The sequence below is a fragment of the Moschus berezovskii genome, chromosome 20 (genome assembly GCF_049115385.1).
Source record: "Moschus berezovskii isolate FMDL1 chromosome 20, NW_MosBer_1.0, whole genome shotgun sequence".
Classification (NCBI taxonomy): Eukaryota; Metazoa; Chordata; class Mammalia; order Artiodactyla; family Moschidae; genus Moschus; species Moschus berezovskii.
The window spans coordinates 65,919,875-66,063,462 of NC_142479.1; the positions used below are offsets into that span (position 1 = coordinate 65,919,875).

Consider the following 143,588-nt stretch of genomic DNA (forward strand, 5'->3'; position numbering starts at 1 on the left):
TATCATCAGCAACAGCAAGTGGGTGAAAACCGGGGCTGTGGGAGCTCCTGGCTGGACTCACGGCCGCTGCTCAGGGAGCATCCCCTCCCTCCCCTGGGCTGCACCTTCTTAAGCTGTAAGAGCTTGTGGCTCAGCTGGTAAAGAATCTGCCTGCAATGCGGGAGAGCTGGGTTCGATCCCTGGGTTGGGACGATCCCCTGGAGAAGGGAAGGGCTACCTACTCCAGTATTCTGGCATGGAGAACTCCATGGACTGTATAGGCCATGGGGTGGCAAAGAATTGGACATGACTGAGCGACTTTCACTTTCAAATCAGTCTAAGCTCTTTGCCCACCTCTGACAGCCTGGAATTTCATTCCACATAAAATAAAGAAGGGTAACCCTATTGATGGGGAAAACCCAAATCAAAACACACACACCCCAAGGAGAGATGATTCCAGATTAATCAGTTTTTTTGTTGTCGTCGGTGGTAAATGTCAAAAGCTTTGCAATGACAGGACTGGAGCAAACTTCCTGCAATCTGTCAAGGTTCCACAGGATGTATATACACAATAGGATGTATTTGTACAGAAAGAGGCTTATCGTAAGGAACTGGCTCATGTGATACTGGAGGCTGACAAGTCCTGGGACCTGCAGTGGGTGAGCTGGAGACCCAGGAGAGCTGACGGCCTGACTCCTATCTGAAGACCAGCAAATGGGAAACTCAGGAAGAGCTGGTGTCCAGTCCAAAAAAAAGAGAAAGCCAGTGTCCCAGATCAAGGCCACTGGGGAGGAGAAATCCTCTCTTACTTGGGGGAGAGTCAACCTTTTTGTTCGTTTCAGGCCTTGAGCTGATTGGATGGGGTCCATCTGCTTTACTCAGTCTCCCCATTCAAATGTTCAGTTCAGTTCAGTCGCTCAGTCGTGTCCGACTCTTTGCGACCCCATGAACCACAGCACCCAGCTGGAGCCCCCTCCCTGTCCATCACCAACTCGCGGAGTTCACTCAAACTCATGTCCATTGAGTCGGTGATGCCATCCAGCCATCTCATTCTCTGTCGTTCCCGTCTCCTCCCACCCCCAATCCCTCCCAGCATCAGACTCTTTTCCAGTGAGTCAACTCGTCGCATGAGGTGGCCAAAGTATTGGAGTTTCAGCTTTAGCATCAGTCCTTCCAATGAACACCCAGGATTGATCTCCTTTAGAACGGACTCTCATCTAAAAAAAACCACCCTCACAGACACGCTCAAAACTGTATGGTGACCAAATATCTGGGCCCCACGGCTCAGCCAAATCGACCCATAGAATTAATCATCACACCTCTTCCGAGGCAAGGTTTCAGCAGACGTGGGAGCTGAAGAGTTTCCTCTGGTGGCTGGGACTCCAGGGGCAGAGCTGAAAGGAGCACAGACAGGTTCGCGGCCCAGCTCGGTGACGGGCATGCACATCTTCCGCGTGGCCACAAGGTGGCGCCCACGAACGCAATTCCCTGGATGGAGCCGTGACTTCATTGGCCGGAAAAGGGCTCCAGCTGGGTGCTGTGGTTGGGTTTTGCTCTCAGACTCTAACGCAGGGACTCTGAGCAGGGGTGCAGACCAGCCTTGCAAAAGGGAAGGAGCAGGACTCGGCAGCCCGACAATTCCGTGGGAATCTGGATCCTTCTGCAGGAGCAGCTGGAGGGGGTCCTACTTTCTGGAGCCAGGCATTCACCTCTCTGTGGTTCCCAGAAAGAGCCCAGAGACTCCTCTGCCCGCCTGTCTCACTTTGACACGGGGCATTTGGGGCTGGTGCACAGAGGCTCAGTAATCTGGATACCCCAGGGCTCATAACTGGCTCTCTGTAGCTGTCAAAATGGGTCCCGGTGACTGACCGCACTCTTAAACCCAAAGGCAAGGTCAGAGTGGGAAAGTCTGGTTGCTTCTATTTGAAGAAAGAGAAAGGACGGCTTCTAGGCAGCACTCGGCAAGGAGCAGAATTTTAAAGGGACCGGCCTCCGGTTTTCTCCTGGAAGACCCCAGGAGCCCGGCTGTCACTTGCTGCCAGCTGGCTGGCACTGCTTTGCTGTCCTACGGACACCACAAATGCAGGGTACATCCCCGAGATCGGAACTTGGGCCATGGGTGCCAGCAGCCCCCACCTTGTAATCTGGGTAAAAGGAAAGCAGAAGTGTTAAGTTGCTCAGCTGTAGCCAACTCTGTGACCCCATGGACTGCAGCCCACGAGGCTCCTTTGTCCATGGGATTTCCCAGGCGAGAATGCTGGAGTAGGTTGCCATTTCCTTCTCCTGCAGAACTTCCCAATCCAGGCACCCAACTTGGTTCTCATGCATTACAAGCAGATTCTTTACTGTCTGAGCCACCAAGGAAGTCCAGGTAAAAGGAGGAGATTCCCAATGAAAGAACCAGTGTTACTTTCCTTGTAGTGAAAGCAACCCACCTAAAACCCTAACTAAAAAACAACAACAAACCTTACTGCTGCTGCTGCTGCTAAGTCACTTCAGTCGTGTCCGACTGTGTGTGACCCCATAGACGGAAGCCCACCAGGCTCCCCGGTCCCTGGGATTCTCCAGGCAAGAACACTGGAGCGGGCTGCCATTTCCTTCTCCACAAACCTTACTATCGTAAGATAAAACAGAGACACAGAAGAGCATACATTGAATCCGCGACTTGGTGGAAAGATCGCCCCGCGCCCCCCATAACCTGGGCTGCATCCCTAGATGGAACCATCTCGTGGCTTCGTGCATCTCTAGTTAATACTGTTTGGCCTTGCTTGTTAAGTGAAAATATCTTTAATTTATGGGACTCCCCTACTCCCATTCCTTTCCTCCTCACAATTTATCTGGTGAAGAACCTGAACCTCTTGACTTGTTTCCCGTAGTGCAGTTCAGCTGTTGCCCATCTTCTCTGCTCCCCACAAATCGGCAGCCAGACCCAAAGCCTGGCTCAGGCTTGGACTCACAGGGCTGCAGGTCTCCAGAGGGAGAAAATATGCAGTTGTCTCTGTGATCTTAGCAACTGAGCGCCGAAGGATTGATGCTTTTGAACTGCGGTGTTGAAGAAGACTCTTGAGAGTGCCTTGGACTGCAAGGAGATCCAACCAGTCCATTCTAAAGGAGATCAATCCTGGGTGTTCATTGGAAGGACTGATGCTGAAGCTGAAACTCCAATACTTTGGCCACCTGATGTGAAGAAATGACTCAGTGGAAAAGACCCTGATGCTGGGAAAGATTGAAGGCAGGAGGAGAAGGGGATGACAGAGGATGAGATGGCTGGATGGCATCACCGACTCGATGGACATGAGTTTGAGTGAGCTCCGGGAGTTGGCGATGGACAGGGAGGCCTGGCGTGCTGCAGTCCTTGGGGTCGCAGAGTCGGACATGACTGAGCGACTGGACTGACTGAGCAGCTGAAGATGCTGAACTCTTTTATCTGTTCACTCATGCAAAATGGCGTTATTGTTATCCTCTGACATTAGTTGGCTTGCTTACTTTCATAGGTACTGGTCTCCAGCTTTTGTCCATTTAGGAAAGGCAGGATAAATTCAGCTTGTTTACTTACCAGCTTTCAAAATTGAATGCTTACCGTCCTCCAAAGGGGATCAATTCTATATGAAAATTACTTAGAATTATGAATTCATGGATTTTAACACAGTCAGTGGGTTGGAAGTTGACTGCAATCTAAAGTGTTCTGTTCTATTTATTTGGCTGCACCAGGTCTTAGCTGACATGCAGGACCTTTTTTAGGTGAGGCATAGGAACTCTTAGTTGCAGCACGTGGGATCTAATTCCCTGACCAAGGATGGAACCCGGGCCCCTTGTGTTGCGAGCACAGAGTCTCAGCCAATGGACCACCAGGCAACTCCCCCAAAGTGTTGCATTCTTGACCAGCGAAAGCCTCGTCAGCTCCCGAGCCCTTGTGCGATGACCCTAGTGTCTTTGATCACTTCTTTCCTCTTTGATGAGACGAGATGTCCCTGGCTCATCTTGTAAATTTCCTGTACCAGACCTAAAATCAGCCGTTTCTCCAAGAATGGCCTATTCCTTTAGTGAGGAAAGGTATTGTAAGACCATAATCCAGGTGCTAGGGATTCTCAGTGTTTATGGGTTGCTCACGGTTTCATGCTTACGTGTATTTTCCCCACTATCTGAAAGTACAGTGGTCCTATGAAACCCTTCGTAAGTTGAAATGGCATTAAGGGAAGAAGCAATTACCTTAGGGTATGCTTTGGTAACAGATGCAGAGAATAAACTGAGATAAAGCAGACACTCAGAGACACAGTTCGCAGCTACAGCGGCTGCATGCTGAGATGCCAAGTGTGGTTTCTGGGAAGGAGCTTGGTGGGGGGACCACCTCACTACTCAGGTGCATGCCCTCTGTAAGCACTGCTGCCAAACCAACACCGAACACTGTTTTCACTCTGCCTTTTTTCATGCAAGCAAAAATCCTCTTCGGATGTCTATTACTAAAAATGGGTGTTAATGTAGGTCTTTCATAAAAGCAAAATGGTGTAAAGTGAATTTTGGAAAAGCAGGGGATACCTGTGTGTGCGAACACCCGAGCGTGCTCAGTCACTTCAGTCGTGTCCAACTGTATGACTCCATGGACCTGTAGCCCGCCAGCCTCTTCTGTCCATGGAGATTCTCCAGTAAAGAATCTTGGGAGTGGGTTGCCAGGCCCTCCTCCAGGGGATCTTCCCAACCCAGGGATTGAACGCAGGTCTCCCGCACTGCGGGCGGATTCTTTACGAGTCAATGGGGAAGCCCCTCGAGTGTGTGTACACATTATACATACATGTTACATACATATTCACACGTATGTAACATCAATGTGGATCAATACGTGCTACCACTTGGTGGCCTGATACAAAAACCCACCGCCCACTGTCAGGATGCCTGTTTCTCAGAGGCTCCGAGGACGGGGACGGGCGGCAGGGGACAGCTGCTGCCAGCCCCACCTGCTTTTCATGTTGCTCCAGCCACCACTGTGAGAAGCTGCCGCTACATTAACGGCTTGTCAAGTGGGCCCAGGAGACAGCAGAGCAGGAAGGAATCCGTGGCGAGTCTTCCCTCCCCTCGGGGACAAGCTGGCTGAGTCAGCAGCACTCCCCGGGGTGCTGATACCTGGAGCCTGTCTTGAATGCCGGGGGGAGGGGGAGGGCAGGCTCACAACCCAGGCCTGGCCGCGGGCGTGTGGGCACCTGCAGGCCTTCCCTGCTCCTGCCCTGAGGCCTGGGCGCTCCCTGTGTGCAGGAGCTGGGGACAGGACGGCCCAGGCTTCTGAAGGGCCACACTGGCCACCTGATGAAAGGACCCGTTCTGCTACTACAGAAATCTCCCAGTTTCTTCGGAGGCCTTTTTAAGCTTCATCACAGATGACAAGTGAAAAGGCAAAGTGTCACATGTGTCTGCTTGCCCGTCAACTACATAAACATTTTTGTACAATGAAAAACACTGATTTGCTTTGGCATTCCATGCTAAACTATGTTCAGTTGCATTACGTGTAACGTGGACCTAATCCACCTGATCACGTGTTCTGGCGAGTGTTCTTTAGTCAACAGTTTTAATATTTATGTAAAAGAGAAACACGGTGTCGGGTGTCCAGCCCGAGTTCTGTTTGACTTCCTGGAGTTTGAGGAAACCTGCAGCCTGTTCTGTTGTGTGTGGCGGGGGGGCGGGGGGCACCACTGAGCTGTCCGTACTGAGCCTCCATCCGCACCAGCATCTCCCCTTCCTCTAGTCTCCTAAGAACGTCATACTCTTCGAAGGAGGTTGCCATTCACAATAAGAAAAAAGACTTTTTTTTAAACAGTTCACATTTATTATTGATAACAATAAAAAAATCTTTTAAAGACTATCAGTATTGTATTACCAAGAGTGAGGTAATATGTTTACAAAACATTTACAGAATTTGATACGTAAATAAGGAAATTAGGAAAGAAGGTGAATTAAGACACTAGTAATAGAGGAGAAACCAGAAGGATCGCTAGTGCTGAAAAAAGGTGGAACGGCAGCAGCATGTGAAACAGGGCGCAGGGCACTGATGCAGGGGCGGGACCAACCGCGGACCCCATCTACCGGCCCCACAGCCCCTGCCGAGGAGAACGGGGCGGCGTGGACTCAGGAGGGAACCCTGCAAGGTGTGTGCAAGGATGTGCTTTGAACTCTTAAAGATACAGTCAACTCTGGGGACAAAACAGTGCCACTTCTGAGTCAACTTAAAAAGAACTGGTCCCCAGCCTGGGGGAGGGGGTGGCTGCAATTCAAACAGCTCTACAAACATCCCTGGGCTGAGGTGGACTGTCCAGTGAAGCGTTCTCTTGCAGCTGTCAGCAAAATCGCCATCTGAGACACACAGAGAGAGAGAGGGGGGACCATCCTCAGGTCCTTGGAATCTGGAAACAGGAAGCTCTGACAGGAAGCAGCGCCGACCCACTAACTAGCCCTCCTGTGCTTTCTGGAAACAAGCCTCCAGGTGCCAAGGGGCGGCTGTGCTCCGCACAGGCCCGCGGCCCTGGGAGAGGCGGGAGTATCAGCACGCGGCACCCACCAGCACCGCAGCCGGCGGAGCCCAGCTCCGCCCTTCCCAGCCCTCCTGACCCCGCCCCCGGGCACACCCCGGTCCACACCGCGCCCCACCCACCTAATGCCACCAGGGCAGACTCATAACAACGCAACTCGGGATTTCTGAGGCCACCTCACGCTGAAGATGGCGCCTGGCTCCTGGCCCAGATTCTTAAAAAGCACAGCCTCTGGCACACACTATCACCTGACACGCCTTCACTCTGGAGACGGACCCAAAGCAACAACTGGACAGACTCACAGAAAACCTGCTTTGCCCATAAAAAGCTGAGAAAATGATGGGCCAATAAAAGGTAGACCAGGCTTAGTGACAGGAATCACAAAGAAAAAGTGAAAGCAAACCAACTTCATAATCTGACCTGCTTTAAGACATCGAATCTTCTTACGTGAATTAAGTTTCTACTCACCCCATCCCCCACGCCACACACCCACCCCTGGACACACATGCTCGCGTGCACGCACATCCACAACTTCCTTTCACAAAGAAGCCGGGCTCCCGAGGCCACAGGCGGTCCTGACAGCCACGCGGTGAGAACGCTGTCAGAACGCTATCAGCTGCAGTGAACGCGGGACAGTTTCAAAATGGCAAGTGGGCCTCACTGTCCCTGAAACACCTCCAGTGACAAGAAGGACCACCTGGGCGCTGACACTACCAGGCTGTGAGGGGCCCAGGGAGGCAAGTGGAGAAGGAGCCCAGAAGTAACCCATGCAGGGAGGAAGAAACGCACACCAGGAGGAAGAGGAAGAGGCTTGGCCCATGTTCATGGACAGAGAAAGTCTGCTCTCAAAGTACCAAAAGGTTTGCAGGGAGGAGAGAGAAGATAATGTTTAATGATGGTGTTGTTCTTCCTGGCGTCATGGGGGGTCCCCAAGAGCCCCCAGCATCCACTTTACAAACAGCGGGTCTGTTTGGTCCCAGAGCTGGGTCAGGACACCCACAGGCTCCCTCTGAGTCCTTCCGGTCAGGCGGCGACGACTCGGAGGAACAGGAGCCCGGAGGGCGGTCACTGTCCTTGGAGCGCGCCGACCACCGGCAGGGCGGAGGTGGGGGCCAGCTGCAGGGGGGGTACTGGTTGGCAGCTTCTGCTCCACGGAGGAAGGCGGCTCACCTCGGACGGGCGGTGGAGGGACTTCATCCACTAAGGGACAGTGAGGAGGTGGCTGGAATCGTTTTTTTTGCATCCACATTTGAGACATAGTCAACTCTTAACTGGTGTATAAACTACTTTTCTTTGAAGAGAGCCCTTGTGCTCAGATTGGATTTTGTGCACTCTGTATACAAAATCTATGGCTATTGAGTGAGAGTTACAACTACCTGTTGAGACGGCTTCGGGGACAGTGACTACGTTTACCGTCTGCAGAGCTATCTGCTACCTACAGGGCCAGAGCAGCTCACACAATGTGGCCGCTCAGCAGCGGCGGGCGGCGGTCCGCGGTGGTGGGCCGTCCCCTCCGCGCACTGGGCACTACCTGGAGATCGTGGAGCTGGAGTGGGACTGGCTGGACGAGGTGGTGGCGGCACTGAGCTGCGAGAACCCGCTGTGGCTGGACTCCAGGCTGGTCATGGAGCCTCTGGAAGCAGCATGGGGAGGGGAGGCGTGAGGATGGTGGCTGCTCACTGCCTTCCGGCTGGACCTGCCCCCTCGCTCCCTGCAGTCCCCTATCCCCCGCGTGACACCACGAGCTGCCCCGGCCTGGAACAGGCCTTCCATACCTGAAGTCCTCGGAGCCGATCACCTCGGTGTAGTACATCACTTTGCACTTGTGGGAGGAGACCTGCAGGGAGGCCAGCACATCGTCCACGCGGGGCAGGCTGGTGGCAGCGCAGGCCGGCGTGCTGTGGAACTTCCACTGCAGGATGTAGAATCCTGGCCACCGAGTCACGTGCGAGCCCTGGAGTGAGTTGGGGGGCACAGCTGAGGACCACCTGCTTCCCGGGAACCCCCACAACGGGGACAGACGCCGAGGGGACCACATCTCTGTCCATTTGGATCCAGCATCGATTACCGACCCTCAGTGGGGGAAGGGGGCAGCTACCCTGGTTCGTGATCGGGGCCAGTCCCACGCTGCCTCCAGGGGTGGGCCCTGCAGCCAGGCCCTGCCAGGTGCTGGGGAGGCTCTGGGAGGGACCCTGAGAGGCTGTTGGTCCCCAGGTCCCCACCTGCAGAGGAGGAAGCTGGCGCCCACAGGGTAGGAGCCCCCAGGGAAGTCCTCTGCTTACCCTCGAGGGGTGGGGTCTAAAAAGCTTTCCTAGACCAACCAACACTCTGACGTGCTTCCAGTGACCTTACCAGCATATCCTGGGTTAAAAGGATATCAGTCTAAAGTAGAATGACAATCTGTGAAAACTGCTTTCTCCCCTTATTCTGGAACTAAAGACTGTGTGATACAGCTTCAAACGTTCATTAATTTTAAAACATTACTTCCTTTCAGTGTTTCTAAGACCACCAAAACACTGACAGGCTTATCCCTGAAAAGTGTGAAGGCAGCAAAATCATGCGTCTAATATGAAGGCCAGAAACTCCTGAGAACTACCATTCTGAGCTCAGGCACTCAGAATAACTAGCCAACATTGTAAATGAACTGATGGAACACTGCCAAGAAATGAGAATGCTTGGCAATGACAGTTAACAGTTCCCTATGTCCCTGTTTATTTCACTTCTATTCAGAGTGATTTTCTTGAGGGAGACCAATGCCGCTGGGTCATAGGTCATCTTAGCAGCCGCATGAATCCCAGCTGTGCGTGTGCACTGACTGCCCTCTCCTTCCTTCCGTTTACTTCTGTGAAAACATCTCCAGAAATAATTCATGGCTCTAGACACAAGTCATGGATTCTGCTAAGCTGAGTTCTTCTGAGAATCACTCAGCTTCCTGAATCACCCTGACTAAGAGAACACATCGAACCACCCAGCCACCGCCCTAAGACTTCCTTCTCCAGACAGAAAAGCCGGGCTGTGGCAGGCTCAGGGGACCCTACCTGCACGCTCTCCCCTTCTTTGCAGATCAGAGGCGACTCCACCATGCTGTAGTCCCGGCCCAGCTGCCAGACTCTGTCTATCAGCTGCACGTTGTTCCCTCCTGGGGAAGTGATGCTGTGCGCCCCCAGGGAGTCCTTCTTGGGTGGCTGCGGCGACCGCTTGGAGTGATAGATGTTAAAGACAATGTCCCCTTTGCACACGTCAAAATCCCACGTGATCACCGAAGAGGCGTCCACGATCTGGATGAGAATCTGGAAGGAGAGGGTGGCTGTGTCAGCCTGCCACGGTGAACATGAGCCTCTGAGCTGATGCTGTGGCAGCACGTCCTCACCGTCCCCCAGCTCTCCTCTCAGCTGGGGTGGGGGGTCCCCGCTGCGGGCCTCCTCAGCCAGGCTCTGCACTCAACCAAGCTTTGTGCTCTGTCAGCTCCCCCAGCAGCCTGGGCGTCCCGCACACACACTTTAGACGCTATTCTAAGCTACCGGGTCCTGGCTGTAAGAAAGGCCTTGATACCAAACAGATATAACGCTCAACACCACAGAAGTGGTTCTACGGGCTGCTCTGGGCTGAGGGGCACGGGGAAGGTCCCAGAGTAAACAGCTGGGACGTTCGGAAAGGAAGAACCCCCTCGGGGAGGAGGGGAGGCGAGCATGGGCTGAGGGGCCTCTGCTCGCAGCCACCAGGCTGGGTGGGAAGAGGGAGCCACGTGGCCTGGGTGGGGAAGGCCCCGGGTGTCAAGTGCCAATCTAAAAGCTGAATTTCATGCAGCGCCCATTCAGCTTCCCAGCAGGGAATGATCAAAGTTATAGTTTCCAAAAGATTACTGTGAGAATTAAAACCAGCTGTAGAAAGTTATGTATTCACTAAAAAATCTCAGCAGAAGCCACCCCGCGCCCTACCCGCCCTGGAAGCCGCTCGCTGAGCGCTGCAGGCGGTGTGTCAGCTTCCAGGCCAGCAGTCTCTGGTCTCCCCAGCGCCTTGGCTCTGTAGCTGCACAGACTCTCCCCGAAGAGCAGATTCCACATGCACACGAGCCCTGTCCCAGCACAGAGGCAGCACCAACACCACGGGCTCCATGGGCCGAGCTCCTTGGGACACCAGCCCCTCTGCGGACTGGCTCCTCGCGCCAGCGTTCACTGCAGGGACGAGGAACTCGGTCCCTGTTTCACGAGACCCCGTCCTCGATGTGTGCCCTACTGAAGCCCCAAACCAGAGGCGAAGCTTTCAGTGTTCTGACATAGAAATCCTCTCACAGACAGCCCTGTGACCCACAAGAACACACCACACATTGAGCTCCCAACCCAGGACGACGCGACCGCAAACTAAGCAAAGACGAGAGCTCAGCCTCCTCGAGCCTACTGGCCTCCAAGTAAGAAATTAATACAAGTAATCCTTGAGATGCAGTTGTCTCCCCGCAAAGAGGCTGGGAATAAGGCACCTCAAGTCTGCTGCTGCTCATTCAAACCACAGCATCGTGTCCACACACCCCAGGAGGCGCGGGCGGTGGTGAGGGAGACACTCCAGCCAGGAGGATGGAGGAGCAGCCCAGGGTCAGTTCGGCCAGCTTCAGCCCGGCTGGCAGCTCCATTCCAGGGCCCAATCCCATGACACCACAGCACACGCCTGTGTGAAAACAGGCACAGTCTTGCTCATGCATCACCACAGGACAGCAAGGAGAGAAAACACGTGTGAGTTTCTCCTCACTCCACCAGACTAGAAAAACGGGCAAATTCCTTAAAAAATAATAAATAACCAAACCCAGTCAGGAAAAAACAGAAACTGCAACTGGTCCTGCTGACTAAAAACATTAAATTGAAAAGGTACAAACCTCCCCCCAGGGGGAGACCTGCGAGGTGACCCCGTGTGTCAAGGGTCTCGGGTGAACCGCAGACGCCTGCCTGCTGGGCCCTGATGCGAGAGCCTGCTTGCCAGCATCGACAGCTACCTTAACTGCAGACCAAGTGTCAGCATGACGCTAAAGACCAAGATGGGAAAAAGCATCTGATTCTCCTAAACAACCCCCTACTGGGGAGACCCACAGAAGAACCCCTGTGGGGAGGGGAGACCCAGGCCCCGTGGCTTCAGCCTGGCGCCTACCTCGTGCGGGGCCCCTTTGAAGACGCTGGCAGACTGGTAGATGGTCTCGGTCCAGAGCTTGAGGTCTTCGTTCTCCAGCTCCTCCGCGGTCCTGTACAAGGACTTGGGCACCAGGCCCCCCTCCGGCACCTCACACTGGAAACATAAACACGGCCGTGAGAGCAGTGCCCACAGAGGCCGATTCCGAGAGCCACATGCCAGCCTGACACGCACGACTCCGCGGAGCCGCTTAGGAACTGGGAAACACCAGCCGTGCCGTAAAATACCCTGCACTGCTTAGGCAAAATAACTGAGAAAAACCACTTAAACACATGTGTCTCACTTTAAGTAAATGAGAACAAGCTGAAGCTGATTTGCCACAACATTCACAGTAGTACGTGTGTGGGACAGCATCCAGTTACTGACACTGGTTTACGTAAGAAGCGCCGGGTATTTATATTGTGCTGCAAAGGAAAAATGTTATGTGAAGAAGCGTTTTATTCTCTACAGCTACAGGCATTATTTCTATCATATCCAAGTATGGGCAAGATAAACAATTAAGGGAGAAAGTTTAGTGTCTACTCCAGGTCAAATGATCAGTCCACAACACCAGCCAAAAAACCAATAAAGAGTAGCACCTTTTGAATTTGCTTGAAATAGGCTAAATTAGAATTTGCATTCATGAATGTCCTAATTGACCCGGATATGACGACTTAACCCTCGAGTTCTTAAAATCCAAGCGCTTCCTGTGTTATCTGCCCTGGGAGGTGACCACACAGGGAAGAAGCATGGCCGTCTCCGGTGGGCAGGGCAGCAGGACACAGGGAGGCCGCTGCAGTGACGGTGAGCTGGACGGAGCAGACAGAGGCGAACATGGCCTCCTCAACGCCAGCCCGACGGTGGCACAGGAGAGCAGAGCCAAAGCCTTAAGAGCGAGTGGGAAGACCTCTGCTCTTACGGGGGAGATGTCTGCTTTTATGGGATTCTTACCATTGCGAACACAGCACAGGGGAGTGGAGTCTCCGCCCACTCCAGCCCCACTGCTTTCATCACAAGTGGAACAAGCGACCTCACGGAGTTGTGCTCTGATACACTGCGTCTGTGTGTCTCCACAGATTCGACCCCAAGCTTTAATCTCAGGGGCACTGGGTGGGGGTCCCCTGGCTCACTAGCTCCCTACACTGCACTGTGGTTCCATCTGCGACTCCTCAGAGCGGGACTGAAGGCCTGAGAACTGAGTTCAGCTCCAAACTCCTCTAAGAATCCCCCAAGATCCCCCCAACTTCCCATCAGCAGCTGAACACGTGAGCCAGCCAGGGTGGCCACACCTCCACTTCTCACAGGCTTATTCACTGTGAAGGGGAGTGGACTCAAACTGGCGTCACCTGCCGCATCAGCAGGGCGAGTGGACGGCTCCAGGCTTCTGTTTCCTGGCCCTCACGTCAGGGCGTCCAGCCTCTAGGGCCATATGGTCTTCAAGGAGCTAAACTTCTCTGACTCATCACATGTCCCACTCATCACAGTACTGGGGCAGAAGTGGAGCCATCTGCCTGCTAACCCAGCCACACAGTGTACTTCAAATCCTGCATTATGTAAAAGAGGACAAGCTCCCTTAATTACCCCATTTTAAGATATGTCCCTGACATTGTCCACAGGGCAACCTCTTCGGAGAATCAATTTGACTTTTTAACGTTTTAAAGAAATGCACAGCTGCTCTAAAACGGTTAAAGAATCTAATTCACACAAAGCTGAGCGCATAAAGGAAGCTGCAATCACACTGATTCTAAAACAAGCTCTCATTAGTATTTAACAATGAAGAATGTGTATGTTATCATAAATTACCTAAACGGCTCTGTTTAGTTTAACCCAGGATCAGAGAGATGACAGCCAAAACCCCCAAAACCCCCAAACTGAAAGACAAATAATCCAAACAAAAAGTTCTGAAAATCATTTGTGTCAACCGCACCCACCCTCCCTGCCCTGCTGAGTAGTCAGACGTGTTACCTGCCTACGTACGTACCATGCACTCTCCACTCAGGAAATCCGGAATGATCTCTTTGTCGATGTAATCCAGCAGGCCTCCAGGCCCCTGGTAGTCATTTCCTGCATAAATGAGGAATTTCCTTCTGGTGTTGTCATCAATGAATGGACTAACCTGTAAACAATTAGAAAAGATCATCCAGTTACACTTGCTCTGCTGTCTGTACTTCAAGGGTGAAAATTACACGCCGATAATGGGGGGCGGGGCAGGAATGCAAGTGTGATATGCTCTTGCTGTAAAGTCCAAAGTGTATGACATGAGGACACTCGGGAAAACTTTCCTCCCTTAAATAATCTGAGACGCTTTGATCTCTCCACGCTTGTCCTGTTTCTTGTTAACTAAAGTTACACGACTTGGAGTCACAGACACACACAGGGACATGAACACACGCGTGCGCGCCTCCCGGGCAGTTGCCCACCGCGGAGACCCACCAGCGTCCAAAGCACGGGGAACACCCGGGGGGCGCGCAGGATCAGCAGGCGGCCCAGCGTCTCGGGGTAATTGGCCTCCACCACCTCGATGATGCGCAGCAGGGCCTTCACGCCAGGCCTCCACAGGTGCCGCATGTTCAGCCCCTCCAGGTCCACCAGGCAGGTCCAGGAGCTGCAGGTGAGACGAACACCGTTCAGCGCGTGCAGACTCGGCAAACCACGGCCCAGAGTGACTGGCTTTCCTTTTCTGATGTTCTATACGGTTACTAGTGTCCGTTTCCAAAAATACACTGGGTTTTAAACATTACAGCGTAATGAACTCTACTGCCATCTGCCTGTATTAAGACGTGGGCTGCATGTAGTAGGACCAATCCCTGAAATACCAAAGCCACCAAGGGCCAGGGCACCTGGATCAAAGGTGCGGCTGTCCATCAAGGGAGGCCACGTGCTGCCCTGGACCTGCTGAGCCCCTCTATTGACCCAGCGGGGCGTGTGTACGGTGTTTAAATACTTGTGTGACTGGACAGTGGCATCCTGGTCTTTGATAAACGTTACCGAGTCAAGCACTGCGGCAGGGGCCAGGAACACAGGAGTGAACAAAAGCCCTCAGAGTCCCTGCCCTCCTGGAACTTATGTGCTGGTCAACCACCCAGAACCTTCCCAGGGCCTTCTCTGAACCACTGCACATCTTCAAAACAGTCCACCATAACTCCAAGTTTGGTTTAAAAGCAAAGAATCATTTTTTTCTGCCCCACCTCCTCAGCACCAAAAAAACCAGAGCAAAACCCAAGAAACCGTGACCCTGGACTCCCAAGGACCATGAAACTACCACAGGCCGACCCACACAAGTCCTGGGAGGACAGCAAGTCCTTGGGTAGAAACACCAAACCCCAACAGCCGCCCCTCACAGCTGACTACAGCACCCGTCCCATGCGTTTATCTGCCTTACCTGCTAGGACCCCATGGAAAACTGCAACTACTCAGACTTGGTCCTAAAAACCAAAGTCAAATCTGGCTTTTTAAAAATCAACTAGAAATACGTGACTCCTACTACCAACAAGCTGGGAGGGAGAAGCAGCTACCTGATGGGCCGGCCGAAGACCTTTGTGTTCTCCTCACACCGTCGCAGGCCTTCTTCGTTGATGGAAAGAACCTGTGCATGAGAGCCAGAGACGTTCCCCATCAGTCTGAGGGGCTGACACGCTGCCTCCGGCCGCGTGGGTGACAGCAGCACTGTGTGCCTCAGGGAGGCGTGTCAGCCAGATGTCACCTACGTCCTGACACAGTCGTATGCACAAAGCGTATCACGGGAGCAGCAGCTCACTCTCTCACAGGGCATGGGCGCTGTCCTCTGCGGACCAGGGGACAGCTCCCCGAGATGACAGGGGTGACCGGGCAGGCAGGGAGGTACGACCTGCTGACCCACGTCCAGAGCGAGCGCGTCTGGAGGGGTCGGAGGTGAGTGTCGGCTGAGTGGCAACACTGGGAAGCCTCACACGGCAGCTGAGAGAAAGGGCAGCGTGACAACCGACCTCAAGTCTGGCTGCAGGGACCCCTTCGAGCTGGAGTAACAGGCCCTTCCCCGACACGCGCAGCCCCCACAGACCTGTGTGCACGCATGTGGAAGTGCCCACAGAGGCACACACACAGCGGCGGGCGCCACAGAAGAGGCAACAAAAAGCCCACAGTGGGCAATTCAGGACGATGGCTTCTCCACGTGCCTTTTAAGCAGAACCTTAAGTTCCGCTTGCTTGTTTCTGCTTTAAGGCTAATATTCTTCTCTTCGTGACTGCCCACGCTGTGCAGGCTGGGAGGGGTTGAGGAGACAGGGAAGGGCACTTACAGCCCTGACAAAGGACGCGCAGAGCCAGGACCACGCTGTGCTGGTGCAGAGAGCGCTGCTGAGAGGTCTGATCTGAGGCGGCCCCAGAGCAGAGCGAGGGTGGGGGTGCGGGGGGGGAGACGGCGACCGGCCGGCGCCCCGGCGTCCCCTTGAGCGGCTGTGCCCGTGGCTGTGGTCGTGCTTCCCCACCGTGAAGAACATTTTCTTAAGTTTTGGGCCCTCTTTTGAGTTTGTAAAATTTATGAATAGATCCTCCTTTCTGATTATGAAAGCGACACATGCAGCGGCGTCCTCTCCCACCCCCGCCGACAGGGAAGGAAGTGAAGCCGTGGCGGAGCCCCGTGTGGTCCCCGGGCAGCACTCACGTATCTCAGCAGGGCCTCCTCGCCGAGGGCTCTCACCAGGCCTTTGGTGTCCATCTGTCCCAGCCGGAGCACATAGAGGGGCCGGCCGTCTGCGGGAAGGACAGGCGGCGTGAGCACTGCTCCTGACCCAAACTGGGGGACGGGCGCCCCCGCGGGCCGATGGGGCCCCACGCACTCTCCTGCTCTGGGAAGCAGCAGCTGGCTTCGGCAGTGCCTACAGGAGGCCCACCCGGTCTTTTCCCACCAGAATTGTAAAAGGAGAAAACAAAAGCCAACGAACAGGGCAGGTCATTAGCAGGGCCCTGGAGACGCGCCGCCGGGGTGAGGGGAGCCCCGCAGAGCTCGGCCTCTGGCTCTACCCACGCGCACTGACTGCACCTCCACTGCAGGGCTCGGCGCAGTAACCACTCCGCCTGCCACCAGAACTGAGCCAGGAGGCCTGTCCTGCCAGGCGTCGTGTGCAGAGCAGTCTGATCAGAGGGCCCCACATCCGATCGTTCATTCAGGGACGCTGCTCTTGGTTTACATTTTGTTCACTCCCCAGGTACGGCTAAAAATTCTCCTGCTGTGATGTACAAAACCCAGCTACACGTTGTTACAGATACAGCACGGGTTAAGTCACTGGAAAGTACCTCTACTAGCACTCCACTCGGCCTTCGAAGTTTTTTAAAATAAGTCAAACAAACTCCACCTGATTAAGGAATGAAGTGGAGCAAGCTGCCGGGCGCGGGGAGCAAGTAGCCTGGAAGCAGCGGCCTCAGGCCCTCCCTCTCTACCCGGCGGGGCACCCCCAGGGCAGCAGTGATAAAACAGGCGCCCACTCGCTCGCGTGGGGAAGGGGAGGGACAGCGCCCCCATGGGCCCTGCTCGTCTCAGTGCAGCCCCAATGCAAGGCTCTGGCTACCTTTGTCGTGATGGTGCCAGCCGCCCGCGTAGTAGTCCTGCAGGACCTGGGGGGGGCGCCAGGTATCAAGGATGTAGTCCACTTGGTGCTGCTTGCGCCAAGTCAGAGACTGGCACATGGTCTCCCTGGCCTTGTCAATGTTGAAGTCCCGGGCGCGTAAGAACCGGAGAATATGCTCATCTTTTGGGATCTATTGAGAGAAGGAGATGTCTCTAAGCAATGTGAAAAGTTGCTAAGGGGAAAAAGCAAGTTACCAAGGGAATAAGACTCTAAAAAGTCTCACTTCTTACTGACAGCGAGCTGCATTATTACACTATTTAAAATTAGCCACTACCAGAAATACCTTCCTTAATGCTTTAAAAAATCTGCATTATTAGTCTGAATAATCTGTAGACTATTCCCGTTTTAGTTTCAGCAAAGGAGACTGAAGGCGTAAGTAATTTCTTAAACGCCAGCTGCTTTGACTCACTGAGCTAGCTACCAGCTTCTATGGCCTGTGAAGTTGCCAGTGTATGTATTACATGCAAACAGAACTGTGGGACAGCGCAGTGTTGTTGGTTCTGATGGTGGTGTTGGTGTCCTGACACACCGGAACCTTCTCCAGGTTCCACTCCTGGCAGTTGACAAATTTGACAGGTCTCCCCGAGTCAAACAGGCCAAGACCGTGTCTGGGTCTCCCGTGGGCCGGCTGTCCACGTTCCCAGCCACGTGCCCACGCCACTGGGGCACAGATGAGGGGGCGTGCCGCTGGCCCGAGTGCCCCCTCCTGGGAAAAGAAAGCACCAAGATGGCATGGCCTCCTCTCAGAAAGGACTGCCATTCCATGGGAGTGGCTGGGAATGTCGGTTCCAGAACCAAATGGCCTGGCTTCAAAGCCTGACCCCAGCAGTCACTGGATGTTAAGGCCCCCAGCAAGTTACTGAACCTGTATATGAGCAACAGGGGTGATAGAAACAGCACCAGCTCACAGGGCTGTTGGGAGGGTTTAATAAAGACCTTAGCTCAGAGTCTAGTGCACGGTCAGTGCTCAACAGTGGCAGCTCCGACCACAGCGGGTGTGTTCTTGCGAACAGATACAAACGGTCCTTGGATATCGGACGCTGGAGACCAAGACCAACAGAACTAGACAGCAGGCCAGCGCAGGCGGCCAGGAACTACCCAGACACACGGATCTGCCTCTGTCCCACACGGGTCCCAGTGAGATCACAAAAATTAGATTACAAAAAATCGAATTCCTTATGAGGCTACTTACCAAAAACCTCAAGGTCCAGGTAATTTTAAGATTTTTTTTTTGAAGTGGACCTTTTTTTTAAAAATATTGAATTTGTAACAATACTATTTCTGTTTTATATTTTGGTTTTTTGGCCACAAGGTACATGAGATCTTAGCTCCCTGACCAGTGACAAACCCGCACCAGAAGACAAAGTCTTAACCTTACACTGGACCACCAGGGAAGTCCCAAAGCCCAAACAGTTCTAATCTCTGAATAACCTGTAAACTACTTCCAAACCTTCTGAAAAGTAAAATGAATATTTGTAATTAATTCTTACAATATTGCTTTGTAACTTGATATGTAATTGTTTTTAAGGCCATTCTCTGTAAACATCTACAAATACACAGCTAATTACACACAGCAGGGCGTCCTAACTTGCTACGAAGGACTTAGATGCCCCACACGGGGTCACAGATCCAGTGCCTTTTTGACTGGAGGGACACTCCCACCTACGGCCATCAGGCACATTGACTATAAGTCACTCGAACAGGACCAGGCATCCAAGGTTGAACAACGGCACCCCTGCACGTGTGTGTGGGTGCACACGTGCACGGATGCACACTCGGGCAGATGCTCACTTTGCCCTTGTGGGTCTCCTGGAGCCACTGGCGAAGCCGGATCAGGCAGCTCTCCTGCAGTGGAGTCAGGTCACCCAGGTATCTCTTGATATAGTCTGCGTCTAGTTTGTCTGGAACATAAATTAAGGACATTCTTAACAGTAAGAACACTGGGGCCTGAAGGCTTCCAAACTGCCCCACTTGGTGACGTTCCCACGTGGTCCTGGAGTCTGAGAGATCAATGAGCCATGGGGGGCAGTGGACTCTAACCAGCCACCAAAGGGACCCCCAATGAATGTCTTTAACCCCAGTCACTGCAGAGCCACACAGAAACGTGCGCATTCCAAGACACACCCAGCTGCCACCAGGCCACCTCTATTTGCCAAGTATCAACTCTATTCATGATACCACGGCTGCTATCGATATTTAATAATATTTAATTCAGAGGGCAAAGGTGATAAATGCCAATGATTCAACAGAACTTCGGAGGGCAGAATATTCTTAAACTGTCTTACTTTACAATGTATATGACACTGAGCAATTAAAAAGGGTGGGTGGGTGGATGTGTGTGTGTGGGTGTGGGTGTGTGTGTGTGTGTCACACAAGAAAGGCATGGAGCCTGCCACCTACAGCTGTGTAGTCACTTGGTTCTTCTGAGCCTTAGTTATTAACTCAGTTATAATACAAAGACAAAAGCATTTCTCACCTAAAAGGGACTATTATTAAATGAGCAAACATTCACAAAGTGCTCAGAACAGTGGCTGGCATCTAGGAAGCCGAAAATGGGTATGCTGATGATATAACTGTGTTAACCCTTTTGTGACCATTTTTTAAAAATACTTGTTTCTTCATTCGAAGAAAAAAATAAAACGAATGTGTTATGTAAGCCAGAGGCAAGGGGACAGCGACAAGGTACATTTTCTGTTCGTGTCACAGTTACGTGTCCTAAGAGGCAAGGGTTCCAGGTCAGCCTGGAGTCTTGCCCTCAGAATGAGGCCCCTCGCAGACTCACCGTCTGGGGTCCCTGCGGCGGGCTCGGGAGCCCCGCTCGGGGTGCTGAGGGGCTCACTGCTCAGCCCTTCCTTGAGCGCGGGGTCGGGTACGACGACAGTGAGTGACGCTGCTGGTTTCTTGCAGGACAAGGACGTCTCCAAAGAGGGGGCGGCGGCAGGTGGAGTCCAGCGGGGCACAAATGTGATGCCTTCTTCCTCTAACTGACGAAGGTAGTACTCGATGATTTCCTTGCCCTTGGGAGCAAAGCCAGTTTTGAGGTTAGTACTATTATACTGAGCTTTCAAGTTACTCACTCCTCATGGGTTTTGAAAACCATAATGAAAACTGAGTGACTACAGAACAAATAGGAAAAAGAAAAGCCAAATGCTTTTGTGGGGTTCTTTCCCCATAATTTTACTTCCTCTCCTCTAGAGGTCCCAGGAAATCGTGTCTCAGGTGGCATTGTTTACCTAACTAGTTACAAGCACTGATTTACCACCCTCGTGCACAGTATGTGCTTTGCGTCTCAATCCAAATGCTTTCCAGCAGCACTGAGAACAAGCCTTGGGAAAGCACCCCCTAATCCCACACGATACATTTGACACCAAAATGCCACGCTGATGAGCAGCAGCAGGAAAACAAGAAGGAAGCTTCTTCCAGGGAAGACGTACCTCACCTCCCAAGGCCTGGGACCCGAGAGGCCTCCCCCAAAGTGCCTCTTCAGGACAGCAGGGCCTCCCCCAGAGGGCCCCGGACTCTGGTCCCCACCTCTCCCCGCAGTTCCAAGCAGGGAGAACCACAGCCAGCGGCTGTATACTCGCCCCTGACCTCCACGAGCGACCAGCGCAGTCTGCGGCCCCGACCCTCCCCTTTCACTCACCGGGACCCCTGACTAACCACCCCCAGCCTCCTGAAGGGATCTCCAGCTTGGACCATCTCAAGAGACTCCTGCCCACCCCTCTCCATAAAACCCCAAGGGACACTCACTTTTTTAATGTTGCTTGTATATTGTTTCATTGCAATTTTTTCTACTGTACTTTCAAAACCAAAGAAAGATTTAATATCTAAACTTGCTGACTGTTCAAAACAGGTCCAGTCTTCATTTTCAGGGTGAACCTGCACGTAAAACAGAAAGTATTTTCATTAATTATACTGACAACTGGGAATATTATTTGCTCCTCAGTTCACTGGTACCAAGGGGAAAAGAAACACTTATTTTACCAACATTGGTATTATCATGAAAATAGCAGATGGAAACATTACAGAGAGGTTCAGAACTATGAAAAAGCTCAGATGTTTCTAAAACCTTCGAAAAGTGACCGTTAAAAGGAGAGCTTGCTCTTCACGCTTGGCTGTGTCACTCATTTAGTCACTCCTTCACCGTGTTTATCGAGGAGTGTTCTCTATCACGAACGAAACCAAGATCCCTGCCTTGTGAAGGTTACAGTCTAGCAGAAGAAGACTGGCAGCTGGCCATAAACACAACAGGTAAGAAGTTTCATCAATGCTGGAAGATAAGCACTATGGAAAAAAGGAAAGTTGGCAGCAGGGTTAAAAGGACTGGAGGGCAGTTACAGAATTAAATAGGATGCTCAGGGCTGGCTTCATTGAGAAAGGCAGATCTGAGCGAAGCCCGCAGGAGGTAAGGATGGACATCGAGCAGAGGTCTGGGGGCAGAGGGCGTAGAGAGGCCAGAGGCCCTTTGGGAAGCACACCGACGTGATCAGAGGCTGTGAGATGGCGGGCAGGCCAGTGCACGAGGCAGACAGACAGAGGAGAGAGTGAGAGAAAATGCAGGGCCTCGGGAGCCACTGTGAGGCTTGGCTTTTTCCTCTGAGTGAACTGCAGACACTGCAGAGCTCTTGAGCCCTGAGAAAGCATGACGTGATCTGACACACTGTAAATGGATCACTCTGGGTTCAGTGTCAAGGATACACAGCAAGGTGAGGGTGAAGCGAGAGACCTGCTGGGTTCTTCCAATGCTCCGGTCAGAGGAGTTCCTGCTCTGGGTGGCGAACAAGGAAGGGGGGCGGGGGGGAAGATGAACGCACTCAGATCCAATCTCAGAGGGACACACAATTCAGAAGCGTTAGCGTGGCCAGAAACGACGAGGCGCGTTTATGTTAAAGAACAAACCAGGGCGTCACTTGGCCACCTTAACTGCCACAACAATGCAGTCCCTTCTGCAGGACACCCCAGAGGCCACCCCGCTGATCCCACGCATCAGAAACCAGTGACTGTGTGTGACGGAGAACTGCCCTCTCAGACGAAGACACGCACTGCGAACGCGACGCGGGCGGCTCTCAGGAGGCCACGCCCCCACCGCCCACCTCCAGCGGCGCGGCTACTCACGCTGTAGCAGCAGTGCTCGTTAATGATGACCCGATTGGAGAACGTTTCGTTGTGGGCCTCAATGTGCAAAGTACGTTCCCGAGAGTTCAGTGAGTTTTTCTGGATAAAATAAACGTAATCAACTCCTGCAATCTTCAAAACAGAAAGGAAAAAGGGTTAATGAATAACACCCAAGTGCAACAGAAGCAATAAGCACAAATTCATTTTGGTTTTGGGGGGACTGCCTTTCAAGGTGTCCTTTCCAGTTACCTTTTTCAGCAGTCGAGGAGCATCTATATCCAGTTTGCAGCGCCTTTCTATAACGTGAATAGCCCCATCTTCACTCCTGAATTCATTCACAGTGTCACTGTCCACAAACATTGGAATCAAAGGACACGTGGGGAACCTCCTTTCATAGGCCTGTGAATACAATTTTGAAAAAAAGGAACTGAACGAAGATACACAGTCTGGCATTGATGGTCTCCCTGGAATAAAGGCACCTCTTCATACACATCAACAGTTACATCATAGCTACCTTCATCTTTACACCTTAAACTTTCATCGTTTGAAAAAAGAAAAAGACATACTGTGTGCATGGATTGGAAGACTTAACACAGTAAAGATATCAGTTCTCCCCATATGGATAGAGAGGTTTAACATAATTCCTTTAAAATCCCAGTAAGATTTTGTTTTGCAGCTTATGGACAAGAGTACTTTAAAACTTACACCGAACGGTGAAAGAACGAAAATAGCTAAAGCAATTTTGAAAAAGAAGACTATGGTGGGAAGCACCCCTTCCCATCTCAGTATGAACGCTCACTGTGCAGCTACAGGAATGCAGACTGTATGCACGGGTGGAGGGAAAGACACAGAGCTCAGTGGGCAGAGCAGGGAGCCACAAACTGACCCACACAAATGTGCCCCCAACTCGTGTTCCCCCAACAAAGCTGCTAAAGCAAATTCAATGGAAGAAGGATGGCCTTTTCACAAATATGACTAGAGAAATTACACATCCATAGGGGGAAAAAAAGGAACTTGATGAACCCCATACTTATAAAAACTATCTCAAAATGGATTATGAACTTAAATATGTTTGTAACGTAGTTTTAAAAATTTATTTTTTGACTACACCATGCAGCTTGTAGGACCTGAGTTCCAGGACCGGGGATCAAACATGAAACGTGGGCCCTTGGTAGTGAAGGCAGAGTCCTAACCACTGGACCACCAGGGAAGTCCCTGTAGCATTCTTGAAATGACAAAATTATAGAAATGCAGAACAGATTAGTGGTTGCCAGGGGACGAGAGGGGAGTCGGTGTGACTGTAATAGGGTAGCAGGAGGGGAACCCTTGGGAGACGCTCTGTCTCCTGACTGCATTGTGTTGACATCCTGGTTGTGATGCTGAATGACAATCTCTTTGGATGTTACTATCGGGGGGAAAAATGAGTTGAGAGCATGTGGAATCACCCCATGATATTTCTTGGGAATAATATGCTATTCATATCCTCTAAGTCTATCATTATTTCAAAATACAAAAACTTAAAAGAAGGAAGATTTGCTATATAATTTGTCCAAACTTTTAGAAAATGCACATAGGCACCAGATTCGTTTTGCTCCACAGCCATCCGTGAAGATTACTGATCTAAAGATAACTGAAGCCACGCAGTGGCTCACAGCGTGGATGAGCAGGGAACCACAGGACCCGGGGTGACAAGCGTCTGGCGGCGAGAAGACGCCTGGAAAAGGAAGCCCGAGGCTCGCTGCTCAGCTCTGCTCCCCCAGAAGTCAGGCACTGCGGTGACTGACAGATGCCACTCCCCTCTGAGGCTGCAGGGGAAACAGGACAAGCGGAACTGAGACGTCCCAGCTGAGAACTAATGACCACCAAGCGCGGATCTGAGGAGGACACTTACGGAGCTGAGAAGATCATCACAGTGTGGAAGTGGCACACGCTGCCCGGACTTTACCTCTAGAACAGTGGGAGCAGTTTCAGAGCACCATCATGCTAAAAGGTCGGTCTTCCTGGAGAAGTTCCACAAGCGGTCACAAGAGGCCCCGTGAAACACCAGAGCCACCGAGCAGCTCCCCCCCCAGGATGCTCATGACCATTTCACCCCAAGTGACTCGGTTTTCTGTATGTAGCACATCTTCTCTCCATCACATTATAAGGTTTCCCGTCTGAAACATGTATGCCGCACTCCTGCTGTCCACATTTTCAAAGCACCAAGCTAGGCAACATGTGCAGGAGGGGAAGAGGACGCAGGCAGTTCAGGAAATGGAGCCAGGGCAACACACAAGTGTCCTAAGAACAGGCAAGCGTTCTAAGGGCGCAAGGAGAAGAGTAAACAGCCTGGAGGGATGGAGGCTTCAAAGGCTTCAAGGGAGAGGAGGCGGAAACGCTGGGCCTCAGCGTGGAAAGGTCTGTGCATGGTCAGTGATGAGGGGACAGCATTTTCAGGGAAGAGAACCCAGGAGTGCGACTCTGAGGAAACCTCGGGGTGAGCAGCCAGCAGAGGAGGGAACTGGTGACCTGCACTGTGACTGCCACGCTCCTGCTCAGCACCAACCACGTGGCCAGGCCCCCAGGGTGGGTGCGTGTGTGTGTGTGTGGTGGCGGGGCCAGGACCAACAGAAGGCCCTGCCTTCCTGGAGCTGCCCTCCCCGTGGGAAAGGAGGGGATGCCACCATGTGACCAGAGGGTCTGGAAGGGAGGCAGAGCTCACGTGGTGACCAACTGTATTTGCTTTTTAAATGTTTTTACTTTGGGACTTGAAAATACATTCTTCATACTTATCTACTCCCCTTTATTCAAATATATTCCGAATCCCGTAACTGCTAGCATGGGATATAAATCACGGGAAAATTCTCTTCATGCCTTTTATAATAAACAACATTTAAGAAGTTTATTTAACTGCTGAGATCATACCTCAGATAATTTAGGCCTCAATGAGGCCCTAAAATTTGTCAGTGTTAGATACTGCACACACACAATTCTAGGAAAAAAAACTGCTGAGTATCCTTTGTCTTACACACTGACATTGTCTAAACTGACTTCTCAATTTTCCTACATTAAAAAAAAAAGGCTTTGTACATTCCAGCACTATGACATGTCAAGAAACTGAGACTACAAGGGTTTCAAAGAAAACAATTCTCAAGTTACATAAAGGGTAGAGAAGTCCTTAGCAAGAAACACTCGGTTCTCTACCACTTAAGTACCTATTATATCATCTGCAAAATACCCACAACATCCTTTAAATTCCTGAAATAGAGTGGTCAGCATAAGGCATTACCCACACAGGCTAGCCTTGAATTTAAAACAGAAAAAACTTTCCATTCTCTGTAAATCTATCCCTCCACATAGACTCGTATTCGCTGAGACATTCATTTTCACTTCGGTATGCCCCAACCAGATGGTATTTGAGGTATCCAGGCTAAAGAGCCACTAACACAGGAGTCGGCATGTTCCTCTCCAAAGCCCTGCCCATGTGGAAAGTGGTTAGTAAGCATCTAGCCTCCTCCCTCCACGCGTCACCCTGCCACCAGAGGCAGGGTGACACTCGGCTACAGGGCAGAGACCAAGTCCTACTTCTCTTTGATTATCCAGAAGAAGGACCTTACTCAATGTCTGAAACAGAGTCACTGTTCAATAAACACTTTTTGAAACAGGGAATAAGAGCTTCCTAAATAAATCAATGAATCCAGCTTTGTGTTTCTGTGCTCACTTACCCTGGCTCATCTTTAGGAGATATGTGAGGCTATTTTGTATACTGTTAGCTCAGAAAACTCTTAACTTTGTAGAGGATTAAGGGAAAGGAAGACTGAAAGAAGCTGACAAAACTCTAGTCTCTGGAATTGCTCAGGATATCAGCAATATTCTTGCCTGGGAAATCCCATGGACAGAGGAGCCTAGCAGACTACGATCCATTGGGTCGCAAAGAGTAGGACACGACTTAGTGACTAAACAACCACCGCTACTACCCTAGTTTTTCAGCACAAACTAAAACCTATAAAGTTTCTGAAGCCTCTGAAAATTAGAAGCATTCTAACTCTATTAAAATATTTTATTAAAAGCATTTACATTCTAGCTCTATCTGGAAGGGCCTCGAAGATATGACACCTCAGCCGCAATAAGCAAACTTGACATCCAGTTCCTATTTTCCAAATACCACTCCCTACTAAAAAGGAAGCTGTGCTCCTTGGAGGAAAGGCTGATTACAAGTCTGGAGTAAATAAAGGTCAAGGTGAGTCTGAAGCATATCTTACCAGAAATCAAGAAAGTGCTCAATGACTGATGGGGAACCAGCCCGAATGGGTTCCCCTTGTCAATCCCCAGATAACTGGAGCACCAGAAAGAAAAAAGGTGATAAAGCATTATAAACCATCTAGAAATACTCAAGAAAAATGGGCAGGGAAGGAAATTTAACAGAAAAAGATCATCTAATAATCACAGAAAGAATGACAGAATTAGAAAAACCACATTCTGCAACCATCAATTTATAATAAATGATTCAAGCAAGGATCATCAAGGGATGCTACAGAAAGGGACTTGCTGGATGACACCACAGCCTCAAATTATGATCCTGCTAGTTATGAGTGACAAAGGCACAACAGAACCACTGTCATGGAAAGATCTAGTAGTCATCACCTTTACCAAATGACTGTCTGGGAACAACTTGACAATCTGTTGGATGCAGTGGAAGCACACGCAAGCATAAGTCTTCATGATGCAAATGGCAAACTGAAGCTAATCTAGAGGAACAACCAAACAAACCCAGCCATGGAATATTCTGCAAAACCACCGGCCCAGACCTTTAAACAAGAAAAACTGTCGATTTCCCTGGTGGATCCAGTGGTTAAGACTCCGCCCTCCAATGCAGGGGGCGTGGGTTCAATCTCTGGTCAGGGAACCAATATCCCATATACCATAAGAGTGGCCAAAAATTTGAAAAAAGAAAAACTGCCAATGTCTTGATGAACAAAGAAAGCAGGGAAGTATCTAGAATTAAGACAGCTGAAGAGACAGGATTATCGAATGCAAAAGCTGCCCTGGCTCCTGGACTAGAATAAACATAGCTCTAGAGACTAGTTAAGGAAATGCGACCATATTAAGGAGTATTAATTACATATTAAGTAGTATTATTCTATCAGTATCAGATTTCTCAGTTGTGATAATGACAGTTACATAGGAGAACATCTATTCTTCAGTATTTAAGGCAAAAGTATTAAGATATATACAGCTTACTTTCAAGTGGTTCTAAGGAAAAAAAAATGGTGTATGTGTGGGAAAGAACAAAATAAAACAAACATGTCAGTTTAGGTGAAATGTGTACAGGTACTCACTATAGTTCATCAACTTTTTTAATAGAAATTTTTCAAAATAGAAAGTTGGGAAAAATATTAACAGGGAAAATTCACATGAAAACCAACAGTGCCTCTGCACATAACTGATTAAATACCACACTGTCACATTTTATACGTGAAACTGTATACGAGGTTAGGTGTGCCCACAGCCCCAGCCCAAGGCAGAGGTCAGGTGTGCAGTCCAGGGGGCCCTCCTCACGAGGCCTCCTCCCCTGGCGGCTGGCTGTCACTCGGAGGGGAGACACAGGCCCAGGGAACTCAAGCTTCTGGTTTCTAAATCCCGATTTTACGAAGTGACCCTATTTTTAAAACCCTGTTTGGGCCAAAGAGCCCATACTTGCAGGCCTTCCATTTTATTGCTGCAGGAGAAAATCTCCAGAAGTGAGGAAGAACCCCATGTTTCAACCATCACCAGGTTCCAATCGCTGAATCAGAAAGAAGAGCCAAGGGAACTTTCAAATGCCTTTTTTGTGTGTGTGCCAACTATCTGCAGTACTATCAAGTCATTTCCTAATCACACAATATTTATCTAATACAAAAACCAAGAAAGGCTGAAGGAGAGTAAGTCTTCCAGAAGTAATTGCTTCAGAGGGAGAGGCATGTTCTTTGATGTTTCCTCTTAAAAGGAAAAATTACTTGGAAGAAAAATAACACTGCAGTCATTTGCTGGCTCTCTCTAACACAGCGGTCGTTCCGACGGTAAAAGCAGCCCCATGGCCTTTCCCACTCGCCTCTGAGAGGAGGGCCGCTTCTCGGTGACAGCTCCCTCCTACCTTCCGACACCCACCCTTCCTCTTTCAAAAGGGATTTCTGAGCCTGCAATTTGGGAGCTTGGCAACAGTACTTTCAGTTTTTAACCAACCTTTGAATGCAATTGTGATATACTAAAAGCTAGTACTGTGCTAAAGAAAACCATATTTCAGTGAAGACATTTCAACCTGTGAATTAATAAGCTTAACATTGCGTTCTGCCAGGAAAACCCATCTGAAAGAAATTCCATTTAAAGAACCCACCTTTAAATTGAACTCTGTTCATAACCAATTTAGCCAACAAACTAAGCCAGCTGCTTTCCATGGAGAAACTTGGCTATCCTATAGCACCAGACATGACCTTCATAAACAGCTCAGGTTTACACTGGAAGAATCAGTGAGTGAAAAAGTTAATTGTCGCTTTAGACTCTCTTAGAAATTGAAGTCATAAAGTGAACTGTTAGTTGCTCAGCCGTGTCCGACTCTATGCAACCCTGTGGATTGTAGCACACCAGGCTCCTTCCAATACTGGAAGTGGGTTGCCATTTCCTACTCTAGGGGATATTCTCGACCCAGGGATCGAACCCGGGTTGCTGGTGCTCAAAAAAATATACAGCCCATCAAGAAAATGTGACAAATTGACCCAAATCCCTAAGAGTAACATTTCTATTAATTCTGCCTCTCAAATTACACATATGTAAAGAGGGCCTGTATATGCAGCCCTATGCCAAGGTCCTAGAGAACACACAAGTGGAAGACATAGGAACACGCGACTGTACACAAGGCAGCAGGGGCCCCCAAGGGGAAGTGAGCAACGCGGGGTGGGCTGAACAACAGCGCCATGGCTGGGTGGCTCCAGAGGCTTCGCAGAGGCAGTAGTCTGCAGGGGGTCTTGAAGGGCGGGCAGCTTTAGAGAAGTAACCTGCAGAGAAGGGGATATTCCGGGTTGGGGGGAACAGGAGTAGAACCGAAAGTCAGCCAAGCTGAATGAGTCTGTGGCTGAAACTCAAATGCAAGATGACCACCTAAGCCAATTGCAGATATGACAAGTGACAACGACCCAGGGAACCCAGGGGCCCTGTGCTGTCACAATTCAGCCCTGGGTGGGCCCTCGTGCTCCATCTCGAAACTCAGGTTCCAAATCAGATGCTATTTGTGAATAACTGCTCATACTTAACAAGATAGTAACAAAACCAAAATCTGTGGATATCTGCCCTTTGAAGGAAAAGTTATAATTCAGTTAGTCATAACATATACTTCATTCATACAATTACTTACTGACAACCCAATCAGATTAGCTATCTTCAGAGCAGTACAAGACCAGCAAATGAACCATGGTAAAATGGCACACACAACTATATTAGCTAAGTTCTGTATTTATCCCAGAGTCACTTCCCTCCATTCCCAGTCTTCAGATGGACCAATACAGCAAGTCACAATAACAGGATTGAAACCCGCTAGTAAGATCAAACAAGAAAATATAATGAATATACTAAAACTAAAAAGACACATATAAAAATTTAATGTGCCTCAAGCCATTTCCCCTCTAAGATCAAACATATCTAAAGCTTAAATTATGAATTTCATTTTACACAACCTCAGATTCCATGATCCCAATAACACCCTTTTTCCAGAGGCAGTATTTAGTCTGAGAAAGACCTCAGTTCAACCCATGATGCCACAGGCCTAAGGAAAGGGCATTTAAGAGACTCATGCAACCCAGCAAAGGAGGTGGATTTCTTTGCTAGAGCCTTCTCACTGAAATGTGACTGTGTGACGACTGCGGAAGGCACAATTACGGCTGGAAGAACAGATGGTGAGAGCACAGCTCACACACAGGATGCACCAGAATGCTCGCAACTACAAATATTTTAGACAATTTTTTTTAAACCAGGAACACATCCTTTTCTCCCAACACCTACCCTCGCAGTTGGCACACAATGATTTAACCAGCGCTGTTTACTTCTGATAAAGGAGCCATTTCATCGTGATTACTCTACACAACAGAGGGGGTCGGGCAGGCCCTGGAAGAAACGCTGAGGGATTCTGCATCAATACATCACAGTTCCCTTTCCTCACATCCACTCCTTTGCTCCAAGAGTTCCCAACAGGAAATGTTTTTGTTAAAGGATGAGAACTATTGTTAACATGCTTTAACAGACTGACAGAGCTACTGGATTTTCAAATAAAACTCAAAGGATAATCAGTATGCTTGACTAACTGCATCTTGCGCACGTTAATTTAGATTAGAAAACTATGGCCCTTACTTGTCCAAACTGCTTCGTGTTTCTGAAAGATCTCAAGACTGACATTTCAGACAATAGCCTGGGGGCTCCATACTTCCAGTGGCTTTATTATCTTGAAGACAATCATGCATAACATTTCTTTCTGATTGGTTATCTGGAGTCATCTGTCCTTAAAGTACTGTCACCTGGTACAGAATGCCAGGGGTTCCCAAATTTTGGTTCATGGGACCCGTGGAATCTTGACAACTTTTTCACAGTGCCCCAAGGCCAAAGGAAATACCACTTATTAGATTATGGGGTCCAAACAACTTAAAAAGCATTTGGGTCTCAATAACTTAGTAACCATTTGAAAAATAATGCACTTATTAAGCTGAAGGAGAAAACGTTTTTGCTTCGGTCCTGAATAGCGAGAGTGATTTGAGGCTGTGTGTGTGCTCCTCTGACTCCGCTGCTCTGCGCTCCCGCTGCACAGCCAGTGTGCACAGCAACAACCGCAGCCCCAGCCGCACAAAGATGCAGCACCATCGAAAGACGCGCAGTGTGACCCTGAAACCGCGAGCCACCCTGAACCAAGAGTGCGCAGTGTCTACGAGCTGTGGAGGATCACGGTGCTTCCTCAGCAACTGAAACTGTCCTAGAGCTCACAGGTACTCTGCACTGCCTCAGAACACACGTTGGGAACTGTGGCTCCAAGGGCTCTAAATGTTATTCATTCGTTCACAAATTCCTCTGCCTATAAATATATTACTCAAAATACAAGCAGGGACTTCTTTGGTGGTCCAGGGGTTAAGAAATCACCTTGCAATGCAAGGGGACAAGGGTTCGACCCCTGATCAGGGAACTGAGACCCCCTATGTGGCAGAGCAACTAAGCCCATGCGCCACGACTGCCGAGCCTGTGCGCCACAATGAGGGCCCAGGTGCCACAGCTACGACCCAAGGCAGCCAAAGAAATCAGTAACTGTATTTTCAAAATGAAAACAAACGAGCTTCAATCCAACTGATTATCCTCTACTATCAAACTTTCTATCGAATACAAAAGGTCCAGTGTTCAAGTTAAATTTCCAACGTCTGCATAAAGGCCTTCAAAAATCGAAGAGGGGTGCGCAAACTTTTCACCTAAGTGAAGGGCCAAACAGTAAATATTTTCAGCTTTCTGGGCCAGACAGTCTCTGTGACAAATATTCAAGTCTGCCTTTTGAGGACAGAAGCAGCCATAGACAATATATGAACAAACTGAATAGAGCTCGGTTCCAATAAAACTGTATTTATAGAGACCGGAATCTGAATTTCATGTATCTTCATATGCCATGAAACAGTCTAGAATTTTTCCCAATTGCTAAAAAACATAAAGACCTATTTTAGCTGGTGTACAAAAACAGACGCTGGGAAAACTGATGCTGGGAAAGACTGAAGGCAGGAGGAGAAGGGGACAACAGAGGATGAGATGGTTGGATGGCATCATCGATGCGATGGACATGAGTTTGAGTAATTTCCGGGAGTTGGTGATGGACAGGGAAGCCTGGCGTGCTGCAGTCCGTGGGGTCACAAAGAGTCGGGCACGACTGAGCAACTGAACTGAACAAAAACAGACAGCAGGCTGTCGTGTGCCCACTCCTGATCCAAGTGATTAACTGTAACGGGTTCCATTTAATTATTTTCCCACAAAAACTCAAGAGTTATTTTAAATGCCAACCAGTCAAAACAGTGAAGGATAAAAATTTTGAATAAAACAGAAAGGACCATAAGGCCAATGGACTATCACCTGTACTGAACTGCTCTCTGTTACACAAGGGGGTCTCAACAAATGCACTTCTAACGCACACACACAAATCTGACTGCGTACATTTAACCCAAGAAAGAAGTGGGGAGGAGAGGAGAGCACGAATGCAAATAAGGAGGGTAACCCCCACCATTCTACTTGATGAACAGATGCGCTCTAGAGCCACCTCTTCTATAATCTGCAGCCACCAACCACATGTGACTATTTAAATTTAATTAAATACTAAACAACATTAAAATTCAGTCCCTCAGTCTCACTAGCCACATTTCAAGTTTAAGAAGTTGCTCTGACCTTCTTGGCTGACTCAAGTGCTAACTTAACTATGGTGATGGTCTCACAGGTATACACATGTCAAAACTCATCCAATTATATATCTTTAAAAGATATAGTTTATTATTTGTCACTTACATCTCAATAAAGTGGGGAAAAAACAAAACTCATCCAATTATATATCTTTAAAAGATATAGTTTATTATTTGTCACTTACAATCTCAATAAAGTGGAGAAAAAACAATAAAAACATGAATACATATAGTTTTAATTGGCAGGCCAACTCTGGGAAGCATTTCTAATAGTGACCAGTATTTCCTGATAAAGGAGCTTGATTTGCCATCACCAGCACAGCAGGAAAACTCAAGGTTAAGTGAAAAGGAAAGCAGCACCAAGGCTTTATTCATAACTGCCCAAAACAGGAAACCAGGATGTCCTAGTAAAGGTGAGTGGATAAATAGTCTGTGCGCGGTGCATCCACACAACGGAACCTTATTCAGCAATAAGGAGAAATGAACTATCGAGCCACAAAAAGAGGTGTGAGAAACTTAAAACGATTACAGCTTTGAAAGAAGCTTATGTGAAAAGGCTGCAGACTGTATGATCCCAACTCTCTGATAACTGGAAAAGGCAACGCTACCGAGAGAATAAAAAGACCAAGGGCTGCCAAGTGTTGGGGAGAGAAGGCAGGGATGAAGGGTGGGGCAGAGAGGAGTGTCAGGGCAGAGAAACCACTCCGAGGACACTGTCCTGTGGACGTTAGACATTTGTCAAAACCCAAAGGCCTGTAAAACACACAGTGAATCCTAACGGAGATGACAGATTTTAGTTAATAACATACAAACACTGGCTCACCAATGAAAGAAACACACCACACAAGATGTTAATACAGGGGAAGCTGTAGAGGGTTATACAGAAATTCCATACTACCTGCTCAATTTTCTGTAATGCAAACCTAAAACTGCTCTAAAAAGTATAATCTATTAAATATGAAAAAAAAAGTCAAGTAACACCTTGGCCAAAGGTAATAGCCTATTAACTACCTGAGCTATTGGAAAATTAAAAAGTTCTTCTAAGAAGAACCTAGAGAAATTCATAACATCCTTTATTCAACATTCTCTCCCACGACAGGCACTGCAGAACAGGCACTGGGATGCAGGAGGGAAAGACCAGGCCTGTCCGCCTGAGAGCTCTCACGAAGGGGGCAACAAGGCAGGACCAGCACCCCCAGCACCGCTTGCGCAGGGGGAGCCTTCACGGCCGCCGAGCAAGCAGGTTCACAGAGGTTATTGCACGTACTAGGCAGACTCTTGCTATGAAACGAGCTTCTCCCCACTTTAAAATGAGTAAACAGAGGTTGAGAGAAGCCAAGTCCTGGAATCTGAACCCAGAGCAGCATCACGTCTCACGAGATGGGCCCTGGGAGAGAAGACCCAGCTCCAGTCCCAGAGAGGGCCTTGGGAAGCTTACTTGGCATCGTTGAGTAATTCATCTTCTTCATCTTCAATTTCATGTTAGTTTCTTCATTTTTGATGTGCAGAATTGTAGAAGATTAAGAAAAAGAAAATGGAAGAGTGTTTGGCAGCCCTGACACAGAGTAAGTACAATACTCAAAAAAAGAGGAAAAAGGTGTCTGACCACTAAGCAAAGACACTGCCACCCACCGTCCAGGAACTGATTTAGCTTGGCACAGAAAGAGGAAGAGAACCTAATGTGAATGGCTTTAAAAAAAAAAAATTCACCCTCAAAATCCTTGCTCACCAGGCTAAAATGACAATTTTACGTTCCATTGCCCTAAAAACACAAGATGTAAATAACATGAGACTTGACTGGAAACCATTTTTAGTTTATAATTAACCCACTTAAAAAAAAAAAAGGAACCAGGTGTGAATAATATCATAGAGGTCTTTTTCCTTCTATAGGGAAAAAGAAAAAGTCAACAGAAATAAAGATAGAAATGATACCACTTCAACTTAGGGATTGAGAGTAAAATATTCCCTCTGTAGTATGAAGAAAATACAGGAAATATATTGATTTAATATAACTCATTAATTCTACACTAAACTCAGTTGCTAGAAGCAGATATGGCTCTGAAGATTAACATGATCAAAGCTGGAAAGAGAACTTTCATAAAATGAGTCGGGGGAGAGGGACTGCTGAGGAAACAAGATGTTCCCTGAAAGGTTTTGGTTACAGGGAGCCCTGAATCAGGCTCAAAGCTAACGGCAGTAACATGTTCCACAGAGGGAAGAAACACAACACATTCTGATGGAAAGAACGCCCGTCAGGAAACCAGTGGCTCAGCTCCCGTCTCGGCCTGAATGAATGTAAACATCAGACTATCCTCGCAGCCCTGGAGAGTCACCTACTGTTTCAAGGACAAAGCCCTCTCCGGGTAACCCTGTACCACTGTCTACCCAGCACACCAGCACACGCGGCCTCAAACTGATTCAAACTCACAGCTCCTAGCAACTTTCGAGCCACGCCCCCCACCCTCCCACCCAACTCTCAGGTACTGGACTCAGCTGGCCCGCAGCGTCCTCTCCCTCCTCGCCTCCAGCACTGTCACTTCAGGACGCAGACACCAACCAGAGAGACAGAAGGCAGAGCCGACGGAGAGCCTGGGCTCATGCATCAGCAGGCCCCGATTTGAATCTCAGTGGAACCACCTACAAGCACCAGCCTTCTGTCACAGAAAAGAGGAAGACTGGCTGCAAGCCACCAAAGATGGAGCACGAGGGGGAAGCTTACAGCCTGGCTGGGAACCGGGTCAGCACAGATCAGGCAGGAGGGAGGAGGAGGCTGGGGGAGAAGGACTGGGGAGGAACCTCAAAGCAAAGAATGCAAACCGGCTTTGTCCAAAAATCAGAAAAGCCCAGGGTCCGCGGCTGTCCTGCTGACAAGCGAGATCTGGCTTTGTGTGGAGGTGAGCCAAGCTGCAGGTGGTCTGGGTGTGAGTGCGGCCACACAGAACCACGGCACCTGCACCACGGACAGTGGGCGAGGCAGTCAGGGCAAACTGCTTGCCAGGTCACTTGGCAAGCAGTTTAAATCTCAGTTTCCTCATTTGTAAAGTGGAATAAGAGAAGCGCCTACCTCTAAAGTTGTTAAGTCCCAGTTGTAACTCCTGTAATATCCGGCATGGTGACTATACTTAACGACACTGTACTGCACATCTGAAAGTTGCTAAGAGATCTTAAAAGTTTATCATCACAAGGGAAAAAAATGTGTAACTGTGAGGTGATGGATGTCAACTTTTATGATAATCATTTCACAATGTACAGAAAGTATTACACTGCACACTTTACACAAACACTAAGGGTTTCCCAGGTGGCGCTAGTGGTAAAGAACCCGCGTGTCAATGCAAAAGACAAAAGAGACAGGTTTGATCCTTGGGGCGGGAAGATCTCCTGGAGAAGGAAATGGCAACCCACTCCAGTATTCATGCTTGGGAAATCCCATGGACAGAGGAGCCTGGCGGGCTACAGTCCATAGGATCGCAAAGAGTCAGACACGACTCAAGTGACAACACACACACACACAAACACAATGTTATATGTCAATTACATCTCAACAAAGGGGGCAGAGTGGGGAGAAGAGCCTACCCCACGAAGTAAGCGTGAGCCATGCATGAGACAGTGGCACACTGAACCCCATACAAGTTCATCCTTAATCCTGGATCTTCTAGATGTTCTTTAAGTGTTTCTTAAATGGTGGTTCAGCTCTGGGACCCCCAGGGGGCCTAGCAACCAGATCTCCCCAATGGGCTGTACACTGGGTTCAGCTGCCCACGGGGTGCCCAAGGCCCTGCGCAGAGGCCTGCCCTACCACTCCCCTCCAGGAGATAAGAAGACCCCTGAAGGCAGAACTTGTTTGGAAATTGCTTCCCGTCCCTCTATGGCTCCAGCCCTACTTTGCCTCTGGGAGAAGGCAATGGCAAGCCACTCCAGTACTCTTGCTTAGAAAATCCCATGGATGGAGGAGCCTGGTAGGCTGCAGTCCGTGGGGTCGCTAAGGGTCGGACACAACTGAGCGACTTCACTTTCACTTTTCACTTTCACACATTGGAGAAGGAAAAGGCAACCCACTCCAGTGTTCTTGCCTGGAGAATCCCAGGGATGGGGGAGCCTGGTGGGCTTCCGTCTGTGAGGTCACACAGAGTCGGACATGACTGAAGTGACTTAGCAGCATACGACTAACAATCTCCAGTGAAACAGATGTAAAAGTTTAAGCTTTAAGTTCAAAACATAATACAGTTGTATTTGAGGACTTCACAATCGAAAATTTCCATCATGAAAAAGAAACATGACCATGAGAATCACAAACTTTACAGAAGGACATTCCCCTCCACCCTACCCGCCGCCACCATTCTCCCACAGGGTGATGAAGCAGTGTCAGTTTCCATAGCTCTCAGTCAGACCCGGAAGTTGAAGACACTGCCATCTCAAGTTTCCACTCTCAGCCTCACCAGTCAACACTCAGTTAAAACAACTGTCAAAGAGCTATCACTCATGACCTACCATGTAGAAGGGCTGCCCACTACCCCTGAGAACGGCTGAGCCAACAAGCCACTCAACTTTATCCCCCTCTCCAACCTCTGGTTGGTTTCAACCTTGGTTGCATGTCAAACAAAACCCAATTTAAGGAATTGATGGATCTGGAATTCATGAAAGTATAGCCAAACCTCTAACTCAAGAGAAATGGCTTGAGTAATCCCTTTTAAAAGATGGAAGTTTCCTTGGACCTTTAGCATTGACCAGTTATTTTTCATTATAATGTTACTTAAATATGTACAAACTAGGCAAAAACTCATACCATTATAAAACTCAAACTAACACAATATACATTTAATGAGAAGGATGACAATTTGTTGAAGACGAAGTCCTCCTTCAACGTGGGACTGAGCAGCAGGGCACAGCTGCTTTCAAACCTGGCAGGCCCTCACCAAGGGATGCTGTTTGGTGACTCACCACTCCTACCACTTCTCTCTATTTAAGTCTTTATTTGTACAGCCCCCTGTCTGCAAAGGAACTTAGCGTATACTTGGCTCAAACACATTATTTACATATTAATTCCACCTCTATTCTTTTTGTATTTGCTTTCAACCATTGAACCAGTATTGTTAGGCTAACAACCACAGTCAAAAAATGAACACAAGACCTCAAGAGACCTAACTTTCTTCAAAGACATATAGATGGGAGACAGGCACATAAAAAGATGTTCAACACTGCTAATTATTAGAGAAATGCAAATCAGAACCACAATGACATCACCTCACACCAGTCAGAACTGGCCTTCATTAAAAAGTCTACAAATAAATGCTAGGAGGGTGTGGAGAAAAGGAAACTTTCCTGCACTGTTGGTAGGAATGTAAGCTGGTGCAGCCGCAATGGAAAACAGGATGGAGGTTCCTTAAGAAACGAGAGTTGCCATATAATCCAGCAAGCCCACTCCTGGGCATGTATCTGGAGAAAACTATAATCTGAAAAGATCTGTGCACTTCTAATGTTCATGGCAGCACTATTTACAATAATCAAGACATGGAAGCAACCTAAATGTCCATCAACAGATGAATGGATGAAGAAGATAATGGTATACTGAAATAAAAAGCACAACATTAACCAATCCCAGTTAGAAAATTAAAGGATACTAGTCAGAAAACACAGAGGTACACACACCTTTAAGCAGCTCTTTATACTTAAGATATCTGTCACTGTCAATAAATCCTGAAGGACAAATGTTTCACAGGCCACAATTACTCGAGCCCTAGGCAAACAAGAATGTCTGGAGTGTTATGAAGGGTTTCTCTTCTCTTAGTTTTTTTTATTTAAAAGTCAAGTGACTGATTCATGATCCAACAGAATCCAAAACATGCCAGGACTTTCCAAAACTATTCCTAATCCATAAAACTTTCTAATAGCAAACTGAGTATATGGGACAATAAAAATAGCAATTTTGCATATTCTTCTTCAAATGAAGTTGGATTTGGCACAGCGCTGTTTCACTTTTCCAGAGTGTAAAAAATGAGTCCGTGGACTTCAGAAGAGCATTTGGTGTTCCAGGGACTTGCAGCTGTCAGCTTTTATAGATGCCATGTGTTTGCCCACATAAAAGAATGTAATGAGCTATGGAAATATTATCCGGCCTCATGAACCAGAATAAAAGCGCCATCATCAGTAGGCTGATAGCAGGAGTCGGTTTAATCCATCAGGAAAATACCTGTCAAGCACCGTTTATTAAACGCCAATTATACAAGTTGTGCCTCACGGACCTTGAAGTGCTCATTTCTGTTCTCTCCACCACATCCCTTCCTTCCCGATGGGAACCCCCCCACAGTGCACCCCCCCAGCTCATCATCCTGCTTTCAGATGCTGTTCTTTTTTGTTATGAACTAACGGCAAAGGCAACCGTGAGATGCAAACTAGAGCTGCATCTTGAACAGGTGGAATAAAATACGCTGCTTGAATTCAAAGACCAAAAAAAAAAATCTAGAGAGACGTGCACTTATTTTTGGCTGATATAATAGTCAACTAGACTTTATTTTTTATTTTTTTTATGTTTGAAAATCTCAGAGAAAGTTTATTTTGCTATCTTTAAACCAGTGATTCTCAAGCTTGGGTATACAGTAACACTTTTTTTTTTAATTGGAGGATAATTGCTTTATAATACTTTGTTAGTTTCTGCCATACAACAACGTCAATCAGTCGTTAAATATCCGTATGTCCCCTCCCTCTTGAATCTCCCTCCCACCCCGCCACCCCATCCCACCGCTCTAGGTTGTCACGGAGCACTGGATTGAGCGCCATGTGTTATACAGCAACTTTCCACTAGCTCTCTGTTTTATGTGTGGTAATGTAAATATTTCAGTCCTACTCTCTCAGTTCGTCCCACCCTCTCCTTCCCCTGCTGTGGTCACAAGTTTGCTCTCTATGCCCGCCTCTCTATCCCTGCCCTGCAAATAGGCTCCTCAGTACTATTTTTCTAGATTCCATATATACGCATTGCTGCTGCTGCTGCTGCTAAGTCGCTTCAGTCGTGTCTGACTCTGTGCAACCCCACAGACAGTAGCCTACCAGGCTCTGCCATCCCTGGGATTCTCCAGGCAAGAACACTGGAGTGGGTTGCTATTTCCTTCTCTATCAACTAGACTTTAAACAGTAAACACAACAGCCAAAAAGTGGAAACAGCTCAACTGTCCACCGATGAAAGAATGGATAAACAAACTAGTGAGTATGTGTGTATACACACACACACATATAAGATTATTCAACTCTAAAAAGGAAAAAAATTTTGACATGTTACAACATGAAGGAGCTGTGAGGACAATATGCTAAATGAAATAAACAAGTCACAGAAGGATAAACATTGTGTAATTTCTCTTATAAAAGGTACCTAAAATAGTCAAATCTATAGAGACAGAAAGGAGAGAGGGGTGGGGATGGGGAGTCAGTGTCTAATGGGGACAGAATCTCCATTTGGGAAGATGAGAATGTTCTGCAGATGAATGGTGGTGATGGTCATAAAACCTGTGAATGTCCTTGAAAGTGAAAGTGAAAGTCACTCAGTCTCGTGTCTTGACTCTTTGCGACCCCATAGACTATACAGTCCATGGAATTCTCCAGGCCAGAATACTAGAGTGGGTTGCCTTTCCCTTCTCCAGGGGATCTTCCCAACCAAGGGATCAAACCCAGGTCTCCCGCACTGCAGGCGGATTCTTTACCAGCTGAGCCACAAAGGGAAGCCCACGAACACTGGAGTGGGTAGCCTATCCCTTCTCCAGGGGATCTTCCTGACCCAGGAATCAAACAGGGGTCTCCTGCATTGCAGGTGGATTCTTTACCAACTGAGCTATCAGGGAAGCCAAATTGTACACTTGGAAATAGTTAAAATGGTAAATTTTATGTATATTTTACCACATAAAAAAAAAGAGTATAAATCTTTTTTTATACTCCACCTGAAAATTAGCAAATAAAGCCACACAAATAATTCAGTTAGAACAGGCACATGCTTGTTAACATAGTTTTGGTATCACTAAATAAACTCACAAAGAACAGTCTGGAGAAGCACATAAAGCAAACAGCCTCCTTTTAGTACAGGCTAAATCCTTCTAAAGAAAGTATAATTAACGAGAGTCTCTATTACACAACCTGTTAAAAGAATCTATCCTTTCGAAGATTTTCAAGTAAGGAAAAGTTATAACTGAAACCACTTTTCTTTCTTCCTACTCCATTCGGTACAAATCAAATTAAGGATATCCGAACCAGTGGTCCTCCAACCTGCACAGACATCAGAACCGGGGCTCGTGAAACCCAACTGCTGGGCCTGCCCTGGAAATCCTGACGCAGCCGAGAAAGAGAATATCGAACCGTCACAATTTACATCCCAGACTAACTCTGTGTTAAATGAAATAAAGATAGGATGTGTTTAGGGAAGTGCTTTCTAAATGTTAATAGCCTAAATACTGCAGTACAACTATCTCTTAAATTAATTTACTTCTTAAAATATATACCTTGCAGCTTTTAGTTCTGAACTTGGTTTTTAAGACAGATAGGTGCTAAACTAGGAAAAGAAACACATTTTATGATTAGAATTACCTAATGTTACAGAGTAACTTATTCAATTAAGAAAAAGGGTCATGTAATAACCAACTTCCAGGTTTAAACCTATAGAGATGGAAAAAAGAAAATTAGAATACCATTCTATCAGAGTCAAGAATTTTTAAATGAATTTTAGGTTCTGTAGGAGAACCACAGAAAGGAAGTTTTTTGGTCGCAAAGAGTCAGACATGACTTACTGGCTGAACAAATTCATCACTGTGGGAAATAAGCCACTCAAACACTAAGTAATACATAAACCAGGACACGTTTTTCAGACAACTACAGTAATTATAGTAATTAGGATTTCCCTGGTGGCTCAGATGGTAAAGTGTCTGTCTACAATGCAGGAGACCTGGGTTCGATCCCTAGGTCGGGAAGATCCCCTGGAGAAGGAAATGGCACCCCACTCCAGTACTATTGCCTGGAAAATCCCATCGATGGAGGAGCCTGGTAGGCTATAGTCCACAGGGTTGCAAAGAGTCGGACACGACTGAGCAACTTCACTTCACACAGTAATTATAAGCTTCAGTTCACTGAACATAAACTCTTCCTCAAAAACCAAATTGCATCATTCCTTCAAAACACAGTATAAGTAGTAAATTCAACCAAAAGAATATGTTCCAATGTGACTTTCTGTTAAATTTTCACTCCCAGAAGCAAAGGTAATGGCAGAAGCGAGAGTGTGCATCTCAAGACTGGCTTATTCTTCAGACAAATCCATTTCTGAGGCTTCTCGGTAGGCTCAGGAGAAAAAGCAAAACATTCTGGTTCCCACCCTGACGACGCTTGTGTGAAAGGAGAGGTGACAAGCTGCAGGGCCCAGCCAGGCGACAGGGGGACAACAGAGCACAGGGCGGGAACTCCTCCGAGAGCCGATCTGACCAGTGAGGGAAGGACGGAGAAAGGCCCTCCAGCACGAAGCCAGCAACAGATGCACACTTGGGGACGGCCAGTGACCCCAGAGACGCGACCGGGGAGCACGTGGGGGTCTCGCCTATGGAGACGAGGCTACAAGGAAGCTTAGAAGCCAGGACGGAGCTAAGGATCTGAATTCATCTTGAAGGTGGGGTGCAGCCACGTGAGAATTTTAGACTAGCAAGCAATGTGGTCAGACGTCCAACTGGGAGACTCGGTGGCAGCAACCCTGAGAAAAAGCGAGTGGGGCAGACAGGGTTGGGATGCAGGGCCCAGAAGACGTGAAGAAAGCTGTGATGGAGGCTGAGCCCACACCGTCAGAGGGGACGATTCAGACCCAAGTCAACAGACACCGTGGACGGGTAAGGGTCCGGCCATCCCTGGGGCTGGAGGGGTGGGGGCTTTCAGGGGTGCCTGGGCTCCGGGTCTTAGGGTTGGCACATGGCGGTGGCATTCCTCAGAAGCAGCAGTTCAGAGGAAAGGCAGAGCTTCTCAGAGGAGTTTTATTGTGTTTAATGTGCTTGCGTGTGTTCTGCTGGGTGTGCTCTTTGTGTGGGCACGAGGAAGGGTGGGTACTGTTCAGACCTACTAAGTCTGCCTTGGAATGGCCAGGTGGGGCTCTCCAAGCACGGAGCTGGCTAGACGCCTGGAAGCGCCTGTGTGTAGGCTGAGGGTGAGCCCTGAGAGCTTTGGTTTATAAACTGACAGTTGAAGCCACAGGTTTAGATGAGGCAGGCCAGGAAGGGATGTCGGGTGAGAGAGCTGGATATTCATAATACAGCATTAATCACAAGTTAAAACTGTGACATCCAGAAAACACAAAACTAGTTGAATAACTAGGGGGTCTTGAAATAGCAAAACAAGTTATCATTAGAGGAAGAGCCCATCTGTACCCAAGGCGGCAAGGAGGTGAGTCGAGTAAGAAAAAAAGCAAGGGTGACCAGAGGGAGGGCCAGAGACCCAGGAGGAAGAGAACCACCGCCAGTCATCCAGGCAAACACGCGAGACGTTTAGGAACCAGACGCTTATCAATCACTCAGACTCGCACTACGCATGTGAACAGGGCACTAGGAATATTCTAGTGCAAATCGTGTAGGAGAGAGCTATGAAATACACATGGCAGATTTCTGAACGGAAAAAGGATTCAGCACACATCACGATATACACAGCAGTTATCTTACAGAGTGATAATTACATAAATCTACATACATACATACAAAGACTTTTCTTTAAAAAAAAAACAACAAATAAAACTAGGCCAGTACTCTCAAGATCAACCGTACCTTTCAAGGGAATTGTTACTGCAATGCATGCCTTCTGTGGCAACATGTAAAATTATCCCACTAGAAGTATATAAAACTGTTTTCACTCATACAGATTAAAAATCAAGAAAGATCAATGATCACACCTGCCCATCAAAAATTCTCTCTTCAGTGAATCTCTCTGGGCACTTCCCAAACCAGACTGACATCCCCATCCAGGGCTGCAAAGCAAGAAGCATGAACAGAGGACAGGCCAGGGTGCCTGAGATGCCTCCCTGCACCTTGGTGGTCCCCAAGCGCTTACCACGGACGCTACATAGGGAGCCTCTTAGTCAGATCGGCCAATAAACGAACTCCCTTCAAGTGCTCTCTGTAAACAGTAGGATCAACGAAGTGGGTTTGGAACCACCCAGTTTACTTTGAGAAAAAATGCTCTGCGTCCTATTTGCAACTCAAAATTACAAAGGATAATCGCTGGCTTCAATATCTATCAGCAATACCAGCAAATGTTTAGACAAAGCTGCTAAAAGTAGCTGAACTGACTGACTTGAGGTCTGTGACTCCTCCCGGTGCCAACTGGCCGTAATGAACAATTAAATCAGCAAAATGTTAAGGTAATTGAAAAGGACAAATGACCCAGTTTCTGTAACAAAGCGCTGACATGAAAGGAAACAAAGGGAGAGGAGGATGTGAGGGAACAGAGGAGGCTGAAGAAGGAGAATGACTGAACGCTAACGTTTATCTGAAGGAGGATCCAAAGAAGGTTAAAAAAAAAAAAAAAGACACTGTGTTAGCAGAGAAAGTCTGAACATGGATTTGGCACTGGATGATGTCAAGGAATTGTTAGTCCTCTTCTTGGGTGTGATAATGACACGGTGGTTAAGAAAAAGGTCCTGGCACTTCCCTGGTGGTCCAGTAGAAGGGAAAGCGTGGGTTCAATCCCCGAGTGGGGAACTCCGATCCCACAAGTGCATCACGACCAGGGAGAAGCCCAAGTGCCACGATGAGAGCTGGCACAGCTAAATACACACGTTTTTTAAAAAGTCTTTACAGTGCGAGGCATGTTTCAGGATGAATTAACAAGATGCCTGAAATCTGCTTTCTATATACACCAGCAGGAGGAAAGCGGAAAGAATAAATGAAACAAATCGGCAAAACGTTGATGCCTTCGGAGCTACACCATGGGCAAGTGGGCATTTATCAAACCTTCCTTTCTACTTCTGCACACTTGAAGTTTCTATAATACAAGGTCTACCCTTTTCCGTTTTTTTCTCCTTAACAAAAACAGGTAAATCAAGAAGGCAAGGAGCTGAATCAGATCCTGCTTTATTTCTTGAAGTACCCCCTACTGGGCCATGGCTGTCTTCACTCTAGCACATTAAAAGTAATCCAGGAGGCATGATGTGTTGGGCGAGTGGGTTTAGGAGAAGAGAAAAGCCTGGTTCTGTATAAAATAGTGTGTGATGGAGGCACAATATGATTGCTCATCATCAAAGCTAAGTAAATTGGACCACACTCCAGGTTTTACTAAATGGAACAGAATTGACACTATGGCATTCAAAAACTTGATAAATGAAAAGAGTACAGTCTCCCTCACTATTAATAAACTGACCAGGATCCTTAATCTATCAACAGAGAAACTGGATTGTTTCTCTCCACTCCTAGACCGAACAAAACTTTTTAAGCTGGTGACCCCCAAATGCAGACTGCTTATTCCTTTGAGTAAAAATAAATTCTATTGCATCTAGGCTGACTGAAGATATAACTATACCTCCATTAATGAAAAAGATGTATTTCAATAACACACCTAATTGTCAGAAACTTGGAAAGCATAAAAACGCTCAGGGATAAAACCTAGGATGAGAGGTTTTCTTCAAAAAGAAAAACAAAAGATGGAATGAAAGTATTTCATAACTAAAATAAAGGTACAAACCAAATACGCATAGGACTCAGGTCAGCGGAAGAAAACAAAATCAGGGAAGAGGGACGGGCGCTCCCGGTATCTTTGGGCAAGGAGGAGGGGCGGATGGACACATGGGGCTTCAGGGGGCCACCTGCCTCAGGGCAAGAGGACAAAGCCAGATGGGCTCCAGCAGAACAGAGGAACAGCCGGAAATGGCTGCACGGGGTGGGGGGTGGGCTCTACCTCTCAGATTTCTGCGCACCTTGCCCTCACCCCAGAAAGAGCAGACTGGACTGCATTTGGGGTACAGCGCTGCGATACACAAGCACACCCCAGGGTCCCCACATGTCTCCCCAACTGTCCTGATGCATACACTGAATGGATGCAGTAAAGCTTACATGTAAACACAGAGGTCTATTTTAGAGACACACTCATAGTTCACAAGTCAACAAATGACTCTGCTGATTCCTTTCACCTTGCATTCGGGCGTGGGACAGGGGCTGGCTTTCAGAAAGGGCGGGGAGGGGGGAGGCCGAGGATGTTTCAGGCCCTCCCTCTCCCACTGGCACGCCTATGGTCTGCTTAGTTCTCCAGACCTCCCAACAGTCTACACGAGTGACCAGCCTAGTCACCAGGTTACAGAGCAAGCCTGCGGCAGGGCCCAGCTCTGCACCCAGTATCACAGCAACCCTTCTTTCATCCTCTAATCTCAGTGGGAAGACATGAGATATCTGAGGAAAGAGGAAAGGCAGGAAAAAAAACAGAGAACAAAACAAACCAAAGGAAAGCAAGAGAATGAGAGGAACAGAAGCAAATGCTGTTGTGGGAGCCGCTCGGTCCGCAAGTGCACGCTGAAAAAGAGGGCTTTTTGGTTATTCAACCTGTAGAAGCATGCCACTTAAACTACTACAACATTTGTCAAATGGGTTCTGCATAATTTATGAAGGTGTTAAAAAAAAAAGAAAGCCAACTTCATCACAAAAGGGCTTTACTCTTCCAGGAGGCATTGGTTAATTGAAGGCTCACAGCATGCTACTTCACAGATCTGAGCTTCAACCATCAGACCTACCTCCCAAGTCCTCACATGGAAAGCTCAAGTGAACAAATGGACACCAGCCGATCAAACATATCTGAGTGCCCACGTGTGCTTGGTACCTACACTGGAGGGAACAAGGGGAAAACCAAGTCTCTGCCCTTGAGGAACACGTACAATAGTTAAAGAGCCATACTCGGGCACCTCGAGAATAAAAGAAACCGCCTACCTACCACCGACTGCACCGTGAAGGAGGAGCCCGAGGGAAGGGAGAGAAACACGAAGGGCTTCTTGGCTGCCAGCAGGGAAAGGGGGGGGTGAGTTCAGATCAAGATTAGATGCGGTGAACATCTAAGGCAAGGAAGGAAGTGTTGAAAGGAAGCGGGTGGGGGCCGGAAAAGACACAGTGGCAAACAGGGCCAGCACAGAACAGATGGAAACATTCATGCTGGGAAGTCGGCATAATTATGAAAGAAGCTTGAACAGGGAAGGTAGGATATGAAGGGTCTCGGAGAAAATGCAAAGCGGTTTAGAACAGATGTGACAGATAAGAGCGATCACTTCACCAGAGGGCTGACAGGTAGAAACCGTGTCTGGCAGGAAGATGCAGGACAGCCCAAAGGGACGAACGTGTGAGTGAGAAAAGGACAACTCTGGCACTCCCTCCAAAGGCCAGAACAAAGGTGGTGCTCCGGAGAGGAAGGCAGAGAGCTGTGACTTGAGGGCACCATCTAGAAGATGCGTCGGCTAGGGATCCAGATGCCCAACGGGGTCTGGGAGCTTACGACAGGATGGAAAGAACAGGGAACTCGGGGAGGGGACGCGAGCAGAGCTGTCAGGTGACAGGAAGCCCACGGAGAAACAGGGCTTGGGACTTCCCTGGTGATCCAGCAGCTGAGATTCCACGCTCCCAAAGGAGGAGGCCTGGGGTTCGATCCCTGGTCAAGGAACGGGATCCCACATGCTGCAACTAAGAGTTCATATGCCTCAACTAAAGATCCTGCATACTGCAAGGAAGACTCCAGGGCAGCCAAAGAAATTAATAAATAAAACGGGGCTGCACAAGATTAGCAGCGGGGCCTCTGCCATCACGTGTTCCAGCAGTCCGGGGCAGCTGTCCCAGCCGAGAGAAGTATCAGAGACCAGTCCTTGCCTCCCCGCCACCAGAGAGGCATGGCCACCGGGTTCCTCCTCTCCCTCGGTCTCGCCTGCACCCTGACCCCCCTTTACTCCCCACACTGAACTCTGCTCCATGGACTCACTCTTCTCTGTCTCACCTGTGAAAGGCCATGAATGCCAGGAGGAAGGAAGCCGGACCTGAAAATGTTAACACTCTGAAATCAGTGTTTTATCTCAGAACTTTCCAAATGAAACACTCAAACCCAAGCAACTCAGAACCACACCTGCCACCCAAGTCCCTTCTCAGCGGTCACCTCACTAGGCCAGGGGAGACCACAGATATACCAGAGGGCATAAGTGACCGGAATGTCCTTCACAGATTAACCTCTCCTCCCACAGGTTGGGCAGAGCAGCCCCAGGAAGCATTTCTGGTTGAGCCTGGAAAGCTCACTCTTCAAGGACAAGAACTCTCCCCAAACATTCCAGGATACACATTCTAATAAAAAGAACACCAAACTCTACCCCAAATACCTGCGGAAGCTCTCTCTTCTCTGAACCTCAGATGCTTCACCCTCAAAGGGGGCTCAGCTGGGGGGCTTCTCAACTCACCCAAGCACCAACCATCGTTTCTGGGCTCACACCTGACAACAGAACGCCCCTCAGATGCCACAAATGCCTGCTGAAACACCTTCACTTCAGTTTTGCTTGTTTACCATTAACCCTTAGATGATTTTTTAATTCTATCAAGTATACTGACCCCAGAACAAATGGCAGATGGTCATTAGATCAATCAAACTACTTAACTTACTTGATACCTACCATGTACCTACTACTGACATAGGCACCTCCCACCTCACATTCCGGCAGTTCCAAATTATAACAAAACTCTTGGTTAAGACAAACAGAGGCTTTAAGTGGACGGCGTGGCGTTTCCTTCCACAGTCGGCACAGCACCCTGCAAATCAGGACTTGGCTCCACCTGTGAAGACCACGAGCCGACCCCTGGCAAACACTTCTGCCATTGTCGGTTGCTGTGACTACGGAGGCAAGGTCACTTCTGGAGGGCCTCCAAATATTTCTGTTCAGATTAGAGTTCTGCTCTTGTGTTAACTGAATGCCTCTTTGCTCACTCTGAATAAACTGAAAACAATATTTTAGAGTAACTCTTTCATACTTCTGTTTTTCCTCAATAAGAGAAAAATAAAGCAAGGAAAACACTGAGGATTTTATGTCGTATAATTACAGTGAAAAAGCACGAGGGACACCACAAAAATCACTAGACTTTACATTCTAGTTTCTGCCTAACTCTGGAGGGAAAAGGGTAATATATTTTTCAGATTAAAAAATAATTTCTTCCAAGTCAAAAAATTTTACTACTGCTTAAAACAGAAGTGAGTGAAAAACCAGTTAATTTTAAAAGATTGAGGGGTGCCTGAGTTCAGTTTCAAATTCTTCTATAAATCCCTGCATAAATGTGGGGCAAACTATAGCATTTTGAAAACCGTAAAGAAAGGAAAATAAGGAAGCTGAACATTAGGCAAGCAAAATACCTCTTTATTGTCAAGTGTTTGCCTAAGAGACTAGCCTTTGCCTCAAATGATCAGGGTTGCAGCAATATTTAAAAATCGTCCTTAACATAAAAGAAAACATAAGGCACCTGTCCCATGCCTGTTCCCTCCACCCTGGGGCACCTCCCAGGCTCACTGTCCTCCACTGCCCCACACTAATCTCCTAGCACCACCAGCCCCTGCCAACCGGAAAGGGACAGGTGACCAAGCCCCACAAGGAATCCACAGGCCAGCCAGCATCCTGGGACCAGAGTGGGCGGCAGGGAGGATCAGATCAAGTATCTCTAGAATCTGAACTAGGAAATGCAAAAAGAATTGTTCATTTAGAAACTAAAAGAAGGCAACAAGAAATGCCACTAAGTCAAACTGGGGCCAGAGTTCTGACCAGCTGAAAAAGCATGTGAGCTGAAGCCACAAGAGAGAGGAAGGTAGGAGAGTGTGAAGCAGCCAGTGGCGAAGGCAGAGTCCCGGGGTGAAGGGTGAAGTTCCGGGGACAACTGCTGCTGGGAACACCCTCCCCCCGCAAGCCAGGTTCCTGGAATTCAGCCCGTGCAAGCTCACATTCCTGGATTTCTCCACGATCCCATCACACACAGCATGTGTTCCAACAACAATATCCCCTCCTCTCAGGACACAGTGGATCTCTGCTCTTTATGACCAAACGACCAGCAAACAGGAAGCAAGCCTTCCTGGTAAGCCATTAACATAAAACACTGAACAGTCTTAGGACTGAAGGAAAATACAGAAGTAAAAAATACCCTGCCCCCGCCCCCCACAAATCTCACACCTGACAGAAAAGGGGCATCAGGGAACTTTCTGAGGTAAAGGAGGGAATGATTCTGCGTCGTAACAGAATCCATGTCACTCTCTGTCAGCACTGATCAAACTGTAAACCTAACGTGATCATTTCACTGTCTGTAAATTACACCTCAATTTAAGAAACAGACGCCCTAAATCTAAATTGTTCCCTTGAGAGGACTCGAGTTTTGTTTTCCAAAACTAAATTGATCTGGATAAATCTCACAAACGATGATGCTGAGCAGCCAGCCAGATGCAAAAACACTTGAGTTTTTTTACACAGAACAGACACAAATTCATCTCTGGTCAGAGTCAAAATAGGGGCTAACTACAAGGGACCAGGAAAAGCTGAGGGTCTCTCACTGGGCTGAAAGGTTCTGGTTCAGACTGGCACTTTCATCGGGGTATATTTCATGACCAAGGCATCCTCCAGTCATATATTACACCTTAACAGTAACACAAGAGACAGGGAAGGAAAAGGATTTGTTGCTGTTTTCAGTTGCTAAGTCGTGTCCGACCCTTAGTGAAAAGAATTGTTCACTTAGAAACTGAAAGAACGCAGTAAGAAATGTCACAAAGTCAAACTGGATCTAGAGCCAGAGTTCTGACCAGCTGAAAAAGTACATGAGCTGAAGCCAAGGGAAAGAATACATTACAGTAATCTAAAAGAGATTGGAAAAAGTTTGTCTGGGTGTTTTTTTTTTTTTTTTTGGCCTCTAATGAAATGATTATTTCGAGCCAATCTCTTTAGGTAAGTAACAAAGAAAATTAAGACTTTTAATTACCCCATTTGTGGAATTCTAATATGACTCAAGAATTTAATATTAGCAGAGGAAAGCTCATTTCAGCACAGTCCTTAGAATCCTGTAAATTAAGCTCCATCCTTCAGTGCTCAGCATCATACAGTGAATTCACCCTCAATCTAAATGAGCAGCAGAAGGAAAAAACCACTCTTCACATCCCTTTTCTACTTAAACAAATAAAAAAGGAGCAAAATCCAGAGGAAGAATTATTTAGTCACAATCTCACTTCTGTATTTTCAAAAGGAGAATTGACTGAAATTCACACATAACCCTGAGATGAGTTAAAAAAAAAAAAGGCAGATTTTGATTTTCAGAGACTTATAGTTTAAAAACAATTTCACAAACTCGCTAAAGTTCATAAGCATAAAAACAGAATATATAAAAGTGGAGCAACAGATAATCAAATCTGGACACCTAAGAAGACAAGATGCAAGAGAGTAAACTGAAAAGTACTTACAGCCATAATTAGTTCAAAGGGGTGTTTATACACCCTCACTGGTGACTGGTATTTTTGCACCATGATTGCAATAAAACAGCAATCCTTTCACACCTGCAAAACACAAACATTTGTGACCAATAACCATGATATGGAAAAAATTTGCATTTACACAACATACTACAGTCTAAGGAACCTCAATAGGTCACAATTCTATGCACACAAAAGTCAAAAGATGATGCTTAATTATACAAGGGCAAGGGAAGGCAGGAAGACAGGAAGAAAAAGTAAAGAAAGTCCAAGTGGAGTGAGGGAAGGAGCGCTGCTCTGAGGGCTGGAGGACTCAATTATCTTACCAGCCTCACTGCCTCTCCCAGGGCTGCCCTGGGTCCTTTCCAGCAAGTGAAATGCCGTGATTCAACTATTCTAATAACCCATACAATTAGTTCTTGAATCATTTTCTCTTCAACTTCCATGAGAAGTCAAATAAAAATTGTGGCACTTCAAGATATTAAGCCCAGGACATACAAAAATACAAGTGGAATAAAAAAACTACTACTGTGTCTTAAATTACGGGATACTCCTCAAAAGCTATTTTCAAAGGAAACTTGTCAATCTCCATTTTCTAACTGCGCAGGCTACAACTTAAGGGACCAGTCTTCAAATGGCAGACACTCCAAGCCCTCTGGCTAGAGGCTCCACTGACTTTTTCAGCCTCAAAGAGCTGCAATATCAGGATGCAATCAACTAAGTGTTCAAGCCTACTTCACCCGTCAAGAATCCTTCTGCCAGGGGGCACATTCAGAGGCTGGCCCCAGCCTAAACTGGATTCTTCCGAAAAACACACTTTTATTTGGAGCCCTCTATGGGACTTCACTTCCCTATTTAAAAGGGAGGAAGAAAAATAAATCCAAAGAGCCTACCTGTCCTGCTGAGGATAATCATTAAGAAAGTTATTTTATGCTGAGTACTACGAGAGGATATTCAAAAATACAAAACGGAATATCCTCAAGGAGCCCAAAGTCTAGCTGTAACAAAAGAAAAAATTACAAAGGTATATTTTATTTCATAAGATTCCTACCCATATTAATTGCATTTAAACAGATCTGGAACTTCCTCTGGTATGTTTCGCATACCTCTCAGAAAGACCAACTTCTGGCAGCAAACAGCTATATCTGGCAGTCTGAAAAACTGCTAAAGAGTAACTCGGGACGACCTCAAGCAAGTCATTTGACTTTCCCGGGACTCAGATCCACCTCTGTGAAGTGAGGTTCAGGGTGAGATAACACGGTAAGACTTCGAGCTCTAAAATCAGGAGAGTCAGAGCCAAAACTCCTGAATCCACCACAATCAACTGGAATGCCGTCATTAATCTTGATTCTGGGACTGGCAGGTCCTGGTGCGCTGGGATAGAGTTCTATTTAGTTTTGCCAACCTGATAATGCTGGTGCACAGCAGGAATTCGATAACCTTTTAAATTTTTAACTAGGAAAATTTAATTTTAGGGTATCTCCCACAGAAGGAGAGGATATTAACTGGGTTTGTAAAGGGATTTAGGGATGGGGAGAGACTGTTAACAGAAAAAAAAGAGGAATGCACGGTTAAGACTCTGTAACACCCATTCGGGATTCCACTGCCAGGCAGAACCCGAAGCGACTACGCTCAAGAACCTGATAATTCCCGAGCTTCTGAACTCCTGCCAGTTCCCAGCTTCGGATGCTCTGGTCCAAACCAACGTCCTACGTGGGAATCCGGAGTTACAACGGCCAAGCAGCACCGTGGACCAGGGCAGCCCTCTATTGCATGACAATCGGTTCTTTAAAATTAGCCAATGGCCGGACTCAACGAGTCCACCCCAAGCAGGCTGGAGGGACGGCCGGGCCCTCGGCTCCGTCTGGCTGGGGGCGCGGGGGGGTCCCGGCGCGGCGGTTTCTCGGGCCCCCAGTCCCGGGGAGACCCGGGGAGATGCACCAGGGGGGCCGGCTGGGAACGCAAACTGCGCTTCCCCCAGGAAAAGGGGGCCTCCCGGGGGGAATATCGGGGGTGATGGGGGCGGGGAGGGGGCGACCCAATACAGTAGGAGCCTCGCGCGGGGGGCAGACCGGGCGAGAGCAAGGCCCGCTCCCGCCCCGGGCCGCTGAGGCGAGCCGAGAGGAGCCGAGGGGCCGGGGAAGGGTGGGCTAGGCGGGGAGGCGGCCGCGAGAGCCCCGCGCCGCCCGCAGGGGCCGGGCCGGGGGGCGCGCTCGGAGCCCGCCGCGGAGACGCGCGCCTACCTCTCGTCAGAACAGCCGGGCCGGGGCCGCGGGGCGGCCGAGGGCGCTCATGCCGGCGGCTCCGTGGCGCCGTCGCCGATCCACTGCCGGCCGGCCCCAGCTCCGCCGCCGGTTCCGGGGAGTGGGCCGGGGGGGCGGCGCGGGCGGGAGCGGGAGGGGCCCGGCGAGGCTCGAGTGGTTGTTACGGGTGACGGGGAGGGCGGGGCCGGGAGGCCGGAAGGGGAGCGCGTGCGCGCAGGCGGCCGAGGGGCGGAGGCGGGCGCGAGGACCGTTGCTAGGGAGGGGGGAGGGCTGAAACGGGGACTCAGCCGAACTGCGCAGGCGCTGACTCCGGCCCGGGCGGACGTGGGCGGCGCTCGGAGCCGGCGTCCGCCCAGAAGCGCTGCGGGCCAGAGGTGCCTGGCCCCGCCCAGGGTTGCATCAGGGGGCGTGTCTTGGGTAAGGGGCGGGGCCCGCAAGTAGCCCGGCGGAGGTGGCCGAAAGAAACAAACAAAAAAAACGGCGGTGAGCCGAGATTAGGGGGAGTTCCACTGACTTGAAACTGGGAAGTCTGCGAGGCATCAGAACAGCTGGGGCCTTCCGGCTTTGCCGGCGCCCACGGCCCTGGCTAGGCCCCCTGCCCGGAGGCCCTGCCCTCGGTCTGATCGGCGCAGGAGTCTGATCGGCGCAGGAGGCTCTCCGAGCTTCCTCGTTTTTTGTTGACTTCTGCAGTGCCCTGACCACATTCTCGCCGAGTAATGCAGATGAGGCAAACGCCAGGGCTGGGGAGGGCCTGGGTGGGACCCAGCAGCATCTTGTCAACACGTCCAGGCTGTGCACTGGAACTAAGCCAAGCGGATCTGGCGTTTCAGCGAGAGCTCCAACTTCGAAGCACAAGTGTGATACACACTGAGACCTTTGGGGGTTCTTAAGAAGAGCTAATGACTAGAGAGGGACAGCACGCACATCCACCCACACAAGGCTGGTTTTACAGCCAACATACAGTTTCTCCATCAGTGTCACTGTTGTTCCGTTCCCATTAGTCACCCTGGGCGGCTGTGCATTTGACGCTAGCAGGGCAGAGCACATTTTTGGAACTGTTTTAGAATTCCCTTCAGGGCCAGTTTACCAGTCACACAAGAAAATCATTCATTACTTGATCACACCTTGTTTTTCAACTCAAACCATCATTTTCCAACATGATCACCTACCCTGCTTACTAGATTCACCTAGGAACTGGCTTTTGCCTGTTTGCAAAAATCACATCCACCTTCAAAAGATGCTGGGAAACAGAAACAACCCAGTAAACAATAGCACTTATGAAATGGTCTCACCCCAGAATTGACCTCATCTGATAAGGCTCTAGATGCAACGACCAGTTTACAGGAAACAGAGCAACATGTTAAATGACACCAAGGGGGAAATTATCAGCCAAGCATTCATCATGGGAAATGCTGCATGACAAATATATTGTTTATCAAAGTACAATGGAAAAAAATAGGATAAAGGCCACACTATAGATCAAAAGAGACTGAGGAATTTACTAAGCCATACACTTATAATTTGTGTGCTTTGTATGTATATTTATACTTCAATGAAAACTTTTTTCACATACAAAATTACTTTCTTGAAAAATCCAAGTTGTAGAAATCGTCACGTGGACTTCCCTGGTGGCCCAGTGGTTAAGAGTCCACTTGCTAAAGCAGGGGACACAGGTTCAATCCCTGGTCGGGCAAGATCCCACAAGCCTGACCTAGATCACATGCCCATCCCTGAACCAGTCTTTTGATCCAAAGGGCTCAGTATCCGGTTCTGGATCACACAATCCCAACAGCAAAACCAGGGATAAGTCTCCAGTGAAACCTTGTGCACTTACAGTAACAGAAGGTGGTTAAAAAAAAAAAAAGATACATGAACAGTATCTTTAAGCAGTATCATCAAGACACATGAACAGATTCCCAAAGTGAATAGACTTGGGAAGGGAGCAACACTCCTCTAGATGTATAAGGTATGGTGTGTTTGATTGTTTTAAAATTAGTTCCATTGGGCAAATATCCAAAATATATAAGAAACAGCACTGAATAGCACGCTGCAGTTAAGCAGAAAGATCCAGTCCTTTTAACACACGTGCACGGAGTTCTTATTATGTGTCAGACGCTGGGTAAGTCATAAGGGTGAGCAGTGGGAAACTATATTGGGATCAGGTTTGGCTGCCAGTGACCAAAAGCCCAAAGTAAAAGTGCCTTGACAAGATAGAAGTCTGTGCCCCTCGCACATGAATCAAGTCCAGGAAAGTCCAGGGTGGAAATGACACCTCCCTGACCACTGTCAACTGCCGACTCCCCCAAGACCACCTGAATGTGGATGCAGGTGGCCTCTGGTCTCATCATCAGGGGCATAGGTTCCTTCTGTCTTGCTGCTTTATAATCATCATGATGTATCCTCTACTGGAGGTGAGCAGGAGGAGAGGATGAAGACCAAACGTCCTTCCTTGAAAGATGCTTCCTTGGAAGTAGGGTGTGTACGTGCAGTAGTGTGTGTGTGCATGCAGTAGTGTGTACGTGTGTGTGTGTGTGTGTGTGTGTGTGTGTGACAAGCAGAGCAAAGGACAGGCCTGGCGCAGCAGCAGTGCCCCAGCAAAGACCATCCTGCTGCTCCTGTCTTCCGGTGCACACCAGCTCTCTTCCTCAGACAGACTCTCTAAGGTCATATTATGAGAGTCTCTGAAACACCTTGACTGAGTCCCTAGCTTGAGGAGTGTCTGTGTCCCTCTTACTTGATGAATGGAAGCCCTGATGGGTGCTTTGTATAGGCCACTTATCAGATGCCTTTGGAATGGAGACACAGGATGGCCAAGCTCTGGCATCCACAGCAAGACACTCTGGTTCCTTTGGGTAACTCAGCTGAGTCCCCACTAGGAGCCTGAGTCTGAAACTGCCATTCCTGGTGGTCACCTCTGGCTGACAACAGGATGTGGCATCCACAACCTGGACCCAGACCTTCTGGCCTATTACATCTTCCCCAACAGGACTAACCTGAGCTGGGGACACGGTTACTGGTCCCTCTGACCACATCTTCTCCATCCATCTTAGCGCTATATCAAGAGTCATCTCAAGGAAAGATCAGGAAGTTATTGACATCTAAGGATCGGGCGTATGGATTAAAGGAAGGGTCACTGCAGGAAGGACACTGGGAGGCAAGTGATCGTCTTGGCTAACATTTCAGCCTGCTGAGCCCAACCTCTTCCCCACAACAGTGAAATAAACAGGAGGGAAGTCTGAACGACTCCTTTGAACGTTACTAAATCCCAAGGTCAGTGAAATATTTAGGCTGTGCTGGGCAGTACTCTTGCCTGGAAAATCCCATGGACAGAGGAGCCTGGTGGGCTGCAGTCCATGGGGTCGCCAAGAGTCGGACATGACTGAAGCAACTTAGCAGCAGCAGCAGAGAGCACTTAGGCTTCCCTGGTGGCTCAGTGGTAAAGAATCCTTCTGCCAAGGCAGGAGGTGCATGTTTGATCCCCAGGTCGGGAAGTTCCCCTGAAGAAGGAAATGGCAACCCATTCCCAGTATTCTTGCCTGGGAAATCCTATGGATGACAGAGTCTGGTGGGTTACAGTCCATGGGGTCACAAAAGAGTTGGACACGACTTAGTGACTAAACAACAATGAGAGCACTGGGTTCTGATTCTCTGGTGGCCCTACCCGCCTTGGCATATGCACTTTCCATTTCTGGAAGAGATCACTTTCTCATTTGGCAGTAAAAGGGTAAAAGACAACCTTGCAAGGCATGACAGTTTCTCCTGACATGGACCATCTGGCAAAGTTTCTGGCCTGGAAAAGTACAAGAAATATAGGTTACCCTACAGGCACAGTTTCTTCATTGAGCACTGGCAGTCATCCCATGGTTTTGAGCTAATATCATTGCATCACTCCCAACCTGGGAAAACTTCAAGCCAAGAAGATGGATCTGCAAAAGCTATCATCCGGCCTTACATATTTCTAAAATATTTCATTTCAATCTGGAGAGGCAAAGCTCTCTGTATCTTAATTGGCTTCCCCCTCCTCCAAGTCTTCCCTCTTCCAAAACACTCTCCACGCTACTGGCAAATTTCTCTTTCAAATACACACACACACACACACAGACTCTCACTCGTGTGCTCAAAATCTAACACTGGCAACAGATTTCAGCTTCAAAGCCTGCCATCCGAGATCTTCTGTAAATCTTTCTTTTGTTCAGGATGATTTTACTTTCATCTCTCCTTTATCTGCTCACTTATTCATTCCTTTGTTAACTCAGCAAACATTTATTCAGCCCCGTAATTTATTCAGACACCATTTTAGCACAGGAGTGTGGGAAGATCCTTTCTATAAAAACAGGTTTTCCTTCAAGGAGCTCAGCCTACTGCATGGGACTGACAAGTAAACAGTGACAACACAGCCTGTTAAGTAAGCTCTGTTCAGTTCAGTTCAGTCGCTCAGTCGTGTCCAACTCTTTGCGACCCCATGCCCAGGCTTCCCTGTCCATCACCAACCCCTGGAGCTTACGCAAACTCAGGTCCATCGAGCAAGCTCTGTAAGCCCTCCCTAAAGCCTTTCCTTTGCCTCTTCTTCTCCTTTATGCCTGTGCACCTGGCACTTCAATTATAAGGCACTGATGGAACTTCCCTGGTGGTCCAGTGGTTAAGACTCTACACTTCCAATGCAGAGGTCTCAGGTTTCACCCTTGGTTGGGGAACTAAGATCCCATCTGCTGTGCGTGGCATGGCAGCTGGTGGGGGGTGGGGGTGGGGAAGGAAAAAGCCGCTTGTAAAAGAATTGGGTCTGCCTCTCTCCTCCGTGTATAAGTTGCTTGGTTCTTGGGATCACATCCACTCATGTTCTTCTGCCTCTGCACTTGGCATTTTCCAGAACCCTGTTAAATACTGGTTGGGTTGAAGTGATGAGTCCTAAATTAAGCCTTTATTCTGAGAGCGTTAAACATGTCTCTCCAGCCGCTACGCTGAGCTGGTGCATCCTTGGGAACGATGCTCTCAACCCCTCCCCCTGTTGTGCTGTCCCCTGTGTCACCAAGTGAGGACATGGAGCTTAGAGAAGCAGCCCAGCTTAAGAAAGTTGCTTAGCCGTCTGCCCTGGAAAACCTAGCGCTCATCCGATGAGATTTAGGACAAGAAAGGATGACCTGAGGCCTTTTAGCTTCCGGCTCAGAGGAATAAAAATAGGCACCCCAATCAGACTTCTTTTGGGTTTGTTTCTTTCAAAAAATATTGTCCTTGCTTCTCCTACCAGGGTGCAGCTGTGTGGTGCATTCATAGACCAGATGGGGACTTAGATTAGCAAGTCAGCAACTTGCCCCCGGCTACTCCACCTTGGGTCAGCTGGGGTGGAGTGGGGTCACCTTGCAGAAAGGAGCGCTAACAAGGGACAGACCAAAGGCCACAGAACAAGGTGGGACCTGGTGAGGATAAGAAGCAGAGCACCCCAAATCCGATTAGTAAATCATTTTCCATAGGGCTAAATAGGGAAGAGAGTATTTCCACCTTCAGTTCTGTGGGTGGAAACTGGACCGCACAGGAGACAGACAGGGGCTGTCAGGACCCAGAACTCCCCACTTCCTTCTTGACATGGATGATAGACAGGGCCACTTCAGACCCCCAAATCTCCTGTCCCCAGACGGCTTTTTGTCTGTGGTGTGTGCTTGCATGCTAAGTCGCTTCAGTCATGTCCAACTCTTTGTGACCCTATGGACTATGGCCCACCAGGCTCCTCTGTCCATGGGATTCTCCAGCAATAATACTGGAGTGGATTACCATGCCTTCCTCCAGGGAATCTTCCTGGCCCAGGAGTGGAACTTGGGTCTTTTATGTCTCCTGCATTGGCAGGCAGATTCTTTACCACTAGCGCCACCTATCTGCGGGGGGAGTATTCATTCGGGGGTGTATTCCACAGCCGGGTATCTTACCGCTCCGTCTCCAGGTCATTCTGGGACCTCCTGCTGAGAACCACCCTTTCCGCTCATTTCACACCTGCCGAAAATCCATCTCCCATCACTTCCCACCGTGGCAGATCCTGTGTGCCATCTCAGTAGCCCAAAACAACTTTCTAAAGGGGAAAAAGAAACACTTTTTTTTTTTTAATTGGAAGTTGATGCAGTTTGGTGTCAGAAAACTATCTCACAGGGTTGCTAAGCCTGGATAAGAAAATGTTTATGAAAACATTTTGGAAATGATTAGGCTGTTTGCAAATGCTGCCCACAGCCAGGCATCCTTCACAACTCTGCCTCTGGAATATTCTCTAGGCACAGATTATTATTCTCCTACCTACCACTGTGATTGTTTACCAGCATCGCCCTCTAATATTTAGAGAAGTCCCTCCCCATCTTTGGGCTTCCCTGGTGGCTTAGACTGTAAAGATTCTGCCTGCAATGCAGGAGACCTGGGTTTGATCCCTGGGTCAGGAAGATCCCTTGGAGAATGGAATAGTTACCCACTCCAGTATTCCTGCTTGGGAAATTCCATGGACAGAGGAGCCTGTTGAGCTACAGTCCATGGGGTCACAAAGAATCGGACCTAAGTGATTAACACTTTTTAACACACTTCCCCGTCTTCAGTTTCCCCCAAATAGAAAAATAATATGAAGAGTATTGTTCAAAAGAACAGTCCTCTCTTGAATGACTGTAAACCCAGACATGCTGAAAAATACAGGGGTCTTTCTAGGGAAACCACTTGCTAAAACTACCTCGAACTTGAAGAGATCGGGGGATGCATGCAGAGATGATCATCTTGCTTGGCTGGATGCAACAGTCCCTGCCACCCTCCAGACTCACAGAGCTCACTGGACCAAATGCCAAAGTGTGAACTCATCACTGATGCTAACAGGGATGTGCCTGCCAGCCCTGCTCCCGCTGTTACCTCTGACAGGCGCCGTGCTCCTGCCAAGGCATGACCCTTGGCTGCCTCCGGGACACCAGCTAGCCTTCTGCTGCTCCCCAGAAAGGTGCAACCACTCTGATGCAAAACCAGGAGCCTGCTTGCACTCATTGCATACCCCCGAGGGACACAAGCGACACCTCTGAACTTCACACAGCAGGTTCACCGCTTGGACTCAGGAAGCACCTGTCGCGGGTGTGTTGGTTTTCTGGAGCTGTCATAACAAACTGCCACAGAGTGGGGGGCTTAAAACAATAGAAATTTATTTTCTCCCAGATCTGGAGGCCAGAAGTTCTGGAGGAAAATCAAGGTCAAGCTAGAGTTGTGTCCCTCCTGAGGCTCCAGGGGCAGCTGTGTCCTGCCTCTTTTGGCTTCTCGGGGACCCAGGCATCCTGTACCTTAGGGCTGCATCTGTGTCTTCCCATCTCTACATCTGCCTTTTCCCTGTATTTCTCCGAATGTCAAGCCTGTCTCTCCTTTCTCTCTGAGGACTCTAGTCATTGGATTTAAGTGTTGAAAGTGTTAGTTGCTCAGTCATGTCCAACTCTCTGCGACCCCATGGACTGTAGCCCTCCAGGCTCCTCTGTCCATAGAATTCTCCAGGCAAGAATTCTGGAGTGGGTTGCCATACCTTCCTCCGGGGGATCTTCTCAACCCAGGGATCGAACCTGGGTCTCCCACATTGCAGGCAGATTCTTTTTTGTCTGAGCTACTGAGGCCCCCCGAAATCCACGACGATTGCCTCTCCTCTCCAGACCCTCAACTGCATCTTTCAAGACCCTATTTCCAAATCGGGGCATCTCCCAGCTACCTGGGGTCGGGACTTGGACACATTTTTTTGGGGGCAGCCCCATTCCACCCTCTGCAGTTGGCTAGAACAGAAGTCTACATGGAGGGATGGGGGCACTTACTGCTCGCTCCCCTTCTACCATCATTTTGGCACAAAGGTGAGAAGAAGGTGTTTGCAACCCACAGAGTGGAAGGAGGGGGCACCAGGACCCCAAGGGCACGTGCTCTTGCCTGTGGCCTCTAAGGAAAGTGAGGCCAAAGGAAGGACAAGGCATAACTACTGTCCAGTTTAGGGCCCAGGCCCTGATAGAGTCAAAGAACAAAGACCCTGCTGTCCTTGCCCCTCAGGGGCAGCCTCTATGTCAGCCAGGCCTTGCTCAGAGGCTCACCGTGTTCATCTGCAAAGGAGCTCGCTTCCTGGGACCCGTTTGGCAACACAAAGGACTTTTCTGCAGACCAGCCTCTCGACAGTTCAGGAGAGCCTCCTAGGAACCCCTGTGATGCTGGCGACCTAGGCTTATTCCACATCCAGGGGAACTGAGGTACTAGAAGGGTTGCTTGCTTAATCTCTACAGAGAATTCGGATCTTTGGAGCCAGGGAGTGGTACCTCTCACCTACTCTAGTAACTGAATATGGTGCCCTATTTAATTTATCCTGCATTGGCTTTCCTTGAGGGTTCATGCAGCAAAGAATCTACCTGCAATGCAGGAGACCCAGGTTTGATCCCTGGGTTGGGAAGATTCCCCCAGAGAAGGGAATAGTTACCCACTCCAGCATTCTTGCCTGGAGAATTCCATGGAAAGAGGAGTTTGGTGGGCTACAGTCCAGTAACTGAATATGGTGCTCTATTTAATTTAGTTACTGTTTAGTAACAGCTTCCTTTGCTGTGCTCGGCACATTACATGCGACATCACAGGTCCTCATAAGAGCCCATTTTGCAGGTGGGAACACCAAGGCACACACATGGTAGCTAAATTCCAGGACAGACTGTGACCCTAACACTGACTCCAAAACTCACGGGAGTATTTCCCTTACATTAACCTCTCTCTGCTTCACCCCCAGTTCTTGTGTTTTTGCTCTTTCTTCCAGCTCACCAGGATTAAAACCTGAATGCCCAGGTGTCTTGGTGAAAAGCCTATCACCCCTAAGCATGCAGGCATGTGGATGCCCAGGCGTAGTCCGACTGGCCATGTGGGAGCACGTGATGGACAGAGGCACCTGTGTATCCCAGGACATTCTGCTGCGCCCATGAACCAGGAATGTATCTGCCCTTAAGGTATTTCCGTATGGCCTCTGTAGCAGTCAAATAGGCTTGACTCATAAATTCTTTAAATAGCCAGTGGCAATAACCTGTATGACTTTTTAATGTTCCATTTATTCTTCCATCCGCTCATTGTTCTGAGATTTATAATCATCGAACTCCTGAGTGCCTAGAACATGACGTAATGGAGGCAAAAAAAAAAAAACTTGATAAAGTTCAATGCTGAATGAAATTAAAGGTACCCTTAACTTAGTGAAAAAAATGGAAAGTTTTTTCCCCTGTCTTTCTCTTTAAATCTACTTATTTTCATGCATTGAGCAGCAAAGCCTTTGAGGTCAATTTGGGTCTCGATACAAAGCAAAGCTTATTCTCTGATAGAAGACATTGAGCCCTCTGTCTTAATTTCTGTGTCGCTCGCATTAAACAGTTTAGCTACTGTACAACAGCCTGAAAGGAACCGATGACTTCTCTGCAGCTGGTTCAGACTTGCTGCAAGCAATGCTGAGAACATTATGGATACAGGACAACCCAAGGTTACCACAAGTGACTCCTCATATCCCTGCCCTCAGATTTTCAATGCTGGAATCCAAGTCATCTTCAGGACTATTTCATTCATCTTGGCCAAGCCCTTATATGTTTAAGAAGTCTGACATGAGTGGATTAAGAAGATCACATCTTCTTAATCCATTCATTGTATATATATATATATATATATATATATATATAAAATATTACTCAATAAAATAAAATATTACTCAACCATATAAAAGAATGAGATAATGCCATTTGTAGCCACATGGATGGACCTAGAGATTATCGTATTAAATGAAGTAAGTCAGACAGAGAAAGACAAATATCATATGATATCACTTATATGTAAATTCTAAAATAATGGCACAAATGAACTTATCTACAAAATAGAAACAGACTCATAGACGTAGAGAACAGGCTTGTGGTCACCAAGGGGGTGGGAAAGGGATCGGTTGGAAGTTTGGGTTTAGCAGATGCAGGCTATTATGTATAGAATGGATAAACAATGAAGTCCTACTATACAGCACAGGGAACTACATTCAATGCCCCGTGATTAAATCGTAATGGAAAATAATATGAAAAAAATATATATGTACATATATGTATAACACTGAATCATTTTGCTACTTCTCTGTACAGCAGGGATTACACCACATTGTAAATCAGCTGTACTTCAACAAAAAAATTTTAAAAATTTTAGATGTTTACGAAGTCTACATCAAATAACTTCTGATAAAAGCTTAGGACTCTTCATGGTTAAGGACAAAACTTAATTTTGAGCCATGACACCTTAAGAAAAAAAATTTATTAGCAAAGTAAGGAGTCCCAGTCAATGGTCTGGCTGGTGTGACCTAAGTGATAGACACACCCGAGGAAATCCAGGCCCCATGGTGACTGGTTGGGACCTGTTCAGTTCTTGATGTCCCCAGAAAAAAAACGATACCCTGAAGCAGAAAGAGAAGAAGGCCTTTGCTCTTGCTTGCTGCTGCTGCTGCTGCTAAGTCACTTCAGTCGTGTCCGACTCTGTGTGACCCCATAGACGGAAGCCCACCAAGCTCCCCCATCCCCGGGATTCTCCAGGCAAGAACACTGGAGTGGGTTGCCATTTCCTTCTCCATTGCTCTTGCTTAGGCCATGATTATTCTCCATGAAGGAGCAGAAAACTTTCATAAACAGAGGAGACCCATCAACATAGCTCCTGCCAAATTCCTCAACTGCTGTTCTAACCACAACAAGGGTAATTTACTTCACATTTATTTATTTATTTAATACTTGGCTGTGCTGGGTCTTCTTTGCTGCTCGAGGGCTTTCTCTAGTGGCAGAGAGTGGGTTGTGGTATGCGGGCTTCTCGTCGCATGGCTCCTCTTGCTGTGGCCGCAGGCTCTACGACTCAGACTCTGTAGTTGTGGTGCATGGGTTGAGTTGCCCTGTAACACGTGGGATCATTCCGGACTAGGAATCGAACCTATGTCCCCTGCATTGTCAGACAAATTCTTAACCACTGGACCACTAGGGAAGTCCAAGTGTAATTTAAACATTTTAAATATCAATATGAATTTTAAAAATTATAAAATAGTTTATGCTACAGCAGACTGTCTACACAGCATCCACTAACCATGTCTTCCTTCCCAAAGCCAGGTTCTGTTCGGGCACCTGCTGTCCTCCATGTGCAGGGGCCTTCAGGGTAAGCTGGCTTTTGCCCCATTTCCAGCAGTTAGACCAGGCGAGTCTAAGGCAGTCCTTCTCCCAGGGACTGGGTTAGGAGTGGGCTTGTAACCCAGTTCTGACCAATAAGACCCCAAGGAAGTCTGTTAGGGGTTTTGGGAAGGGGTTCAGCATTCTAAAAGGGAGACACTGAAACAAAGTGGGCCCATTTCTGTGTCTGGACACTGCTGTGTCCACTCTGATTCCTGGGACTGTGACAGCTGTGCTGTGCCCACAAAGGGCAGCAGCCTTTGATGAGGCGGAGGTGGTGGGGGGCAGGCCACAGAGAGGAGAGATGGAAGGAGCAGAGCAGGTCATTGGTGAATGTGCCTCTTGCCTGGGGCTCCCTTCCTGCTAGATTTCCCATCATGTGCACTTGTGAATGTCAGGACTGTGCAATCCAGCTTGAGGAAGGGTTTTCTGTTCCTTGCAGCTAAAAGTAACTTGAGTCCGTGCTCATTTTAGAAATATGTTTAAATGCAGAAATGCATAAAGAAGAAAATAAAAATCCCCAATTATCCCATCATCCGATAAGAACCGCAATTTATGTTTTGTTGCTTTCCCATCATTTGTTGGGGGTGCTAATTGTGATGTATAGCTACAAAAGGCACATACTTGCTTTTTGTAAAAAATTCAAATTGCACAGTTGTTGAATACAGCAATAGCTGCTGTAACCCCAGCCCCTCAGTGATGGACTCTTGGCAGTTTGTCGTCTATTATGGAAATTTCCCCCACTATGTCAGTGTTTTCTAAGGTAAGTGCTGTTCCAGAAGAATGAATTGCCCACCTAACCTTTTGAGCACAGACGCAGGTGAACTGCAGAGTGACTCAGACTTGCAGAACATCTGGGCTCTGAGAGTGGGAAGTAAAGCGGAGTAAAAGGAAAAGGAGAGGACCTCCCTTCTCCTCCTTTCTGCGAGCAGAGCTGGTCTGGGCAAAGGGAAAAAGTGGAGAGCATTTTGAGCCTTCAGCACGAAGGATCTGGATTCAAATTCCTGATTCATTGTTGAAGGCTTTGTGACCTTACGCAAGTTGCTTAACCATTCTGAGCCTAGTTCCTTAGATGTAAAATGGGTGTAATAATACCAATCAGATGGGCTTCCCTGGTGGCTCAGTGGTAAAGAATCCACCTGCAATGTAGGAGATGCAGGTTTGATCCCCAGGTCAGGAAGATCCCTTGAGAAGGAAATGGCAACCTGGTCCAGTATTCTTGCCTGGGAAATCCCATGGACAGAGAAGCCTGGTGGGCTGGAGTCCATGGGGTCACAAAATAGCTGGACATGACTAAGTGACTAAACAAGGCCTGACACAGTTGTAAGGGTTGAAAATAAGGCACGTGGTACAGACACAGTAAATGGTAGCCATTATTCGAAATATTTGCCAACTTTCCATATCTCTTTCTAGACTCTTCTACTACACCAGAACATTTCTTCCCACCCCTTACCACTCTCCCCACTCCCCTCTCACCATCCCCTTACCCCCCTACCCTCCATCCCATCTTAGCTCCATCTGTGTTAGCCAGGAGGCTAACTGGGGACAACAGTATCTACTCTAGTTAGTTCAAGCCAAAGGGGGTTTCTGAAGGGCTGGCGAGTGCACGGAATTGTTGAGGGGACCAGAGCTGCAGGCACCAGGCAGGCTTCCAGGAACAACAGACTCCCCGAGTCACCCTGGCTCAGCGAGAGAGCTGCCACCTCTCCAGGATCAGGAAGCTGCCGACTTGGCTCGGTCTCCAGAGCCAGGCTCTCTCTGCCACAATCCACGCCAGCAAAATGAGGCACTGCTTCCCGTGTCTGTCTCCACGCGTCAGTTCTGAGTCAACCTCTCCTGCAGGAGCATGTGATTAGTTGAATCTAAATCGCCCATTTGAACCCCAGAAGGTTTTACATTTCTGCGTTGGAAAGGAGATAGCTGCAGTCTGGCGATCTGATTACGATCAGAATAGGGAAAGAAGGCTCAAAATCTGGGGGACAGCTGAGATTCTGGGCGGGGAGCAGGCCAAGGACACATGCTCGGAAGTTCTGTGCTTCTGTCCTTGTCCGTCAGAGATAGCACTGGGAGATGCTCCGGTTATTAATACATCCCCCTGCCTGAGCTCAAATGTGAAAGGCAAAGCCGCGTGATTCAACAGTCCCTAGGGGCACAAATTTAATGGGTACTTCACATTGCCCTTTTAAGAAGATGCTTAGGATGTGGGGTTCAGAACATGTTCCCCTATAACATGGCCCCTTGGTATAGTAAATATTTTAATTTGAAGGCATTTGAGAAAATGGCAGAAGCAGGAAGTTCATGCTGATCTTCTCCTAGTTATCCCCAAGACAGGTCATAACACCCTTATGGAAGTGGTACCCTCTCTATATACCCAGAGGAAAAGAGCATCCTTCTCTACAAAGACAAAGGGATGCCAGGAAGAATCCAAACAGGACTTGCCAAGTTTCCACCACTCATTTTATACTATGACCTGTCATATTGCTTCATAGGAGCTTCCCAGATGGCTCAGATAGTAAAGAATCCCCCTGCCAATTCCGGAGACATGGGTTTGATCCCTGGGTCAGGAAGATCTTCCTTGGGAAGGAAAAGGCAACTCACCCCAGTATTCTTCCCTGGGAAATCCCATGGACAGAGGAGCCTGGCGGGCTACACATGGGATTCCAGAGAGTTGGACACAACTTAGTGACAAAACAATAATCACAAATCCCTACACAGATGTCTACCCCATCAAACCTAGCAAAAAAATATTCAGGTTTAACTGTTTTTTTGGGTCTTCATTTCCATATGAAGTCTCTCATGTTACATAAAAATTGCATTACATGTATCTGTATGCTTTTCTATATGTCCATCCTTCTTTGTCAGTTTAATTTTCAGGGCCAGCAAGGAACTCGAAGAGAGTCAAAGAAAACATTTTCTTTCCCTACGTATGTCACCTCTTATCTCTGATTCATGAAATCTCAGACAGTGTAACAAATGAGCTGAAATTGTATCCAGTGCAATAAAGGAAAACATTATGAGTAAGGGCAAATGCAGCCTGAGGGTCAGAGCAGTATATAGGAGTCCCCACAATCATAGTCCTGAAATTTTTCCTGATTTTTTTTTTTTTTTTTGGCTGCATGGCTATGTCATGTCCGACTCTTTTTGACCCCGTGAGTGAACTGTAGCCCACCAGGCTCCTCCACCCACGGGATTTCCAGGCAAGAATGCTGGAGTGGATTGCCATTTCCTACTCCAGGGGATCTTCTTGACCCAGGAATTGAACCCGAGTCTCTCTTGCATCTCCTGCATTGGAGGCAGATTCTTTACCACTGAGCCACCAGGGAAGCTGTGGCATATGGGATCGAATCCTGACCAACAGGACTGGGGATCAGACGCTTGACACCTGCATTGGAAGTGCAGAGTCTTAACCACTGGACTGCCATGGAAGTCCTGTTCCTGCTATTTTGAGCTACTGCCTTTTCTGTGGAGAAGGCAATGGCACCCCACTCTAGTACTCTTGCCTGGAAAATCCCATGGACGGAGGAGCCTGGTGGGCTGCAGTCCATGGGGTCGCTAAGAGTCGGAAATGACTGAGCAACTTCACTTTCACTTTTCACTTTCGTGCATTGGAGAAGGAAATGGCAACCCACTCCAGTGTTCTTGCCTGGAGAATCCCAGGGACGGGGCAGCCTGATGGGCTGCCCCGTCTATGGGGTCACACAGAGTCGGACATGACTGAAGCAACTTAGCAGTAGCAGCCTTTTCTGTGGAAAACCAGATCAGAACATATCTGTACTGGCTCTGATTTTTCTAATAATCCCAGTCTTTGCTCCTGGAGCAAGGGGAGCTGGTGGGTGTGAGCACAGGCTGGTTTATGTAATTCAGGGATTACACACATGATTGGAGTATGAACTGCTGGAGAGTAAGAACCCTTTGAGGCAAGCCAGACCATAGCCCTCTCTTATAAATGAAGACGTTATTCATTGTCTGCGACTGTAGATGCTATTTTGCATTCACTCATCATAAGCAATTTCATCGAATATTGACTCTTTATCTGACAGGCAGATAAAAGACATGCTGCCTTGTGTCCTACCAGAGAGCTGTTATCCTCGACAACAACACAGTCTGCTTTTCCAGGGCATTGTTGTTATTTAGTCGCTAAGTTGTGTCCAATTCTTTTGTGACCCCATGGACTGTAGTCCATCAGGAGCCTCTCTCCATGGGATTTCCCAGGCAAGAATACTGGACTGGGTTGCCATTTCCTCCTCCAGGGGATCTTCCGGACCTAGGGATGGAAACTGCATCTCCTGCATTGGTAGTCAGATTAATTCCTACCAAGGAAACCCCTCCAAAGGAATACCAGCTCCTTTATGAGGTTTTCCTCCAGCTAATGACATGATTTGAGCTTTTACTTTTAGCTCCTGAAAGAAGCAGGTATTTGTTCCAGTGTAGGACAGAAGACTTGAAATCACTTACAACCTGTAAGGAAAGGCAACTTACTGATCTTCTGGACTATTTGTCTTCCCCGTCACTACATCCAGAGGTAGCTCCTGGGACCCTGCCTATAAAGCCAGCAAAGCTAGAGCTGCCATCTTCTTGTTGAAGATGGTGGGATGGTTACTGGAAGGTACTAGTTATTTCTTTCTTGTTCTAACACCCTGGGATTACACTGCCAGTCAAAGCCTGTGCTCCCTGAATAATAAGATAGGAATGCTGTGCAGAGGCGATGCTAGTGGCAGCTAAATATAGACGGCAGCTTCTAGGTGCTTGAGTGCCTGCACGCACATTAGAACAATTACAGGAAGGAGGCTTCGGGGCTGCCTAATTATAACCTTGACTTGAGGAAAGCGTGAACTTCTTCTCTGGCTGAGGCCAAGGCTCTCCTGCTGTTCAGTGGCATTCATTCCTGGACCTTGGCTGAAAATGCTCTGTCCTTTGTTATCTTTGGACTTGGTGGTGCCCGGGGTGGTATTATATAACAGGAAAGTGTCCATTGTCACTCAGAATGTGTGAGGCTCAAAGGACAGTCCTATATGGTTGGAGATTAATAGGCCTCATTAATGAGTCACATTCCTTGTCTTCTCCATCCCTTATAATTAGGGCGTCAGACATCCCTGCTGGCCTGAGACAGTCTCAGGTGATGCCTATTGAGTAAAGGGAATTATCAGTAACATCCCTTTTCACTCTCAGAAGTGACCTGGTTAGGTCATACATTTTTAATTTAATTTAATTTTTTAATTGAAGTATAGTTGATGTACAATGCTGTGTTAGTTTCAGGAGTACAGCAAAGTGATTCAGTTACACACGTACATGTATATTCTTTCTCAGATTCTTTTCCATTATAGGTTATTATAAGGTATAACCTGTGCTATATAGTAGGTCCCCGTCCATCTATGGGTGATAGGTTTTAAGATCACTGATTTGTAAAATCTCAAGGAGAAGAGGGAGACAACACCTCTTTGTAGGTGTGGATTCCCCCTCACCACTCCCCCCTGCCCCCCACCCTCCACCCCCGAGAGCCAGTCTGGGTAAGGGGGCTTTCTTTTATTTTATTTTTTTAGTGTTTGTTTATTTGGCTGCACCAGGTCCTAGCTGAGGCATGCGGGATCTTCAGTTGTGATGAGCAAGTTCTTAGGTATAGCATGTAGGATCTAGTTCCCTGATCAGGGATCAAACCCAGGCCCCCTGCACTGGGATCATGTAGTCTTAGCCACTGTACCACCAGGGAAGTCCCTAAGAAGACTGTAGATTGAAGAATGAACAGGGAGAAGCAGCACTTCCAAACCCTTCTAAAGAACTGTCTACTGTTCCCATCCTCAATGGCCCTAAGCAGCCACATCCCCCCCAGCTTCTGGGGTGATCAAAATAAGCCAGGGGGAACTGTTGACCTAGGCAATATGGTCACATTGGGAAAATCAAATGGTGCCTGCCATCCAGCTGACCTTGGAACTGATCAAGATGAAACAGTTGCCTTCCTGTTGGCCTCCGAGCCTTAGGCCTTTAGGTCATAGTTCAAGAGAACATCAGAACCAGGCTTATGCAGGGGGTGTTGGCCATCTCTGGGGATGGTCTTGTTTGTAGGGTCTTCTTCCCATGCTGAGTCATTTTAAGGCCCATTGTAAAAACCCAGACCATTCTCTTAAAAAAAAGAATTAATTAATTAATTTGCCCTTGCAAGGTCTTAGTTGCAGCACTTGGGATCTTTGATCTTTATCATGGCATGTGGGATCCAGTTCCCTAACTAGGGATTGAACCCAGGCCCTCTGCGTTGGGACCATGGAGTCGTGGCCACTGGACCACCAGGGAAGTCCCTCATTCCCTTTTCTACATAGAGTCTCACCGAGAGTGATGAGAATGCAGGAGGAAGGACCGGATGACAGCCTCAAAGGATTCTCAAAGATCTGACACCCCAAGTTAAACCCTATCCCCCTGCAACTCCACTGGTATGAAGGACTTTCTTGCCCTCAACCCCCTGCATGTTTCTTCCTGCTGGAGATGGCCAGGGCCAATAGGGGACTGTGTTTTCTCAGGCAATCTGTTGGTGACAGGCCAACTCCATGGGGAAAATTCTCATCCAGGTCTTGATCTTGAAGTTGCTCTCTAATTCATCATCTCTGTCTAAAAGCTGTAGAGCACATCGATCATCATTAGGCTGTCAAAGCATTCATTTAGCCTATGAGAATAGCTTATTAGGGCTTTTAAAATTACCAATCTTTTGCAAAGATGTTGGTTGGGTTGCTGTATGCACCCAAAAAGTGCCTTTGCATACAGATTACTTCAGTAGCATTTACTGCAGAGAATGAAGACTGGAGACTATCCAGTAGTCACCAGTAGGTGGTACTCAGCAGACTCAGAGATAAACAATTATGGCAGATGAAAGGATGCTCAAGATTTAATTTTTTAAAGGTGGGGTGTTGGGGGCTTCTCTGGTAGCTCAGCTGATAAAGAATCCGCCTACAACGCAGGAGACCCTGGTTTGATTGCAGGAGACCCTGGTTTGATTCCTGGGTCGGGAATATCCCCTGGAGAAGGGAGAGGCTACCCACTCCAGCATTCTTGGGCTTCCCTGGTGGCTCAGACAGTAAAGAATCCACCTGCAATGAGGGAGACCTGAGTTCGATCCCTGGGTTGGGAAGATCCCCTGGAGGAGGTCATGGCAACCCACTCTAGTACTCTTGCCTGGAGAACCCCCACGGACAAAGGAGCTTGGCAGGCTACAGTCCATGGGGTTGCAAAGAGTCGGACATGACTGAGCAAACCTGGAATCATGGTCCAAAAACTCCTCCTACCTGCCAGTCACAATGGTGTGATCACTCACCTAGAGCCAGACATCCTGGACTGTGAAGTCAAGCGGGCCTTAGGAAGCATCACTACGGACAATGCTAGTGGAGGTGATGGAATTCCAGTTGAGCTATTTCAAATCCTAAAAGATGATGCTGTGAAAGTGTTGCACTCAATATGCCAGAAAATTTGGAAAACTCAGCAGTGGCCACAGGACTGGAAAAGATCAGTTTTCATTCCATTCCCAAAGAAAGACAATGCCAAAGAATGCTCAAACTACCACACAATTGCACTCATCTCACGCAATGGCACCCCACTCCAGTACTCTTGCCTGGAGAATCCCATAGACGGAGGAGCCTGGAAGGCTGCAGTCCATGGGGTCACAAAGAGTCAGACACTACTGAGCGACTTCACTTTCACTTTTCACTTTCATGCATTGGAGAAAGAAATGGCAACCCACTCCAGCATTCTTGCCTGGAGAATCCCAGGGACGGTGGAGCCTGGTGGTCTGCCAACTATGGGGTCGCACAGAGTCAGACATGACTGAAGTGACTTAGCAGCAGCAGCAGCACACGCTAGTAAAGTAATGCTCAAAATTCTCCAAGCCAGGCTTCAACAGTACATGAATCGTGAACTGCCAGATGTTCAAGCTGATTTTAGAAAAGGCAGAGGAACCAGAGATCAAATTGCCAACATCCGCTGGATCATGGAAAAAGCAAGAGAGTTCCAGAAAAACATCTATTTCTGCTTTATTGACTATGTCAAAACCTTTGACTGTGTGGATCACAATAAACTGGAAAATTCTTAAAGAGGTGGGAATACCAGACCACCTGACCCGCCTCTTGAGAAATCTGTATGCAGGTCCGGAAGCAACACTTAGAACTGGACATGGAACAACAGACTCGTTCCAAATAGGAAAAGGAGTACATCAAGGCTGTATTTTGTCACCCCGCTTATTTAACTTATATGCAGAGTGTATCATGAGAAACGCTGGGCTGGATGAAGCACAAGCTGGAATCAAGATTTCCAGGAGAAATATCAATAACCTCAGATATGCAGATGACACCACCCTTATGGCAGAAAGCAAAGAAGAACTAAAGAGCCTCTTGATGAAAGTGAAAGAGGAGAGTGAAAAAGTTGGATTAAAGCTCAACATTGAGAAAACTAAGATCATGGCATCTGGCCCCATCACTTCATGGCAAATAGATGGAGAAACAGTGGAAACAGTGTCAGACTTTATTTTTGGGGGCTCCAAAATCACTGCAGATGCTGATTGCAGCCATGAAATTAAAAGACGCTTACTCCTTGGAAGAAAAGTTATGACCAACCTAGACAGTATATTAAAAAGCAGAGACATTACTTTGCCAACAAAGTCCGTCTAGTCAAGCCTATGGTTTTTCCAGTAGTCATGTATGGATGTGAGAGTTGGACTATAAAGAAAGCTGAGTGCCAAAGAATTAACACTTTTGAACTGTGGTGTTGGAGACAACTCTTGAGAGTCCCTTGGACTGCAAGGAGATCCAACCAATCCATCCTAAAGGAGATCATTCCTGACTATTCATTTGGAAGGACTGACGTTGAAACTGAAACTCCAATACTTTGGCCACCTCATACGATGAGTTGACTCACTGGAAAAGACTCAGATGCTAGGAGGGATTGGGGGCAGGAGGAGAAGGGGCCGACAGAGGATGAGATGGCTAGATGGCATCACCAACTCAATGGACATGAGTTTGAGTATACTCCGGAAGTTGGTGATGGACAGGGAGGCCTGGCGTGCTGCAGTCCATGGGGTCACAAAGAGTTGGACACAACTGAGCGGCTGAACTGAACCTGCCAACCAGCCCCCATCACACCCACAGAGTTCAGTGAAATGGGATGAGGAATTCTTCAGTCGGCTACCAGGTATCCTGCCAGGCAGCTCCTCAGAGGAACGGAAGGAGCTTGCAGAAAAGTCTGTGAAATTGTTCAAACGTGCTGTTACTGATAAAAAATGTCCTTTCAAATCCCAAGTCAAACTCCCTGACTTTTAAGCAAATTTATGCCTATGCTGGGCTTCCCAGGTAGCACTAGTGTTAAAGAACCCACTTGCCAATGCAGGAGACATAAGAAACTTGCATTTGATCCATGGGTCAGGAAGATCCCCAGGAGGAGGGCATGGCAACCCACTCCAGCGTTCTTACCTGAAGAATCTCAAGGACAAAGGATGCTGGGGGGCTACAGTCCATAGGGTCACAAAGAGTCGAACACGACTGAAATGACTTGGCACGCACAGCATGCCTGCCTGTGCTAGTTCTCAGATTCTTAAAGCAGAATATGGAAACGATGATAAAAATATATTTTAGTTTCGCTGTGTCCCAAGAGCCCAGGGCTGAAAACATGGCCCATGATGCTGCCTGAGAGCTCGTTGTCCCAGGAGCACGTGCCTCTCTAGGATTTTGATTCTCTCCCATCTGAAAGGTCTCTCCCCATCTCTGCTCTCTGAAATCCCAGCTCATCTGTCAGATGCAAAGGTCAGAGTTCATTCCTCCTTCCCTCTGGGTTCTGATCTGGTTTTGCTCACATTATTATTGAAACTCTCATAAGATTTTGCTGGCACATGGATCCCTCACACAAACTTCCTCTAGCAGCCAGAGCCCAAGAGCCATGCGAATTTCTGTAGCATTTCAGAATGTATACAAGTCCAAACGTTTCAGTCTTTTCTTTTCATTTTCTTTGCCACACAATGAACTGACTTCAAAACCAGCCTTGATAAAGAGGATTTTAAATGTAAGTGTTCTTGCTTGATTTGGCCAAGTACTTTTAAGAGTCTTGGAAAGCATCTCCTACAATCACTCCCTGTGCTGATTTTGTTCCTTTCTATTTAGCGGACAGTGGGTTGTAAAAGCAAGAGAACATGCAGCTTTGGCTGCAGTAACTCACCAGGGTAAGACTTCCCTGGTGGTCCAGTGGTTCAGAATCAGCCTGCCAATTCAGGGAACACGGGTTCGATCCCTGTTCCGGGAAGATCGTACATGCTGCAGAGCAACTAAGCCTATGGGCCACAACTACTGAGCCTGTGCTCTAGAGCCTGGGAGCCGCAGCTGCTGAAGCCTGAGCACCTAGAGCCCATGCTCCACAGGAAAAGAAGCCACTAATGAGAAGCCCACGCACCACAACTAGAAAGTAACCCTCGCTCTCTGCAGCTCGAGAAAGCCTGAGCAGCAGTGAAGATCCAGCCCAGCCAAATATAAATAAAGAAATAAGATGTAAAAAGAAAAAACAACTCACAAGGTAGTCAGAGCAAAATGTCCCTTTTTTTGGAGGTGGGGAACATCAGGAACGGAGAAGGCAATGGCAAGCCACTCCAGTACTCTTGCCTAGAAAATCCCATGGATGGAGGAGCCTGGTAGGCTGCAGTCCATGGGGTCGCTATGGGTCAGACACGACTGAGCGACTTCGCTTTCACTTTTCACTTTCACACATTGGAGAAGGAAATGGCAACCCACTCCAGTGTTCTTGCCTGGAGAATCCCAGGGACGGGGGAGCCTGGTGGGCTTCTGTCTATGGGGTCACACAGAGTCGGACACGATTGAAGTGACTTAGCAGCAGGAGCAGCAGCAGCAACATCAGGAAAGGGCTTTAGCCACCTGAAGTAAAGGCCCCCAAGATCCTCTTCTCCACCCCCCAGCCAAGAGCAAGGATCTGTCTGATCCCCAAAGGGCCTGAAACAAGTGGAGTCGTTGGTGAAAACACCTGAACCCAACTAAGCTGCCACCAGCAAACCCAAAGGACAAACAGGAGCTGCAGATGTGCTCAGACTGATTGCTCCCAGAGTAAAAGCCCCACATCTTTGTTCACCAGCTGAAACTGGTGGAGGGTCAGACCCAGACAGGAGCTGCCAGCGGGCAGTTTTCTGCAGTGAATGATTAAAATAAGTGGCTGAAAGTCTGCTCAGTATTCTGTAATAAATGGGAAAAGATTCTTAAAAGAATAGATACGTGCGTCCATGTAATTGAATCTCCTTGCTGTACATCTGAGACTAACACAACATACCACATCAACTGAACCCCAATATAAAGGAAAAAAAAATTAATTTAAAATAGCAAGATAAAATAAATGGCTAAAGATGAAGCAAGAACACAGCTCTGCACCTGGGGACTGAGAGGACCCACATTCTCATGGTTCACAGCCAGAAGATGTTCTGGATTCATCATCTCTTGTTTCAAGTTGAATCATGGGGGGGCAGTTGGGAGGAGGGACTCCTAGGATCCCTAGGGTATTTTCTTTTATCACAAATATCCAGGTGGTCACACAAATTGTTGTTGCTGTTCACTTGCTAAGTCGTGTCCAACGCTTTGCAACCCCATGGACTGCAGCATGCCAGGCTGCCCTGTCTTTCACTATCTTCCAGAGTTTGCTCAAACTCATATCCATTGAGTCGGTGATGCCATCCAACTACCTCATCCTCTGTCGCCCCCTTCTCCTCCTGCCCTCAATCTTTCCCAGCATCAGGGTTTCTTCCAATGAATCAGCTCTTTGCATCAGATGTCCAAAGTATTAGAGTTTCAGCTTCAGTATCAGTCCTTCTAATGAACATGAATATTCACGGTTGATTTCCTCTAGGATTGACTGGCTTGATCTCCTTACAGTCCAAGGGACTCTCAAAAGTCTTCTCCAGCACCACAATTCAAAAGCGTCAATTCTTCAGCACTCAGCCTGCTTTATGATCCAGTTCTCACATCCATACATGACTACTGGGAAAACCATAGTACAAATAGCATTGTAAAAAAAGATGTCACTTGGGTGGAGGTGACATGCTGACCCTTGCATCTCCTTTCCACCTGGGGCGACCTTTGCAGATCTCGTTTCCACCTACATTTAGCATCTGGAATCTCTCTCCTGAGACCAGAAGGCCTGTGCCTGGGAGAATGTTCGGCCTCTGAGTAGGATAAGAGGTTGTGTTTATTATAGCAGAGTTGCAGCAACTGTGGCAGAAGCTGGGAACACTAAGAACTTGGGTCTCCTGTGCTAACTCCTGGGAAGCACCAGCCCTTCCGGATCCTCATTTGTGAACTGCTGTTTGCCCCAAAGGCAGTGATAACCTCAAACTGGCAGTATTTCAGGGGTGGGTGAGCAGAGAGACAAACCTATCTGGGTTGGCATTTCTTTAACTTGTTCTTTATTGAGTTTGTGGCTGCAGATGTGTTTCTGGTTCATTCACCCTGTGACCTAGAAAGTACACAAGAGAGGATAGTTGGCAAGGAGGGCAGAGGGGTGACTTGGAAGAAACCTGAGTTGACTTCACATGCTCTGTCGTCCTGTGGGCAGAGGTGGCGCTGCCCCTCACAGACCCCTGAAAGTGACCAGGCAACCCACCAGGGAAAGGAATGTTAAGGTACCATGGATAAGTTACCAATACTCCATCCCCAAAACGTAACTCGCTTGTTTCACATATTTTCAAAATTCTATAATAAAGCATCCTTTTACTTCCAATTTTCAACCTTAAAGTTCAATCAAAACTTTAAGCAGAAAAGCTGTTTTCCTGGATAAGAAGATTGCTCAGCATGCCTGGAAGGAACAGAAAAATCTCCAAGGGCTGTGATCTGCTCAAGGCTTAACTGCTTTTTGTTTTTTCCTTCTAATTTTACAATTTTTTCTTCTTTTTTTAAATTGAAGTAGGCTTCCCTGGTGGCTCAGATGGTAAAGAGTCTGCCTGCAATGTGGAAGACTAGGGTTCGATCCCTGGGTTGGGAAGTTCCCATGGAGAAGGGAATGGCAACCCACTCTAGTATTCTTGCCCGGAGATCTCCATGGACAGAGGAGTTTGACGGGGTTACAGTCCATGGGGTCGCAAAGAGTCAGGCACATGATTGAGACACACACACATTGATTGATAAACACTTTAGCTTTATAGTTGACTTACAATGTTTCAGGTGTACAGCAAGGTGATCCAGTTACACACACACACACACTTTTGTGCTTTTTGACTCATCCTTTCAAACGTTGAAGGCTCAGGTACATTATTACCAGCCAAGACTGCCCTGGCAGGTAGACTGACCATACCTTGGAAAGACACCATCCATATAGACAACTGAGATTTAATTCTTCCCATCTCGGAATCAGTATCTGTATTCCCAGGAAAACTTATGAAGATAATAGATTAGGAAACTAACATTCTTAACTTTGTAGTGTATGCCTTTGGATGGCAGAAGGAGGGCCCCCAAAGACATCTACCTCTAAAACGAGAACCCATGAATTTGTTAGGTCATATGGCAAAGGGGAATAAAAGTTGCAGTTGAAATTAAGGTTGCTAATCAGTTGACCTTAAAAAAAAGGAGATTAGCCGGGATTATCCAGATGACCCAGTGTAATCACAAGGGGTCTGCCTTCAGCTCGATTTCAGCTCAGTGACACCCCAGTCACACTTCTGACCTCCAGGACTGCAAAACAATACATTTGTGTTACTTTAGGCAGCTATATCGGAGAAGGCAATGGCAAGCCACTCCAGTACTATTGCCTAGAAAATCCCATGGATGGAGGAGCCTGGTAGGCTGCAGTCCGTGGGGTTGCTGAGGGTCAGACATGACTGAGCGACTTCACTTTCACTTTTCACTTTCACACATTGGAGAAGGAAATGGCAACCCACTCCAGTGTTCTTGCCTGGAGAATCCCAGGGACGGGGGAGTCTGGTGGGCTTCTGTCTATGGGGTCACATAGAGTCGGAGACGACTGAAGTGACTCAGCAGCAGCAGCAGCAGGCAGCTATATGGAGAAGGAAATGGCAACCCACTCCAATGTTCTTGCCTGGAGAATCCCAGGAACGGGGGAGCCTGGTGGGCTGCCATCTGTGGGGTCACACAGAGTCGGACACGACTGAAGTGACTTAGCAGCAGCAGCAGCAGCAGCAGGCAGCTATAAGTTTGTGGTAACTTGTCATAGCAGCCACAGGAAATGAACACAGTGCCCCTCCTCTTAGGTTTTTTCTTGCATACGTATTTTCAAACCCCCCCCCAAACAGACCCTACTGTACATAATATTTTGAATGAATATTTTCAGATAATCTTTTATTGAACGACAGCATCCAAATGGAGAATCACAGATGCGCAGCTGACGATCACAAAGAGAAGACACCTGTGTGACCACAGCTCCAAACTCCAACACAACAGCCCCCCCAGAAGCCCCCTTCTCCTGTTCCCTCCCCAAACGCGGCACTTCTAGACTTCTACACGTGGCCCCTGTTCATGAATTTTCTAAATGAAACCACATAGTATGTACACAATGCTCTTTTTTATTGTGGTCAAACTTACACATGGGGTGTCCCAGGTGGCTCTGTGAAAAAGAATCCACCCGCCAAGTAGCAGACACAGGTTTGATCTCTGGGTAGGAAAGATCTCCCGGAGAAGAAAATGGCAACCCTCTCCAGTTTTTTTGCCCGGGAAATCCCATGTGTGTAGCCCTGGTGGGCTACAGTTAATGGGGCCACAGTAGAGTTGGACATGACTTAGTGACTAAGTGGACGACAAACTTACACATAGTGAAAAGCACACATTTTAGGTCTGTTTTCACATGTGTAGACACTTAGCAGCCCTGTGGATCGAGATAAAGAACACTTTGTGTTCCCCAAACTCCCTTTCCTCTGCCCAGTGTGTATGCTTGTGTGCATGCTCAGTTGCTCAGTTGTGTCCAACTGTTTTTGACTCCATAGACTATAGCCCACCAGGCTCTTCTGTTCATAGCGTTTCCTAGACAAGAATACTGGAGTGAGGAGCCACTTCCTACTCCAGGGGCCCAGTGCATATACTCCCTCCCCCAAATAAACACTTTTCTGACCTCTATCACCATAGAATTATTAATACTTTTGCCTGATTTAGGGCTCTGTGACTGTAAATGGGACTTCCCTGATAGCTCAGTTGGTACAGAATCCACCTGCAGTGCAGGAGACCTCAGTTCGATTCCTGGGTTGGGAAGATCTGCTGGAGAAGGGATAGGCTACCCACTCTAGAGCTGTAAATGGCACCATGCAGTATGCTAAAACCTGTTTTCTTCCTTGTTCATCAAAATATCATGCCGTACAGTTGGACCATAATTAGTTCAATCCATTTTCCCCTTTTGTCAATGGTTGCTTCCAGTTTGGGGATAATTTTAAGAATTAATTATCAAAGATGCATCATGTTTCTTTCACTCAAGGAAGTAGGTGACCAGGAATGAAAAATCACACACACACTGCGTTCCAGCTGGATCTTCACAAGCTGTGATCACTGGACCCTCTTCTTTAACAGATCCTTGCAAGACCCAGGCTTTCTGGAGGACACTGAAGACTGTCCCTGTGGAAACAATTGTTTTCTTTCTTTTTTTTTTTCCTTTGCTACTCCATGAGGCATTCAGGATTCTAGTTCCCTGACCAGGGTTTGAATCTGTGTCCCCTGCAGTGGAAGCACTGGATGCCAGGGACGTCCCTGAAACAATTGTTTTTTTCAGTTTCCCAATACGGTCACTTCCTCTCCCTGCAACCCAGCAACCAAAGAAGGTATTTCCTCTCGGAGTTCAGTCAACTGTCTAATTCCTCCAGCCGACAAGCCACTGTTCAGAACCTCATGTTCTAGACAGGAACACTTCCCTGTATTCCTTGGAAGATAAAGAACGTTCCTCAGCGAAAACTGAGTAAACAAGTCCACACCTCTATTCTGGGCAACATGGCAAAAGTTAAAACCGAAGCAGTTGGCCTGAAGTTGGTTCCAGCTATTATATTGTTTACACAGAAACCACGGAATCGAGAAACACAGGGGAGCCCAGAGTATTCCAAGGAAAATGTTTGCAGGCTGACAAATTATGACACCACTTTCCAAAAATGTGCATATTAGGATATTGGCATTTTCTGCATTTAGCTAATGTAATGGATAGAGCCTGCTCAACTGGAGTGCAACTGGGGACTCTGATGGCTGGAAATGAGTAGGTACTAAGCACTTGTGGATTATTTGGGTTCTTTTAGAATATATGGAACAGTATAATCGCTTCTTGGCCTTTTGGCTAAGATCAAGTGTAGAATATATGGAACAGTATAGGCTTCCAATGCCAGGCACGAAAAGCAAATGGTACAGAAGGGAGACAGAACGTAGACTTTCAGGGATTTTCCTGGTAATCCCGTGTTTAAGTCTCCACATAACCACTGAAGGGAGCTCAGGTTCAATCCCTGGTCGAAGAACTAAGATCCCATATGCCATGTGGCCAAATAAATAAGTAAATAAATAGACTTAAAATAAAATACTGTTATTATCTTTACATTTGGTTGGCTTAAAACCAAACAAACAAGTCTCTCTTCACTTCACATGGTTGTGAGAGTTGCACACGGCCCACATTCAAGCTCCAAGTTCACCAGCTGCGAGGCTTTCCCTGTGTCCCAGGCCCTGTCTCTACAAAGCAGAGAAAAGAACCATCCAGTTTCAGAGACCTGTTCCGAGGAGGAAATGAAATGCAGGTGCTATAGCAAGCCCAGCGCCAGGTGTGGGCTAAATGGTCATTTGTTTTTCTTTAGTCACTAAGTCATGTCTGACTCTTTGCGACCCCATGGACTATTGCCTGCCAGGCTCCTCTGTCCATGGGATTTCCCAGGCAGGAATACTGGAGTGGGCTGCCATTTCCTTCTCCAGGGTATCTTCCCGACCCAGGAATCAAACCCCTGTCTCCTGGGTCTCCTGCATTGCAGGTGGATTCTTTACCACTGAGCCAGTGGGGAAGCCCTAAGTGGTCCTTAGGTGGAAGCTGTGTTAGGTTTGTAGCTTTTGGTACCTTCCCCTGTGGGTCTACAGTACAGTTGGTTGAATAAATAAGATTCTTTATTTCTGCTCCAGAATCTGAAGTCATTAAAACCCCACACAGAGCAGCTGTTTCCCCCTGCTTGGTAAGCAATCCCCTGATGGTAAATGCATGCCTAGGGGAACAAATGAACCCTGTAGGTGACGCCCGAGCCGCTGACCTTTCGCAGAGTGGAACTGTTGCCAAGCAAGGACTCACAGGTGAGTCAGCTGCTGGGAGGTGAGGGCGTAACACGGGGACACTCAGAACAGGGGCCCAGACCCTGACCCCACCTGCCTCTAGAGAGGATCTGAGTCATTTCAATTTCCTCCTACTTGGGAAGAGGGAAGTAGAGGGTGATTTCCTTGATTTGTACCAAAATTAGAGAAGAAAAAGTTTGGTGAAGGGATCCAGAATAAGTTTTGTCATTGTTTTATTTTTTGAATTCTCCCTTATATGCCTAAGCAGAACTTCCCCCAAAGAATTCAATAGTCACAAATCCCCTCCCCAGGCTCCGATCACAACTTCAGAAGACTGACTCCTCTTTCTGGAGAAGAGACGTCCACACCTGAATGAGAATTTCCCGAAAGTTAAGTTGCCTCAGTCGCATCCAACTCTTTGCAACCCCACGGACTGTAGCCCTCCAGTTTCCTCTGTCCATGGGATTCTCCAGGCAAGAATACTGGAGTGGGTTGCCTTTCCCTTCTCCAGGGGATCTTTCTGACTCAGGGATCAAACCTACACCTCAAACCCACATGTTTCCTGCTTTGGTATGTGGGTTCTTTACCACTAGTATTACCCGGAAAGCCCCAAAACTACCATAGCTCTGGTCTGTTCTCCTAAAGGCCCATTTATCTTTCCAAAAAAGTCCTTTGTTTTCCCATAATTGTCGTTCCCCTCCCCCACCCCTTCCCTTTTAAGATGGTTTGCTGTTATTGTTCAGTCTCTAAGGTGTGTCCGCCTCTTTACGACCCCATGGACTGCAGCACGCCAGGTTTCCCTGTCCTTCCACTATCTCCTGGAGTTTGCTCAAACTCATGTCCTTTGAATTGGTAATCCAACCATCCTATCCTCTGGTTTACAAGCCTCCAATGCTAACTACCTCCTTGAGTCACATTTCTCATGAACTCCTGCATACCTGGGTGAATTTTAAAAATCTATCTTTTCTCTCAATAAATTGTCTTTAATCTGCAGGACCCCGAGCAATAAACCTAAGAGGGTAGAAGAAACATTTTTCATCCCTGACACTGGAGTTCATGTCTCTACTGTTACCTGTTAAAAACAATTACTCAATAAACCTTGTTAGACACGCTTAAGAGAACTGGTTCCAGACTATCACAGTGGGTATGAGACCACGGCAAGGGGAGTTTTCAGTGGGGGAGAGAGACTAGGCTCAATTAGGAATACAGTGTGGGCAAGTGGGAGTGTATGGAAAATTACTAAGAGCAAAATCTATGTCAGGGACAAGGGGGGTTCTGGCTGAAATGACCTAACAGGTTTCTTACTGAAGGCAGGCCGGTGGGGGTGGGGCCAGACATCACCTGGGGGTTGGTGAAGGGTCAAGAATCTGATCACGTGTGGAGGGGTTCTGGTTAAAGTGACTCAGCAATACTTTTGTTAAAACTAGGTTTTACAGGGAGGTGCAGACACCGGCCTAGGGGATGGTCTGGGGCCTGAGGAAAGTCTGGTCAAAAGAAGAATCTTTGTCAAAACTTACCCTCGGGGGCTTCCCAGGTGGTCCAGTGGTTAAGACATCATGTTCCCGATGCAAGTGACATGGGTTTGCTCCCTGGTAGGGGAACTGGATCCCACAGACCACAGCTGAGAGCCCACATGCTGCAGTTAAGACCTGGTGCAAATGAATAATTTTTTAAGAAGTGAAATCCATTGTTGAAAAAAAAATTACCCTCATTTAGTCCTTTTTTTAAAAAAAAAATTCTTTATTCATCTAGCCGGGTCACGTTCCTGTTGCAGCATGTGGGATCTTTCGTTGCAACCAGCAGGCTTCTCTCTAATTGTGGCGTGTGGGCTTTGTGGCCCTGCAGCATGTGAGGTTTTAGCTTCCAGGCCAGGGACAGAACTCCTGTTCCCTGCATTGGAAGGCAGGTTCTTAAGTACTAAACCACCAGGGAAGTCCCCTCATTTAGTCCTTTTGAGGTTTAATTGGAATGTTCTCTAATAAAAAGATATTATATAATGAAAGGAGAAAAGTAGATATTATATCATGAAAAGAGGATAGTAAGCATAATTTATTACAGGCCTAGGAGGTCCCAAATGCTTTGCAGATGTCACCTCCTTGAACCTCTCCATGTTACAAGGAGGGCATGGATTCAGTGAGGGCCGGCGACCACCCAGGATCCTGGGCTAGTGTCCACCTGTCACTCACAAACATGGGCTACACACTCAGGCACTGTGCCAGGCACTGGGTATAGAGGAGAGAACAAGACAGTCACCACCACCCTGGGACAGACTGGCTGGCTGAGAGAAGACCCCTTCTAAAAGAAAAACACACAAAAATGATGCCTTCAGGGAGAGCTCATGGAGTCCCCACCTTGGCTTGGAGGAGAGGGGAGGGGACACTGGTGGGACCAGCCCTGAGAGCAGAATCACAAGGAGCATCGGGTAGAGGACGGTGGAGGGAAAGGTACCCCGGGGGCTGGAACAACAAGAGCAGAGGCCACACACAAGATGGAACTATGGTGGTTCTGTGGTCCAAAGGCAGTGCCACCCAGCTCCAAAGTCCACTCGACTCCACTGAGTCCTCTTTGCACAGGTAACCCTGATAGAACTGGGCCTTCTGACTGCCTGGTGTCAAGTTCAGTCGCTCAGTCATGTTGGACTCTTTGCAATCCCATGGACTGCAGCACACCAGGCTTCCCTGTCCTTCACTATCTCCCGGAGTTTGCTCAAACTCCTGTCCATTGAGTCAGCGATGCCATCCTCAACTAGGACAATACCAGCACTGAACTAGGCCACTTTCATTTTGCTCCTAGAACAAAAACATAACCAGATGTGCTTTCTTGATCAAGTCAGGTGTTTAATCAAAACAAGTATGATGCCCAGGCCAAAAAGACAAAAAGATGGACTATTTTTTTAAAAAATTTTGTCTGAACCAGACTTGAGACAGAGGCTTTTAGCCTGATATAATTCATACCCTCCTTCTGGGGAGAGATTAGCGTTCCTGATGAAATTCATAAGGTGTTATCTGGGAAGCCAGTTATCTACCCACCCACCTGACTGTCTGGACCTTTAGCCAGTGATTCTTATTTAGCCTGATGGTGATATTTTCTTAGAAAATATACCTACCTAAAAATGAGCTTCTTTTTTAAAAAAATTGAAGCATAGGACTTCCCTGGTGGTCCAGTGGTTAAGAATCCTTCTGCCAATACAGGGGACACGGGGATTCCCAGATCCCTGGTCTGGAAAGATTCTGCATGCCGTGGGGCAACTACGCCCATGTACCACAACTACTGAGACTGCTCGCCCTAGAACCCGTGCTCCACAGCAAGGGAAGCCACCGTGATGAGAAGCCTGCACCCAGAACTAGAGTGGCCCCCGCTCGCCACAGTTAGAGAAAGCCCTTGTGCAACACTAAAGACCCAGTTCAGTTCAGTTCATTTCAGTCGCTCAGTCATGTCCGACTCTTTGCAACCCCATGGACCACAACACGCCAGGCCTCCCTGTCCATCACTAACTCCTGGAGTCCACCCAAACCCATGTCCATTGAGTCGGTGATGCCATCCAGCCATCTCATCCTCTGTGGCCCCCTTCTCCTCCTGCCTCAATCTTTCCCAGAATCAGGGTCTTTTCAGATGAGTCAGCTCTTTGCATCAGGTGGCCAAAGTATTGGAGTTTCAGCTTCCACATCAGTCCTTTCAATGAACACTCAGGGCTGATCTCCTTTATGAAATGAAGACCCAGGGCAGCCAAAAATAAATTAATTAAAAAACTAAAAAGATAGAAAAAAATAAAATTGAGGTATAGTTGATTTACAATTGTAAGTTGTTTTAATCACTGCTGCACAGCAAAGTGATTTAGTTATATTTACATTCTTTTAAAAATATTTGTTTTCCCTATGGTTTATCACAGGATATTGAGTGTAGTTCTCTGTGCTATACAGTAGAATCTTACTCATCCGTTCTCTATATAAAAGCTTACATCTGCTAACCTCAGCCTCCCACTCCATCCCACCCTCAACCTGCTTCCCCTTGGCAGCCACCAATCTGTTCTCTATGTCCATGATTCTGTTTCTTTTTTTTTAAATGAATGATGGACTCGGGTTTTCCTCGCTGCACTGCCTGAAGGCCTGCTCTAGTTGTGGTTAGCGGGGGCTCCCAGCAGTTGCAGCTCACGGGCTTAGCTGCCGCATGGCGTCTTCCCAGACCAGGGATTGAACCCGTGTCCCCTGCATTGGCAGGTGGATTCTTAACCACCGGGCCACCAGGGAAACCCTGTTTCTTGTTTCATAGATATGTTCATTTGTGTCGTATTCTAGATTCCACATATAAGTGATATCATATGGTATTTGTCTTTCTCTTTCTGACTTACTTCACTTAGTATGATAATCTCTAGCTGCAACCAAAAAATCAACTGCTGATTAGCCCTACAGGGGCCTCTCCCCTTGCCTACAAGAGTGTAATAAAACTTTAACAGATAAAACTTACAACTAAATTGTTTTAAGTCTTCTTTCACTGATCTAAAAAAAAAAAAAAAATTAGGGACTTTCCTGGTGGTCCAGTGGCGAAGACTCTGTGCTTCCAATGCAGGGGGCCCTGATTTGAAGATCCTGATCAGGGAGCTAGATCTCATGTTCCTTGACTGAAGATCCTACATGCTACAACTAAGATCTGGCACAGGCAAACAATAAATAAAATAAATAAGTACTTAAAAATTAGAATGCATAGATTACTTAACGTGGTTGACCTGCTTGTGTCAAGTTATGCTAAGAGGCTACTGTAAACGTAGGAAGAGTCAGCAAGAAGTTCAAAGAAAGCTCAGCCAAAGAAATAGCGAGACAGCTACAGGGGAACATTAAAAACTAAGTGATTTTGCACACGAGCAATAGTGTAACCTCTGAATGGTGAAAACAGAGATGCTATAAGATGCTTGTGCTGGGAGGAAGGGCAGAGGAAAGCAGAGGGGAGGCGGTGAGAGCCCAGCCTGAATCCCCCAGGAAGAAAGGCAACAGGCCAGGATGAAGAAGATGAGTCAAAATGAGCAGCATACCTGTTATTCAAAAACGGGGGAGAAAGGACTTCCCAGGTGGTCCAGTGGTTAGGACTCTGCACTCCCAATACAGGGGCCTGGGTTCAAACCCTGGTCAGGGACCTAGCGCCATGTGCTGCAAAGAAGACCCAGCGCAGTCAAGTAAATAAATACATATTTTAAAAATAATAAGATAATTTTTTCAATATGCCAGGTACTGAATATACCTGGTACTAAAATATTTTTTAAAACATAGGAAGAAACTGGCATTTGAGGGAATTCCCTGGTAGTACAGTGGTTAGGACTCCACACTTTCACTGCAAAGGGTGTGAGTTCCATCCCTGGTGGGAGAATCAAGATGCCACAGGCCACGAGATGTGGTGGGGAAAAAAAATGAAACAGGGAGATAAGTGAACTTGGAAGAAGCTAAGCCAAGTGGAGAGGGCTGTGGGAAGCAGGCAACTGCTGTTCAGTGTCAGCATTTCCATCCTATGAATTTTTAAACTAGTGCTTTATTGAGGACACAAAAAAAGAAAAAAACTAAACTAAAAAGAAACGCCCAGCAGTGTTGATATAAATCTAACATGACCAGAGGAAGTGAGGCCTTTATTTCATTTTGACTTCTTAATATCTTCTTTTTCTTTCTCCCTGTTAACTTACAAAGAGGTAATTAACTCTCGAGTAATTGGGAACAAAGGCAGCACACTAGTGCAGAGGAGTTTTGGAAGCTTTGCCCACAGCTCATTACAGGAATTCGTCAGGACAGAAAGCAACAACCTAATAAAGTCTGCAAGTGGCCACAAATGGAAATTTGACTCAGAGGGACAGCCTGCACAGGTGGAATTCTAAGGGAGTTCTGTCCTGTAAGCAGGTGGCTTACGTAGCTGCTGATGGAAGTCAGTTATGAAAAGCCCACATCCTTGGATGAACCTAGAGCCTGTTACACGGAGTGAAGCAAGTCAGAAAGAGAAGAACATTGTACATTAACACATATATAAGGAATCTAGACAAATGGTGTTAAATGGTATTCTAAGAAAACAGACTTGTGGACACGATGCGGGGAAAGAGGTGGGACAAAGAGAGAAAGTAGCATCGACATACATACACTACCACGTGTAAAACAGACAGCTGGCAAGCAGCTGCTGTGCAGCACGGGGAGTCCAGCCTGCTGCTCCGTGATGACCTGGGGAGGGGGGCGGGGGGAAGGGGGAGGAAGGTAGGGGGGAGGGGGAGGGGGAGGCTCAAGAGGGAGGTGATACCCCAACGGGTGCCTGCGTGCTAAGCCGCTTTAGTAGTGTCCGTGTTCGACTCTTTGCGACCCCATGGACTGTAGCCCGCCAGGCTCCCCTGTCCATGGGATTCTCCAGGCAAGAATACTGGAGTGGGTTGTCATGCCCTCCTCCAGGGGATCTTCCCAACCTAGGGATCAAACTCATGTCTCTCACGTCTCCTGTATCAGCAGGCACGTTCTCTACATTTGCCAACTGGCAACTACGGCTGATTTGCGTTGTTGTAAGGAAGAAATCAACACAACATTATAAAGCAATTTTCCTATAATTAAAAGATAAATTTTAAAAGACCCCACATCTTGGTTTTGTTAACGAGGAATTTGTTGTTGAAAGAAAACAGGAGTCCTATTTTAACTCCATACAGTAATCTCAGTGTCTGACTGCCGGTGGCTGCCGTCCTAAAGCAGCGTTGTGTAACCATCACCCAACTGCACAGCTGACAGGCAGAAGGGACATGTGAGCTTCCAATGACTTACTCAGCTCCACTTGAATTAAATTTGCAATAAAGACCTCCTTTTCTGCTGTAGCTGCAAAACTGATTGGGGGAAAAAAAAAATCAGAATGACTAATTGTTTTCAATGCATTCATTATGTGTATCCACGAACAACCACAACCAGCCTGAACACTTGTAATGATCAGAGGGGATGTGCTTTTTCTAGTTTTCTGGATGGTAAGTGAAAGCGTGTGTGAAAGTGTTAGTCCCTCAGTGGTGTCTGACTCTTTGCGACCTCAAGGATGGTAGCCTGCCAGGCTTCTCTGTCCTTTGAATTCTCCAGGCAAGCATACTGGAGTGGGTAGCCATTCCCTTCTCCAAGGGGAATCTTCCAACCCAGGGATCAAACCCAGGTCTCCAGCATCGCAGGTAAATTCTTTACCATTTGAGCCACTTTAATTGAGTGATTTAAATGACACACTTCTACACTTTGTTCAAGAGACAAGTCCACGGTTCCTATGAGTTGAAAAGAGGCAAGAAAACAATCGCAAAGCACTCGAGCTCTGGTGGAAGCACACACAAGTGACTAGCGACCGGGATCCTTGCTGATGAGACGGGCAGGCATTCATGTAGCCTCTGACTTCATCTATAACGTGAAGGGCAAAGGGTGTTCATTTGTGAAGAAGGTCATTTGTCCCAGGAACTTTACTCCTCACATCTAGGCATTTTTCTGTGTCACTCATCTCAGGACACCAAAGTTCAACAGAGCCAAGAATGAAAGACTCCTCCAGCTGCCAAGGCAAAGAGAACTCTCCCTGATCTGGGATCAGCTTAACAGGCAAATTTGTTAGTACAAGAACAGGAAATACGTCTAAAATTAACTACTTTATTGGGTGCAGGGGAGCGGGAAAGGTCCCTAAAAGATGAGAAGAGAACATGTGAGCTACTGATACTCATCAGAGTAAAAACCAAAGTCTCACAATTTCCTGCAAGATCCTGCAAGACTTGGTCCCCAGCTCCCTGCAGTCCTGTTCATAAACCCTTCTTGCCCACCGTCCATTGTAATGGTGGCTTTGGCTGCTTCCACACTGGCTATTCCCTCTGCTTGGGATGATCTTCCAGGGTGTCCCGTGACCTACTCACTTCTTTCCAGATTTTGTTAAAGATCAAAGATTCAGGCCCTTCCTGAATACCCTAATTTAAATTGCAGGGACTCCCCTAGTGGTCCTGTGATTAAAACTTCCTTCCACTGCAGGGGGCATGCATTCAGTCCCTGGCTGGGGAACTAAGATCCAACAGGCTGAGCAGTGTGGGGATGGATGGGGAATAAATAAAAAACAATACGTGAAATTGCAAACCTCACCCTCCACTCCTTCCTAGCCCAGATTTCTCCCCATCCCCCACACCCCCTTCACAATCACGTGACCCCAGGACTTTAATGATTTCACCGTCTCCTCTGCACTAGCTCCCCGAAGATGAGTTACCTCTGTCTTGCTTTCTGTCCTGGCCTCACTCAGCCAGCAGTAAGGGTTCCATATTTGTTCAATCCATCAGAAAACTGTCACCAGGTTCATAAACCAGAGAACATGTAGTACTCTACTTTAAATTACACTTTCAGAGTTGTAACTTTTTTTCCCAAGATCAACAGCATTTTTCCAGCAGACAGTAACCAGCCATCTGAACCACACTGGCTCTGTACAAACTTCTTTTGGTCTTGATTTGTACCTTTCAGTGTCAAATATGAGCGATGTCCTGGCCAGAGATACTTCTAAACCCTTAACACCCTGTCTGGGACTTCAAATTCTGGTATGTGTTGCACTGGATTCCTCGTCAAAGAAAATCTTTCATGCTGAGTAGAACCACCTGTTGTCACCGGGAATGACTCTGGCCAGAAAGGACTCATTGCAATGTGCTCTGATCCCCAAGCTCCAAGTGTTCAGCTGGCCTGTGACATGATAAATGCTTCCCGGGGACTCTGTGCAGCTGGGACACCCTGGCAGATTTCTAAGAAAGAGCCCAACCACTCACGTTAAGTCTTCTGCATAACTTTCTGATGAAATAAAATCTTGACTAAATTCCAAAAACAGAAAAAAAGAAAAAAAAAACCACCAACCCCCAAAATAAAGTAAATAAACAAACAAAACTGCTGCTGCTGCTGCTAAGTCACTTCAGTCGTGTCCGACTCTGTGTGACCCCCATAGACGGAAGCCCACCAGGCTCCCCCGTCCCTGGGATTCTCCAGGCAAGAAACAAAACAAACTCCCACAAAATGCAAAAAAACTCTATACCAAATTACAAAAGACAGCACAGTCTGGTGTATGATTCCACCCTCTAGTGGACGAAGAAAGAAGCTCAAAATCTCAACTTCATAGAACTACTCTTTAGCCTATTGTTTATTGTTTTCTGTTATAGTCCTTTTGGGTCCCAGGGCCATTTTTAACATAAAAAAAATGACTTCTTAGAGACCACATGTTTAATTATGCATTGCTACTATTATTCAATCCCTGGGTCAGGGAGATCCCTTGGAGAAGGAAAAAGGCAGTCCAGTTCAGTATTCTGCCCTGGGAAATCCCATGGACAGAGGAGCCTGGTGGGCTGCAGTCCATGGGGTCGCAAAAGAGACATGACCTAATGACTAAACAACAACTATTAAAGTAGCGTGTTTTTTGAAGGACTGGAGTCCTGCCTGCTTCAACCCTCTTACATAATCCAGAGGAGCAAACATCATAAATGGTAAGGCTCACCCATAGGACTCAGCAGCCTGTTATATATACACACAGGTATTCTTTGGGGAAAATAAGCGCGCTGTCACCCTGCCTCGACCAGCGGAGGCCAACCCCACAAAGGGGCTGCAACGGAGTGATCAGGAGACAGCTGGGGGACATTCCAGGAGCCACGTGTGTGCCATCAGCCACACGAAGTGTTCTCACGAGTCTCCTCCGTGGGTTCAAAAGTTCCCTCCACCACCCGCTCAGGTGCCCAGCACACTCGTCGTGTTAGAGAACTAATGAAGACAGATGTTGTGGGAATCCCTTGGCAGTCCAGTGGTTAGGACTCAGCCCTTTTGATCTTGGGTAGCCTCAGCCTGCAGCGGCTTGAAGCAGGGTTTCAATTCCCAGCCAGAGATTGAAGTCAGGCCACAGAAGTGAGAGCACTGAATCCTGGCCCCTAGACCACGGAGGGCTTCCGTGGTGGCTCAGATGGTAAAGATTCACCTGCAATGTGGGAGACCGGGGTTCAATTCCTGGGTCAGGAAGATCCCCTGGAGAAGGGAATGGCTACCCATTCCAATGTTCTTCCCTGGAGAATTCCATGGAGATGGGCCTGGTGGGCTATAGTCCATGGGATCACAAAGAGTTGGGCACAACTGAACCACACACACACACACACACACACACACACCCACAAGGAACCAGTGGGCCAGTGACACTGTACAGCTTTGCAGAAATAAATTCTCACAAAGACAGAAAGAAAGTAATGAAACTGTAAAGTGTTTATTAGGAGGAAAAAGAGGACATGTGGATGGCCACACTGGCAGGCTCAGAGAGAGTAGCGCCCCTGCGGTAGTTTGAATCACTTTTACGGGGCATTTCTTCCAGGTTTCCTTTGGCCAATCATCGTGCTTTGCCTGGTCTGTATTTGGCATATCTCAGGGTCCTCCCATGTGTATGCATCTCTCAACCAAGATGGATTCTAGCAAAGAGGCCCACGGGTAGGTTGGCATCACTTACTGTGGGGAAGCACCCTTCTCCCTTTTTGACCTCCAAGGAGCCTTTCTGCGCGTGTGTAGTCAGGGAGGTCTCCTTGACTTCAAGAATGAGGAATGTGTGGACTTTCATCTCTTATCTGGGGCAGGGCCCAGCCTCTTCTCTCGCTCCTGACGTTACAGAGCTTCTGTCCACAGGGAATGAGTTCCAGCTGCTCACCCTGGGGCCTATCTCCTGTCTCACTCTCACTGCCAGGATCCAGATTCGAATCCTGGTCAGGGAACTAAGATCCTGCAAGCCACACAACATGGTTAAAAAGGAAAAGAAAAAATTAAAACTGTTGTCTTGAGGTGCAGTCACAGACAAAGGCCGAAATTTCTGTTAAGAACCCACATCCAGGGTCTTCCCTGGTGGCACAGTGGTAAAAGTCCACCTGCCAGTATAAGAGACACAGGTTCCATCCCTGGTCTGGGAAGATCCCACATGTCGTGGATCAACTAAGCCCATGCGCCACAACTACTGGGCCTGTGCTCTGGAGCCTTGGAATCACAATTACTGAGCCTAAGCACCACAGCTACTGAAGCCCATGTGCCTAGAGCCCGCGCTCTGCAACAAGAGAAGCCACCACTGAGAAGCCCTTGCACTCTAACAAAGAGTAGCCCCCACTTGCCACAGCTAGAGAAAAGCCTGCGCAGCAGCAAAGACCCAGGATAGGAAAGAATAAATATAAATAAATAAAAAATTATATGTTAGAACCCACATCCAGGTAGCATTTCAGCAGATGGAAATAGGACAGGTCACAAAGACATGTTTGTTTAATGTCCAGTGCCCTGGAGACTGTTCCACTGGAGGACCCTCTGTCCTGTCTCCCTGGGGATATTGCAGAACGATCTGGACAGTTATGTGTCACTAGTCGTTCCCGGGAGCTCTTCCCCTATAGCGTTTCTAGCATTGGGGTTCATGCAAACCTTTCCCCTAAACCATAACTTCCCCCAAGGCCAGGGTGTGTGTCTGACTCTATGGAGGGCTCCCTTTCACTCTGAGATCCAGGACCCGAGAGCTGGAAGAGTCCTGGCATTGTCCCATAGTGGCACCCTCTGCTCTATGGGCTCTTTATGACCCCATGGATTGGAGCCCGCCAGGCTCCTCTGTCCATGGGATTCTCCAGGCAAGAATACTGGAGTGGGTAGCCATCCCCTTCTCCAGGGATCTTCCTGACCCAAGGATTGAACCTGAGTCTCCTGCCTTGCAGGCAGATTCTTCACTGTCTGAGCTACCTGCAGTCCACAGAACTTATGGGAAACCTCTGGAACCAGGCGAGCTCAAGGCCTCATGGGGGCTCTCTCGGTTCCCCCAGAGCATCTCCTACTTTATCCAGTTTCTTTTCTTCCATACATTCGTATTCTTTGTTATTATTCTTTAAAAATTTTATTTTAAATATGTTTAAGTTTTAAAAATGGTTTAAAGTTTTTAATTTCTAGTAGGAAAACATTATTTGATGAATACCCTAATGGCAAACCACTGTAAGAATGTTTCAGTTGCATTTGGGGCAGAGGAGTAGGAATTATCTTCAAAGTACCCCAGCTTTCTTCATAAGAAGGTCAGAGATACACTGGTTCGTATTATTGTGACATCCATTAGGTGATCTAAGTTGCTTTTCCTTCAGCAGGGGCTTTATTTGTCAGAAGGGTATGATGCCTAGAGAAAACAAACAAAAAGGCCCCAAAAGATAAAATTAAAAGAAGGGCTTTATGCTTGACCTCCAAATTTGGCTGACAATACCGATGAGATTCGTAACCTTTGGGTTGCTCCGATATTTCAACATCTTTGCCGGATTCTGGGCTGCATCCCGGAAGGTCACAGTAACTTCTGGATCCTGCATGGCTGCAAGAAAATCTCTGGATCACTAAAAGTTCCATTGAGCCCAGGCATTCCTGCTATTCTAGGCACACTCTCTCCCATCCCAGGCATCTCTCCAGGAACATTACCAGGCGCCCCAACCAGGAAAGCCACCAGGGATAGAGCCACACTGAGCTCCTGATTGTCATCTGGCTTCTCCCTCCCTCTGCGCTCTCTCGTGTTCTTCCCATCAGTTCTCATTTTCAGATTTTTTTGCTTCCAGCCATCCTACTAGATATGAATGGCATCTCATTGTGGTTTTGATGTGTATTCCCCTTATGACTAAAGATGCTGACCACCATTTTTTAAAAAAAACTATTTACTTATTTTTGGCTGTGCTGGATCTTTGTTGTGGCACACGGCTTTCTCTAGTTGCAGCAAGTGGGGGCTGCTCTTCCTTGCAGTGCACGGGCTTCTCACTGCAGCGGCTTCTCTTGCTGCCAAGCACAGGCCCCTGAGCACCGGGGCTTCCTTAGTTATGGCGTAAGGGCTCTAGAGCGCGGGCTCGGTAGTTGCGGTGCACAGGCTTAGCTGCTCTGAGGCACATGGGATCTTCCTGGACCAGGGACTGAATCCATGTCCCCGGCATAGGCAGGTGGATTCCCAACCACTGGACACCAGGGAAGTCCCAGCGTTGACCATCTTTTCATGTGATTATCAGCCAGTTGAATGTCTTCTTTGGAGATAAGTTTGAATTACTTGTCCATTTTTAAATGGTTGGGCTTTTTTTTTTTTTTTTGGTCTCTGTTGTTGGGTTTTTAAATGTTTATCTGTATTAACTACTGGATTTCTGAAAAATATTGCATCTAAAAACAGAGGTTTACTGATAAATGAAGGCTGGGACATGCTGCAGCCTTTTTATGTCACAAACAGAGAAATAGAGGCCCATGAGGTTAAACCACCTGGTAAGTAGCAAAACAGAGTCTTCTGATGGCTTGCCTTACCTCCTCCCACATCACTCAGCACCTGGAGTGGGCAGCACGCAGGTGTGGGCTCTGTGAGGAACTACACGTGCAAAAACAAACCCTGTCCTTCAAGCCTTGCCAGAAGATGAGGCTGGCGGAGCTGGGAGTTGAGGGGGCATGGTGAGAAATTCCCTGTAATTGAGGAAGGGAGAGAGTGGTGGCAAACAAGGCTAGATTCTGAAGGATTTGAATGCCAATAAGTTGGGGGTTTTAGCCTGGAGACCCCTAGTCACAAATTCAAGCACCCTCTTGGGACCGCAGGTGCTATAAATGTGAACAACAGATGTAAAGCAGTAGGGAGTGGTGGGGGCCTGTGGCTAACCAGAGCGCCCGCCCTGCCTGAAGGCAGATTCCAAGACTGCTGGTTACAGCATATTCGGAGTGACGTCGTTTGGGGGGTTCCAGGTAGGTTTAGTGGGGAGGCGCAGTGTCCTGAGGCCGATGGTCTGGGAAGAGGCTCCTGTTTGTTGAACCTGCCCAGCTGTGAGCACAGAGAGGGCCAGTGGCTTCCGGGCTGGCCAAACTTGGGTGAGTAATTCACCTCTGCAGCGTGGCTCTTTCCACCTGGAAAACATAAGTGATCATTGTATCTATTCCCTGCCTCGGGATGGGCTCCATTCCGGAAACCTAGCTGGCTTCCTGCTTCCCTTGCTCTGCGGCCCTCCCCTCCAAGCTAGGGCGCTCCTCTCCAACATCTCGCGGCTGCGGCCCCTTTAAGGCGGCCATGGAGGACCCAGTTTCGGCGCTAAGGAGATCTTCTAGCTGCCGTCTCTGTGGTAAGCCGACACTTACGGCCGGAAGTGCGTGTTCGAACCTGCTTTTGACTCTAGACTGGGAAGGCAGGGCCGCCACGTGTTCTGTGGTGCCAGAGGGGCTGTGCTCGCTCGCTCCCACCCGCTGGCCGAACCCCAAACCCGCGGAATGACGCTGGTCCGCGGCGCCAGTTCCCGGCCTGGGGCGCTGACGAAGCTCCCGGCAACCGGACTTCAGGAATCACTCCCAGCATAGAAATTGGGCGTTGGACGGAAGAGGCCAAACTCAGGCACCAGGATCGGGGTGAGAGGCTACAGTAGGAGGCGCTGCACCCCTTAGAAAAGCCTTGGGTCCCAGGCTGGAAGGGCAGCATGAGGCTTAGTGGGTGTGTAAACATTCATGAAACTTACTCTTCTAGAGCACGTGGATCTCTTTCCCCAGGGTTTTATGAGAAGATGAGAGCTCTCTGGCCCCCGGCGGTTGGATGAAGGCATTGCAACCTTCGCTACTCCTCTGCGGCGAGCCTAGAGCATATTCGGAGTGACGTCAGTTTGGGGGATCCAGGTAGGTCAAGGTTGGAGACGCAGGGTCCTGAGGCCGATGGTCTGGGGAGAGGCTCCTGTGTTGTTGAACCTGCCCAGTTGTGGGTGCAACCTTGTACCAGGCAGCCCGACCCTGACCTAAAGTAAATTCCTAGGAGAACTTTTTCCTGGGTTTTGAATTTGCAGTAACAGGTGTGAACATTCTAGCAGCAGTTTGATGATCATGTATGATACTGCAAACAGAACGTTCGTTGAAAGAAGAAAACCTATAAACAGTGTTCATGTATATTTGTTTTATTCAATACTTTATGATACTTTGACCAGGCACCGAGCTAAGTGTTAGGGACACAGAGGTGTTACAGACCTTGTTCTCAGGAAACTACAGCCTAGTTGGGGAAATAACCCTAAAGAGAGTATAATTCAAGCTGATACTAATGCTCTGAAGGAAAGCACAGTCTTACAAGAATGCATATCTCAAAGAACCTGATGGAGACTGGAAGGCTTTCCTGAGGATGAGACCCTTGAGTGGGCTCTGAAGGATGCATAGGCGTTTGGTGGGAAGGCCAGGGGGCAGCATGTGCAAAGGCCCAGTGGCCTAGCTATTATTGGCTAGTGGAGGAACTGAAAAACGGCCACGTAGCCCAGAACGTAAGGAAAGTGGTGTGAAATGAAGCTGAAAAGGTGGGGGAGGGACAGGCCACGCAGGGCCTGCGGCTCATTTGAGGATTTGGGGCTTTGTCCTGAGAATAAGAGGAGGTCAGTGTGGGTTTTAAACAAGATGATGTGCTAAAAACTGTTACTTCAAAAGAGCCCAGTGTACAGAGCAGCAGTCAAGCAGAAAACTCTGTGATGCTGGAAATGGTCTGTGTCTGTGCTGTTCAGTAGGGCGGCCACAATCGTGGAGTGAAGTTTTGTTTTATTTTTTGACTGCACGGGGTCTTTGTTGTGGCGATGGGCTTAGTTGGTCCATGGCATGTGGGACTCTTCTTGGACCAAGGATCGAGCTCGTGTCCCCTGCATTGGTGGGTGGATTCTTAACCACTGGACCACCAGGGAAGTCCCTGCAGTGTTAATTTAAATGTAAATGGCTACATGTGCCTAGGAACTGCTGCGTGGAACAGTGCAAGTCTAAAAGTTACTGGAAGGACAGTGCCACCCTTACTGGAATCGTGACACCTGAGCCCTTTCACTTTCTGGACAGAGGCCAAGACGAGTTCCACTTGGAGAGAATCCTCCTATTGGTCTTTGCTGGGGATCTGACACAGTAACTGCTAGTGGAACTGCTTTTCATTTTCATTTCCTGGGTGTGGTCAGCCTGCTCCATGAAGCGTCATTCCTCCTTCTCCTGTCTTTGCCTGTTTCGTTGTCAGCACACTGATGGAGAAGCGATCCTTCATCACGTTGAAGTCCCTGCAGCGGTCTGTGTTACACCTCTGCTTTGGAGGGAACGTCAAGAAAAGTGTGGTCCCTGGGATTTGGGGTGCAGAGAGGTAGACAGCAGGAAGTGCTTGACCCCAGGAACGCAAGTTTCCAGTGGGACCTGGCAGGATGTAACCCTGTGAGGAAGTGAAGGCCGTTTCCAGCGGATGATCAGTGACAGGAGGTGGGAAGCGTGAAAGTGAGAGGGTCGGGGAGCTGAAGAGTTAGGGCCAAACTGGGGGACTGCCCAGTGAGAGAGAGTGGGAGGAGAATCTAGGGGTAGATGGGCTGGTATTGAGTTTGGAGGCTTTGTCAGAGGGCAGTGTACTGTGCCTGGTACAGGCAAGTTTCTGAGGGCCCCACGTGGTGGTTGGTGGATGCCCGGGCGTCCTTGGGGTGGTTGTGGGGGTTGTTGTTAGGAAGTCACTGCGATGGAGCCTGTAGACTTGGAAGGAGTGGGGGCCGCTGGGTCGCTGCAGGGTGGGCACCAGCCACATCGTGTTCTGGGTTTTAGGTAGATTTTATGTTTTGAAGAGTATTTTATCATATTAAAACAGTTTTAAATTCTCTGAATATTCAGACTTGCTGAAGTTGAACGAAGAACTGATGCACTGTACTTTCTTTGCAGGTGAGTTCACTGGAAGAGGTGTGTGCTTGCCGAATGAAAACCTGCTGAGTTTGTTTCTGCCTGGTTCTCTGTGCCTGAAATATAGTAGTTGTGTTTTAGCATTTTCTGAGTTTGTGTGATTTCATTCTTTATCTCCATAATTTTTGAATGCTGACCTGCTTAAGATCCAGTTTTGTGTGAATATAAATGAAAGGAGTCAGACCCCAAGGAAATTTTCCATACATGTCACGGCTTCTGTGCTGAGTGTGTGCCCTTGGCCTCCGGGGGCACAGTGAGCAGCTCAGTTTCCGACCGAAGAGTAGCTCAAGGTCATACACCCTCCGGGATGCAAGTGCCTTGGACCTGTGACTTAATCCCTGAGCACCCCACTCTCACCCAGGCTTCTCAGTGAGCGAGGCACCCCCACCCCCAGCACACACCCAGGGCGCATACACATCGCAGGACCTGGGGGCTTTGTGTTACAGAGGTTGGGGGCTCTGCTGGCACTGGGTGGGGCCATACTTCCCAGCAGAGATTCTCCCAAGTTCCAGTGTCTTCGAATATTTCTCCCTGTTGATGTGGAGAAGGAAAACCAGCCTGTGTCTTGAGCTGTGATGGTGGTAGTTTCATCATCAGACTGTCAGGCCATCTTTCTGTTGTGGTCTTAAGTTTCTTGCGGTACAGCAGGGCCCCCAGCCCAGGCCACGCTGTAATCCGGGGCTTGCTGTCAGTGGCTGTACACCTGACTCCAGGCTCAGGCAAACACTTGCGATACACACGTTGTCACGTGAGTTCTATAGAGTTAACTTGGCATTCAAGGCCCTCCAGAGCCTGCTCCACTGGCCTTGTCAAGCTTACCCCCTGTGTCACCACCTCTGTCCCCACACGGCTTGCAGAAGTCACGATCCAGAGGAGGAGACAAGCCCAGGGGTGCTTGGCGGGCTGCCTGATGCTTAGCTGGGTGATTTCCGCTCATCTCTTCCAGTGTAGTGGTTCAGAGAGGCCCAGCAGAACCTGGTGAAGCCCTGTCACCTCTCTGAGTGGCCCTGTCTGTCCTCAATCTGAGGTCAGGGGACTCGAGCAGTCCCAGGGTGCAGCAGACAGAGGCTGCCTTCCCAACCCACCCAGCAGGACCCTTCCACTTGGGGTCCAGGGGGTCCCAGAGTTTGAATGCTGCAGCGTCATGGGCAATGTGCCCCTTTGTACCTGACACCCCCAGCACACCTCCTTTGCAGGGAGGAGAGCATCCTGCCCTGGCTTTGATGGCTGTACATTGGCCCACTGCCGTGTCCCCTCTTCCTCACAGCAGGGGAGTACTTCGGATGGCCAGGTTTCCTGAGGCCGATCTCATCTCACCCCACAACAACCATATGAAGCGGGGATTGTTATCTCCTGATTGTCGTCTCCATTGTGCAGATCAGAGAACTGAGGCCTCGAGGTTAGGGATACAGAACTGGCAGAGGCAGACCCTGAACCCAGAGTGGATGCTCTTAGCACTACACACCCACAGCCCACTCAAGAGACGTAGTCCAAGCAGGGCTGCCAAATTTAGCAAATTAAAACAGGCTGCCCAAGTTAAGTTTGAATTTCAGATAAACGGATTTTTTTTTTTTTTTAGTATATTCTAAATATTGCATGGGATATACTAAGACTTTAAAAATTTCTGTTGTTGGTTTGGAATTCAGATTTCACCAGGTATTCTGTATTTTATCTGGCTACCCTAACCGAGGCAAAAGCCTCTGCATAGCCCTGTGAGAGGAAGTGGGTGTGGGGCTGGGAAGGTACCACCAACGTAACAGGATGTAGAGCAAGGGCCAGGAAGTTCTGAGTCCTCGGGAGTGGAAACCCCTTGGAAAACAGGCCTTTCATTCCCCAGGGCCATTCACCAAGTCTCCCCAAGCAAAGATGGGGCAGAGTGTGGCCTGCAGTTCCTGAAGAATTGCTCACACATGTAGAGAAGGTGGCCTCAGGGATGGGGGCGGGGGTAGAGGCACCCAGGTGTGTTGGGTTACAGTTTGCAGCATCTTATGGTCCACTGTGTAGGGTGGGCTTCAAGGAGTCAGTCTGGGGCTCTGCAGCCATGGCAGCTGGCAGGGCACACCAAGGAGCTGGGGCCAGAACAGAGTCCCATGGTGGCCCTGAGGACTCTTGACAGTATTGGATGCAACGCAAGCCACACAAAAAATTTTAGATTGGTGATAGCCATGTTAAAAAAGTGAAACGTGAAATTACTTGTAATAATTTATTTAACTCAGTATGGCAACAATGGGCTTCCCAGGTGGCCCTAGTGGTAAAGAACCCACCTGCCAATATAGGAGACACAAGAGACTCCAGTTTGATCCCTGGGTGGGGAAGATCCGCTGGAGGAGGACACAGCAACCCGCTCCAGTATTCTTGCCTGGGGAATGCTATGGACAAAGGAACCTGGAGGCTACAGTCCATGGGGCTGCAAAGAGGTGGACACAACTGAAGCTACTTAACATGCACGCACACGCACGTGCCAAAAATAGTTTCAGTGTGCAATCATACAAAAATTATTAGACATTTTGCTTTTTTAGAAAACTGGATCTTCAAAACCCAGTGTGTATTTTACACTTGTGGCTCGTCTAGGTTTGCCCCAGCCCCACTCTGAGTCCCAGTGGTCACATGTGGCTGCCACCACAGAAGGGGCACGTCTGAGACCTGCAGGCGAGTCAAGCCTTTGCCCTGATTCTCAGGTGTCCAGGGAGGGAGGGAGTGAGGTCACAATGTAGAGGCTGGCTTTCCTGTCTTTGGGGTCATCTGATCTTCAGCGCCACCTCAGGGCCTAGGTATTACTGAGCTGCTTTTTTAGAGGCTTAGGCTTGCCTGAGGTCACTGGACAAATGCTGGTGGGTGTCCCCAACTGCCTGACTGCCATCACGATCTGCGGGGATCTGGGATGTCTTCAAGGTCATTCTGGGGGGAAGGACTCCCAACCAGCCATTGCTCCCTGCTTCCACCCTCTGGCTAGTAAATTCACTCAGGGTTCTGGCTGCCAGGAAAGCTGGCCAGTTTTAGTCAAGGTCAGCCCTGCCTTCCCAGTCAGCCCCTCCAGGTTGCTCTCCAGGATGGGATGTGAGTCCAGCTGAAAACATATCTGGAGTCCAAAACCAGACCGGCTCCATCCTGCTTTTTGTGAAAGGAATCGCTAGGGACCGAATCCCCCAAGTGCCTGATCTAAGCCCTTGCCAGAGAGGTAGGGGCAGTCCCACAGCCCACCCACCTCGTGCTTACAAGTGTCCCGGGGACAGCTGGTGCATCACTATTAAACCTATTCATTTCGCCGGGCACTTGAAGGGCCCCTCTGATTGCTGTGACTCTGCGGGGTGGCAGGAACCAATTTCCTAAGGATGATAGATTTCTTCTTATTTGCTGCTTTCAAGCTGTGGTTGCTTCTGTGTCCAGAAGCAAAACACTTTCAAGAGGCGGTCTCCTGGGACTAACCTCTGGGGGAGGGGGCTTTGGAAGGGGAGGTGTCCTTGGCCCCCTCTGCATGGTGGTAGGGGTGACTGGCCCCCGAGGCACAAGGGATGCCAGGCCTGGGGAGAGGAGAGGAAAAGAGGGATGGGCAGGCTAGGGCAGAGGATGAGGCTGGGAGGGGGTGAGGAGGAGTGGGAGTGGAGGGTGGGCTACCAGCCTGAAGCTCCTGCTTGGATGTCCTCTGGGCAGTGATTCTCAACTTCGGTTGCCCTTCTGAATCACCTGGAGCTTTAAAGATCCTGATGTGGACTTCCCTGGTGGTCCAGTGGTTAAGACTCCGTGATTCCAAGGCAGGGGACCCAGGTTCGATCCCTGGCCAGGGAACGAAGATTCCCGTGTGCCACATGGGGCCAATGTAAATACATAAAATATTTAAAAAATAAATAAGAGACTTCTCTGGACTTCCCTGGTGGTCCGGCGGTTAAGACTTCATGTTCCCAATGCAGGGTCCCTGGTTTCTACCCTGGTCAAGGAATTAGATTCTATATGCTGCAAGCAAGACCTGGTGCAGCCGAGTCAGTAAACAAAAAATAAATAAATATTCTGCCGCCAGGCACCACTGACAAGAGATACAGATTTTGAAGGGTCCGGGGTGTGGCCTGGGACCTGGATCTTTGGACACTGCACAGGTCATTCTAATGCTCTGGACTGAGGCGCTCTCTGTCCTGCAGGTGTGAACCGACCGAGCGAGACAATCCTCTGTCTAGAGAAATTGCCCGAGACTTGCAAATGGGCCAGGAGACGCTGGGCAGGCCAGGTGCGGCCCACCCCCAGGGGTTGCCCGGACCTTCGTCTTTCTTTTGAAGAGGCTGCGCTACAGCTCAGATGGGGGAGAAACTGGGCTGCAGAAAATGGAAATAGTTCTTGCCCACAGCGATGCAAATGGATCTCGTCCCACACAGATAGGATTGGCTTCTGTCATCTGGAAAAGACAACCTCAGACATTACCTTTTGTTGCCCCATCGACCAGTTCTGCATTTGTTAGCAAATTCGGTCGCGCGTTCGGATTGCCTGTCTACATGGCTGATTTTCAGATTTTCCTTTCAGCTGATCTTAACATCTTATCAGCTCCCTCATTAATTAATGAGCTGGAAACAGTGACTTACATATGTCCATTCTATGTGTGAAAGTGCTGTGTTCAACTTTTGAAAATTGTAATTTAGCCCCTCTCAGGGGAGTGGGGTGCGACTTCCTGCTCCCGCGGCCTCTCTGGGCCCTCCTGCTGTGTCCGCTGCCTGGTGCCGGCTGTGCCTCCCTGTCTCCCCAGCTAGCCTCAGGTGTGGTCCCAGGAAGCCGTTCATAGTTGTTGGCACTAGGTCGCGTTCAGCTCTTCTGCAACCCCATGGTCTGTAGCCCACAAGGCTCCTCTGTCCTTGGGGTTCTCCAGGCAAGAAAACTGGAGTGGGTTGCCATTTCCTTCTCCAGGGAATCTTCCCAACCCAGGAATTGAACCTGTGTCTCCTGCATCAGCAAGCAGATTCTTTACCACTTTTGGCCACGACCTGCAGCAATGTGGGATCCTTGTTCCCCAACCAGGGCTTGAACCTGCGCTCCCTGCATTGGAAGAGTAGAGTTGTAACCTCTGGACCACCAGGGAAGTCCCCACAGTAGTTATAAATAAATTGTTAAATGTCTCCCACATGGAGTTAGATCCCCTTTTCCATTCTTGATACGGTGTCTTACCTTTTTTCTTGGCTCAAGTTTTTTGTAAGTTTTTCAAAGAAAAAACTTATTTTATTGATGCTCTCTGTATTCTATTTCATGAGTTTTTGCATTTGCCTTTGTTATTTCTGTTATCTTACTTTCTTAAGCTTTACTCTGCTGTCTTTTTTTCCTGGCTCCTTGAATTGCCTGCTTGACTCATATTTTTCACCTTTCTTATTTTCAGGGATTTCCGGCGCCCTTTAAGTACCTTGTTAGCGGCATCTCCCGTGTCTCGATGTCCTGTTGGACACCTGCTACATGATGCTTCAGACCTTCATGGCCCTTCTCCACCTGCTGCCAGCACTTCTGCCAGCACCACCCCCCAGAGCGGGCATCCAGGTTTGAGAACGCCGCAGCTGCACACTCCTTAAATCACAGCCGTGGAGATCACAGCACCACTTCTACAGCATCCTATTGTCAGTACAAATCACGGGGTCAGCCAGATTCAAGAGAAAGGGGAATAGACCCGGCCTCTTGTCAGAGAGTGACAAAGAATTTTCTGTTCTTTTCCATCTACCATCACAATGACTATATGGCCTATTTAGTCTATCTATATAAAGTTCAAAACAGACAAGACGAATCCACAGGAATAGTTATGTGAATGGTGGTTGCTTCTGGGGGCTGGGGCTGGGGCTGGACTGAAAAAGAGTACAAGGGGATTTTCTCAGGCGCTGGCAAGACTACAGTGATTGGGGAGTGTCAGTTACATGGATGTATATGTATTTGTCAAAACTCATCAAACTGGACACTTAAGAGCTGTGGGCTTTAGTGTATAAAATTATACCTTAATAAAGAAACAGGCAACAACAAATACTAGAGTCTTAGTTCTGCTTCCCACTCAGCACAACACACACTCACACCAGAGCCAGAGACAGAGGCTTGGGAAGTAATCTTCCGCAGCTTATTTGGGAAGCAGTCTTCTTCGGGAAGTAACCCCAGTGGGCAAGAGTGAGGGGTGTGGCGAACAGGAGAGGAGGGAAACCAATCCAAGACGCATCATCAGTTTTACCGCTGCGGGTGGTGACTGGTGTCTGGTTTGACCAGGACCTTCTCAGGAGCCTCATGAAATGCATCTCAGAACTGTCTGCTCAGAAGGACACACAGGAAGCGCTATTTCACTGGCTCGTGTCCCCCGTGGGTTCAAGTTGACTTCTTGACATTGACTCCCTGGTACTTCTGGGTTGTTGTGAAGTACCAAGGAGTTGCTTGTCGTGCTCAGTGTGACAGCCAGCTCCACTGTGGCTCCAGTGACTCCTGCTCCTGTGTTCACAGCTCCGGGTGATGGCGGTGTGTTCTAGCGCCTGTGGACACAGCCCCACATCTCTGCCATCAGTCTGGCACACCTACCAAAGCCTGGAAGACAGCACAGCTGCGCTGTGGGAGGTTACTCCTTATCAGGTAGCTTCCGTGAACCTCAGATGAGCCAGCCTCCTGCTCTCTTGAGTTCAGATGCTTCCAGATGATGGAGTATTTGCTGAGACCAGTGGATCCGATACTATCCATCATCTGCACATTATCACATCTCCTTTGCCTCCAGGAGTTGGGAGTGGAAATTTATTGAGACAGAAGGGAACTTTCTGGGGGGAGGTAATGCCACTATATGGATGTAATTTCTCCATATAGTGACAGAGGTTTGGTTAAACAATGTACAAGTTTGTCAAGACACAGTGAGTGTGCACTTCAGATCTGGGCATTTCATTGTGTGCAAATTTTATCTCAAAAGTAAAAAAAAATATAAAGGAATAGCTCTAGCTAATGATATGTATGCTGAGTTCTTCAGGAGAAGAGTACAGATGACAACAATTTACTTTGCAATGCATCAAAAATTAAGACGCATGGGCTGCCTCAGGCCAGTCACCGAACCTTTCTGATTCAGGCTCAGTCTCTCCATGTGAGCTAGGGGTTGAGGTAGGCCCACCCTGAAGGTTGGGTTAAATGGAATCCGGTTTGTAAAACAGTTTGTGCCTGGTACAACTGTATTCTTGATAAATAGTTTTTATTCTTCTTCATAGGTAAGTAGAGATACTTGCCCAGAAATACTTGATCTTGGTCTGGAGCACCATTCGGGACAATGACCGTAGGGATTTGAACTGAGAAGACGTCTCATCGAGTACCGCATTTCTGATGTAGTTATTCAGAGATCCTCTATGTCCACCATTTCTCAGCTTCTTCGATTCTCAGTGGAGCTTGAAGAGAAAACCTACCCCATCTCACCATGTGTTACAACATGTCGGGGTCACCAGGTCCTTCACCATGTTTGGTCTCCCGTCTTTCTTTCAGAACAGCAGCTGCAGGACGAGTAGCATGCGCGTGTTTTGTAAACTCTTTCTCCCTCCTGTCGATTTCTTGGCAAGTGTCTGATTCCATTATGATATGGAGAATCAACTTCGGGCCGCGGGACTCTCGTTGAGGTTGCTGTGATGCCGGGGCATCTATCCATCATCCTCTCCCATGCTGCTTCCAGCCTTGTCACTCAGCACAACACATACTTAATGGATGCTGGCTCCCGCGAGGCCTCAGATTTCACCACCAGGAGGCTCTGGAGTGGGTCTGCTGCTTCCTGCTTTGGTGAAAAAAAGACAACAACAAACTGGCAGAGGGGTAATCGTAAAGTTTTATTCTCCCATCTCCTTCTTCTCATTTGTAAGGGCTTGCAGACACACATGACTTATTTATATTCTGACTCTGAAAGAAGCTTGCACTGCGAATGCCTGCTGGGTAATTGAAATGACAATCTTCAGAATTTTTCTGCTTCCTGTCAGCGTGCGTTCAGTTATTGGCAGTGGTAGTCCTGAAGGACATACTGCTCTTGCGAGCACTTGCGGAGCCTTCCCAAGGCTCTTTAGCAGCCATTGTGACTTTATTTACAGTGGCTGTCTCTTCCGGTGACTTCCTACACGGTGATGTGCTGGGTGGTACCCGGAGGTGCTGGGGAAGAGCCCTTCTGGGTAGAGAATGATGGAAACATTGTAATAGGAAAGGATCTTTGTATTCTGAGTTCATCACTAAAGGGATGTTGCCTATAAGCTTAAATTACACATAATGGCCCATCTTTGGGAACCCTGCCTCCTAGGTAACGAGCTCTAAAGTAAAATACCTTTGTTTAGGGGCTTCCGGGGTGGTGCTGGTGGTAAAGAACCCGCCTGACAATGCAGGAGACACAGGAGATGTGGATTTGATCCCTGGGTCAGAAAGATCTCCTGGAGGAGGGTATGGCAACCCACTTCGGTATTCTTGCCTAGAGAATGCCATGGATAGAGGAGCCTGGTGGGCTACAGTGCATGGGATCGCAAAGAGGCGGACATGACTGAAGCAACCTAGCACGCATGCGTGCTCCTTTGTTTCGCTCATAGGCAACATTCTGACCAGGCCCACCTGTCAATGACTGCAGGAAGGAAGAAATGCACACCTCCCCTCCAGAGGCTGACTGGAAATGTTTGCCTTCACTCTCTCCCCTTTCAGTATAAAAGTAGCCTGAATTCTGACACGAGATGGTTCTTTGTGATGCAAGTATACCATCTTCTTGGTCTGCCAGCTTTCTGAATAAAGCCACTATTCTTTGCCCCAACAACTCGTCTCTCGATTTATTGGTCTGTCACGTGGCAAGCAATATGAGCTTGGTCTCGGTAATAACATCTTTAAGCATACTTTTTCTTCATGGTTTTCCCATTCTTTTTTTCTTTTTTTTTTTTATGGTACCTCTAATAATTTGCCCAGGACAGAAGTCAGCGTAGTAGAGAGCTGAGCACACAGAGTCAGACAACCCTGACTGCAAATCCTAGGTCTGGAACTATGGTCGGTGAAATCTTTGCTTCTAATTCTTTACTCCCTCTCAGTATCAGAATGAGAAATTGTTGCCCTTTGGCCATGTGGCTCTTTTGTTCCTCTTCACTTTCTGCCATAAGGGTGGTGTCATCTGCATAACTGAGGTTATTGATATTTCTCCCAGCAATCTTGATTCCAGCTTGTGCTTCATCCAGCCCAGCGTTTCTCATGATGTACTCTGAGACAAGTTAAATAAGCAGGGTGACAATATATAGCCTTGACATACTCCTTTTCCTATTTGAAACGAGTCTGTTGTTCCATGTCCAGTTCTAACTGTTGCTTCCTGACCTGCATACAGATTTCTCAAGAGGCAGGTCAGGTGGTCTGGTATTTCCATCTCTTTCAGAATTTTCCACAGTTTATTGTGATCCACACAGTCAAAGGTTTTGGCATAGTCAATGAAGCAGAAATAGACATTTTGCTGGAACTTTCTTGCTTTTTTGATGATCCAGCGGATGTTGGCAATTTGATCTCTGGTTCCTCTGCCTTTTCTAAAACCAGTTTGAACATCTGGAAGTTCACAGTTCACTTATTGCTGAAGCCTGGCTTGGAGAATTTTGAGCATGACTTTACTAGCGTGTCAGATGAGTGCAATTGTGTGGTAGTTTGAGCATTCTTTGGCATTGCCTTTCTCTGGGATTGGAATGAAAACTGACCTTCTCCAGTCCTGTGGCCACTGCTGAGTTTTCCAAAATTTGCTGACATACCGAGTGCAGCACTTTCACAGCATCATCTTTTAGGATTTGAAATAGCTCAACTGGAATTCCATTACCTCCACTATGGAGGGACTGATGTTGAAGCTGAAACTCCAATACTTTGGCCACCTGATGCAAAAGAGCTGACTCATTTTACAAGACCCTGATGCTGGGAAAGATTGAGGGCAGGAGGAGAAGGGGACAACAGAGGATGAGATGGTTGGATGGCATCACCAATTCAGTGGAACATGGGTTTGGGTGAACTCCAGGAGTTGGTGATGGACAGGGAGGCCTGACATGCTGCAGTTCATGGGGTCGTAAAGAGTCAGACACGACTGAGCAACTGAACTGAACTGGGCATGTGGCTTTGCAGCCCATCCTGCTAGAGTGAGCAGAGTACATGCGATGTGGGGTCCAGCTGAGGGCTTTAGGGTGCGGTGTGTTTGGTTTACATGTCCTCCATCGCCCTGAGAAGACTCAGGGAGTCTGGTCCCAGAAGGATGCAGGAGGAGCTAAGCCAAAGCCATCCTGCAGCCTGGAGATGATCCCAGCCGACCCAGAGCGCTGTTAGAAAAATAAACATTGGTGGGGGTGACTCACTTCCTTTACAGGAACAGAGAGTAAACAGTCTGGACTTTGTAGGCCTTCAGTCTCTGATGTAACTCCTCAACCCCACCATTGTGATACGGGAGCAGCCGCAGACAGTACATAAACAAATAAGCAATGCTGGATCTAATAGAATTTATTTATTTATTTGGCTGCACTGGGTCCTAGTCGCGACTCGAAGAATACTCAATCTTTGTGGCGTGTGGGATCTAGTTTGTTGACCAGGGATCGAACCCAGGCCCCCTGCATTGGGAACTCGGAGTCTTAGCCACTGCACCACCAGGGAAGTCCCAGGACATTGAAATTTAAATTTCACATGATTCTTGTCACAATGTATTCTGCTTTTGAGGTATTTTTTTTTTTAACTATTTAAAAATGTAAAGACCATTCCTAGCCATGGGCCATGGAAAGACAGGTGGTGGGCTAGGTCTGGCCCACGGGCCATGGTTTGATTTCGCCCTAAACCTCAACTTTTTCATCATAAGATGGAGGGAACAATAAAGGGCTTCCCTCTGGGGAAATGAAATGATGTGTAGGGGTGTCTCTGATGGTACGTATTTAATCTATGATGGTTCAGTTCAGTTCAGTCGCTCAGTCGTGTCCAACTCTCTGCGACCCCATGAATCATTATTAATTATGAGCAGTCGTTATGACTTTACAGTCCTGTCATTCTAGTAGCGGGCGAGAGAAGGGCTGTTTGCTTCAACCCAAACCAAGAGAGGGAGCGATTCCCTTGCACGCAAATCTTCAACAAGTGGGGCTCCGAGAGGACAGCTCTGAATTGGGGGTCCCTACAAGGAGAGGCCGCGGGCCGCTCACTCCCAGCCAGGCTCCTGCGGATCTGCAATCTTCTCGACTGGGGCACAGAGGAGGTGTGCCCAGGGGAGCCCAGGCTGCGTCCTCTAGAGTTCCGTTAGCAAAACATATAGAAACAGATGTCTGCTTCCACCTGAGGGCAGGAATGTGGCCGGAGCAGCTGGTGAAGGCTGGGCAAGTGGGGACTGTGATGAGATGGCCCAGGAAGAAAGGATACAGGATCTCCCAACCTGTGTCTTCACAGGTCTTAGAAGGCACTCGAGAGGTTCTCATTGACTCCTGCTGTTCCGTGTCAATGACAGTGACCCGAGAAGAGGCGGGAGTCATGGATTGTCCAGGCTGCCCTCGAGTGGACCACTGGGGAAGGGCATGATGAGACACGTGGACGTTCCTTTCAGAAGGGGATGGAGATGATGTCCAAAGTGAGTCTGAACAGCACCCTAGGAACCTCGGGGGGCAGGGCAATGGTGGTCTCCATGGAGACCACCTTGAGAGCAGAAGCTGCCTGGGGCAGATGGACCAGACAAAGACGGAGTCAATGGGCAGTGAGTCCCTTCCACTCCTGTCTCAGAGACTCGGCTGGGCTGGGCGGGAGCCTGGGACCCTTGAGAGCTTTGAGCTCGATGTGAGGTAGTGATTTAAAGCCAGAAGGATTTGTAATAAATGAAAGTGATGGGAAAACAGCGGGATCTGCCTGGGCTCTCGGTAGGAGACAGAAAGCAGAATTTGACAAAGTGCAGCTGACGACATTGATTAGAGAAAATATAAAACCGTTTTATGTTTATACCCCCGAGTCTGAGATGCTCAATAAACCAGCTACGCAGTTGATTCCAATCCTCGTATTTTCTCTCCACCCCAGCTCCTCTACCCTGGGGAAAATGTTACAAGCCAGTTTCACCCTTTTGACAAAGTAAGAAGAAAGGAGAGCTCTGTTGGATGGCTATCTGCAAGGACACACTGAGGCCTAGTGTGTACCTTTTATCACTGGAACCCCCCTGAATTAGGTGTAACCTCAGTTCCCTTTCCACTCTGAAGATTTGACTTCAGGTTATGCATGATCCCTGTGGCTTATAAAACCATGCGTGCATGCATGTTAAGTTGATTCAGTTGTGTCTGCCTCTTTGCAACCCTATGGACTATAGCCTGCCAGGCTCCTCTGTCCATGGGATTCTCCAGGCAAGAATACTGGAGTGAGTTGCCATGCCCTCCTCCAGGGGATCTTCCTGACCCAGGGATCAAACCTGAGTCTCTTGCATCTCTTGCATTGGCAGGCGGGTTCTTTACCACTAACACCACCTGGGAAGCCCATAAAACCATGGAAATACAGCTAAAAGAAAGAGTTTATGCTTCTGAGCTCAAATTAACCAAATGTTTGCTTCCTTTCTGGGTCTTTTCCCTAATTTTCCTCTCAAAATTTCCCAGTTTGAACTTTATCTTCTCTACCAGTATGGTTTAAAGACCTAGAACTTGAGGCACAAGCCTTAACTGATGGAGATCTGAGGCTCCCCTAGCCTGCTTAAAATGCAAATTGAGTCACAAAAAATAAAGCCATATTCTTTGTATGTCTTAATACAGAGACATATTCTTTATATATTATTATATGTGTTAAGATCTTAACATATGTCTTTATATTATGTAGATGTCTTAAGAATATTTTGACTTGAATTTATAGCCGTCACACCTAGAAAGCTTTCTCACCTTTGAGAATCTAAAAGTATACACCCAGGGGCTTGGGGAAGAATGGATATGTGTGTGTGCATGGCTGAATCCCTACCTGAAACTATCAAAACATTGTTAATCGGCTATACTCCAATACAAAATAAAAAGTTTATTAAGAAAACAAAAATATCCACCTAGGATTTTCTTCTAGTGTTTCAATGCTTTCATTTTTTACATTGATATCTCTGATCCAAATTGGATTAATTTGCATCTTAGGAGGGAGATGAGAGGCATGGTTTTATTTTATTTTATTTTTTTTTCCAATTTTATTTTTTTCAAGTTGAACAGACTAAATTTCTTTAAACAAACTTACTTATACTCCAGAGTCCTTTAAAAACTTAATAGCATTTATACATTGAAGGTATCTGATTTTCTTGTAACTAGCACTTCAAACGGAGAAGGCAATGGCAAGCCACTCCAGTACTGTTGCCTAGAAATCCCATGGATGGAGGAGCCTGGTGGGCTGCAGTCCGTGGGGTCGCTAAGGGTCGGACACAACTGAGCGACTTCACTTTCACTTTTCACTTTCACACATTGGAGAAGGAAAAGGCAACCCACTCCAGTGTTCTTGCCTGGAGAATCCCAGGGACAGGGGAGCCTGGTGGGCTGCCGTCTATGGGGTCACACAGAGTCGGACACGACTGAAGTGACTTAGCAGCAGCAGCAGCAGCAGCACTTCAAATGCAACAAGCATTTGAAGCAACAAGCATTTGACCCAACAAGTAAAACTTTCTACAGTTCATAACTTTTATAAATAAAATAAATTAAATGTACAGTGAATAAGTTCTCTGAAATATTTCAATATTTCTGCAGGTTTAGTAACATCGTAAAATACATTTCAACTAAAATTCACAAATCTAAAAACCTGTTAGGCATTTTTAGGCGTTTTAAGATGGAAATGAAGACCAATGTTACATCGTAATATGCCAATTACAAATAGTACTTCAAATAGCAAATACTACAGTTTGTCCCAAACTTTAAAAACTATTCATGAACTCAACACTGAACTATTGATGGCTATGAGAATTGTTTCCTAGCCTTTTTGAAAATTTCAACCCATTTACGTTTAAGGTAATTATTGATAAGTACGATCCCGTAGCCATTTTCTTTATTGCTTTGGGTTCAAGTTTATACACTCTTTCTGTGTATCCTGTCTATAGAAGATCCTTTAGCATTTGTTGGAGAGCTGGTTTGGTGATGCTGAATTCCCTCAGCTTTTGCTTGTCTGTAAAGCTTTTGATTTCTCCTTCATATTTGAATGAGATCCTTGCTGGGTATAGTAATCTGGGCTGTAGGGTATTTTCTTTCATCACTTTAAGTATGTCTTGCCACTCCCTTCTGGCCTGAAGAGTTTCTGTTGAAAGATCAGCTGTTATCCTTATGGGAATCCCCTTATGTGTTATTTGCTGCTTTTCCCTTGCTGCTTTTAATATTTGTTATTTGTGTTTGATCTTTGTTAATTTGATTAATATGTGTCTTGGAGTATTTCGCCTTGGGTTTATCCTGTTGGGGACTCTCTGGGTTTCTTGGACTTGGGTGATTATTTCTTTCCCCATTTTAGGGAAGTTTTCAACTATTATCTCCTCAAGTATTCTCTCATGGTCTTTATTTTTGTCTTCTTCTTCTGGGACTCCTATGATTCGAATGTTGGAGCGTTTAACATTGTCCCAGAGGTCTCTAATATTGTCCTCATTTCTTTTAATTCGTTTTTCTTTTTTCCTCTCTCTTTCATTTATTTCTACAATTCTATCTTCTAGTTCGCTTATCCTGTCTTCTGCCTCTGTTATTCTACTGTTTGTTCCCTCCAGAGTGTTTCTGATCTCATCTATTGCATTATTCATTGTATATTGACTCTTTTTTATTTCCTCTAAGTCCTTATTAAATCTTTCTTCCATCTTCTCAATCCTTTTCTCCAGGTTATTTATCTGTAACTCCATTTTGCTTTCAAGATTTTGAATCATTTTCACCATCAAAATTTGAAATTCTTTATCAGGTAAATTCCCTATATCTTCTTCTTTTGTTTGTGTTGGTGGGCAATTATCTTGTTCCTTTACTTGCTGGGTATTTCTCTGCCTCTTCATCTTGCTTATATTGCTTTGCTTGGGGTGGCCTTTCCCTCTTCTTGCAGTTTGTGGAGTTCTCTTTATTACGTAGTTTCTTCGCTGTGTGTGGGGTTGGACGGGTGACTTGTCCGGGTTCCCTGGTTAGGGAAGCATGTGTCGGTGTTCTGGTGGGTGGAGCTGGATTTCTTCTCTCTCCTTTAGAAGAAAATGGGCTGCTTTTCTGGGAGCCTGATGTCCTCTGCCAGTATTCAGAAGTTGTTTTGTGGACTTTACTCCGCGTTCAAATGTTCTTTTGATGAATTTGTGGGGGAGAAAGTGGTCTTGCCATCTTATCCCTCCGCCATCTTGTTCCTTCCTCCCCAGAACACTGGATTCTTATATTCCACTTGGTCGTGGAGTATCTCTTCCCAGCTGCTCCAGCAAGGTGCAGCCGCTGTACCTTACCTTGGATGAGGGGTATCTCCTCAAGGCCGTGCCTCCTGCTTTGAATGTAGATCAGCTCCACTCGGCCCTCCGGTGCCCAAGCAGCCACCGCCTCCTGAACGTGGTACAGCTCCTCTTGGCCACCGCCCTAACCCTGGGCATGGGGTAGCTCATCTCAGCCACGATTCTGCACGTGGTCGGTTGCGCTGGAACCGGGCGTCTCCCGCGCCTGCGCCGCCGGAGCCGGCCGTCTCCCGCGCCTGCGCCGCCGGAGCCGGCCGTCTCCCGCGTCTCGAGAGGCATGGTTTTAAAGCAAATATGTGGGGACTTCCCTGACAGTCCAGTGGTTAGGGCTCCATACTCTCATTGCTGAGGGCCTGGGGTTCAATTCCAGGTCGGGGAACTCAGATCCCACTAGCTGCATAAAAATAATAAAGCATTTCTTTTTAAAAAAATTAAAAATAAAATAAATGTGTGCCCCCCTGAATCATGTAATTCCTCAGTTACCCACTTCCCACCTCCGTCTCACACCTGACAGGCAATGTTCACGTGGGTGATGCCCCGCTGTGAGCCTGTACAGGACTGAGCAGTTGGCTGGAGGCTCAGGAGCGCAGGTGGGACACAGACACGGAGGGAAGGTGCTTCTCACAAAGTCAGTGGAGGAGGTTGGAGGGCGGCATTTTCCAAGGAAAGCAGCAGAAAGAGCAGAGCAGGTGTTAAGAACTGAACTTGGTGGCCTTGCTTGAGCTAGGAAGCGGGAAGAGGAAGCAGGGCCCTACGGATAACAGAGTGGTTGGAGGGTGAATGGAGAAACTTAGCGTAGTAGCAGTTTGGCTAAATATCACACAGAAGGACAGTCCCAACAGCTAGAATTTCCTCTGCTGCAACTGGGATCTCATCAGCTTTAGGGGATAACTGGTTGCAGAAGCAAGAGGATCAGCTTTGGGGTGTCAGTCCTAGCCTAGCCTAGGGGACCTTGACCAGGCTGATTACTCTCCCTCAAAAGCCTCTCCTTCCTCCTTTATACACGAGAAACAATTCCTGTCTCGGGGGCTGTTCTGAGGATTAGGCGAGAATATTTGTAAAGCTCGCAGCACGGTGCCTTGTTCCCTGGGAGAGGTTATATGTTTATTAATTTTTCTTTTCCCCCTCCCCACTTTCTTTTGATTCCACAAGAGGGAAGCAGTGGCTGAGGATGCAAAGATATACACATTTCCCCAAGTGAAAAGGGTTTAAAGGCCTTCCAGATCTCTTCTCGGCCTTTTGGGTAAGATCAAGTATAAAGGCCTTCCAGATGGTTGTTTTTAGGTTTGGAGATGGTGGTGAGAATGGCAGGGGTGGGTGCTTCGGGCTATGAAGCAGAACTTTATCATGCCCAGCCTGGAGGGGCGCAGAACCCTAACCACACCCTCTGCCTCCTTTCCTAGGTTCTGCATGTCTGTAGCTGGTATTTATTGTCTGTAGATTAGAATTGGCCTGGGACTAGAGAAAAGAAATATGGGGGTCTGAAACTGCCCCCAGTACTGTGGGGGCTTCAGGAACCAACTTGGCACCAGTTGGTTGGAGAAATATAATTCCCACGTGAGACCCATCTCCTGACTCTAAAAAAGAAACACACCAGCAAAGCCAACCCATAAAGGAGGGAGGAGGCTTACTGGAGCATCTTCTTAGCTCTCAGGTGGTACCCAATGGTGACATGTGGATCTGAGTCATCACCAGCAGCAGATGTCAATTTCCACAAGTCTTGAAGTCATCTCGTAGCTATGAGAACACAAGTCACCTCTTCTTCCATGTTATTTTGTGATTGCTGCGTGAAAGAGGCAGAGACAAAGAGAAACTGACAGACGGGTGTGCAGGGACGAGAGAGACAGACAGTATGCACGAAGGAAGGAATCTCAATAAAAGAATCCCAAGTCCAGTTTTCGTCTCTCTAGAAGTTCTCATTTTTCAAGCTGCCACGGGGATGTCGGTGCTCACATGCAAACTCAATTCTCCATAATCCTGCAGCGTTGTGGCCCAGTGACAGCCTGAGTCTGGGGTCACATCATCCATTTGTTCTTCTGACCCTGCCACACACCCACCATCCATCAGTCATGTTTCCATGCTCCCCAGATGTGCTGCTGCTGCTGCTGTTAAGTCACTTCAGTCGTGTCCGACTCTGTGTGACCCCATAGATGGTAGCCCAGATGTGCTATCTCTCTCCAATTGCTGGAGATGGCCTCTGCAGACCGGAGGCAGTGGGACTGGCCCCAGGTGGGTCCCTTTGCCTCCTCCATCCCTTTGCCTTGGGCAGTTCTTCAAGGTCCCTGCGGCTCAGACCATCCTGAGGCTGACTGCCTTAGAATGACCTCCCAGCGACACCCATCAAGTTGTTCTGGAAATCTCCTTTATTCTGTGCTTCAAGGGTTCCGAGGAAGAGGAGCTTTCTAAGCAGAGGGGTCAGGCCAGCCTTGCAATTATGTTGGTGATGGGGGGTGAAACATGGATGCAGCCTTGGAGATGAGGGGGCCCGCGGTGCCTGAAGAGGAAGTGGGCTCGCGGGCGTGTCAGGGGGCAAAGGACACTTGGGACCCTCAGCTCCTTGCCCACCCCCCTCGCTCGCCTCCCCCCTGCTTCCTGCCAAACCTCGTTGGTCCCCCACCAGGTCTGCATGCTGGCCCCGTGACAGCTCGTGCTGGGGTCACGTGGTGGGATGGGAGGGGGGGTTATCCGTCTAAAACATGCCAGCCGCCTGCGTGTTTTATGGGATTCCAAAAGTGTGGCGAGTGGAAGAAAAATCTTCCCCTAAGCTTCCCTCAGAAGATAGAGGGGGAAAAAATGAGGAATGGGAGAGATGAAAAGACTTTTTTCTTGCCCAAATAGGAGCCACACTTCAGATGAAAATAAGGCGTCTTGAAGGTGGTGATAAGATAGGAGAGAAAATTGCTCTCCAAGCGTTGAAGGCGGCGCCTCCCTCTTATCTCCTGTGCCCCTGCCCGCGGGAAGACAGTGTTTTCAGCTGATTGAAAAGAACCCAGTAGGTGGAACAAAAGCTGGTCTCTGAGAACATTAGCCCATTGTTTAAAGTGTTTAATTTCAAACCTTCAACACTTTTCTTTTTTTTTTTTTTTTTGAAACAAATCCATGAGGCAACTGTAGGGAGAAAACAAGAGGAGCCTGCCAATTAGTGCTGTCTTGCTTGCTTGTCCAACTGCTCTATCTTTTGTTAAAGCCGTAAATGCATTTTTCCAAGCCACTTGGCTTCTCGGATGCTGTATATTTAATCTGCCTGGAACATTCCACAGATCGGGCGCTTTTCAAAGCATTTCATCAGAGCCTGTGTGACTGCCCTGTAAGGGTGCCCACCCATCCCCTCCCAGACAGTGCAGTGCTCAGCTTAACAGGCAGCCTTCTTGGCTGGCTTTGGTCACAGAAAATGTGTCACTTGTGGTTATGGGTTGACTTGTGTCCCCTCCAGATTCACATGTTGAAGTTCTAACCCCCATGGCCTCAGCACATAATTCGGAAGTAGGGTCGTTGCAGATATAATTAGTTAAAGTGAAGTGAAAGTTGCTCAGTCATGTCCGACTCTTTGCGACCCCACGGACTATACAGTCCATGGAATTCTCCAGGCCAGAACACTGGAGTGGGTAGCCTTTCCCTTCTCCAGGGGATCTTTGCAACCCAGGGATCGAATCCAGGTCTCCCACGTTGCAGGCGTGTTCTTTACCAACTGAGCCACCAGGGAAGACCAAGAATACTGGAGTGGGTAGGCTATTACTTCTGCAGGGGATCTTCCCAACCCAGGAATTGAACCAGGGTCTCCTGCATTGCAGGCAGATAATTAGTGAAGATGAGGTCATTAGGGTGGGCCCTAATTCAATATGAATGGGGATATTTGGTCACAGAGACACACACGGAGGAAAGATGGCATTCCAAAAGCCAAGGAGCAGACTTCCCTGGTGGCACAGTGGATAAGAATCTACCTGCCAACGCAGGGAATGCAGGTTCAATCCCTGGTCCGGGAAGATTCCACGCGCCATGGAGCAAGGAAACTTGTGCACCGCAACGACTGAGCCAGCGCTCCAGAGCCCGTGCTCCAAGCACAGCAACAAACAGTAGCCCCCGCTCGCCGGAACTAGAGAAAATCTAGAGAGCAACAACGAAGACCCAGGGCAGCCATAAATAAATAAACAAGTACAAATATGAAAAAAAAAATTGTCAAGGACATGCCTTTAAAACAAAACAGAGTCAAGGAGAGGAGCCTGAAACACATTCTCCCACCAGCCTCAGAAGCAACCAATGCTGCTGACACCTTGATTTCAGACTTCTGACCTCCAGAACTGGGCAAGAATAAATCCCCATTGTTTAAGCCAGCAGTCTGTGGCACTTTGTTACAGCAGACACAAGGAGCACAGACATCGTAGGAAAAGCCCCTTCATGGTCCAGAGGGTGCAGGAGGCTGCCTGAGTTTCTCCATGTGGCCGAGCATGGACCTGGTTCAGGGGGTGGCGTCAGCCTTATTCAGTCCTGTTTCTCAGGCCTCTCCTCATTTACCCTCACCCACCTGACTCACACCTGGGACCAGCAGTCCAGGAGGATGCTGAGGCCCGGTCCTGCTCCTCCAGCAGCCCCTCCTGGGGACCATCAGGCCCTGCCGTGACCGCCCTACAGGTGCCGTGGTCTCAGGCGTCCAGCCTGGAGGGCACATCCCTGACCTTCAGGTCAGGCTGTCATCCTTCCCAAGGTTCTCAGGCCCACGTGGGTAAAACATTTCCTCAACATTCTGAGAGGCGGGCCACCTGACCCAGGAAGCTGGGCTTTCTGGGATGTGTTTTTCTCACTGGCACAATTGTCTGGACATTTGTCCTTTAGAGGCCTGCCAGGACCAGTCAGGTACGGAGAACATCTTCTGAGCCCCTTCCAGCCACAAGAAACAGGCTAAGGGGCTGGATGCTGGAACATGCTCGATGTAGCTGGAGCCTGAGCACCTGAACCTGCCAGGAGCAGGGACGAGGCGGGGAGGTGTGACTGACCTGGGGACACTTCATGGGGCAGGGACCACTCTGTAGCCTTTTTTCTTTTCTTTGGCCTTACTGTGTGGCATGTGGGATGTTAGTTCCCCAACCAGGGACTGAACCCATGCCCCCTGCAGTAGAACTGGAGTCTTCACCACTGGACCGCCAGGGAGTCCCTCTGTAACCTTTTAAAGATGGGAAATGATGGAGCTGCTTGTGGGACGTGATTTCCAGAGGGAACAAGGCTAGACATGACCACTGTTTTGAGGTGGGAGCCAGAAAACTGAGTGGAGAGGCCAAAGGGAAAAGGAGTCCCCCTAAAACAGGGTTCGTCTTCTGTTTGTGATTGCAACACTCGTTCCCCTAAAGACGGGAGTCTCAAAGAAAAGGGGCCCCTGGAGGGGTCCACCGTTTCTCGTTTGTATGAAAAAGGCTTCGGCCTCCTCAACCTTCTCTGAGTTCAAAGGACAGATTCAAACAGTTACTAATTGGGGGAGGGAGTGGCTGCAGAAATAAAGGAGGAGCAGCCAAGAAGAAATAACACAGCAGCAAAGGAGGGTCCTTCACAATATACGCCGAGTTCTTAAACAGGAGCTGAGCCCCCATCCCAGGTCGGGGATGGTAACTTCAGGCTGAGCATAAACACGTGGACCCCAGACTGATGGGAGCTGGAAGGCTGATGGTGGCAATTCCTGGATTTCCTCTTCACCAACCAATCAGAGGAGGATCACAGACCTGCCACCCACCTCCCAGATCTTGCCTATAAAACCTCTTCCCTGAAAGCCAGGGGGGAGTTAGGGCTTTCTGAGCACTAGCTGAGCCAGCCCCCGCAGTAAGCATTTCTCTGCTCCGAGCGCCGACATTTCAGTTTGTTTGGCCTCACTGCGTGTCGGGCACAGCGGACAGGTGAGGGCTGGAGTGGAGGACGTAAGTGGAGACCTGTTCTCCTCTCCAAGGTAAAAAGGGAACCTGGATAACAAGTGCTACATCTCCGAGGGTTACTGGGGGCTCAAATGTGTCTCCCCCACTACCATTCATGTCCTAACTCTTTACCTGTGAATGCGACCTTACTAGGAAATAGTCATTGCAGATGTAGTCAAGTTAAAATGAAGATAAACTTTAAAGATTTGTTTTTAATTTGGCTGTGCGGTTCAGCTTGCAGGATGTCAGTTCCCTAACCAGGGATCGAACCCAGGTCACTGCCATGAAAACATCGAGTCCTAACCACTGTACCACCAGGGAACTCCTGAGATGAAGATATACTTGATGAAGGTAGATTGTTGTTCTTGTCGTTCAGTCATGTCCAACTCTTTGTGACCCCATGGACTGCAGCATGCCAGGCTTCCCTATCCTTCACTATCTCTCGGAATTGGCTCAGACTCAAGTCTATTGAATCGGTGATGCCATCCAACCATCTCTTCCTCTGCGGCCTCCTTCTCCTGTTGACTTCAACCTTTCCCAGGACCAGGGTCTTTTCCAATGAGAAGGGTCTTCGTATCAGGTGGCCAAAGTATTGAAGCTTCAGCATCAGTCCTTCCAATGAGTATTCAGGGTTTATTTCCTTTAGTACTAACCGGTTTGATCTCCTTGCAGTCCAAGAGAGTTGGACCATAAAGACTGAGCACTGAAGAACTGATGCTTTCAAACTGTGGTGGTGGAGAAGACTCTTGAGAGTCCCTTAGACAGCAAAGAGATTACATCAGTCAACCCTAAAGGAAATCAATCCTGAATAGTCATTGGAAAGACTGATGCTGAAGCTCAAGCTCCAATACTTTGGCCACTTGATGCGAAGAGCCGACTCATCGGAAAAGACCCTGATGCTGGGAAAGATTGAGGGCAAGAAGAAAAGGGGACGATAGAGGATGAGATGGTTGGATGGCATCACCCACTCAATGGACGTGAGTCTGAGCAAATTCAAGGATATAGTGAAGGACAGGGAAGCCTGGCGTGCTACAGTCCATAGGGTTGCAAGAATTGGACACAACTGAGCAACAGAACAACCGTTCTAGAACACTCCTAGCTACCGGGTGTGGCTCAGCTGGTAAAGAATCCGCCTGCAATGCGGGAGACCTGGGTGTGATCCCTGGGTTGGGAAGATCCCCTGGAGAAGGGAAAGGCTACCCACCCACTCCAGTATTGTGGCCTGGAGAATTCAGGACTGTACAGTCCATGGGGTCACAAAGAGTCAGACACGACTGACTGACTTTCTTTTCACCAGGTCTGGGAAACCACTAGATGGCAGTAAAGACCGAGTTTGGACCCAGTCTAACCGAGAGGGGGTGGAAGGGAGGAGGGAACCCAGAGGAGCCCAGGAAGAGGGGAGCTTGAGTCACCTGTGTTGGTGAGGGACCCAGGAAGGGGGACCAAAGCCCTAACGTGTGGGGAGTGTGGGCTGGGAGCCCCACGGTTGGACCCACAGAAGCCTCCTGCTTGGAAGGACGTCCCTTTGGGAGTCCGTCTGGCCTCTCAGTTTTGAAGCAGGCTGCTTTCCAGAGCCCCAGACCTTCCTCACGGGGCTTCCAGGGCCAGAGGTTGATGGTCAGATGGGGCCTACCTGCGTGTCAGGCCAGGGAGACCCAGGAAGTTGGGGGGGTGCACATCTGAGCAGAGCAGAGGCTGGGAGGAACCTGGTGCCACCACCTGTCAGCTGGTGACCCAGCCAGCTTACTAAACCTCTCCTCCCCTGTGGACTGGGGGTCTGGGTGGTATCTACCTGGTCTGCTTACACAAGACAGTGCCAGGCGCTCAGTCCAGCCCAGAGCACACGCCATTGTCAGCAACACCAACTCTGTCATCCCTGTTATTCTTAATGGTATAAGGTGACCTCAGAAAGGTGGGATGGGGGAAAAAAGACCAAACCAAACCAAACTTGACTCTTCCGCCTGCATGGACAGTCTGGACATGGAAGCCCAGCTTTGAATGGCATTGTGGTCTACCCAGCCTTGTCTTAGACATCTTCCCAGGGTGACCCCTTCCTATGGGTCTCTCGGGACATCTGCACAGATAGACCTAAGCTCCTTGCCAACCATCAGGAGCCACCCCATGTGCCAGGTTCCTATTGGGCGAGGCCTCTATCTGCCATTATCTGTGATGGTCAAGGGCGATACAGGCGTTGTGTCCTGGAGGAGGGGCCCGCAGGGGAAAACAAAGGGAGCAAGCCCCAAACTGGACATCAGTCTCAGGGCCAGGCTCATAGTGGGAGCCTTGCCTGGAGTCCATTGAGAAAGGATTGAGGTGGGGCGGAAGATCTAAGAGGCCACGTGTGTGAAGGTTCAAGGGGCCACTGGCAGGGGAGAAACTCCAGAGTGGTACGTGCCAGCCTTCAGGTCCTTCTGCAGCTGGTTTGGTGAATGAGGCTGAGCAATGAGTGCCCAAAGGGGAGAGTGCAGACTGGAGCACCTTCACCAGGATCGTGGGAGTATTGTCTGGTTCTCTGGAGGGCAGTGGGAGATGCTTATGGGTTGGGCAGGGGTCTGTGTGTCCCTCCCATGAGTCCCTCTATGCAGTGTTCACTGTCCGTAAACAAAGAGAAAAAGTATCAGTAAGTGAAGTTCTCCTGCTCACTTTGGGCACTGCATTCTTTATTCACATCACGTACATCACACAGGATCCTTCCGGATCCGTTAGTTCCTTCAGATCTTTGGGAACCTCTGGAGGATCATCATTTGTCAGCGAGTCTGGTCACATTCTGTCTCCCTGAAATCACAGCCGTCCTGCAAGACGCTTCATGGGCTCTTTGGACCTGGTGTTGACAGTGATGAAAAGGCACCAGGGAAGTTTAATGAAGATGTTTTTAGTTCTTAAAAAATAAATACAACAGTGATGGCTAACATCTGTGGAGTGTGTGTGGTGAACCAAGCATTTTGTGTGCATTGCTGTTGCTGTTGTTTAGTTGCTGAGTCCTGTATGACTCTTTTGCGACCCCATGGACCGTTGCTCCCCAGCTTCCTCTATCCACAGAATTCTCCAGGCAAGAATATTGGAGTGGGTAGCCATTTCCTTCTCCAGGGGAATCTTCCCTGTCCGGGGATTGAACCCGGGTCTCCTGAATTGCAGGTGAATTCTTTCCCAACTGAGCAACTAGGGAAGCAATGGTCCCAAAGATGTTCTCCGTCTCCTGGAATCTGAGAATATGTTAGTTTCATGGTATGCAGTAAGGGGTTAATCTTGCCCAGAGAGAGGCTCCAGTGAGGTCAGCTCTGAGCCCTTGAAAGGTCCTGCCTGATCAGAGTGTTTCGTTTACCTGGGCTCCTTGGCCAGCCAGGTAGACCTTGCTAATGATGTGATTTGGTGGTGGGGGGCCAGGGCTTGGAGAGCTTGGGCCCTGTGGTATCCTCTTGACTTTTGGAGGGGTTTCAGACTAAAGTCAACCATGTATCTATCTATGTGACTGAAACCCACTGAAGACTCTGGGCACCAAGGCTCTGGGGAGCATTCCTGTTTGGCAATATTCATCCGTGTTTTTGCGCGTTGTTGACAGGAGAATCAAGAGCGGGCCACACGACTCCCCTAGGAGAGAACACCTGGAAACTTATGCCTGCTCTCTGTGGGTGCTGCCCCAGGCGCCTTTTCCCATTGCTGATTTTAATCTGTCCTTTCACCACAATAAACCGTAAGTATGAGAATAATAGATTTCCCCCCGACATTCTATGACTCTTCCTAATGAATTATCAAGACTGAAAAAGGTCTTGGGGGTTTCCAAACTTTGGACATGGTAAAAGGAACTTTGCAGGTATAGTTAAAGTGAGACATCTTAAAATAGGGACATTATTTGGGATGCTTGGCAAGGGGTGGGGAGGTCTAATATCATGAGCTTTTAAAAGTGGAGATGTTTTCCCAGCTGAAATCAGAAGAGGAAGCAGAGAGATTTGAACTGCGGTGGTCCCTCCACCTGCCATTGGTAGCAGGAGCACATGGAAGACATGAGACAGAACGTCAGCATCATTTGGGAGCAAAGACTGGCCCCAGCTGACAGCCAGCAAGGAAGGGGGAACCTGGATCCTACAGCTCCATAGAACTGAACTTGACAATTACCCAAATGACCTTGGAGACAGACTTTCCTCAGCACTTGCTGATTACAGCCCAGCCTGGCCGACACCTTGATTTTGCCCTTGTAAAACCTGGAGCCGAGAAACCAGCAGACCAACTGGACTTCTACCCTGTGAGCTAATTAATTTGTGTTGTTGTAAGCAGCTAAATTTGTGGCAATTGGTTACAGCTGCACCAGGAAATTGATGCATTCACCCTTCGTGTGTTCTTTCCATTTCTGTTTTCCAGACCAAATTGCCTGATCTCTGGCCCCCTTGCAGCAGTGTGTCCCATCCTGGGTGTCTCCAGGGTCCGGTGCTCTCAGCCATGGCTCCAAGGTTGAGGCCTGAGTGCCAAAGTTCAAAAGTGCTTCTGAGATGTTCAGTATGAAACGGGGTCTTGGAAGCCTGGAGGGTGAGGCAGGGAAGATGTGTTTGGCTCAACAAAAGCTATTTTGAATTTCAACACAAAGATTCCAAATCTAGAAACCTTCTCCAGCACACAGACTGCATGGAAAATTAAAGTTGCTTAAATATAATTATCTGGCTTTATGCTGAGTTAAAGAAACCAGACACAAAAGAGTCCATTCTCTGTGATTCCACTTCGGTAACATTCTAGAATAGGCAAAACTAATCTATGTGACAGAAATCAGAATAGTGTTAGTCTTGGGGTGTGAGTGGGGGGGGTAGGGGTTGACTGGGGAAGGACAGGCGGGAACTCTCTGGGGTGACAGAAGTGTTCTAAATTTTGATAGGCGTGTGGGATGCACTGGGATACATATTTGTCAAAAATCCTCCAATTGCGTACTTCAGATATGTTCATTTCAACATATGTAAATTATACTTTGATTGGAAATTAAAAATAAAATTAGAATAATTGCTTATAAAAATAATTGAGTAATGCAAATAAGCCTTTATCATTTAGAGGAAAGGAGCTACAGCTTTGCAGATAAAACAGACTTCTCTCTAGACCTTTGTGCATGTGACCCGTAGCCCACTTTTAGTTTTATTTTAAAAGGCATTAAAAATTTGCTGCATGGATTTCAAACTCCATGTGTGTGTTAGTAGCTCAGTCATGTCCAACTCTTTGCAACCACATGGACTGTAGCCCACTAGGCTCCTCTGTGCATGGGATTCTCCAGACAAGAATACTGGAGTGGATTGCCATTTCCTCCTCCAGGGGATCTTCCCGACCTAGGGATTGAACCCAGATCTCCTGCATTTCAGGGATATTCTTCACTGTCTGAGCCACTGGGGAAGGCACATGGAATGCAGTAAATCTCATTTTATTTTACTTATTTTAAAATATTTGTTTATTTTTGGTGGTGCTGGGTCTTCATTGCTGTGCACGTGCTTTCTCATTGAGGCAGCTTCTCTTGTTGCTGAGCATGGGCTCTAGGCGCCATTGTGGTATGTGGGCTCAGTCACCCAGCAACACGTGGGATCTTCCCAGACCAGGAATAGAACTGGTGTCCCTTGCATTGCTAGGCAGATTCTTAACCACTGAGCCACCAGTGGAGCCCTAAATCTCATTTTAGATTTTATCAATCTAAAACATCCTTTAACAGGCAAACTTGGCTCTCAAGTTCAGTAATGGTGGACAGACACTGGTCTGTTTCTGCTATTCTCCACCCATGTGGGTTCTAATTGTATAGGAAGGTCATCAATGTGTGATAGGCTGGGAAAGGATGGGAATTCTGGTGTTGGGTTTAGTCTGCCCGAAGTAGGGGCTGGAGCACAGGACCTGGTAGTGCCTGTCAGATGGGCTCCAGGCCCATCCCACAGCCCCACCTGCATTTGTATCCAGGAGAGGCTATGAATGTCTTAACCGAGTATGTTGAGAAAACATTCCCTCAGGCACTGAGGTGGGACTATTCTGTTCTCTGTCCCCTAGACTTGGTCTGGCCTTGAGACTTGCTTTGGCCAACAGAATGTGGCGGAGGTGGCATGTGATGGGTGCTGTGTGCTCAGTCACATCTGACTCTTTGTGACCCCATGGACTGCAGCCTGCCAGGCTCCTCTGTCCATGGAATTTCCCAGGCAAGAATACTGGAGCGGGTTGCAATTTCCTCCTCCAGGGGAATCTTCCTGCCCCAGGGATTGAACTCGTGTCTCCTGTATTGGCAGGTAGATTCTTTACCGCTGTACTACCTGGGAAGCCCCATGGCACGTGATGAGTTTTGGCAAACCATGTGCTTTGAGGGGACCATGCTCCAAAAGACTGCCCTCAATTCAGATACCAGCCACAAATTCTGGGTCCCAGGATCACACTCACTTCAGCTGGTTGTGAATTTGGGGTTCCCCACAACAACCTTCAGTCTGGATAATTCACTTAGAAAGACTCACGGAGCTCAAGAAGTTGCTATATTGACTCTTACAGTAGTAGTATAGTGGGTGGATGCAAATTAGAACCAAACAAAGGGCAAGGTGAAGGGCAGGTCGGGGTTCAAACATGAAGCTTCCCGTCATCCTCCCCATGGCATCCTCCCCCTGGACAGTGTTACCATCTCCCAGTTACAGTATGGGACAGTACTCGAATCTTGCCAACCAGGGAAGCTCACGCCACCACAGTGTCCAGAGTTTTCACTGGGGTTCAATCACATACTGCTACACGGCTTATCTTCTCAGTTTTGCTTCTATAGAAGTTGCAACTGATGCAGCATGTCCCAAAACCCCTTCATAAATCACATTGTTTCAAATTCTAGGGTCTAAGGCCCAGCAGGCAGAACATGGCAACAGTCTAGACATCACTTCCAGTAGCTGAGGGCAGAGGCCACACCTGCCTTTGGTTAATATTAATCCTTCACTCAGACATCATATAATTTCCAAGCCTAGGCCTTAAGAGACCTTGCGGCTTCCACTGATACCCTCTTGGAAAATCCCTTGTTGTTCGTTGTTCAGTTGCTAACTTTGTGACCCCATGGACTGCAGCACACTAGGCTTCTGTGTCCTTCACTATCTGCCGGAGTTTGCTCAAACAAGTCCGTTGAGTTAGTGGACATTAAAGTCCCTGAACCTTGTGAGAAAGCCCAGACTCGTCTTCTTGAGGATGGGATGCCCCAAGGAGGGAGATGTCACCTGACAGCCAGCGCCAACCTCTTGACAAGAGTACATAAAGGCCAGCAGGCTGTCCAGCCTCAGAGTCACCAGATGATTGCAGCCATGTAAGCAGAACTAGGCTAGGTTACCAGATAAAACACAGGATTCCCAGTGAAATTTGAATGTTATAGAAACAGTGAATGCTTTGTGTAGCATAAAATGTTGCGTGGGACATATTTGGAAAAATTATTTGTGGCTTCTTTGAAATTAACATTTAACGGTGCATCATGTATTTTTATTTGCCAGATCTGACCATCCCACCATGAGGGAGACTGTAAAAGACCTGCCCAATGGTGCCCAGCCTGAACTGTTGACTCAGGGAGTTAGGAGCAAATAAAAGAGTCTTGTTTTAAGCCCCTAAGTTTTGGGGTGCTTTGTTTCACAGCAGTAAATAATAGATGTGACATCTCCAATAGTGAGTCTGAAACAGGGCTCTCAAACTTCTCCAGGCATTAGAATCACCCAGAGAGGCTGTCAACAAGCAGTTCGGGGGCGGCGGGCGGGGCGGGGGGGTAAGCTAATAGCATTTCAGGTTTAACCTAGATAGAATGCTTTTAATGTAAAATCAAGTGTTTTTCATTTTGTAAAATTGTAGGCATCTTTACTTGGAAAATCTTTGTTTTCTTAGGAAATTACACTAGATATCATTAAGGTCATCTTCTGTTGAGCAGTGATTAAACCATAGCAATTATATGAGCTAATAACAAATAGCTTTTAAAATGCACTTTGCTGAGGCCCACCCCCAGAGTTCCTGATTCAGTGGTTCTGGGTTGGGGTCCAAGAATCTTCATTTCTAATAAGTTCTCTGGTGAAACTGATGCTGCTGGTCTAGGGTCCATACTTTGAGAGAGAGGGGCCAATTTGACTCAAGGTTCAATGGTAAAGAATCCACCTGCCAATGCAGGAGATGCAGGTTCGATCCCTGGGAAAGGGAAGATCCCCTAGAAAAGGAAATGGCAACCCACTCCAGAATTTTTGCCTGGGAAATTCCGTGGACAGAGGAACCTGGCGGGTTACAGTTCTTGGGGCTGCAAAAGAGTCACGCACAACTCAGGGACTAAACAAGAAAAATAATAGTTTCACGGCCAGTGATTGGTTCAGGAATGACCATGTGACTCCATTCTGACCAATGAGTGCTGAGAGAAAGTTTGCTGAAGAACTTCTAGGAAAGACCTTTATAGCTCTTTTCTTCCTTTGGATGATGTTCTCTGAATTCAATGCCTGGAGCTGGCTCAGCCATCTGGCAGCCCCCCCCCAACACCCTGGGGAAGGCAAAGCAGGGAGAGAGAGAAGCTGGGTCCTTGTGTTCCTGTCGATCAGCTGACAGCAGCCTGCTCCTGCCCCTCCCCAACAGCTCCTGCTCCGGAGACAGCAAACTTCTTCCCAGTAAAACCAAATTGATTCAGGCTCTCTATCACCTCAGCTAAAAGTGTGTGTGTTAGCCGCTCAGTCATGTCTGACTCTTTGCAACCCCATGGAGGCCGCCAGGCTCCTCTGTCCATGGGATTTTCCAGGCAAGAATACTAGAGTGGGTTGTCATTCCCTTCTCCAGGGGATCTTCCTAGCCAAGGAATTGAACTCAGGTGATGGCAAGCCACTCCAGTACTATTGCCTAGAAAATCCCATGGATGGAGGAGCCTGGTGGGCTGCAGGCCGTGGGGTCGCTAAGGGTCGGACACGACTGAGCAACTTCATTTTCACTTTTCACTTTCACACATTGGAGAAGGAAATGGCAACCCACTCCAGTGTTCTTGCCTGGAGAATCCCAGGGACGGGGGAGCCTGGTGGGCTTCCGTCTATGGGGTCACACAGAGTTGGACACGACTGAAGTGACTCAGCAGCAGCAGCAGCAGCAGTCCAGCATTGCAGGCAGATTCTTTACTCTCTGAGCCTCCAGGGAAGCCGCTAGCTCAAAGTACCTAAACCGATTTACCAATAAGTGATTGCCAAATGCCATTACAGATGCTAGAATGGAAATAGACTCAGAACCTACCTGACACAGCTCCCTTAGGGGCTTTTTGAAGCTTTTCATGGACCGATCCAGTGGTGATGTTGGGGTGCAGATGCTGGGATGTGGGAGAGGATGCGAACCTTTCTCCTTGTGCCCAAGTTTCAAGGTTAGAGCATCAAGGTAAAGGAACCACTTGACAGCCGATGTCAGGAGTTCCACGTGCATCATTGATACTCAACTCTATCTTGGGGGAGGAGAGCTGGTGAGGGGGGCTCTGCAAGCTCTTTTCAGCTTCGCTGGAGTGGGGTGGAGGCAGTGGGGCTGCTTCCTAAAAAATTTCATGTGGGGAGACTACAGTCTTCAAGGAGAATTAAAAGGGATTTACACTCCTGGGTTTGGCTAAAGGAGACAAATAAACCCTCGGTTATTGGATTAGCATCGCTGAGGCCACAGCTGATTCAACTTTCCTTTTGGGTGCTTCGTGAGCAGGACAGTAGAATCTCAGAAGTCCTTGGCCACTGTCCAAACCCTGCCTTGGGGCTGCTAAAGCCTTTTGTCTCTTTGGGGCATGGTCTAAAAATAAAAAATAAAGTCCAAAGTCCTCAGCACAAACCATTTAGATGCCACACTGTGACTGATGTCCTTTTTCTGGCAAATATATTTCCCAGAACAAAGCAAAGGAAGAAGGGAGAACTAGATGATGGAGCTGGGTGCCTACAAGGCAACTTGAGGCTCAGTCCTTCAAGGTCAGAGCCTCCGCAGCAGGGCTCTGGGAAATGGGCAAATCAGGAAGTCATCTGTGACCATAAAGGTAATTTGTGTGATAGCCAGACTTGGAAGGAGTCATTGGTATGACTTCTTTAAAAAAAGAAAATGGAGTTAAGGTTTCCCTGGTGGTCCAGTGGTTAAGAATCTGCCTGCAGGGTACATGGGTTCAATCCCTGGTCCAGGAGGATTCCACATGCTGCAGAGCAACTAAGCCCATGGGCCTGAAGTAGAGACTCCGTGAGCTGCAAAGAAAGATCCCGAATGACACAACAAAGATCCTGAGTGCCAAAACTAAGACCCGATGCAACCAAATAAATAAATATCAATAATTAAAATATTAGGAGGATTAAATGAGCTAATGAGTCTTAAAGACTTAGAACAGGGCTTATTGCGTAGTGCGTGCTATATAGGTATTTGCTGTAATTATAATGACTTCTGCTTATAATCAGATACTGTTTTAAAGAAAAATACTTCCTTCTTTCTTCCTTTCCTCAGGATTGGAACATGTGCCATGAAAGGGTTGGGGGTGGGGAGGGTCTGGTGGGGACAGCAGGGGCTGGCTCCATGAATGTGATGAGAAAGACAACTTCTCAACCCTGGCGGTTGTCCCTGGTCCCGGGGAGGGCAAGAATCCACCCTGGCCACAGAGATCCTCCTCCAATCTAGAAATTCTGCGACGAGGCCTTCAACGTGCTGTCAACAGATTGTTGCTAGGAAAGGTATAGCATAGCATCTGACCAGAGCCAAGATGACACCTGAGGATGGAGTTAGTCCCAGGGGAGGTGTAGTTTTCAGGTATTCAGGGAGCTCTGCCCGGTGAAAAGCACCCCGATACAGTTTTCCTCCCCTAACACCTAGGAACCTGGGGAGGAGAAGGAGAGTCAGCAGGGGACAGGAAGCCGGTGCTTATACCCCCTGCCTCCCACCCCCTTTCAGGTATCAGGAAGGCACCTGGATGTCAGGTGTCAGATGCTGTGCCTGTGTGGCTTTGCCACAAGGGGGAGTGCCAAGCACCACAAGGAGCTTCCATGCGCCGCCTGTAAAAGAAAAAAGAAAACCATTAACATCTTCTGGCGAGGGGCTTTAGACGCAGTGGGTCATTCCTAAGCCAGGTGGCGCAGACAAGGCAAATGAGGTGCTGAGGGGCGTTTGGAGGAATTTCTCTGCCTGGTCTGCAGGCAGGGCCTGAAGGTGGAAGCCTGTCATGCAAAGACACTCAGTCTCCCTGAGAGAAGCTGATCTGGGCAGGTGCAGAAGGCTGGGAGGCAGGAGGCAGAGATTTGGGTGTCCAAAGGGGTCCCAGAGGGACGGTGGGTGGGGGTCAGAGCCTGCCCCTCCTAGGCAAACAGCCTGGCTGCTGCAGCTTCTGGGGTTAGCCGAGAACTTGAGCCCCAAAGGTTTGCTGAGAACTGAGGCCCGTCTGCTGGGGTCTCCAGAGCCCTCTGCCTTGCAGCAGCTAAATATCACAGTATTGACAGAGTGCCTGGCCCTGAGGGCATCGTGGGTGCTCCGATTGCCCACAGGATGCCCGCTGTGTGCAGGGTGGAATGTTTCTGCCAGGGCTTTCCAAGGTGAAACTCAATCTTACCCCTGCTATCAGATTCCCCGTCTCTGGCCCAGAGCTTGTAAACACACACATGCACATGTGTGCACACTCCTGCACATGGGCTTCGCAGGTGGCGCTAGTGGTAAAGAACGCCCCTGCCAATGCAGGAGATGTTAAGAGACGTGGGTTTGATCCCTGGGTGGGGAAGATCCCCTGGAGGAGGGCATAGCAACCCAGTCCCATATTCTTGCCTGGAGAATCCCAAGCACAGAGGGTTACAGTCCATAGGGTCTCAAAAGAGCTGGACATGACTGAAGCGGCTTAGCACAAACACACACATACACACCTCTACCGCCTGGAGATAATGTGATGAGACAGACCAAGACGAACAGGAAAAGATAGAGGCTGATAGAAGCCAAACCTCCAGGCTGCTGTCTACCTATAAACAGCTCTCCTGAGTGTGACTGAGGCAGAAACCCAGTGATTTGCCTGCTGACATCCCATGGATGTGCCACTAATGTCATTTGCTTCTAAGTGGGGCCGGCTGTGCTTTTCTGGTGACTCAGCACCGGTGAGGGGAGCAGGGAGCCGGGCAGGGAAAGGACCGACCTGCGCTGGGCCAGGCTGAACTGGCTGGAGATTCCAGCCCCCCAGCCCCCCACGCCGACCCCCCCGAGATGTTGGAGAGGCAGGGTGCCAGTCCCTTCAGCTGGCTGCGGAACTGTGACCTCAGCCTGGCTCTGCTCTGTACATGACCTTTCGACCTTGACCGTGGAGCTAGGAGATTCCTGTTTCTGCCCTGGGTGCTCTGGGGCCACCCCCACCCCCGCTCTCAGGGTGAGGAGCTGCTGGGCTGACCAGCCTCTTGGGTTCAGGCTTTAGAGAACAACCTCCTCTGGCTTCTGGCTGAAGGACTTCCCAAGCTGGCTTCCACTGTCCACTCAAATTCTGGGTCTGAACCACACCCTGAACTTCCCGTCTCTCCTGCCCCTTCCCATCGCTTGAACTCCTTCCATCCTCTGATCCCTCAGAGTCCTGTCCTTGACTCCGCAAACTTTTTTTTAAGGTGTGTGTCTTTTTAAAATAATTAATCAGTTAATTTTTGGCTGTGCTGAGTCTTGTTCCTGCACTCGGGCTTTCTCTAGTTGCTGTGGCTTCTCTCGTTGCAGAGCACGGGCTCTGGGGTGTGCGGGCTCTGGGGTGCGTGGGCTCAGTCATTGCGGCACGTGGGCCCAGTTGCCCCGAGGCCTGTGGGATCTTCCCAGACCAGGGCTCGAACCCGTGTCCCCTGCACTGGCAGGCAGATTCTTAGCCATTGGGCCACTAGAAAAGTCCCACTTTTATTTTTTAAATGAGCCTTTTTTCTCACAAAATGGCCTTCTTTCTGCCCACCTCCTCCTGGGAGGGCCTGTTGGTGAGAAGGAGTTAAGGAGAGGCTTCTTTTATGTGATTCTCCACCAGAGTCTGTCCGCAGAGGTTTGTAGGAAGGAAGCCTCCAGCAGGATCCCAGATAGAGGAGGGAGTGAAGGAGAGGGAGCCAGGAGCTGGGGGAAAAAAAAAACAACAAGGAGGGGGTGAAAGGGAGGGAGGCCAGGAGAGAAGCCCCTCCCAGCAGGATGTGGGTTCCGGAAGGAATCCTCATGACCCCACAGGGAATGGAAGGAACATATGCATTGTCCTACCCCGGCAATTCAGTGAGAGACCTGATGCCACTGGAAGGGACAACCTGGACCCGCCCTACAGATGGCCTTAAGCCCCTCTCACTGAGGTCCCCTTTGGCCCTCAATATGAAGCCTGGACTCCCTGAAGCCCTGCCCATCCCAGGATGGCCCTCTCTGTGAGGCTGTTGCCCTGAGTTCAGTACTGCAGCCAGAGTGGCACACACAGAAAAAGCAGAGTCAGGATATGAACACAGGCTTCTCTAAATCCCAAGCCTGGACTCCACGGCTCTGAGGCTTCCTCTCACTATTTTCCTATGGTTGCCTGTGTGTGCTCAGTCATGTCCAACTCTTTGTGACCCCACGGACTGCAGCCCGCTAGGCTCCTCCGTCCATGGAATTCTCCAGGCAAGGATACTGGAGTGGGTTGCCATTTCCTCCTCCAATTTCCCTGTGGTTGGGTCTCCTGTTACTTGGATCCTGCGTCTTTATCTAACTTACATCCTTGTTTTGCTGGAGCACATCCACCAGTACCTTCCACAGAAAGGGTAACTGGGAGGTGATGTCTTGGTGACTCTGAACTCCTTCTGTCTAGAGGGTTCTACTCTGCCCAGTCCTCGTATTGGCTCCCTCCATGATCCAAAGAGACAAAATCATCTGGAACCAAACCCCAGGCCAGAGCCATGTGAGTTCCAGGTATCACAAGAGGAGGATAAACTCTGGGTCTTCAGCCTCCAGAGGAGCCTGCCTCCTGCATCTGCCCAGGGCTCAGCTGCTCTGACCTTGCAGGGCTTGTTTTCCCAACCAGCCTGCCTGAGAGCTAAGGCCTGGTCTCATGGTCTGTAACCTGTAAAGGACCATCTGAAAGGGCTCCTGCCTTGGGTACCAGCCTGGGAGGCCCAGCCTCAGTGGCCACAAGCTTTTTCCCAAACTCTGATTTTTTTTTTGTAAAAGAGAACATACCGCCTGACCGCATGTAGCCTACTTCCTCCTCCAGACCTGTTTCTATTGTATCATAAGGCAGTTCGGAGGGCTTCCCCAGTGGCTCAGTGGTAAAGAATCTACCTGCAATGCAGGAGCCGCAGGAGGCTGGAGTTCAATCCCTGGGTTAGGAAAATCCCCTGGAAGAGGAATGGCAACCCACTCCAGCATGCTTGCCTGAAGAATCCCATGGACAGAGGAGCTTGGTGGGCTACAGTTCATAGAGTCACAGAGAGTCAGATACAACTGAGCAACTTAGCATTCATGCACACAAGGCAGTTCAGGTGGGAAAGGCCCTGAGCTCAGAGTCAGAAGCTGATTTGAACCTCAAAATCACTCAGCTCCATTTTACAGATGAGGAAGTAGAAGCTCAGAGATCGAGAAATACTTTCCCATGGTCATGTTCAAATAAGAACATATATGAAGGGTTTATATAGTATCTCAACCCCACACAGAGTTTGGGACTGTTAGGACTCTTGAAGGAAATAAAGTCATTCCTGGGGGGCCCATCTCTTGGTTAATTTGCCAGGTTGCTGAGGTTTTCAGGGTCCATCTTACCCATGTGCAGGTGCAGAACTGAGCGACTTTCTTAAAGTCAGAGGGATGCAGAGTTTCCAGGGGCTCATTTTAAAGCAGAAGGAATGAAATTGTTCAGAGCAGGGGTTCAACCTTGGCTGAACATTAGACTTACCTGGGGAGCTTTAAAAAAAAAAATCTTGCTGCCTAGGCTGTACCCCAGGCCCATTAAATTAGGATCTCTGAAGCGAGGTCCTGCCATCAGTATTGTTTAACGCTCCCAGAGAATTTCAACAGTAGCCAGAGTTGAGGGAATATCTTGCATCAGAGATTCCCGTAAGGGGGTGATTCTCAACCCTGGGCCTTCAGATCCTCCTCTTGGGAGAACCCTGATGCCCGACCTCACCACAGAGGCCTGGATTGACTTGCTTTGGGGAAAAGTAGCCCAAGTGATTCAGAAATGCAGGCAGGTAGAGAAAGTTTGCTCTAATACTGTTCCCATCCTTCTCTGAGGCCACCAGGAATTAGAAGGAAGAGGCTGAGAGTGGGTATCTTGTGACCCCTGGAGCTTCGGGACGTAAGCATTTGCTTTGCCTGGAGGAGCCAAGGGGAGCTGGTGCTGCCTTTCAACTGCTTGTCCTGCCTGCACAGCTGCTGCTGCATTTCTTTCCAAACCATTTTCCCCGTCGTTGTTCCCATCGCTGCAGCAGACCCTGCAAACCCCAGGGTGATGGACGGCAGCTTTTCAGCTCAGCTGGAAAACTCCATTGGCAAAGTGGACAGGGCCTGGGCTGGAGAGTGTTACTTCCTGAACACATTCCTGTAGAAGAAGCTTAAGGAGGTTCCTTTGCCCACCATAGTCAAGAGGTCAGCCTGGGGACTTCCTTGGTGGCTCAGTGGTAAAGAATCCGCCTGCCAGTACAGGAGACACAGGTTCAACCTCTGATAGGGGAAGATCGTACATCCTGCGGAGCTACTAAGCCCATGAGCCACAATTCTTGAGCCTGTGCCTTAGAGCCTGGAAGCCACAAGGACTGAAGCCCGCACACCCTAGAACTCATGCTCCCCAAGAGAAGCCACCACAATGAGAAGCCTGCGTGCTGCAACAAGAGAATAGCCCACGCAGCAACGAAGACCCAGCACAGTCAAAAATAAAAATAAATATATGAAGAGGTAAGCCTGGAATCTGGTTCACTCAGAGACTACACACAGACTATCTCACCCTTAAGAATAAACCATGAAGGGGGGATTGTTATTGGAAGTGGCATATGCCTTTTCCCTGGAGAGAAATGAAAGAATCTGAGTTTGTCCTTCTGCAGAGAACTTGCCCATTGGGACATGGCTTCCTTACTGCCTAACGGTGTACAGAGCACCTTCATGAAGGAGGTACAAACCCAGTCCCTTCCTGGTCCACAGAGGACCGAGGCTGGCCCAAAAGTAGCAGGATATGGGTTTCACTTCCTAACCAGCTAGACGACACCTGGTGCTGGTCCTCTTTGTGAGCTGCTGGATTCTCTCTGATGCATTAACAGCCTCAGTGCCAGGCATGGTTGAGTTACCAGAACTCCTGAATGAAGACTGCTGCTGCTGCTGCTGCTGCTAAGTCACTTCAGTCGTGTCCGACTCTGTGTGACCCCATAGACGGCAGCCCACCAGGCTCCCCTGTCCCTGGGATTCTCCAGGCAAGAACCCTGGAGTGGGTTGCCATTTCCTTCTCCAATGCATGAAAGTGAAAAGTGAAAGTGAAGTTGCTCAGTTGTGTCCAGCTCTTAGCGACCCCTGGACTGCAGCCTATCAGGCTCCTCCATCCGTGTGATTTTCTAGGCAAGAGTACTGGAGTGGGGTGCCATCGCCTTCTCCGAATGAAGACTGCAGTCCTTGCCTTTAGGACCTCCCCCCAGGTGCCCTCTTGGGGTGCCCTTCCCCTGGGTCAGTGGGAACCGGGACCTGGCTGGGCTTAGAGGTCGGTGGATTCTAGGTTGGTGTTTTCACTTGGATTCTAGGTTGGTGTTTTCACTTCATCTGGACTTTGGATGGGGGTTTTCTCACCCCCATATAGGATAATTGATAATTATCAATTATCAAATAGGATAATTGCTTTACTTCAACGGATTTTGTGAGGCTCAAACATGATAATGTGAGTGAATTGGCTTTGAGAAGCATTTCCAAGGTATATAAACACAAGGGATTACAGGGCGAGGTCCCTCTGGCTCAGCGGTGCTGTGAAGCTGTGTGCACAGCCCACGATCCCCCATGGATTTGGGGACTGCAGAATTCATTGCCTTTGGAGGCTCAATTTGCTGTGCATGCACAGTGAAGGGAAACGGGGTGGAGGTGGGGGGCGGCCTTTGCCTTTTATGGTAGTCTGGGAACTTGAAACACTCAAACCCATCCTTCCCAAAAAGCTTTTTATAGTCCTTCAGAAGCCGATGTCTGGGCAGATCCGCATATCACAGGTATGCGGCTAGACGGGGCTCATTAAGTCATGAGCTAATGCAAGGGGTAATTAAATGCTTTTGACACTTGTTACCATCTGCTGAGGTTGGAGTGAAGTCTGAAAGTTCTGTGCTGTGGGTTTTATTAAAGCCTTGGAGTCCCCACCACCCCCTTGGGCTGAGGTCCTGTGTGGTTTCCACCCCAGAAACTAAGCAAACACTATCAGAAGACAGATTCGATCCTTAACTGATTTCCATTTTAAGACACAAGCTTTGGGGATTATTAGGAAATTACTTCAGTTAATTAACAAAGGGAAAAGCTTTGAAGTAATTTACTAGTGTTTATGCATTTGGTCCCAGAGTGGTCTCCGTGGATACACTAACTTGTGGCTTTCCCTGTCGCTGACTGCAACAAGGAGAAGCTGGGAGATTAATTATTGACATTGATTTTTTTTTTGAGCCATCAGATGAATCCCTCAGTAACTCTGAAGAATCTTGATCAGATGGGTTCAGAAAACTGATTGAAGAAACGGCCCTTCTTCTTCTCCTCCAGTAAACATGTGAAGAGATCATTCCCACGGTTAAAGGGAGGTGGATGATATCTCATTATGCCACCTTCCTGTTTCCCTTTTCCCTAGATGCAGCCTAAACCTTGTTAATTGATTTTCATGTTTACACTTGGTTCTAGGAGAAAGGGAAAACTTTTATCCAGAAAGGGTGTTTTATCACTTCTGGTGGAGTGTCTACGGTTTCCTTAATGATTATTACAGGCTCTTGACATATACCAGATATGATCCTTTGTCAAATATATGTATCGCACATACTTTCTTTTCCTTGGTGGATTGTGCATCCCTAATAAGCAACCAACACCTGCCAAAAGAGAACCAGGCAGTAGAGACGACTGAAAAGAATATTCACAGGGACTTCCCTGCTGGTGCAGTGGTTAAGAATCCACCTTCCAATGCAGGGGACTCGAGTTCGATCCCTGGTCCGGAAACTAAGATCCCGCATGCCGGGGAGCAACTAAGCCCAGGTGCCACAGCTAGAGAGTTCAAGTCCCACGATGAAAGAGCCATGTGATGCAACAAAGATCTCACACGCCACAGCTAAGATGGATACAGACTGGAAAAAAGACTACTCATAAAGTAGTGTTACCAACACAACAAACCTGGGTCTGAGCCACCGCTCGGTCTAACTACCAAGTCACAGGAAGCATGGGGGATGATGGAACATGGTAAACCAAACCACGGAGTGTAAGATTTGGCCCACAGGACTCTCTACAGGACAACTGAACCTCCTTTTCAACAAACAAGATGCAAGGAAAATGGGTAGATTTAAAGAAACTGAAGAACCATACCAACCAATTACAATATTTGAAACTCGTATGGATCCCGATCATAGTAAAGCTGTAATAGTTAAGACATTTGGAGACATTTGAACACTGATTGGATATTTGATGTTGTGAATGAACCAGGCTTTTTTCTTTAAAGTGTGATAATGGTATTGTCCTTTTAAGAATACTTCCCTTTCAGAGATGCCTACAGAAATACCTATGGAGAAATATTAAGAATTTGCTTAAATATAATCTTATGGGAAAGGAGATTAGTCTATCTAATCTCCCCCGCCCCCATCATAGACTGAAGCTGATCTTTTTCTCTGCTTTTTTTTTTTTTTGGCCATGCCAGGTAGCATGCAGGATCTTAGTTCTCCAACCAAGGATTGAACCCATGCCCCTGCAGTGGTATAGAATGGAGTTCTAACCACTGGACTGCCAGGGAAGTCCCGGGGAAGACAAACTGAATTCACCAAGGGTTGTTAATTATTGAAGCTAGGTGATGAGTCCATGGAGATTCATTATAGTATCCCTCTGTGTAATCATTTGAAACTTTCTACAGTGAAAAGGATTTTTCAGCCAGGGTTTGTTGCAAGTCAGGGTGCCAGATGAAGCATCACTAAAGTCTTAAAAGCAGCAGGTCCCTCTTCACCCCGTGATTTGATTTTTTGGCTTCACATGCCACTGACCCTTGAGAACTAACCCCACAGTGCTGTTCCACCATTCACAGTTCCCTTCATTGCATGAGGATGCTGTGAAAGCTTCCTGTTGCCTAGCAATGTCTGGCAGGAAACCGATTCCATGCTCTGTAGCACAGTAGTCGAATATTGATTATCTGGATGATTTGGAGATTTGACTTTCTGGACAAACACATTTTTTTTTTTCCTGGGTAATTGATCAGGACTGTGGCAGGGGTGAGCAACAGATATTCCACAGAGGGGCTGGGATCAGGTAAAAAGACTGGCAAAGAAAGAGAGTGGCTGGGGCAGGGATGGATAGCAACCAACTGATGTCAGTGACGTCTGAGTCCTCAAACCTCGAGTCTGCGCTCCAAGACCTTCTGGGGGGCCTGCTCTCAATTCAGCACCTCTGCAGCTGGACAGCACCTTGGGAAGCCAGGTTTTTTGAGGGTGGGCCTCTAGAGAACACATTCCTTCATGTGTTAGGATGGTCCCTGTTATAGCTGGCTAGTTCAGCTGCTTCATACACGATGTTAAGGAGACCAAGGCCCCAGCCTGGAGCCTGACATTGACCAGTTGGCTTGACCAGCTGAACTAGCTTTGTTCTACTTAAAACTGTATTGATATGTATTAAGGGGTGGCTTTTTGCTGGATATTTAATGGGTCTGACTCCATGTAAGACCCTCACTCCTGGAAAAGCTGCCCTAAGTTCGTGGTCTTCTTTGTGGATGATCAGCAATGGTTATTACTGTTGTTCAGTTGCTCAGTTGCATCCTGCTCTTTGTGACCCCATGGACGCAACATGCCAGGCTTCTTCCCTGTCCTTCACTATTTCCCAGCATTTGCTCAAACTCACGTCCTCTGAGCCGGTGATACCATCCAACCATCTTGTCCTCTGTCATTGCCTTCTTCTTTTGCCTTCAGTCTTTCCCAGCATCAAGGTCTTTTCCAAGGAGTTGGCTCTTCACATCAGGTGGCCAAAGTATTGGAGCTTCAGCAATGGTAATTGCTGCCAATTTCACCTTCAGAAGACTATGATGGGAAAGGAAGCCTGTCCCCTTAAATTAGTCAATTATTCTTCCTTTCCAACCAGTTGCAAAACTCAGTGGCATACAACAATAGGAAATCACTTCCCACTCACCTGTCAGTAGATCAATGAGGGTTGGGGCTGATCTTCTTTGGGCTCAGTGGGAATCGGCTCCACCATGGGAATGGGGTCCAAACTCGCTCCATGTACACCCACCCTCAATGGACTTGGAGTTATTCAGGGCACATTCTAGTCAAAGGTGAAGGCAGATGGGCAAGAGGGCAGGCCTATTCACACTTACGTACTTCAATCTACTGCTTATATTATGTCTGCTAATGTTTCGTGGGTCAAAGCAAGTCTCAAGGTCAAGCTCAGTATCAGTGTGGCGGGGAAGTATGCTCTGCCTGTGGTGTACAGTGAATATTTGCTGACCAGTAATTTATCACACCCTGCACCTGAAAGGTTATCTGTACTCTAGCTTGACTAGTCCTGAGACAGATATTGGTGGGGAGGGGAAACATTGAACATTCCAGTTAGGAACTGCATAGGCAGGGTCTGGTTCTGACCCACCTGCCCTCCGTGGGTCCCTGAATGTGATAAGAAGTGGGGAAAGGATGCAGACCCTAGGATCTGCTGGCCACCAGCACAGGGGATCTGAGAACCCCTGGAGGCTGGGGAAATGTGTCTGCAGCTTTTCCTGAGCTGAGCAGCTTTGCAGCATGAGAAGTTCTCCTGTGTGCGCCTGTGGGTGCATCTCTCCCTCTATTTATAGACTCCTGAGAGGGGCAGGGATAAGTAAGGCCTCCATCATCACCAAGCAGAGAAGGCAAAGGGACTGTCAAGCCTGCCAAAGACGTGTCGAAGATGCAGTCATGTTTGCACAGAAATCCCTGGCGTGCAATAAAGGCTGGGAAGAGCAAAGAGACTGAAATTAAAACACAGGCTGGCTAGTTACTAAATACAATGTTTTCTAGGAGGTGTCAGCAGCTGTTTCAATTCCAGAGCATGCAATATCATGTAACTCTGTCTTAGTAGCAACTTCGCAGGGCTCTGGCTGGGAACTGACACAGAGTAACCAGAAGGCAAATGCATCAGCAAACCCACAGATTCCTCAGTTCAGTTCAGTTCAGTTCAGTCGCTCAGTCGTGTCCGACTCTCCGCGACCCCATGAATCACAGCACGCCAGGCCTCCCTGTCCATCACCAACTCCCGGAGTTCACTCAAACTTATGTCCATCGAGTCGGTGATGCCATCCAGCCATCTCATTCTCCGTCGTCCCCTTCTCCTCCCGCCCCCAACCTTTCCCAGCATCAGAGTCTTTTCCAGTGAGTCAACTCGTCGCATGAGGTGGCCAAAGTATTGCAGTTTCAGCTTTAGCATCAGTCCCTCCAATGAACATCCAGGATTGATCTCCTCTAGAATGGACTGGTTGGATCTCCTTGCAGTATAAGGGACTCTCAAGAGTCTTCTCCAACACCACAGTTCAAAAGCATCGATTCTTCGGCGATCAGCCTTCTTCACAGTCCAACTCTAGACTGGTGCAAATAGCAGGTGAGTCCAGAGAGCCCCTGGGTGGTTCCCATGGCTGAACCTAAGAGAGTGGGAGATGCTCGCCTTCCTCCTTCCTGGCAGAAAGTGACAGTAAATTACCTCAGCCCTGGCACACAGGAGAACTCTTTCTCTGCCTCCTACCTGCTGCCATGCTTTTTTTCCCCTTCTTATAAATACAGGATCAGGGAGAAGATGACAGCATTTCTGGAAATAGTAGGGAAGGCTCCCTGCAGAATGTAACAATGAATTAAATCTTGAAAGATATTTAGGCCAAGAGGAGTGCATAAGGACATTCTGGACTAAGGAAAAAGCAGGAGGAGACAAGAAGTCAAAAAATAACAGTATGTTGTCTGTATCAGTCAATAATTGCTGCAATAGTGCCGTGTAACAAACATTCTAAAAAGTGGGTGAGGGTGGGCTGTATTCCATGTGCATTCATTCATCTGAGGACCCAGGCACAGCAGCTACCACAGGAAGCCCTTCTGGCAATGGCAGAAGTGCAAGAGGCAAGCTCAAATGCACCTTTGCCTAACATCATAGCTGCTCCATCCCACTGATCAATGCAAGCCACTTGGTCAAGACTTGTCTTTGGTGGGGAGAACTGCAAATGACATCATAAAAGGTCTGGGTACAGGGAGGGATGATGAATTGGGGCCAATACTAACATCTCCCACAGTATCTGAGGGGCATCCACAAACAATCAAACAATTTGCAGGAGTGTTGCATGCAAGATGGGGTGGGGAGCAGAAGGCATTGAAGAGAGAGGCAAAGTGGACACCTGGAGCTTCGGGGTGCTATGCAAGGAGCTCGGGCTTTTTCAGTGGCAATAGGGGCACCAGTCTTAGCTCCCACTACGATAGACTGGGATGTTTCAGCAACGGACATTTATTTCTTGCGGTTCTGGAAGCTTGGAAGTCTAAGATAAAGGTGCTGGATGATTCCATTTCTAGTAAGAGTCCTGGCTTGCAGATGGCCACCTTTTCACTGTGTCTTCACAAGGTGTGTGTGTAGGGGAACTCTCTGGAGTCACTTCTTTTAAGGGCCCTAATCCCACCATGATCACATCTAATCCCAAGTCCTACGCTTGTGACCTCATCTAAAGCCAAGCACCTTCCCTAAGCTCCGTCTCCAAATACCATCGCATCACAGTAGGGCTTAGGGTTTCAATGTATGAAGTGGAGAGGGGGATGCAATTCAGTCCTAGCAGAGCCTGTGAAGGGTTTTGAGCTGCAGGGTGGCATGACCAGGTTAGTGTTTTGAAGTGTATTTTTGTTTTGACTGCGCCCGAGAGATCTGAAGTGTTAAGATTGCTTGTGGTAGTGTGCGTGCATCTCTCCCTCTGTTGGAACAGGTTTGAACCATCCTGTGGTCATAAGAAAGGATAAGAAGGCAGAGAAGACAATTTTGAGAATTGTGTAGGCAAGAATGCCAAGGTAGATCAGGTGATGTGAGCCGCCAGGGCAGACTTTCTGGGCTTCCATCTTGGGGGCTGTGAGCCCCAACCGTCCCCCGAGATTTCAGGATGAGATGCTGGTCCGAGGAGGAGTAGCAAGAACGTGCATTCTAGTGTGAACCTGCCCAGGCATCACAGACGCCTTCCTCGGGAGTCACTGGAAGAGGGGACCGTGGGGACCTTCTGTGGTTTGTTCACTGCTGGACCCTTGGTGTCTCAAACTGCCTGATACCCCAGAGGCACCCGGGAAATGAGTGGATGGTTGAGATCTGCCTAGGCATTTGAGTCTGAAATCCAGGGAGAACACTGGCCTAGAGTCATGATTTGGGGGGTCATCCAGATTTAGGTGGTCACTACAACATCTGGGGACAAATACCCTCGCCCCCCAGCTCTCCCAGTTCCCCATCCCTCTAAGACACACAGCACCAAATACATGCTTTTAATTTGGGGTATATCTTGCTTTCTAAGTCTTCTTTGGGCTTCCCTGGTGGCTCAGATGGTAGAGAATCTGCCTGCAATACAGGAGACCTGGGTTCAATCCCGGGGTCGGGAAGATCCCCTGGAGAAGGGAATGGCAACCCCCTCCAGTATTTTTGGCTGGAGAATTCCATGGACAGAGGGATCTGGAAGATTACAATCCTTGGGATCACAAAGAGTTGGATATGACTGAACGACTCACACACACACTCACACACTCAAGCTGAGTTGGGGAATTATTTT

At 48.2% G+C, this 143,588-nt stretch overlaps 1 protein-coding gene, 1 long non-coding RNA gene and 1 other non-coding gene across 9 annotated transcripts; 2 read left to right on the forward strand and 1 right to left on the reverse strand.

Annotated features, from left to right (window-relative positions):
• Window positions 1-5,771: 5,771 nt before the first annotated feature.
• SEC14L1 (SEC14 like lipid binding 1) lies at window positions 5,772-53,627 on the reverse strand. 3 transcript variants are annotated; one of them, XM_055408489.2, is made up of 17 exons: window positions 53,462-53,627; window positions 51,210-51,302; window positions 22,618-22,767; window positions 22,369-22,500; window positions 21,004-21,132; window positions 20,036-20,270; window positions 19,045-19,154; window positions 17,194-17,383; window positions 16,290-16,378; window positions 15,164-15,234; window positions 14,082-14,253; window positions 13,630-13,764; window positions 11,631-11,765; window positions 9,533-9,784; window positions 8,270-8,448; window positions 8,026-8,127; window positions 5,772-6,318 (listed from the first exon to the last, which is right to left on the reverse strand). In XM_055408489.2, the coding sequence occupies exons 2-17, from the start codon at window positions 51,270-51,272 to the stop codon at window positions 6,303-6,305; spliced, it is 2,160 nt and encodes a 719-aa protein (XP_055264464.1). In that variant the 5' UTR covers window positions 51,273-51,302; window positions 53,462-53,627; the 3' UTR covers window positions 5,772-6,302. The 3 variants fall into 3 exon arrangements, with proteins under 3 accessions (XP_055264464.1, XP_055264465.1, XP_088685431.1); XM_055408490.2 differs by having other exon boundaries at window positions 5,772-7,694; XM_088829305.1 differs by having other exon boundaries at window positions 5,772-8,127; window positions 53,462-53,626.
• Window positions 53,628-95,746: 42,119 nt separating this feature from the next.
• Window positions 95,747-107,440, forward strand: LOC129544676 (uncharacterized). Of its 5 annotated transcripts, none has more exons than XR_008683503.2 (7): window positions 95,747-96,229; window positions 96,368-96,490; window positions 97,839-98,071; window positions 98,468-98,515; window positions 103,884-104,038; window positions 104,972-105,097; window positions 105,712-107,287. It is a non-coding gene; the product is annotated as an uncharacterized LOC129544676 (long non-coding RNA). The 5 variants fall into 5 exon arrangements; XR_008683505.2 differs by having other exon boundaries at window positions 105,980-107,287; XR_008683506.2 differs by having other exon boundaries at window positions 105,985-107,287.
• Window positions 96,527-96,713, forward strand: LOC129544837 (small Cajal body-specific RNA 16). Its single transcript, XR_008683581.1, has one exon.
• Window positions 107,441-143,588: the final 36,148 nt, after the last annotated feature.

What these genes read in the sequence shown, in the direction of transcription:
- SEC14L1 (XM_055408489.2), bottom strand. Translation starts at nt 51,272, where the DNA reads ATGGTGCAAAAATACCAGTCACCAGTGAGGGTGTATAAACACCCCTTT. An exon ending in TCCTGAGTGGAGAGTGCATG is followed by an intron (nt 11,766 to 13,629) that starts GTACGTACGTAG and finishes TTATGTTTCCAG; the next exon opens with TGTGAGGTGCCGGAGGGGGG. An exon ending in TCAAAGGGGCCCCGCACGAG is followed by an intron (nt 9,785 to 11,630) that starts GTAGGCGCCAGG and finishes CTCTCCTTCCAG; the next exon opens with ATTCTCATCCAGATCGTGGA.